Raw genomic sequence first — 119,236 nt, forward strand, 5'->3', positions numbered from 1 at the left:
ACGAATGTGAACTATTTGCATTTTTGATTTTCTTCCCGAGTTATTTTTACCTTCTGAATCCAATTCTCCCTGTGCAACAGGAGAACTGTTCGGTTCTGCAAATATGTATTGTATCTAGGATATACTGCAACATATTTAACATATATAGGACTGCTTGCCATCTTGGGGGGGGGTGGAGGGAGGGAGGGGAAAAAACGAAACATAAGCGAGTGCAAGGGATAATGTTGTAAAAAATTACCCTGGCATGGATTCTGTCAATACAAAGTTATTATTAAATAAAATAAAATTTAAATTAAAAAAAAGACTTTTATCCTATCAAACATTAAGAGGGAATGCTTATGTTGGTGGAATTGTGAACAGATCCAAACATTCTGGAGAGCAATTTGGAACTATGCTCAAAAAGTTATCAAACTGTGCATACCCTTTGATCCAGCAATGTCACTACTGGGCTTATATCCCAAAGAGATCTTAAAGAAAGGAAAGGGACCTGTATGTGCCAAAATGTTTGTGGCAGCCCTGTTTGTAGTGGCTAGAAGCTGGAAAATGAATGGATGCTTATCAATTGGAGAATGGTTGAATAAATTGTGGTATATGAATATTATGGAATATTATTGTTCAGTAAGAAATGACCAACAGGATGATTTCAGAAAGGCCTGGAGAGACTTACACGAACTGATGCTGAGTGAAATGAGAAGGATCAGGAGATCATTATATACTTCAACAACAATACTTTATGACGATCAATTCTGATGGATGTGGCCATCTTCAACAATGAGATGAACCAAATCAATTCCAATAGAGCAGTAATGAACTGAACCAGCTACACTCAGCGAAAGAACTCTGAGAGATGACTATGAACCACTACATAGAATTCCCAATCCCTCATTTTTGTCCACCTGCATTTTGGATTTCCTTCACAGGCTAATTTTACATTATTTCAAAGTCTGATTCTTTTTGTACAGCAAAATAACTGTTTGGACATGTATACTTATATTGTATTTAATTTATACTTTAACATATTTAACATGTATTGGTCAACCTGCCATCTGGGGAAGGGATGGGGGGAAGGAGGAGAAAAATTGGAACAAAAGGTTTAGCAATTGTCAATGCTGTAAAATTACCCATGCATATAACTTGTAAATAAATAGCTATATTAAAAAAAAAAGAAAGAAAAATTGCCTAGCAGCAGTGAGGGCTCATTTGAGATTTTGTAACAAAATTAAATAGACCTGATCAAAAAAAAAAAAAAAGAAGGGAATGGTTATAACCTGAGCCAGAGTAACTGAATAGGACAATTACGGAAACTGAGGCAGGACATTAAAAGAGAATTGTGGCACAACATACTAAATATGAAACTGCTAAAAGAGGCAGGGGAAAACTGAGAATGAAAAAAATAACAATGTACTTAGAGGGTGGGCTACAAGGGTTGAGATAAATTGGATTTCTGATTGGATGATCTCCACAAAAGGTGAGACCAACCACAGAGCTAATCAAAGCCTTTTCCCTGCCTGCACCAGGGATCAATTTTTATCAATTCTTTAGTTTCTCTCTGCCCACCAAACCCACCATTCAGAACCTCCATGGTAAAATAAGGAAGCTTTTCTATCTACAAAAAATTACTAGCTGCCTGGTGAAAGAGTCAGTGATGTGAGCATGGATACCAATAGTAAATTCATGGAAATTTCTAGCCCCCCACCTACGTTGATCCCATCTCTACTTCAACTACAGAGTAATTACCCAAATATTCCTTTTTGACTTTGTATGTTTTTGAAAGGGATGGAGATCTGACTTGTTCTGGGGAATTAAAGCTGTGATTACTTTCTTTGCTTTACTTTTCAGTTGTTAGTAGTAAATGTTATGATTTTTCAGTGACATTGGGAGCCTAAACTTGCCAGCAGATGAGTCAACTAAATATCTTGGTAGGAAGCAAACTAAATGAATTTCCCTGCTGCTTTTAAATCTAGGGGAACCAAACTACCATGAGAACTGCCTTGATACACTTGGACCTGACACCCAGGTTATATTTGCTTGGCTGTTTGCAAAAACCCTTTTCTCACAATAACTTTGTAAGATAAGATTGATCAATAGAATTGAATTCAGGTAATGAGAATAGTATCTTCTCCAATTTATACAGAAGATCATAGTATATGAGGATGAAGAAAATTTCATACCACAAGACTAGGAAGTGGTGAAACCAGGACTAGAATTTAGATTTGAATTACTGACCCAGATCTAATGATCCTTATTCACTTCCAATATATCCCCAAAGTCTAATGACCCCTAGAAAGAAGATTATTGTAATTAGAAGATATATATTAGATATATGATATATATGATAGAATCTAGATTAGATTGGTAACAATGGGAAAAGGAGAGTCAGATAGGGAAAAAAAATATTGCAAACAGAAAATTGACAAGAGTTGGTGATTAATTCAGTACAAAAGTCAAGGAGAAACAAGTCAAAAATTGCTCCATGGTTTCTACCATGGTTGCCTAAGAAAATAATGTGCCACCAGTAAAAAATGATAAAACCACAAAATCTCAGAAAGTCAGAGTTTGATGTTAATTTCAGAGACCATCTAATTTGATTTGTTCTTGAATAAAAATAAGAATCCTATCTTTACCATTCCTAATGAGTGATCATCCATTCTTTACTTGAAAAATGTATATTAAATGTACCTTCTGAGGTAGTACATTTACTTGTTCTACTTTAAACAATTATAAAGTTTGTTCTTATATCGAACTTAAATATACATTAGTTCTGTCTTCTGAAGTCAAGCACAAATCTAATCACTTTTTCACTTTACAAGACCTTCAAATATGCAAAGATATCTATTATGTCAAAGCTTTCTCCTTTCCAGATTAAACATTCAAATAGCTCCAAATAATTCTCATTTCCATGGCTTATATTCTTCTTGAATTCTGGACACCCTTATCTGGAATGCAGCATTTTGTCAATGTCCTTTCTAAAACATGACGCTCAAAACATCACATAATACTCCAGATAGGATCTGACAAAGACAGAATAAAATAGATTTGTTACCCAATCTAAAGGGGCAACCAGTTTGGGGGTAAAGAAATGATGGATTTGATTTTAGACAGATTGAGTTCAAAATAATAGCAATGCATCCAAGGGAAAATATCCATCAAGCACTGGAGATGTGGATGTATAGAGGTCAGGTTTGAAGATGGAGATTTATAAGCTACCCAGATGGAGGTAATAAATAAAATTGTGAGAGTAAATGAGCTTTGTTAGAGAGAAAAGCAGAGTGCCAAGGACCAATCTTTGGCCTATATCCACATCTAGAGGATGGGACAAGGAAGAGAACAAGCCAAAATGGCAAAAAAAAAAAAAAAAAAAAAGACAAAATGGAGGAAGTGAACCATAATGATATCTTTTAATATTCTAGTAACTCAATGACAGAAGTACCTTTCTTTAACAAAATTTTTATTAAAATGAATACATTTCACTCAAATATGGATTTCTGATCAATTAGAACAGTTATTACTTACCTTTCTCTACTATATTCATTTCTATGATATCTATTCTTCTACTGCAACATCCTCCAAGGTCATCCCCACTCTTTGTTTTGTTTTTTAGGCAAGACAGTTGGGGTTAAGTGACTTGCCCAGAGTCACACAGTTAGTAAGTATTAAGTGTTTGAGGGCAGATTTGAATTTAGGTTCTCCTGACTCCTGGACTGGCACTCTATCCACTACACCATCTAGTTGCCCCTAAATCCTTCCAGCTTTTCCCCCTTTTCCCTCAATTAGGTTTATGTTATGATTAGTAATCTTTGTTATTTCATTTTCCACAGCATCTTTTCTTTCCCATCTTGCCAAAAACCATATCCTAACATTTTATACTTAATGCCAGCTGTCCTAACCAGATTATAAAGGGCTTAAATTTTTTTTTTTAATGTTTTTGTTTTTTGGTGGCAGTAAGAGTTAGGTGATTTGCCAGGGTCACACAGCTAGTAAGGCTGGATTTGAAGTTGAATCCTCTTGACTTCAGGGCTGGTCCTCTATCCATTGTACCACTAATCTGTCCCCATATAAAGGGCTTTAAATGCCAGGTTGAATTTCTGGGAACAGTTAAGTAAGCACTATAACTAGCGTTAGGAAGACCTGATTTAAAATGTGGCTTCAAATAAACACTAGATGTGTGATGTTGGAAAACTTATTTAATTTGCTTCAGTTTCCTTTTCACTAAATGGGAATAATAATAATAATAGCTACTAGCCAGGATTCTAATGATCAAATGAGATAATACTTGTAAAGCACTCTATAAAACTCCTTGCAGATATTGAAAATGTCATGCATATAATATGGTAGAAAGAGTAATAAATTTGAAGTCAGACATTCTGACCCAGACATTCTGGGTTCAAATTGCACTCAGCCACTGACTCTCTCTGTCAAGAGATGGAATGTCTTGAGTGAGAAACTGCACTAAATCTCAGAATACCTGAGAATGAGTTAGGTGTAAGAAGACTTAAAAAGACTGCAGAGGGCAGAAAATACAAAGAGTGAATGAGTTCTCCCACTGAGAACAATATTTTTTTGATTAAACCAAGAGACAGTCTCTGTCATCTCCCAAAGGAAAATTTCCTGATGTCCCTAGGGAGACAAAATGGAAATCAGGCAACAGTAAGGGACCAGCCTTTCCCTACATGCCTGCCCTCTGAAGTCTATCTCTTTCTGTGTGGCTGGAGTCAGTCCCCAAGTTTATTTGTAGCACTTTCTTAAAGAAAATAAGAACGCTTCTCTTTTCCAAAGTGGGCTTCTCCAAGTCTGCCCTTTGAGGAGACACACAGCACTGAATCATCATTCTCTACTCACTGAGGAGTCATCCCTAAGCACTAGTTCCTAAAACACCTCCAGTTTGAAACCTGAGTTATAAGTGTACAAAGCATAAATTTGCTTTTATTCCACTTCTGCCAATTCTGCCTTCAGGGTCTTTCAAAGGAGGCATGAGAAGCAATTTTGCTTTTGATGAGGCATACAGCACAGAGTAATTCTCTCCACCCCTCACTCTGAAGTCTTTCCAGTTAATTAAATTCTTCCTAAAATGTGGCACTCTGAACTCAGTCAACAAACATTTATTAAGTACCTGCTGTGTGCCAGGCCTTGTGCTAAGCCTTGGGGATATGGAGCATGCAGTCTAATGAGGAAGACAATATGCAAATATCTATAAAGAGGCTACATACAGGATAAATTGAAAATTAATAAATTAATAGAGGGAAGGCCCCAGAATTTAGGGGGAATCAGAGGGGATTTTAGCTAGGACTCACAGGAAGTCAGGAAAGCTTAGAGGTAGAAATAATGAGGGAGAACAGAATTGGGAGAGGAAGTGTTGTATTTCAGAAACAATAAAGAGGCCAATGTTTATGATCAGACAAGGACATAGTACTGAGTGAGATAGACAGATGAAGCTTACTCAAGAAGTATGTAAAACTAGGCCTAAATTCAGGGGTCCTCAAACTTTTTAAATAGGGGGCCAGTTCACTGTCCCTCAGACTGCTGGAGGGCCGGACTATCATAAAAACAAAAACTTTGTTTTGTGGGCCTTTAAATAAAGAGACTTCATAGCCCTGGGTGAGGGGGATAATCATCCTCAGCTGCCGCATCTGGCCCGCCACCGTAGTTTGAGGACCCCTGGAAGTCATGTGATCCCTATTCCCAGAGGTCTGCAGAGCCAGAAGATCAGGTCTTGGGCTCAGGTTGCAGGAAGTCAGCCTAGAAGTCTCTAAAGGCCAAGACCATAAGTCAGTGACAGGAAGTGACTAGCACCCATCCCATATAGTACCAAGGGCCTTTTCACCACCAAAATGTTAAACAACATGTTTTTCTTAATGCAGTTTAAGTTTATGGTAGCTTTTTTTGGCTTCTGTGGCACAGTGGATAGAGCACTGGGCCTAGAGTCAGGAAGACAAATTCAAAATTAGCTTCAGACAAGTCACTTGATATTTCCTCAACCATAAAATGGGGTTACCAACAGCATTTACCTCCCACAATTATTATGAGGATCAAATGATATTTGTGAGTGTTTAGTACATTTCTGGCACATTTTTGTTGTTGTCATTCAGTTGTTTTCAATTGTGTCTGACTCTTTGCGACTCTTATCTGGGGTTTTCTTGGCAAAGATATTAGAGTGGTTTGTCATTTCCTTTTCTAGATTATTTCATAAATTAGGAAACGGAATCAAAAAGAATTAAGTCATTTGCCCAAGGTCACACAATAAGTGTCTGAGGCTGAATTTTTTTTTCTGGTTATATATATACATTATGTACATATACGTACATTAATTTAAATACACATTTCTTTATGAATCATGTTAGGAAAGAAAAATCAGACAAAAGGGAAAAACCATGAGAAAGAACAAAACTGAAGACAAAGGGAAAAATAGTGAAAATAGCATGTGTTGAGTTACATTGATTCTTCTTAATTCTCTCTCTCTAGATGCAGATGATATTTTTTCTACCCAAAGTTTATTAGAATTGCTGAAGCTGAATTTGAACTCACAAAAAGGAATCTTTCCTGATTCCAGATCTAGCCTCTTATTACTGGGCCACTTTGCCAGCTTAGTACATACTGAAAGCTTAATAAATGCTAGTTCTCTTTTTGTGGCAATATGGCAGATTGAATAGTGTGCTGAGCTTATAATCATATGAACCTCACTTGCCACATCATTTTCTTGTTTCTCAGACTATTCCCTATGAATTATTTACTAACTTGTGACATTAAATGAGTTGTGACAGAATTTAGTGCAAGGAGTTGACAGTGTTGATGGAATCACAGATTGTTCAGATTTATTAATCATTCTATTAATTCATGTTGAGCTTAAAGTATATTCCAATCCATATTTGTGGTGTTTTTCTTCTTTAAAATATAAAGGTTCTCTCTGGGAGCAGGTTTCTTGGGGAGGTTTTCTGGAGGCAGCCTTAGTTTCAGTTAAAAGTAATAATCACCCAAATGCAGCCAGGTGCTAAAAGTTCAAATCTTTTATTGTGTCCTTCAATATAGCCTGGTTAGTTTTCTTAGAGGCCTATCTTTCTGCTTAGTTCCAAGAGCTCTTGCAGTTGTCTTTTGTCTCTGCTTACTTCAGCCTCTAACCAGCACAAAGGTGGAAGATGGAATGAATCTCTCTTACCTCCGAGAGAGGGCTTCTGGCTGAACTCACTTGACACTCCCCTCTCAATCTTTTCAGCTGAATTCCTGTCTGAGCCTCTGTCGGCTTCTTATATATGATCTCTCAAAGGCTGACTCCTCCCCTCTGAGGGAGGGATTAAAGAAGGTGTGAATTCACAAGGTTACAAAGTTTACTTTGTGAAGCTCCCATACTTGTGAACTCCAATGGGTACTTAAATACTTCTTGCTTATATGACCTCTCTAAAGGTGTGAACACAAGCATTGTTTCTATTAGTTCCACTTAGTACCTTGCTTCTTCTGGCCCACAATATCTCCTTGTAAGATCAGATCAATCATATTGAACCATGCTAAATTAGATAATTATTGTCTCTATCAACTCTAATGAGTTAGCACTTTGTAAGGATTCCAACACATATTCACTGAGAATACTAGAAAACAAAAATCAAAATCAGGAGAGCTTTAAGTATCCTAAAAAGTGGCAGACTTCTCCCAGGAATAGGCAATAAATTATACATAAAAATCCCAACTCCAGGAATAAATCCACCACATAAAGATGCTAAGTTAGTTTTTTTTTCACAAGTTTGAATTTCAAGTATAGAGGGCTGCAGATAATGGGGGAATTCTGGGAAAGATATACTTGAAGCAAGGATACTTACAACAGGGTATTTACTCAGTGTGATTGATGAGATGATGGTTCTCTAGTTCACATATACTTAGTATAATACAATGATGTAATCATTCTGGTATGACATAATGATATCACTCTAGTTGGCATATACTTAGTGTGATGTAATGATATAATCAGACTGAGGTATTTAAGGGCTGAAAGGACTAGAGTTTTTTTTATTAATTTCATTTTAGTAGCTAATTTTATATGAAAGAGAAATTTAATTACACAATATTTAAATATGTATGCCTTAGGGTGATTGGTTAAGCCAGAATAACATAATTTTCTATAATTCTATTTAAAAAATACTATTTCTCGGGGCAGCTAGGTGCACAGTGGATAGAGCACCAGCTCTGAAGTCAGGAGGACCTGAGTTTAAATCTGGACTCAAACACTTAACACTTCCTAGCTGTGTGAACTTGGGCAAGTCACTTAACACTTAACGCCTCAGCCAAAAAAAAATTATATATATATATATATATATGTGTGTGTGTGTGTGTGTGTGTGTGTATATATATATATATATATATGTTATTTCTCTTTCCTTCCTACACTAATCAGTAATATTGTCTTGCAGTAGAGCAATAGACATACTACTCAGCAGCTCAAGAATTTTTCAGTTCAAGAAAGTTCAAAACACAATTCAGCAAGCCAAACACACTCTAGAAATACATGGGAAAAGAGTATTAGTCACTTGAAGAAAACAGCTTCAAAGAGCAGATTACTTATCAGCAAAGAAAAAAGGTGGCTTTGGTGAGGAGCTGGAAACACAATTGAGTAGAAGTGTTCTACTTAAGGTTAGCTACATCTGGAATCTAACAATGAAAGGAAAGATTTCCAAGGACTACAGCACCAGAAATTAGAAGTCACCTTTTCTATACACAAGTGTGTATATTACCATTATACTCCAAACTGCAGAGTTCTTTCTATGGATGTTGTGTTCTTTTAATTATTATTATTAATTATAGCATTTGAGAAAATACCTTTGTTAAGAATGGATTGAGTCTATTGACCTACTAAATAGGACACTGTTGCATTGGTTGCAGCCCATTAGCCAAATGGCTCCAAGTTAGTAATACAGACTCTATAGGCTATCCTTTACAACACAGTAGGTATTCTGGCGATTTCAAGGGTCCTCAAACTATGGCCCGTGGGCAGATGCAGCAGCTGATGACGTTTATCCCCCTCACCCAGAGCTATGAAGTTTCTTTATTTAAAGGCCCACTAAGCAAAGTTTTTGTTTTTACTATAGTCTGGCCCTCCAACAGTCTGAGGGACAGTGAATTGGCCCCCTATTTAAAAAGTTTGAGGACCCCTGCATAGTATAGATTGGGAAAGTACTCCAAAAAGTAGTATAGTATTTTAATGGACCTAGAAGGTTTCATCAATATAAATGCTGTCTCCAAGAATACAGATTGCAACCTATCCATGCTTTTTCTTCCTGATTCTTAGCTATGTCCTTGAATAAGGCCTTTGCATAAGATATATCTGATATCTGGAAGCAATCTTCTATGGACATAAGTTCCTTGAGGGTAGAAACTATCTATTCTCAGCATTAGATATATATCTCTTCTCATTCATTCTCACTTCATGGCAGGTATAGTTCTTTTGCAAATATATGATGTTTTGTTATACCTTGAATAAAATTATTATGGCCATCCTCCTTCCCCCCCCCCTTACCCCTCTTACCATTAGAACTGGGAGACCTGAGTCAAGAAAATTATTGACATGTTATTGAGTCATAAAATGCAGGTGCTTTATCTAGATCCTTGCTAGGATAATTTTCTCTCCCTTTGAGTATTTTCCCTCACCTCCCTGTCTCCTGCTCTGGACCTTCTTATCTTGATCCTTATCCTGTCAAGATTAAGTTATGATCCTTTCCTGGAATTATGGCTTGTCTACCCACCTAGTATCCTAACTCCCCTTATCTGCCTTTTCCCCCTATAAGATTATGTACTCAGGTTATGTATTTTGTTTGCAAATCTTAGTTAGCTATAAAAGTTCCCTGCCTCAGTTCCTTGGGAGAGAATGATTTTTGAACATGAGTTCCATTTGGTCAGCTAGCCTAAAACTCTCCACATTAAAAGGTTAAAAACCAATCTCTGTCTTACCTCAGTTTCTCTGCATTACAGTTTCCTGAATGGCATTTTTTCCCACTTGATTAAGCTAGAACAATGCACAAAGTATTTAATATACTAACAAATCTGTTCTTCCTTTTTGGAGAGTTACAGTTAAATTGTAAACCTTTGCAAATGCATGTAGCATCCAGCAGGTGATTACCATTTTTGTGGGAAATTTGGACCCTTTATTTCTTTTCTTTCCTATGATATGACCACTGTTCATTTAAACCTGCATTAATAATGATAGCACACATTTAAAAAGTCCCTTAGGATTTACCCAAATGTTTTATATTAATGAGCTTTTCTCATCATCATCCTGAGGTAAGCTAGGACTATATTGCTATCCCTTATTTTTCAATGAGAATACCAAAGATCAGAATTTAGGTGATTTATCTAAGACAAACATCTATTACATGGCAGAGTGAAGCTTCATATACAAATGCTCTGACTTCAAAATCTGTATTCTTGTCTTCAAAACACATAGCCTTAGAAAATGGAAAAAGGAAATATGTTTTTTGGGTACTTAACTCTAAAACCCACAGAATGGCAAGCCATGTACCATTGTTCCAGGATACAGCAATTCCCTCTCTTTTTTTCCCTCCCCCAAAATAAGGGAGATATATGCCACAAGATTCCAGTTTTGTTTCTGCTTCTGTTTACTGGGAATCTGCTTCTCCAAATTCCTATCTCTTCTTTAAAGATGTCCTGTACAAGGATTTTATTTTGAAACTCATGAAGCCCTAAGAAAAATCATAGTTTTGATTGTATTCTTCTATCATTCAGTCACAATCTAAGAATCATTCTAGACTACTCTATAGCCAAGTCTTGTGTAGTCTGCATGCAGAATATCTCTCACATCCTCCCCTTCTCTCTACAAACATGACCACATAGTTCACGCCTTTGTTACGTTTCACCTGGTTTTGTTTTGCTTCCATCTAGATTCTCACCTCTCAAATTATCCTCCAATTATCCTATCAAGCTGCTATTCCTAAATCACAGGCATATCCTTTGTTCATACACTTTGGTAATTTCCTATTATGTTTAGGATAAAATATAAATTCTCTTTGGAACTTAAAGACCTTCACAATATAGCTTCTACTTATCTTTCTAGACTTTTCCCATCATTAGTTCTCATATACTCTATATTCTGGCCAAACTGACATGCTTTCTATTTGTTCCCTATACACAACTTCCTGTCTCCTTGACCCATTCTGTCATTGGATTGAAGAATATATGATGGGGAAGAAAGTGTAAAACTGGAAAGATAGGAGGCAGTTAGTTTATGAAGGGCTTTGAATGCCAAAGAGAGCATTGTATATTTGATCTTGGAAGCAATAGGGCACTACTGGAGTTTAATGAATAAAGGAGTGACATAGTAGGAACTGCACTTAAGGAAAATAACTTTAATTAAGGAGATGCAATCTAGTATGGGAAGGGAAGAAGGGAATTAGCATTTATTTAATACCTACTATGTGCTAGGTATTTAATCAATATTACCTCTTAGGATCCTTGCCTGTGAGGTAAGTGCTATTATTATCCTTACACAATATTCCTCACACAATGATGAGGAAACTGAGACAAACACAGGTAAACTTGATTTGCCCAGGGTCACACAGCTATTAATGTCTGAGGCTGGATTTTAATTCAGGTTTTCCTGACTCCAGGTCCTTTGCTATGGCTACTGTGCCACCAGCTAGTGTGATGAATAAAGGACTGATCTTGTAGTCATGAAGACCTGTGTTCAAGTTCTGTGGCTTACATACATTTTGTGTAAAAATATAAAAATTTTTACACAAAATGACAGATCATTTAATCACATTGTGTCTTAAGCAACTCTTTTGGACTGTATGTTAGCAGAGGAATTGCTTTTCTTCATCAGTCTAGAGATCTTCCACACTTAGAAGTCCCTATCCTGAAGAATTACACTCCAGCATACCAGAAAAATTCTGTTCAGTTCAGAACACATAAAATTACTTCTCTGTGCGGAATAATGTGTTAGGTACTGGAAGAAATAAGAAATTTAAATGAGAAAATCATCCCTGTTCATATAATGGTTACATTCTAGAAAGAAGCAATGGCCTATAAATAAGTACTCAATACATGTTTGGTGCATAAGAGAAGTTCAAAGTGCTATTTTCAGGTAGGAAAAGGAAATCAACCACAGGGACCCAGAAAGGCTTTATGGAATGGATGGTGGGCTTCAAAAGTTAAGTAAAAATTTAATAGACCAAAAAGAGAATGGAAGAACATTCAAAGAATAAGAAGCAATGTTAATAAAGTCACCAAGGCAGGAAGGAACAAAGTAATTAGAGTAAGGAAATAAGGAGAATGGTGTGGAATAAAATTAGAAAGATAGGATAAGGTTGTGTAAAATTTGGGAAGCTTTGAATAACCAGCTAAGAAAGGTAAATGTAAATTTTAGTTGGTGGGCAAGAAGCAGACGGTGGGAGAGTCATTTCCTTTTTGGGGGGCAGGGCTCAGTTTTCTTATGTATAAAATGAGGGAGTTGGACCAGAACACTTCTATGGTTCTTTTCAGCTCTAAATCTATCATATCAAGGAGTTTTAAGAAAAACCATAAAATGACTAGAGCTGTGTATAAGAAAGATTAGACTGGTCAAAATGTGTAAATGTAGAAGTTGAAGCAAGGAGAAACTGAAGATAGAAAACAATATAAGGAAGTTTTTTCAATAATCTGAGGCAGGTAAATTAACTCTATCCTATACTAAATAGAAGTGGAATATGGAGAGGATGGATGCCAGAGTGGTTCCAGGGGCAGAATCATGTTGTAGAGAGGAGGAAGAGAAAACACATTTATATAGTACTATATACTATAGTATATAGTAATAAATATATATCATTTACCAGGTTCTGTGCTAAATGGTTTTTACAAATATGATTTCATTTAACCTTTACAACAACACGTTGAAGTAAATGTTCTTATCATTCCCAGTTTATTGTTGAAAGATAATATATTTCCAATGTGAGATTGCATGGATGTTGATGCTGCTGGAAAAAAAAATTTAAGTCTGAAAAGGAGTAATAAATTTTTGGGGAAAAATATGTTGTGGACATAAGCATGAGGGGTATAAAGAGATATCCTGTAAGCAGTTGGAAATATAAGTCTGGAATATAGAAGATAAATAAGAGGTCAGGGGTGAAGTTATAATTTTGGAAGCAATTTATATATATATAATAGAGAGAGAGAGAGAGAGAGAGAGAGAGAGAGAGAGAGAGAGAGAGAGAGAGAGCAGAGAGAGAGAGAGAGAGAGAGAGAGAGAGAGAGAGAGAGAGAGAGAGAGAGAGAGAGAGAGTAAAGGCAGTAGTAAAGGCAGTGGTAATTCAATGAATTTGTTACGAGGAAAGACTAAGAGAAATTTCGAAACTAGTGAAAGGAAGGACTTGTCTATGTGAAGATTGAGGGAGAGAGAAGTTTCCTCCTCTGGTCTAATCCCGCATGATCTTTACACCATAGTGCCTGGCAATGACAGTACAACTGATCCCAATGCTTATGCAAATCTCTTCCAGACTATTTTCCCCCAACAATAATAGAAATAATCAAGTAAAAGTGATTCCGTGCTTCAGTTTAATTGATAAAAAAGACCTGGACGAGAAGTGTATTCGCATACACTGCGAAGTTCATCTTCAGTTTGATGAACTCATTAATCACATTTAGCTTTGGGTTACTTAGTTTAAGTTGCAGTTATCCCATTGTTTTGAGATAGTTAAGGGAAAAGGTTTTTCAAATCGTGCTGAGAATTAAACTGAAGAAAACAATATAGAATTTTTACTCTCTTAAAATGTTATTGCAAGATTTCCATTCAATGGATTAGAGAGGCAAAATCAAGAAAGTTTTTTGGAATAATAAACCTCTCAAGAAAGTAGAGAATGGATAATTGGACAGATATGGATATGAACGTAGATGTAAATGTAGATTAAGACGTAGACATAGATATCATTACTATCGAGGGAATGTGTAAATCCTACAAATTTAAAAAGTATTTGTGGATGGGCACTTCCGGAAACAATAAGTTTCAGGGGACACGTGAAAATTTTAGAAACTTAGTTGGGGAACGAAGGTAGGGAATAGAGAAGAAACTTCAGGAGGCTGAGGGTGGCAGTTCACCGTACCACGGAGGACACTCTTTATCCCTGATTGGTGGGATTGCCCATACTTTTCTCTATGGCGTCATTAGCTACTTGCTGGTAAAATGCCCCGTCTCCATGACGTCACATACCCCCGGCCAATGAGAAGCCTTGGTTTGCAGGTCTAGACAAGGGCTGTGGGCATTTTTTGTGAATGAAACTCCACCGAATTCCCCCCCAGGGGTTCCCAGGAGCTGCTGGCCCCGGTGCACTCAACCGTCTCCCCCACCGGGGCTGTAGCAGCCTTAATAGCTGCTGTGTTACCATCATCAGGCAGCTTCTACCATCATCACCACCTTGAAGCTGCAGGGAACGTGGGGGCGGGTTAAAGAGAGAAGGAGGAGAAGAAGGAGGAGCTGCCGCTGTTATTGCTGCTGCCGCCGCCGCCGCCGCCGCCGCAGCCACCGTGGGGGCTGCGGGCAAAAGGAGGCGGTGGCGAAGTAGGGGCTTCCTAGTCTGATAGCTGAGGTTGTTCGTAGTGCGAAGAAGAGCGTTAACTTGGGCTCCTCCTCTTCTTCCTCCTCCACCACTTCCTTCAGCTTGTCGCTGCTCCTCCTCCTCCTCCTCCTCCTCCTCTTTTTCCTCCTCCTCCTCCTCCTCCTCCTCCCCCCACTTAGCTGCGGAGGCTCGGGTCCCCCGTCTCCCCCTTCACTCCCCCCCTTCAGCTCCACCACCACCACCACCACTAGAACCCCTTACCATCATCGACGCCACCACCGACGCCACTACCACAAGCACCATCGCTTCCCATTCCCCACCCCCTCGCTCCCGCCCCCTGCTTTTTCTCCTCCTCTGGAGAGCACTGGTGCGGGGCTGGCTACAGCTACGGCCTCACGGGCGGGAGCTAAGGGCAATGGTCGTGGGTCCCTGGACGCAACGCGCTCGGCTCCATGAAGCGGAAGAACGAGAGAAGATCATCAAGCTGGCTCAAGGTCCCCACCACCAGGAGCTCACTGGACTTATTGGGAGCCAAGAAGAGCAGAAACTCCACCTCAGAGGACCTGGTGGATCTGGAGCAGGAGGACGTTTACTTGGACATCACCGGTAAGAAGCGAAGCTGCAGGGGTGAATGTGTACCCCGTCCCGCCCTTCCTAGTGCCACGCAGATTAAGGATGAGTGGTTTGGGGGGATACTGGTGGAGGAGATGGAGGGGCGTGGCGGATGCACCCCTTCACTACTCCCAGTCATCTAGCTGCGGGTGGGGAAGAATCACACAGACCCCTTCCTTGGACCCTGCTCACTAAGCCCCCTGTTGCTTTGCGACTGGTTCAGGTGCTCTGTGGCTTTTGCGGGAGCCAGGAGGAGGCTTAGGGAATACAAACCCTTTGAATCCCCCCTCACCTGCTGACAGTGCATCCCCTTATTTTGGGGTCCCCCTGGTCCCCCTGATTTTTCACGGTCCTGAGATACAGCCCCCAGGCCTCACCTTTTCCCACCCTCTCTTCCAGTTTCTGTTTCTTCTAGCTGCAAGCCAGAAACTATTCCATTTTGCTCTTACCCTACCCTCCTTCTCTGACCCAGTCCCTTCTTTTAGGACAATGAGAAATAAGCAACTTGGCACCTATGGTTGTGCTGGTTGAACAGAATCGAAATGGATTTCAAACTTGGAGCTTTAGTCTATGGGGAACCTAACACTTTTTCCCATCATCTCCGGGGTTTTCGGAGTTCTTCCATGGAATCGGGCTGCCAGCCAGGGTTTGGAGAGCCTAGCGCACATGTTCGTTTCGAACATCTTAAGGAAATAAAATGTTTCTTTGGTTTTAGGAGAAAGAGGTTTTTGCATTAGGTTCAGGAAATAGCCCCTTTGCTTTCTGTCGGGCTGTCCGGTTTTTCAGTAGAAAATCAGCTAAAAGAGGTTGTGCAGTCACCAATGGTACAGCATTTCCTGAGTCATAGCACTAAGGCCCAAACACTCATTTTCTTTGGATGTTTTGGTGTCTACTTTCCCTCTCTTGCCCCCCCCTCAAAAAAAAAAAAAAAAAAAAAAGTAAAAGTCATGGCAGGGCTCGAGTGCTTGAAAAGGATATCTATTATTTTGATGGCATTTTGGACTGGTCAGGTTGCTCTCACCAGTTTGTCACTTCCAAAAAAAGCAGTCTTTGAATACCCATTACTGGACATTAATAAAGCTAAGGTAGCAAATAGAGGTCAAAGTTCCCAGACCAACGAAAAGGTTGAATGCATTTGGTACAGCTTGTATGTCATTTCTATTTTGCTTTTTAATTCCTTTTTTGGCATCATATAAGGCCTTAACCTCAGAAAAACCAGACATATTGCAGCTTTTCCTAATACTAATATAGAAATGGAAGATTTTTAAAAATGAATTTAACATGAAAATAAAACTATCTTAATGAGCACAAATTCCCTGCAAACACACTTTTAACAGCTCTGTGGGTATATTGTGGGATGAAGAAAGTTCCAGGCTTTTGCTGGACACAGAGGTGTGTGACCAAAGTGTCTGAGAAGGGGAGAGGCAGTGAGATTTCTCAAACTGAGGTTTCAAACTTAGAGCTTTTAATCCCACTCACTTGTGGGGTAGGTACCGTGGAAGTCACTGACTGGAAGAAACTATTATTCAGAGACTGGACCATTCTCCTCTTTTTTACCTCCTCCCTTACTAGGGCTAGGGAGGGAAAACCTTTTCTTTCAAGTAGTTCTATTCTTCTGCAAAACAGGGAAGCAATATCAACCTGCCCCCACTCTCACCCTGGTTTTTCTACCTCTAGAAGTAAAACTTCTGACCCCAACACATGTCACTGGAATGTGCCCTTTTCGTTGATAGAGATATTGCTTATATTGTGGATTTTATTGAGGATGTGGCAGGTATGGAAAGATGGTCAGGAAATATTTTCCTTTCTGGTTGCTTAATCAGACATTGAGGGAAAAAGGCTGTTGTCATTTGAAATCCAAATACAGTTTTTCGGATTTAAAAAAATCTGGCCTGATGAGATGGAAGAGATGAAATTAGTTTTAAGTAGAGTAAGCAGTCTCTTTAAAGAAGCTTCTCTGGTGGAAAATCATCAGATTTCTTCAATTTTTCTCTCTCCTCAATCGGATATCATATTCATTCTGCTTTAACATAATTAAAACTGTAAATTTTAAAGCAATTTGTTTGCAAGTTTTAACTTTAGTTAGCAAGACCAACTTAATGAAGACTCACTCCTAGTGCAGGTTTTACTTTGAAATGGCTTGAATTTGAACCATGTTTTCTACATTTTTTGAAACTTTTAAGGTCTTTTCTATTCTACCTTTAGAAAAAATGTGTCAAGAATACTTTTTTGTTAATTTACTCACACCTGGGGATTGTTGGTATTAGAATTTGGTTACCACTGAATATTTTGGGAGAAATTAGAGGGTTTTTTTTTTTTTTTTTTTTTTTTTTTTTTGGTACAGAGTACAATATCTATACTAACTCTGCCTGGATTCTCTTAAATATTTAAAATATATAAAAGTTGAATTTTTTTTAAAAAAAATTGATTCCCATCTATAAATTTACAGTATCAATATAGTGTGCCTACTACATGGGCACATAGTTTTATCTTCTTTTCACAATATATATAGATGTTTGTTTCCAAATCAACACTCCAAAGATAATTGTTCAATCATTATTGATTTGTCCAGAGTTAGAAGGAGAAGACTACAATAAATAGTAGGGAAAAAGCTCTCTTTTAGCATAGTCTCTTTACTAAATAAGCCCTCATAAAAAGAGAACAATAAAAAATTCTTTATCAAATAATTTTTGAAAATTACTATGACCTGTATAACACTGATATTTGGCATGGCATTCAAAAGGGAGGATATAAAAGTTAAGAATCACCTGGAGGACCTTAAACTTGAGTAGATGAGTAGTATATTTACATGATGAAGGAATACCTAGATTGCAACATAAAATCATGCTGTGTAACTTAGCATTGACTATATATGCATTCGAAGTAAGACATGAGTTATGTGAATAAGCAGAGAGAAGTGGTATATTAATTAAAGGAGACTATTAAGGGAGGGTAAGTGGGTGTGGGGAAGGAAAAGTGAGGTCTGTGAATCCTTTTCTAGCTATAAAATGTTGTCATTCTTCTACTGGGGAGAAGAAGCCATTTCAAATAGAGAGGGAAAAAAAAAAGTGTTAAAAATCAGGTAAACTGAAGTAGAGGAGAGGCTGTGTCAGAGAAAGTTGGTTTGTTATGTTATGATAGGCTGACCCAGGTAACTTCCTATTACCTTTAAATGCCACCAGGAAATTTTTAACACATACTTTATCAAGAGTTCATACAGTATATGCCAAGATTGTCATTCTTTTAAAAGCCCTCATTACATGACGTATTCCTTATGCATGAAGTTATTGCTATATACAAGAGGAAAAGAGGCAATTGTTAAGTCTCAAATACTTAAAAGAATTTATAATCTACAACCCATGACGTTGATAGGAACAGATGTATTAAAGATTATATATAGTCTGAGAACAATGAATATACATTAATATGTATGCAGTAGTTCAAGCCTTTTTAAAAATATATATAGAATGAAGAGTATAATAGGGATTGCCTTTTCAAATAAAGTAGAATCAAGGGGCAAGTATTCAGTTCTCCATTAATCTTCAGAGGTTTCATGAAGTAGATTGAATAGAATTTTAGAGTTAGAAGAAACCTCAGAGAAGATCTAGTCCAGTCTTTCCTTGAACAAGAAACTCTTTTATAAAAATTCATATTAAAAAAATACATTCTTATAAAATGATAAAAAAGATTCTTATAAAAGATATACATCCAAGTCATCATCCAGCCTTCAATTAATGGGGAACCCACTATATCCAGATATAGCCCATGCCAATTTTTGATGGAAAGTTTCTGTAAGAAAGTTTTCCATATCAAATGTAATTCTTTTTGTATTTTATATTTAATCTGCCTCATTTGCTCCCTCCTCTTGAGTCCGAGTAGAGCAAGCCCAACACTAATTCTAGTTTATACGGGATATGCTTTGGAATCAAGGATCAGACAGTCCCTAAATGTTCTTCTTCATTGGTAAAATGTCCTAGATTCTCATATCTGATTCTAATATGATGTACTCTCCAGTTCTCTCATTATTTTTTCTGTTCTTTCTCTAGGCCAAAGCTTCTTAAATTGTTTTCCATAACCCCATCGCATATGAATGTGGGGGTCGTGAAATTGATTTGTGTACCTATTTTATAAATAAGGATCAGGCAAAAAGGGAGTTAGGATTGGAAGAAGTTTAAGGAGCCCTGTTCTAGACTCATTGCAGTTTATTGATGTACTTCCAAAAATGTGGACACAAAACAACAATAAGTAACCCCAGTAGCCTGATGAGAGACAGTGTGTAGATGAACCATTTCCCCTTTAGGCCTGGACATGATCTTTTCTTCCTGGAACTTTAATGTCTTTAGTTTCTTTTCTATTTTCACCCACTGATTCATGTTGTGCCTTTATTCCACTTTTAATTTGAAAATCTTTTTCATATTAATTAATTGTTTAGCCAGACCTTTTCCACTTTATATTTTTATACAGTTGATTTTTTTGGAGCCCATGGATAGAATTTAAAAAGAATGCACTAGATAGTTTCTCAGATTCTAGTTCTCTCTTCTCAGTCCCATGACTACATTTATTCCTCTTATTCTTGCACAAGAAAAATCAGATCAAAAAAGGAAAAAAATGAGAAAAAACAAAATGCAAGCAAACAACAAAAAGAGTGAAAATACTAGTTGTAATCACATTCAATTCTCAGTATCTTCTCTCTGGATGCAGATGGCTCTCTTCATCACAAGACCATTGGAACTTAGGCCACACATTAAAAAAAATCTGGCTCTCATCTAAAATGTCAGGTATTATTCTCAACTTTATGCACATTTGATAATCACTTATTATAAAATTCTTTACTGATAAATATTTTTTTCTTTTTTTGAAGGATGGCTACAACATTAGAGATCTCTTCGAAATGGAATTGACTAATCAATGAGTACTCATTGGCTCTGGTCATTCTAGTCTCATTTTATTTACACATTTTAAACTAAATATGTCCAAAACTGAATTTGTCTTTCTCCACTAAAACAAAACAAAACAAAAGCCCTCCCTTTTTAAAACTTTATTTTTGTTTGGGGTACCTCCAATTCTTAGTCTTTCAGATTTCTAACCTCTGCTTTATCTTGCAATCCTCACTTTCCCTCATTTCACATATCCATTTACTTGTTAAATCTTACCATTTCTACCATTTCAACATCTTTTCTAACTCCTTCATTCACATGGACTACTTTGGTTCAGACTCTTATCATCTCTTGCTTAGATTATTTTAATAATATCCTAATTGGTCTCTGTCCCAAATCTGTCGCCAGTGAAGTCTATCATACACAGTGTTCCCAAAGTAATTTTCCTGAAACAGATGTGAGAATGTAGCTCTCCTACTCTCAGTAATCTCCAATGGTTTCCTGTTGCCTCAAGAATCAAATAAAAATTCCTCTTTTTGACTTGTAAAGCCCTTTACAACCTAGCACCAATATATCTTTTTAGCTTCGTTGTACATTATTCTCCTTCCTGCACCTCTAATCCTGCTAAACTAGCCTTCTCTTCACACACTACACTTTACCCCCTGCTTTTATGCCATTGTATTGGCCATCCCACATACTTGCCATGCACACCTCCTCTGCCTCGCAGAATCCATCTCTTCTGGAAGACACAATTCAAACATTCTCTGCTTAAAGAAAACTTCCCTTTAAAAAGCCAATGATGTAGCTTTCTTCCCCACCAACCTATATTTACCTATTTTGTATTAATGTTTATATTTCTGCTACATTATGCTTTACTGTGTAAGCTCCTCATGAGTAGGTATTATTTCATTATTTGTACTTGTATCCTCAGTAGCTAAAAGTGCCTGACATATAAAAAGAATTTAATGAATATGTGTTGATTTATTACCCAGCTATTTTGTTGATTATTCTAGCCCCCATCCTTCCAGCTTGTCCACAAGGAGTGAATGAGAGACTTTGTTAAATGCTTTGTTGAAATCCAACTATATTAGGTTTATAACATTTCTCTGATTCATCAATCACATTTCCTGTCCAAAAAAAAAAAAAAGAGATAAGTCTTCACAAATTCTTCTTGAAGAAATGTCTAAAAAAAAAAATGAGATGTCTTCACAAATTCTTCTTGAAGAAATGTGACTGTCTTAATAATCACTTTGCTTTTTTTTGTTTTTGTGTTTTTTGCTGAGGCAGTTGGGGTTAAGTGACTTGCCCAAGGTCACACAGCTAGGAAGTGTTAGGTGTCTGAGTTCAGATTTGAACTCAGGTGGTCCTGACTTCAGGGCTGGTGCTCTATCCACTGCGTCACCTAGTTGCCCCTATAATCAGTGTTAAATCAATTTAAAAGATTTTATATTTAGATTGCTAAAAGCAGAAAATATCCCTTTGTATATCTTTAGTTATCCTGCATTTTATCATCTACGAGAGTAGCCTGAGTCACTGGGTTACCAGTGTCCTAGAGTGTTCTTCCACACTTAAAAAAAATAATTAATGTTTGATTTGCATACCTCTTTTATATAGTTATAAATGTGAGGGACATGTAAACATTTCTCAGGTGAAAAGTAGTAGTGAGTGGGAAAAAATTTAAGAAGCCCTAGACTAATACATGATTCCTTGTATATCAATCTAAATTATTCTCTTCACATAGCTCCCTTCTTTGTCAAAATTGTTTATACTATCTTCTTGGGTGGACTTTCTCTGTAGAATTTTAGACTAAGAGGTCCTATCTATGTTTTTGCTGAATTTTTTGAAATTTGCTCTCTTAAAATCTAAGGGTCATACAATATGCTGGGCTTGACTTCATCCTGGACTTAGCACTTTCTCCTAAGATTCTCATAATTGCTACTTCAGCAGTAAGCAGTTTTGATAAGTCTAGACCAGCAGTTTCCCACATTGCTTACTTTTGAAAAATAAAATAAACAGTAAAGTCAAGAATTCCTCAGCAGCCCTGCTTTTAGACGAAAGCATGTAGCAGCTATCTAGGTAGTTGAAGATTCTATTACTACTCTCTCTTGCTTCTGAAAGAGATGCATCTTCTTATCCCATCTTGTACTTGAGATTAGTTTGACAATGTATTGATAAAAACTTTATGGACTTTAAAAATGTAATATATTTCTCTTTAGTATTAGAAAAATAAAAGCTTGACAATAAAAATATCCCATTTTTGGTCTCATTATGCTGCCTGTTTGTATAATGCTTAAAGATTGCTTTTTTAAATATCAAATTGCTCATGTAAAATAAAATAAATGCCTTGGGGAGCAAGACCTTAAAATAGCACATATTAATTTTTTTTCCTGATGTGATATTGCTTTTAAATATTGGTTTAAAATTATTACTTATTCCATGCTTCTAAAATAGCCTGGATTTTAATGTGCTTTAGGAATAGGAAATGGATCTGTGATTTCACTGGAATAGGAAATTGCCAACCAATAAAAATCAGCTATTCTTTAACTTACCATTTTAGATATTTGTCTAGAGCATCGAGGTTAAGTGATTTGGCCACACAGGCTATTATGTGTGTTTGAAGTAAGACTTCTTAAAGTCAGACCTTACTGGTTCTAATACTAGTTCTCTAAATACCATACCGTGGTGCCTCTGGCATCAATTTTGCTAGCTAAAAATAACACAATCTTGTACATCAACAACTTGTGCATTACAGTCCACTTGAAAGAAAACTGTTTGTTAATCAAAGGGCTTTTCCAAATTTAGTCATGTAACACACAGAGGTACATAATTACCTGTAGGGAAGTGGCATCAGGCCAGAAGTAATAAAGGGGATTGTACTTGTAACTAGCACTGAAAAATAAGTATATATTTACTCTTACCATCTTTAAAAGTTGCCATTTCTTTCTCCTTTTAAAATCTTCATGGGGTAAGTAGAGGTAGTAGTTAATACTGACAATTTCTAGATGGATGAATCAGCAAAGGGAGGTTAATTGATATGAATCACTGACTTTTATTTTGAATTTTTCTTTATTCTGAATTACCTTTAGCAGTGCTATTTCTATCCAGTATTCGTGGGTTTCAATTTGCCGTCATTTGTTCACCTTCCAAGTTTTAAAATTTGTAAGCATTATAAGCACTTGTGGTTACTCTTTTTGGAAGAGAAAAAAAAATCTTTTAACATTTGATTTCATCCTTTAAATTTAAGCATATTTTAAGACTATGGCATCATCATCACTTCTAAATTCTCTAGTCTATATGAATGTCTGAAGTCCTCTTCTCTCTTTTTTTTTCTATAGCTTTTCATGGATACTGCTCCAACCAGGTATTCAGACATTGACTCTCATTGTAGTTCTTGATGATTTTTAAATTGTAGAATTTAAGTTCATGATGTCAGTTGTGATTCATGGGTCTCCCCTTTCCTGTTTGTTTGTCCAAACTCGGTCTGAGTTTATTCAGTTTTATAGAAACATATTCTCTTCGTGTTTATGATTTAGTCTTGATTTTTTCTTTTGATATGAAAACTTGTGGTTTCATTAGTGCATGGATATTGATGAGGATGGTGCTATAGTATAAGCATATTGAATTCATTCTGGAAGCCAAAATTAGGGTGTGGAGGTCATATTCCTTAATGTTAAAAATTGTTGAATTTTTTTTTCCAATTTCAAACTCATGTTTGAAAGGTCTTGCTGAAAGTAAAGAAAGTAGGGTATTTTCCTACACACATTTATCTGGTTACAGTAGCTGGACTTAATGGCTTTTAGGTTATCTTCTAATTTTCCAAGTAGTTCTTAGTTTAATGACTAGATTTACTGTGTATCACCCAGTAGGAAAATCTATGAAATATAACAGTGCAAGTCTCAAATTAAGGGTAACAGTTTATCCACAGGTACCTTATCCATATATAGTTTTATATCTGTATCATTGTTTGAACCTGTGATTTTGTAAGTGTTGGGGACCTCTGCTGTGGAAACCTTCTAAACCTTTAGTTGCTCTGCAATTTATCTTGAGAGTTGCCTAGGGAACTTCATGTGACTTCCCCTTCGTCACACAAAACCCACATGTGTTAGAATCTGGATTTGAATCCAAGTCATTCGGACTTATATTAGCATTTCTACTACATGAAAAATGATATATGTGGATTTGAACATATACACATAAACATATTTAACGCACATCTATATATTTGCACAAGAGTTATAGACTATTTGTCTTACTTGACAGATTGTGTGATATTTAAATAGAAGTCTGGAAGGTCAGCGTTAAAATCCTAATTACCACAAGCTAGCTAGGTGACCATAGGATAGATAGGTGACTTTATCTATCACTTAAGTTCTCAGTACACAGATAAATACAAATTGGGAGTTGTTCTGCATCAATGGAAGATGTTTAATACCATGAGTTCCCTACACCAAGGAAATCACAGGTTGGTCCAGACTTTATGTGTACATCCATATATAAGAGTATGTATTTATGTGTATGGTATATGAATATTTGTATACACATGTCCACATCTAATTATTTTGATTTCCTTTAATATTTGTTGCATTTGATTTAAAGGCAAATACCAAAAACATATCTGAATTATCAGGTATGTGTTACCCCAAAGTATGTTTCATATTTCTTTCTCTATATTTTGTATTTGTGCTTTATATTTATTTCTTTAATCTTTTCTATGATGCTTTAAATTCTTTGGATCACATGTCTTATTGGACCAATGTTCAGTAATTCTAGCATGCTTTGTTCCATGTCTACTTCAAAATTGTGGTTTCCCTTGTCCTTTTCTTTTTTGTAAGGCTGAGAAAAGCTAGATTATGTAAATTAATTTTGACTACATGGTATTTTACAATTTTGTAGTTAATGAATCTGTTTTGTCTTTAAAACTTTGGTCTCTAATTTTGTACCTCTTGCATAATAATAGTTAAAATTTGTATAACACTTTGTGCCAAGCACTATGCTAAGTACTTTGTAATTATGTTCCTCACCACAACCTTGTGAAGTAGGTGCTATTACATACATCCTCATTTTTTACAGATGAAGAAATGGAGGGAAACAGAGATTAAGTCATTATCCAAGGTCACAGAGTTTGAGTTAATGCCTGAGGCCATATTTGAACTAAAGTCCTTCTGGCTCCAGGCCCAGAGTTCTATCTTGCACTATCTCACTACACTCCAGCAGTATGGAATTCTCTTAAGGGTTTGCAGGATATTGTAAGGTTGGAAATTAGAGAATTATGGCTATTGGATATATCCAATAAATATGGATATTGTAAGGCAGGATATTGAGCCCACTAAAGCCCCTGCTTCCAGGAATTTTCACTTGCAACCTTATATAGTTTATTAACTTGAATTTATGATAATTTTGAAGAGCTCATGTTTTGACCATTTAAAACATGCAGGTATTCACTCAAATATAGTGGAATTAAAAATGTTTTAAGACCTGGGGAAATGAGGATAGAGGATGCAAATCCTCTGTATGCTGGACCTTTTTCCTTCTCCAGCTTGAATATGCATCCAGCTACTACTCATCTATTAAACTAGATCATATTACTAGTAGTAATAGTTTACAATTTATATATTACTTTTGAGTTATACAGAATATTTTATTCATAACAACTTATAAATAGCCTCGGTCTATCAGCTCCCTTTTTCAAATTAAGAAACTGAGGCCCAGGATTTGCCCAAAGGCACATAGTTTTTTTGTTGTTGATGTTCAGTCTTTTCATTCACGTCCAAATCCATGTGATACTCTTCTGGGATTTTCTTGGCTAAGATACTAAAGTGGTTTGTCATTTCCTTGTTCTGATCATTTAAAAGAAAAGGAACTGATAAACAAACTCGATTAAGTGACTTGCTTAGGGTCACACAGCCAATAAGTATCAGATTTCAGCTTTGAATTCAGGAAGATGTTTTCCTTACATCAGGTCCAGCATTCAAAGTGGGAAAGTAGGGAATTAAACCCCTTTTTCCATTATTTCATTCTACTTCTCTGAGGTGTGCCCTCTTTCAACAATGTAAATTTAAGAAAATTTTATGAAGAACATTGCATTCCTAATGCAAATGATGAGTGCCTTTTGATAATTGTTCTACACATGCTTAGATACTCCTCATCTTTTCACAAAGGATTTTTCTAACTTAAAAGGCCTGAAAAGAACATTTCATAGAAGTGTATATATAGTTCTATAGCAGAAAATGTAATGAAAGCTGTTAACAAAGGAGATTGAATCTATAGTTTAATTAATTATATAGTCTCAGTTTGGCTCTCATAGTATCCCAGGAGGTAAAATGTTAAAATAAGGGACCTTATTCATTTTTGTTAAAGTAATTAGTAAAGTAAAAGTAAAGACACATATAAGTCTCATGAACTGAAAGTACTGTAGGACACTGAAATATTCTGTTTTGGAATCTAAATTTCCTCTGAATCAAGCTGAAAACATTCTAATTTTTATATATATTTTTGCAACTGTCACTAGGGAGACAGCTTTGACATAGAATGAAATTCAGGTTGAGATTTTTAATTTCTTTTTTATTTCTCAGCTTGTGTTAAAAATATTACTATAATGCTGTTATTAGATTGGTTCTTTGAAACTGCTAAGAGACGAAGTTGCAGATTAAAACTTCATTCCTCCCTTTTTGAAAATAAAATAGTCGCTTTAATTCAAAAAAGCATTTATTAAGCTCTTTTTGTGGAGCAATCACTGTGTTAGTTGAAGGCATACTAAGACAAAAGTGATACAGTTCTTGTCCTCAAGGGATATTCTGTAAAATGAGGAAGTTCAACTGGATGAGATCTAAAAATCCTTTCAAGTTCTTTCTGTAATTCTGAGTCCAGACTCGGACATTACCTCTATGACCATGAAAAATTTCTCTAAACTTTTATTTTCTTCATTTGTAATATGATGTCTAATATGTGGTTTCTGTAAAATTATATAAATTTTGTTGGTAAATACAAATGTTAGTGGATAAATGTGATCATCACTGGGGAATAACTACAGTAATAGTAATTTTTAGCCAAGATTTTATTATTTATACTTTTATTTTAAAGGTTTCAGCCAGCTAGGTAGTATAGTATAGTGCTGAGCCTGGAGTCAGGAAGACTCATCTTCCTAAGTTCAAATGTGGCCTCAGATAACAGCTGTGTGACCCTGGACAAATTACTTAAGCTAGTTTGCTTTGGTTTCCTCATTTGTAAAATTAGCTGGAGAAGGAAATAGCAAACCACTCCTGTATCTTTGTCAAGGAAACCCCAAATGGGGTCACAAAGATTTGGACGTGATTGAAAAGTGACTGAACGACAAAAATTATAAAAGATAATTATTTCTTTTAAGAAAGAGCCTTTTGCCATTATGACAACTCTTAATTATAATGAAAATTACAAGGCATGGCCCACACTAATACGAAGAAGCCACAGTGGTTAGAGTGATGGAATTTAAGTAAAGAGGACTTGAATCCTAATCCTGTTTCAAATATTTATTAACTGGGTGATAATAATAGTAGCACCTATAGGGTGAGGATCAAATGAGATAATATATGGAAAAAGCTTTGCAAACTTTAAAGTGCTATGTCAAAAAATCACACTTTAGTATTTCTTAGTAAACACAATTAAATCAGGCTTTTACTTCTGTTAAAATATCATTACTTTATTTTAAACTATATGTGTGAAAGGCCTTAATAAACCATAAAATCAGTCTTTTATCACTTTATTTATTGAAGGCTATTTGCCCATCTCTGAGCTACTGAGTGTTCCTATTTAGAAATATCAAAAGATGGCCATCTGATCTCAAAGAATTTATATTCTAGTGGGGTGAAGGTGAGTCTGACACATAAAGCAATTAGGAAATAAAGGATCACTTAAGTACTAAATCATATAGAATATCTTATAAGCACTAAGGAGGCGTTCAGGGGGGGAAAAAGATGTACTCAATTTAGGAAAGCTTCATGAAGACTTTGCTTCCTGAGTCTAAGTAACATCTGGAATAATAAAAACTATGCTTCTTATTACTTGATATTAATCCTTTCCCCAACCTCTTATCAGTTATGGAATCATAGCAATACTAAGATAACTTAAGTGATATTTAATGTGTGTGTGGGGGGTATATATTTGTGTACTGCAACACTCCATGACTTAATTGATATATTCAGGAATGCCACAGACAAAAATCAACATTTGTTAGCCAATAATTATGGTGACAAGCTGCTCTGAACTTGGCAAGGGTTAGTGCTTGATGTATCATGCCAGATCTATAGCTCAACCTTTCCAATTTTGTCTAGGGCCTCCTGGCCAGAGCTAGTATTTTACTGGCCTTGAGAATCTACAGCCGCTTCCACTCCTGACAAAGCTTGGAAAGAGAGGTTCAGTGGGCAAATCTAGAGTGTGCACATTTTATTCCAAAATAGATTTTTCTTTCCAACTGAATACATGACTAGGAATATTAAAGGAGAGAGATACTTCAAAGCAGCATTATACTTGCTTGTTTTGTTTTCAGGCTGTTTGATTTGGGTTTTATTTTGAAAAAGGGTGTGATGGTCAGATTCCGAGACAATACTCTAAAAACATAGCTTGCTAAAAAAAAAAAAAAAAAAAAAAAAAACCAACCCCAAAAATTCTCCCCCCCAAAAAACCCAACAGTATTGTGAATTTTTAGCTTTTTTTGGTGTGGTTTTTTAATTTTGATTTTCACAAAATAGAATTATCAATTTTAGAATAGACTTTACATTAGCTAATTTAACTCAATTCTCTCATCTCATAGATGAAAACTCAGAAGTTTATTAACTTGTCCAGGTTCAACCAAATAGTGATAAGAGCTGACCTGAAACAAAGTCTCCTGAATCCTAGGCTATTGATCTTTCCTCTGTCTCATGTTCCAGACAGCCTAGTCAGGAAGCTTGAGAGAAGTTACTGACTTTAACTTATTTGAAACTATTGCAATGAACAAGTGCTGTTCAGGGACTTCTAATAATGGCTTGGATTCTGGCAGGAATAGCATTAAAATGAATACATCAAACCTTTGACTTTATACTATAAAATATATTTTATTTGATGAATTCAACATTGCAGTTTAATAAAATATTGAAAGAGTTGTGTTATATTTGTTAGGTGCCTTGGATCAGGGAAAACAAAGATTTCTTCCTGGCCTTAAGGAGTTATAATCTTTTATATATAACCCATGTATACAATATAATACACATAACTACATACACATGTATACATGAATGTATGTGAATATTTGTATGCATAATATATACACATACATATGTGTAAAATCAGCTAGTACAAAGCAGTGTGATTAACTGTACCATTGAGGGCAGACTTAAAAGTCCAGAGGAAGATAGCTACAAATGTGAGAATACATCCAAAAGCTCAAGTGTGGTTTTCTGTAAATACTCGGGTTTGGTTGTTTTTTTTTTTCATTTCCAGTTATCTGCAACTTGATGTTTTTATTTTCTATTCTGCATCTCCTCTGTTTTATTCAGGGCATAAAAATGTTTTTGTGGTTAAATGTTTACTTTCCTGGGCCCTTCAGTTCCTAGTGTCTTTCTTTCTAAGACTTCCTTTCATCTTCTTTGTATATATATTCTCATATCCTGATTTATGTCTATAGTCTTCCATGTTCTATTAGAATATAAGTTTGGGCTTTTTATTTGTATCCTTAGTGCTTAGCACAGTGCCTGGTACATACAAAGAAAGTGCTTAATAAGTGCTTATTGATTAATTACTTTCCTTCATTTTCATTGTAGGAAAGAAGTAAGAAATTAGTTAAAATCTGACAGATCTTGTGAGAGGTAGAAATGGCCAATATATTTGTATAATCCTTTGAAGTAAGAACTATAGAAATTAGGTTTTACAGATGAGGAGACCAAGTCTCAGAGAAGTAGAATTGTCCATGTTTACCCAGCTAATAAATGCCTGAGATAGAATTTGAATCCAGGGATTTTCTAAGTCTCAAGGACAGTCCTTTTTCTGCTATATCACATTTGCTTTCATGGATCTTGTTAAATTTTGCCCAAGTTTTCACATGTAAACAAGAAAAATAAAGTTTGGTTTTCCCCCCTTGTATTTTTGTAGAAATATTTAAAGTAGACTTGGGAAATCTGTCTGGGGCTATTAGTGCTTAACTAAATAAATGTTGATTAGATGTTAGCTAGAAGACAGAAAGATTGCTGGACAGAAAAACAATTTGTTAAATGCCTACTATATTCTGGGTACCATACTAAGCATTGGGAATATAAACCCATGCAAAGATAGTCGTCTCTTCCTTGTCATACTCATTAAACAGGAGTTTGTCTTATTATTGATATCTACTTAATTTTGTCATCTGCTTAAATTAAAACAATCCCTTTAAATGCTATAAAGTGTAATTATTTAGTACATTTAATGATGGCCAGATTTCAATGTATGTTAAAATAGAAGATTATTAAAGTGAATAAATCTGAATTTGTTCAAGTGATAAGATAATGAGAATTTTAATATATATATGTATGTATAATACACACACACATATACAAAATGCATGTGGGTGTGGATGTATATATATATATATATTTTTTTTTAAATATGTAGCACAGTCAACAGCTAGCAATTAGGTTAACTTTTGTTCCAGTCCTACTGCTGATACACATTAGCTATATGACCCTGGACTAATCTCTTAACTTTTCTATATACTTAAACAACTTTCTAAGATTCTGAGTTTCTGGATTTCTATGGAAAGTTTTCTCAGGAGGAGCTCTTTATACTGATGAAATTACAGGTCTGAATCAAGAGCAAAATTTCTTACATAGATGATCTTAATAATTCTAGCAAATTATTTGATTAATTTAAATTGAGCTTTAATATAATGTAAATATAATAAAACATACTTATTAGTATGTAAGAATATTTCATATTTCTGACCTTTACAAAATAAAAATTTTCTAGGTTCAGAGAAATACTTTTATAACTTAAAGTAATATAATCAATACTCACCATATAATAAAAGTCTGAAATACCTTTGAATGCCATAAAAATGATATGGAATATAAATTAATAGGAATTATAGTTATCAAATCAATATTTACATAAGGAAAGGTCAATGTTTTTATTTAACATTTTATAATGAATGCTTATGAAACTATGATAAACAGAGTAGAGAGTCTATGTTCAGCTCTTTAAGACCTATAAATACAAGAGCTCTCCCATCTTCCCAGTTCATAACATGGCTTGGATAAAAATCAATAACAAAAAACAAAGAATAAGGGTTTTTCCTTTGAAGAAAGGGAAAACATGTTTTAATCATTAGTACTGAATATTTCATGGAAGATTATTGACAGTTGGCCGCATATACTTCAACTCCCATAGTGAGCTAAATGACCCAAATTGAGAATCTATTCTGATAATAATGACCTGTAAATAAAATCAGTATGCTCCATTTGCTGAATAACCCCATGTAACTAGGTTAATAAAGGGTGTTCAGCAAATATCCCACTTTCTTTCTTTCTTAGGTTTCCCCAAAGTTCTGCTGGCTCCAGCTCCCTTTGTGGTGCCCAGGATGTATTCTTCCATGATGTCACAGCTACCACAAGGAAGCCCTGCTGTAAAGTGAAGTGAGCCCCAAAAAGGCTCAGGTAAAGTGTTTCTTTATATGGTGTGGGTTTCAGTTTGCCTCCTTTATCGTTCTCCTTTTTTTCTCTTTTTCCTTTTCTTTCCTTTTTCTCTTTTGGTTAAAATCTTAAATCTTGAAAGCCATATCATATAAAATAGTGTTTTTTTAAAAAGTCACTCAGCTGAACTTCTTGGGTTATTTTTCCTGTGGGGCTTCCTTGACATAATTTCAGTCAGAGTAATGAATAGGACTAGTGACTGTTAGCATCATAGAATCTTGGGGCATACTCCCAAAGGCTGAGATGCCTTGAGATATTAAGTATGCCAAAACATGGGTTGTTATAATCACTAATACCAGGAAAATTAATTACTAAGAGCTGTTTTATGGAAATCTGAAGTTTAACATGTTGAGGAGAATTCTTATATCATTTATCTTATATCACAGGATTTTTAACTTAAACATGTATTTTCTCTGAGCCAACTTTGAACATTTGTTTTGTAAAATTAAACATTACTCTCATTCAGTATCTTCTGATTAGATGATATATTAAAATAATATATGTATATACATGTATACACATGTACACACAAATATATATATATATATATACATGAATGTATGTGAATATGTGTTATGTGCATAATATATATACATATTCATGTATATAAAATCAGCTAGTACAAAGCAGTGTGATTAGCTGTACCACTGATGGCAAACTTACTAGTTGAGAGGAAGATAGCTATAAATGTGAGAATACATCCAAAAGCTCAAGTGTGGTTTTCTATAAATTGGATTTGGTTGTTGAATTACAGGTTCCTTTCAATAACATCAAATTTGTCTATCTCATTTCATCAAAACTTTTTAATTACATTTGAAAACTTCTGTCCACTGTTTTTGGTTTTAATAAGGTATAGAGAATTAGAAAGTAATCCTATGTGATAAACATACATCAATGCCTTACTATTTTCCATTGTTCAGATATTTTGGTAGGACAATATTATGTTGAGAGCTTTGCTGTTTATAACCTCTGCTAGATTCTCAATAAAATAGCACCAGTAAATGAAGACAATCTTAAGGTAATTTTTAGTTATATTTAGTAGTGTCTAGATAAGCATTTTACAAGCTCTTTGAGCATTTTTAAATTAGCTCCTAGTATTTAGGAAGTTCATTGATGAGTTTTTTCTTTTTTAATCCACTAAGAAGTTTGTAATTCTTTATCTTCTGTGCAAATGAACATTTCCAAGTCAGGCTTTGAATCTCTCCAAAAAATCTTTATAAACAGAAAAATATCTTGTTGGTAAATGTTAAGAAATATTTTCATCATTTGGCAATAAGTACTGAAAGAAATTGCTCTTTAAAAGCATCAAGGAAGGGGCAGCTAGATGGCGCAGTGCATAGAGCACTAGCCCTGAAGTCAGGAGGACCTGAGTTCAAATGTGATCTCAGACACTTAACACTTCCTAGATCTGAGACCCTGGGCAAGTCACTTAACCCCAACTGCCTCAGCAGGGGAGAAAAAAAAAGCATCAAGGAAGCAACTGTACTAGGTTTTGAAAAAATTCATCAGAACATCCTTGAAAAATGACAAAAAGCATCAAGTATTCTATGAATTAAAAAAAAAAAACTTTCTGTGGGTGGCTTATAAAACTTTTAAAAAAAATGTGTATTGAATTAACATTTTAAAAATTGTACTTAAATGAATCAATTAAAATTTCTTTTTTTTTTTTTGGCCTATTTTTTGATGTTTTCACTGAAGTAGAACTTTAAAAAGTTTTCTGTGCTATTAGTTCTAGAGAAGATACCTTTTGTAGCTAAGGTTATAGGAGGGATGATCTAAGTTTACCCATCTTTCTGAGTGATCTTATTTCCTTACTTCCTTAAATCTGAAATCACCACTTCCCTGATTCATGGTCTACCATGTTTTTTAAGTGTTTATCTGCATTATATCATCCTGACTAATGTAATTCACTTCCATCTTACTGCATTACTTGCTTTTTCTCTTTAAGCAAGGCAGTCTTTGTCTATATGCCTTATATATGTTAAAAAGTAGTCTTTACATTCAGAAATTTCTTTTTGAAATTGGGATTTTTGAACAAGGATAGCTATTGAGATATAGAGGTTCTAACCCAGGCTAAATGGGAGGGAAGCCAAGATAAAGGAAGACTGTAGTAATTCACTGTGCAGAAAGGAATGCTGGATAGTTCTTACTACCATTTTTAAGTTTTCTCTTTTCTTAGCCTCGGAAGCACTAGCCCTTTTCTGACTAAGAAAGCCTGTCCTGGCTGCATAATTGTCCTTTCTCCCCCCCCCCCAAAAAAAAAAAAGTAGGGGAAAGAATTTTGTAAGGAAAATAATTTTCTTTTTAGATCATAGGATCCAGAGCTGAGAGGGACTTTGGACCAAAATCTTCTAGTCCAGTGGCACTTTAGGTCCCAATCCATGGGCCAGGGACACAGGCATATTATTACAGATCTTTGAATTACAGAATTTTTGAATATAAATGTGCCTTTTGGAGGTTCAATAAATGTTTTGCATACATATATATATATATTTTTTCAAAATTCCATAGCTTTTGATGTAACTAATAAGTGCAAATTAATTTAAAAGCAATGCTGAATTCATTGTATCCCTTTGCCATGCATTTTCTCAATCAACCAATATTAATAGCATAATTTTTATATAGAAGTCCATGAATTTTTTTAAATATATAAAAAAAGATCCCCTCCTATTGCAGCAGATTCCTAGACTTAAAAAAGTGATGGGGAAATTTGAATAATGGCGATCAAAGTTAGAAGTGTGTCTTTCCTGTCTACTACCTACATTGTTTTTTTTTTTTTTTTCTTTCTAGAGAGTCAGTTTTTTTTTGTTGTTTTTTTTTTTTTTGCTGGGGCAGTTGGGGTCAAGTGACTCGGCCAGGGTCATATAACTAGGAAGAGTTAAGAGTCTGAGGTCAGATTTGAACTCAGGTCCTCCTGACTTTAGGGTTGGTGTTCTATGCATTTTACTACCTAACTGCCCCTAGAGAGTCAGTTCTTAAACATTTATCATTATATCTCCAACTATGTCCCCAATTTCCTAGTTCCCTGAACCAGTGCTGTTTTTATCCATATCAGTTCTGGAGCTGGGGAAAGGGGTAAGGGAAGAAAGAATTATATATGAAATAAAACTATGTAAATATGATGATTCTGAGCTTTTCACTCTCTACAGAGAAGTTGAACAGCAGCTATTTTCCTTCTGTGCTTATTATTTAGGACAAGTAGCATTAACACTGACAAACATATAAAGGAACTACTAATGACTCACAAGCATCACAAAATTAAATTTTTTATCTCTATCTAAAGGAGGTCCTTTCTAGCTCAAAAAGGCTTTCTAGTCCTTTTCAAAATAACCTCCTCTCATTCTGCCTTACTTAGAGGAATTTAGTTTGTTTTGGCAGGTACTTGGATAGTAACCATAGCAATGACATATAAGTAGCATTGATGGTAGTAATAATAATAATCATAGTATTAGTTTATATATGTATATATAAACTAATACTATTTATTATACTATCTATTATATATTATATGTATATATGTGTGTGTGTGTATATGTATATATATACACACACACATATATACATATAATTATAGTACTTTACATAGATTTTTCTGATCCTCCAAAAACAGGGAAGTGAACCATAATATCCTATATTCCTGTTTTATAAATGAGTAAATTGAGGTTCACTTAAGACTAATTGAAGTTACAGCTGACAATTTAATCTAGTACTAACTAGTAGGGTAAGAGTATTAGACTTAGAATCAGAGGACCTGAATTCATTTTTAGTCTGTTTACTTACTTGTATTATCTTAGGGTAATCACTTTAAGCCTCCATTTCTTCAAATATAAAATGAATGAGGTTGCCTTTAAGATCTCTTACAATTTGAAAATAAGATTTCATGATTTTTATCCACAAAGATAAGACTATATCATATATATATATATATGTGTGTGTGTGTGTGTGTATGAGAATATAATGCAAGTGCAATTGGAGGAAAAAATTATTTTCAATATTGTATACTAAAAAAAAAAAAAGACAATGTCTGAATGGTTGGAGTTTATTTTTTTCTTTGTTATCTGGGAAGATTTGTTCAGGAGATGGAACTTCATTCCTTGGAAGACACTAGACCATTTTATTTTACATAGAGATTATGTACCAGGTTATCTGATACAATCTAGCATTTGCCTGTTTTACTGAAGCAAATTTTAAGTCATCTGCTTGTGTGCAGTTTTTTTTTTTTTTTAAGCAGTCAAGATTGTATTTTGAAGGGAATTTTCTGGGAATATAAATGTTTGCTTTTGACTTCACGATCAGTTTTCATGATAGGGTCCCAGTACTTTTAAAGAAAACTTTTTCCTTTTTGAAAAAATTATATAATATGTATAAATACATTTATGTGTGTGGATACACAGGCGCACACACACTCCTGGATGATTTCTGTTTGTTTTGGAAGGTACTTGGACAGTAGTAACCATAGCAACGACACATAAATAACCAGTCATAGTATCTATTATCGATCTATTAATTTATCTATCGATCTCCCTATCAGTCTATCCATTCCTGGCCTACTAAGAATGAGCATTGCAATAGAAGTTCCAGATGTCAGAAGACCCTCCACATATCTCCTCTTTCCCCCAAAATAAAGGAGGAAAAATATTTAGCATTTGTCTCCCTCACTCCATTTTCTAATGACCTCTTAGTAATCTTTTGTATTGGAGCGGGCAGGATAATGAAGTAGGACCTGGTATTTGCACATTAATGGACCCGTCCTAAGTGGGAATTTCCTTGTGTCTCCAGCCACTTTGGTTCTGCCACATCTGCCAGCTCTCAGGAACCTGCCTAAGGAGCTAAAGGTGAAAGGAGAAGCTAGTCGAAGCAGACCCTACAGAGGGCGTGCTGTCTCCATCACAGACTCACCAAACATTTGCTGCGTTATGGGGAGGTGATAGAGAGGAAAGGGGTTGGTAGAGACTGTAGTCAAGGGATCATTTTCCTTTTCTAAAGATAAGAATCTCCTAGTTCTGGCTGGCTCATTAAAGTGAAATCCCTGAATTGCAGTTTATTAACGTGCATTCTCTAGATTCTAGCAATTAACTAACCTCTTGCCAGAAGCTGGCGCCGCTGGAGACAACCAAGGAGGTGGGGCCTCGGTACCCCAGCTGCAGTAAGGCTCCTGCTTGGACTGGTTCCGCATTCCAGCCTGTTGGAAATAACTGGGGGAGGAGCCTTGAATCCGGAGGAAACTGGCCCAGATACAAACTTTCACTTAGGGAGCTAAATCTGTATTTTTGTGTTTCCCTTTGCTTATGTGAATCAATATTCCAACTCGTCATCTCATCAGCTGAAATATTTTCCCATCTCTCAAAGAATTTTTAAAGATAGTTTTTTAAAATGCTCAGGAGAATTCACTGTGCTTATTACTTTGAGCTTTTTTTTTTTTTTTACTTATTGCACAATTTGGGGGAAAAAAAAATTTAAGTTGTTAATTTCTCAATTTGCTAATGTGGAATCCGGAGGTTCTCCGGAAAGTTGGCAGACCCCTATGTTGGGCTTTGTATCTAGGGGAGATTATGATTTCTCCTCCTTTGAACTCAGATATAGCCCTTTAAACTTTTTTTTCCTCTTTTATTTCGGGGGTGTGGCCCCAGCTCTTCTTCCAAGCTGCTGATCTGGGAAGTTAGATCCGCCCTCCTGTCTTAACTTTCCTTCTCTATACTTTTCTTTCCTTCCTAAAGTCCTACCTCCGCCTTTGCCCCTCCACCCTCCCCTACTCCTGTTTTCTTAGATGCTTTTAAAACATGACCGGCAAGGAGAAGTTTGTAGTGGAGGTGATAAAAGGTGAGTCTTTATACAAAAGGAGAAGCAGTTCTGACCTCCACCCAGGGAGCGGCTTGGGAGGGGGCGGAGGGAGAGATTTGAGACCCCAGCCCCAACTCTCTTACTACATTTCCTTGACATACGATCTTGTCTAAGAACCCCTATTCAGTGGAGGTCTCCCGCCCTTTGGGAACCTTATTCTGAGATTTAAAAATTAACATAGTATTAAAAGGGCTGGGGATACTACACTAAAGAATGGGAGAGGTAATGTCATTGAGTTGGATACTTTCCCTAGAATACAAAATGATTAGATCTAGGAGATCTGTTCCAAACCCCTGTGAGGGGCGTGCGTCTCCTCAGATGCATAGACTTGGGGCTGTTTCTGAGTTAATCCTAGAAAATCCACCAACTATATAGGTTCTTTGGGAGAAGCATAAAAATGCTTTTTGTGGGGGATTTTATAATAGTAATTTTGTTCATTAATTTAATGCATTTGGGGTTTGTAATTGTAGATATTTAAATTTTGTGTTTTTTTTTTCAAGTCTTTTGCTAAGTGTGGTTGCAAATACCAGAAGGTTCAGTGTGTAGATCAATAATACTTTTAAAAGTTTTGAGAGTCAATGCTGACTGGAGTCATTTGTTTCTTATGACTAGTTATATTGAAAATAGAACTTGCAAAATGCAAAAATGAGCATATCACATAGCTATTGGGGTTTTCTGGGGGAGGTTTAAAGACAAAGATTTCGAAAGGGAGAGGGGGTGGAGCCTAGTAACACGACTTTGGAGACTTGGTTGCTGTTTAACTATTCTAGGGAACCCTGATGAATTTATTGCACTTCCGAAGGTCTGACTCCAATATGATAGCAGAAGTAGCAACTCTATGGCCGTTCTGGTTTGAATAATACTTTTAGCCTTTAAAAAAAAAAAAAAAAAAAACAACCAAACCAATTTAGTACTTGGGAATATAATCCTTTGTAATTTAAAAAAAAAAAAAAAGTGGCATAAAGATATAGCTTGATTTTGTTTGGTTCTTTTCTGAGCTTCATTTAGAAGGGGAAAAAAATCTTCCTTCAAAATAACCCCACAATAGCTGAAATAGTTGGTGTGTGACTTGAGGCTGCATTAGCAAATTTTTCAGGATATTCTGAATGTGGACAAATAGGATATTATAGAAAAAGTTTTACAATGTATGCTAGTTGTTTTACAAATGCTATAATGAAACCTCAATAAATAAGTGGTAGCATTTTCTTAATTCATTTAAAAATTAGAATATGCAACTCTATGGGAAGTCCTTATTCCTGATTAAATTTCATGGATAGAAAAATCATAGTATCACATACTAAGAATTGAAAGGAATCTTAAAAGGTCTAGTCCAACCCCTTCATTCTTCAGATAAGGAAAAACTGAGGCCCAAAGAAGTTAAATGGCTTGCCAGTATACCTAGTGGAAGAGGTGGAATTTGAAACTAGAATTTCTAACCCTAAATCTTGACCTTTTCTATTACAAAGACAGCAATTCTTTTTTTTTTTTTTTTTTTAATTTAAGATTGATTGAAAGAGCTCGCACTTTTTTATTCTTTACCACCTGAGTTTCCTAGTATATGGAAACGTGCATGAAAAAACAAATATTTGTAATACATATGAGGGAATTTGAATAACTTAAAAGACTTTTTTCCTCTGAAGAAAACAAGCTTGTAATTTTAAGAGTAGTATTAGTTTTGACTCTTTTTGCATTTCAGATCGCCTTTGTTTTGCCATTCTTTACCAGAAACCAAAGAGTGCTGCAAACATACACTATTTCTCCGTAGATGACGAATTTGAATATGAGAAGTAAGTATTATCTTGTGCTCTTCTAAAATTATAGGGAATCTATTATTTTTTCATTAAGCTAGAAGAGCACCTTAGTATAGAACAGCCTTAAAGACATGTTTTTTGGGATTATAGGACTGGATAATTGGATATAGAGATTCCATTCATCAATTTTATCTTTCCTTCATGGTAAAATAGAGCTTGGATGGGGGTAGATGGGGATGCTTTTTACGCTCAGGTTTTAGAAACAATTTGTACAGAATCATAGAATGTTGAGAACTAAGGGAACTTAGAATTCATCTGTTCTATTTCAGGCATACATATTTAGGAATTTATGCAAATTTTGCATTAAACTGAATTTGACATAATAGGATATATGCTTTACATATCTTGTTAGTGGAGGAAAAAAATCTGTTCAGATGTAACAATTTTTTTCCCAAAAGTATTTTCCAGTTATTAGTGTAAGAATAGAAAATATTTATTAATTGTATTCATTGTGGTCATTTATTTTTGGAAATTTTATATTTGCCAATATGTCTTCCCCATAAGAAGACAATATCTTTAAATTGTTTGTCCAGTAATAGTATTTGATGTTGTGTTTTTCTTGTAACTTGATCTGCACAACAAAAACAAGCATTTATTTAGAAAATCCAAGCCATACCTACACAATTTTGTTTGTTTTCACTTTTAAAGCTTCTTCGCAGATTTTGGACCACTCAATCTGGCAATGGTTTACAGATATTGTTGCAAGATAAATAAGAAATTAAAGGTAAACTTATTTTTTTTGGTAGCAGATTGGATTAAAGTGATCGGCATTGGTGTAGTCAGAAAAAGGAAACATTCCTCTTGAAAAGAGTAGTCTCGGGTATTCTGTGAAGTTTGTTTTAGAAATTGATTACACATAAGCATATACATGGTATCGTTTTGGTTGAACAGTTTATACCTCTACTGTTTTGATTTTTATTAGTTGTATTTGTGGCAATATATTAAGAATCATGATAGCCACTGGATAATAAAGACAACACGATAGTATCTATAACACTGGAACTGAGGCATAAGCATAAACTGATCTCATGATTTTATTAAATAATATTATTATTGTTATTATTATGCATTATCTTAGAGCTAATAGGATCCATTTTACAAGCGATGAAACTGAAGCCAGGAGATGAAATTACCTTTGTAAAGCCACATACACATAGAGAAAGTGGAAGAATCAGGTCTTATCCCATGCCCTTTCCACTATCCCTCCCACAGCTCACCTTTGATAAAGAGATGCCAGCAAACAAATGGATTGATTTTTTGTTTGGTTGTTTTTTTTTTTTTTTCCTTTTGTTTCCTTTGCTAAGTCAGACTATTCTGGGCCAGGCTTAACTCAGTCGAACGATTCAACATTGGGGAGAAGGAGGCAATAAAATACTAGTGACCAAGGATAAAAAATGGTGTAACTGCTAATTCATTGTGTTACAATATTAAATTCCCCTAGACAGCCTTTTATACTTCTGGCTGAAAGGAAGTCAAACAACCTCTCCTTCCTTAAAGGATCAAACTACATAAAATAATGACACTTTTATCAAATAGACCACCTTCTTGATACCTCCTCAGTCTTTTTTGTTTGCCAGTGTGTCCTAGGTCAGTTGAAGTAAAAACACTTGGGTAACTTGCTTCTGAAAGACAAAACATGATAGTATATTTTGCTTGATTTAGTGGTACAAAATAAGAAAAGCAAGTGAAAAAGGGAAACTTAAAGCTTTATTTTTTTGATAGCTTAAATGTTAAAAAATTTTAATAAGAAAAGATCCTATTAAGGTTACCTTCATGAATAATTAACATTAGTTCGTTTTCCATTATAAATCAGAGGATAGCGATGTCAGAAGGGATTTTGATGCCCATTTAGTCTAATTTGTAATTGAACAAGAATTCTCTTAAGTCTTAGACAAGAGAAATGAACTGTCAGCCTATATGACAGATTTTTTAAGACTACCATCAAGCCTAAATCCTTCTTTTTTTTCTTTTTAAAAATAATTTATATTCATTTTTATTCTGCTTCTGGAACCAAGCAAAAATATTGAATCCTTTTTTCATATGGCAATTCTTCAAATGCTTAAAAGATAATGATAATGTTCCTCCTAAATCTTCTATTCAACTGAGATGTGACATTTTCTAGAGTCCCCTCATCATTCACATCCTTCTCTGGTCCCTGTCTAGCTTATCAATATCTGAATATAATATGCCAAAATAGATTCTGATCAGGACTTGAGGAGAAACTGTCACCTCCCTAGTTGGAATACTGTTTCTATTAATGTAACTTAAAATCCATTAGCTTTTTAAAGTTGATACATGATGCAGTTGACTCAGTACATAATTGACTAAAACTTTACATTTTTCTCAGGATAACTGCTTGGTAGTCATGCCTTTCCCATTTTATACTTCTGAAATTCATTTTTATACACCAAAATAGAAAACTTTATTATTGTCTTCATTAAGTTCAATGTTACTAGATTTGGTCTAACATTTTAGATTGGCTGGATCTTTTGAGATCCTGATTCAATCGTATAGTATGTTAATCTGTCAGTTGTAGCTTTGTGCCACTCCCAAACCATTGATTAAAGAAATTGAACACCACCTTGTCAGCTAGGATGCATCTGTGTGGGTAAATAGTATAACTAGACTAAGCACTGGACTTGGAGTAAGGAAGATCTGAGTTCATATACAATCTCAATCTCGGGCAAGTCATTTAATTTCTCTCTGCTTCAGTTTCCTCATCTGTAAAATGAGGAAAATAGTACCTACTTCACAGAATTATTGTGAAGAATCCAAGGAGATAACATAGTTATAAAAGTTAGCACAGATCCCTGGGAAATACTGGTATTTACTTATTATATTTCTTACTGGTAAGAAACCTTTTCCAGAGATGACATTAAACTATTAATGACTCTTTGGGTCTGGTTTAGCCAGTTCCAAATTCATTTAAGGTGCTATCACTTGGCAAACATTTCTCCATTTAGTTCACACAAATAGTACAAGAGACTTTATTATACTCAGCTAAAGTCTTAAGTAAATAGTTACATTGTGGTCATTAATGTATGTGGTCTATAATGTATCCTTGTCAAAAAAAGGAAATGACATTAGTCCAATATGGCTTGTTAGTCATCAGAAATAAACTTTAGACATAGATATGTTAGTCTAGTAAGAAAACATAGTTATTAGAATTTGCTAATTCACTGCCTTTTTTTTTTAAGAAAAGATTTTAAAAAATTTTTCTTACTAATTGTATTATACATTATTATATCCAAACAGGGAATAGCTAAGTGTTCCTTAATTTTAATAAATGTTATTATATGTCTATATTCATGACTGTGTAGAAGCACTCATTTTCATTTTACAAAGTTCCCTATCTGCTCTATAATACACCAACTGACAATCAAACTTCAGATACTCTCCCTAACATTTTGAACAGCAAGTTTCCATAACCATTTCTTTATACTTTTTTCTCAATCGTTTGCTAGCCATAGTCAATATAATTATAGTCAGTAATAAAGATTTATTAAGTACCCACTATGTACCAGGCACTATGCTAAGTGTTAGACATATAAATTTGAAAAAAGAATCCCCTGCCCTCAAGGAGTTTTCAGTCTAATGGACAAAGACAGCTTACTAAAGGAAGCTGAAAAGCCAAGGGAAGAGGGATAATATAGAAGTCAGAGAAGTCCCGGAATGATTCAGTCAGGTGAGAAACAAGATGTTTTGAGCTGAGCTCCTTCCTTAAATGGAGGTTTGGAAATTTATGGCTCTATCTTATAGTCAGAGAGGCAGAAGGAAATGATCCTACCTAAACTGATGGGATGTTGCAGGATAATGAGGTTTTACCAATAATGAGCTTCTGAGGGCTTGACATAATAAAGCCATCCCTTTAATAATGTGTTCTCAAGCTCAGTGGCCCATATCTTCAGTCTTCTCTTAAAAAAAATTTTTTTTTAAGCTGATTGTCCTATTTTTTGGTGCCTTCTTTCATTCTCCCAACTTCTTTTGAAGACTACTGACAGTAATTCTATAATGTCTGCCAGTTCTTTCATAATAACCTTGTGTTGTAGTTCGTCTGGATCTATGAATTGAACTCATTCAATAGAGCTAGTTGCACTCTCTTACTCGCTCCCTGTTAGTTTTAAACTATTAAATGTAACCTATTAAAATTTAAACTATTAAATTAATATTTAAGCTATTAAATATTGTTAAAAAACTATCAACTCTTCCACAGTGATTTCTGTAGTATTCTTTCCAGTTCATATGTCTTTCCCCTTGGCACAGAAAACAAGAGCTAAAAACTGAGCAATTCTGTCTGCTCTTCATCAAACGTTATCATCACATCTACTGCAAAGCAGGGTAGATATTCCTTTTTGACTTTCCTCTTCCCCCAGTATAGCTTATTTTCTGAATAGCTTTTTTGTTGTCTTTATATTCCTTATATTTTTGTTTTGTTTACCAGAATCATACTTATTTTTTGTCTTTATCCTTTTACTATTACTTGTCCTTGCTTTCATTCTTTTCATTTTGTATCTACCAAATTTTATTCTTGAGTTTTTGCATCTCCCTTGAAGTTATTTTTCTTATCAATTTTTTTCCCATGGTTACCTGACTCCTTTAAAATCTGTTCTTCCAATTAGGGTACATATCAGACTGTGTCCATATTGCTTAACCTCTATCACAAATTCTAAGATAGAGTGGTAACTTTTCCTCTGAGGACCATTATTTCCATTTCAGCAACCACCTTCTACCTGTAGATGAAAATAAGATTTAGAATAGAATTTTTGTCTACCAAAAAGCACTTATTCCAGACATATCCGCTACTGAGGATATACAGAAGGCCAAACGTGGTTCCTGCTTTCAAAAACACCTGATATGGGAGACAATATGCAGAAAACTCATCTATGAACAAGATGTCTATAGGGTAAATTGGAGATAATCTCGAAGGGGATGACTTCTTGCAAAAGGTGGAATTTTAGCTGAGACTTGGAGGAAGCCAGGAGGCAGAGAGGAGGAGTAGAGAATTCAAGGCATGGAGGAGGAAGAACATCCTTGTTGTTTTCCTCTGTTGAAGAACAAAATCTTCCAGTCAAGAAATTATTAGCTATTCTATTTTTGGCAGAGAAATGGCTTCAGCATATGTCTGGATTATTGACATTGCTTTCATCTTTGTTATATAATATCATTCTTCCAGACGAGATAATGTTTTCCAAACTGCTCTTCTGTTTCCTCTTTCTGTGCAGGTTGACTATGGTATACTCAGATAACAATGTGTTTTCTATTTCTGCTTCAGTTCCTCTTCACCATAGTTCTTCTCTTTTGCAGTCTGCATATCCTCATCCATATATATCTGTCTTAACTTCTCTCTCCTTTCATCTATTCTGTCATTTTGATTCAATCGTACTCTTGTACGCTCCTAATCTGGTCTTGAGTCCTATCCCATGTTTCCATGATAACCTTTGTTAAATTTTCCTTCTTGCTTTGGGTCTCTTAGTCCAGTTTGCTTGTTACCCAAATTTAGTTAATTTCTGTGTGACATTTGAAACTGAGTTTTTATTTCTTGCTTTTTTGGGGGAAGGAGGGGGATTTTTATCTTGTGAATTTTAGGTATTCTTACATTTCTGTTAGTCTTTATGGTATCTAATTTGATGTGTGTGAGAGAGTGAATGTGTGAGAGTGTGTACGTGTAAGTGTGTAAACAAGCGAGCCTGTGTGTGAGTGAGAGAAGACAGTTTTCTTCCTCCTACTTCCTTTTAAATTTAAAAATCTTTGCTTAGCTTTACAAAAACCTCCAGGCAAATATATTCTTACCAACTGTTCTTGATGGCACTTCTTTCTAAGAGTTCATTATTCTATAATTGGAGATTATTTTATAATTGGTCCAGAAATCCCAAGCCCTATTGTCATCTAGCATCTTCTGAAACAGCTCATTGTTCCCCAAATCTATTTTGAAATGCTGTTGTCAGCATTGTCAGTTGTCAGCATTGATGAAAATACCATCTGAGGTATTACCTAATATTTCATAATTCTTTAAAAATTTTTTCTTCTGGCAGTATTATTTATGTCCATACGAATCCTCAGGTAATAGTCATCTTTGACAAGCCTTTAGAATTAGGTTTCCTGTTATTTCCTGGATACATTCCACAAGAAGATAACAGATTTCTATTAGTATCAGTTATACAGAAAGCTGTTTCAGGACCCCTTGGCAGGAAATCACTAGCTACCAATGCTAAATTTCTTTTTTATCTGGCCTTTACAAAATAATCTTAATAGCTAGTAGCACATGTACTTTCATATCTAATTCTTCCTTAGTATCCTTAATACCTTCCAAATAGCAGATATTTAACATCTTTATTATTATTATTATAGCTTTTTATTTTCAATTATATGCATGGATAATTTTTCAACATTGACACTTGCAAAACCTTGTGTTCCAAATTTTCCTTTATTTCTTCCCGTCCCCTCCCCTAGATGGTGAGTAATCAAATATATGTTAAACATTAACATATATTATTTTTGAATTGAACTTAATTGGAAAGCAAATAGCTATTGCCCCCTTAGAATTTCTCTTTCTTTCTCAGTAAGAACCTCATATTTGGGATGGGGGAGGGATTAACTTCAATTAACAGTGACAGGATGATTAGCCACAATTTCCTTTTGCTTTACTTGTCAGGGAACTATAGTGAAAATATATATTTAAAAATAAAAAAAAATTCCTACAATCTATTATCTTTGATTTAATTTTTATCAGAATTCATTTGTGATTTTTGGGTCTTTACCATATTTTATTAGGTTGATTATATGATTTTCTTTGTTTTGTTAAGAACATGCATTTTATTTGCTTTCAGGCCCCCTACTATTGTTTCATAAATTGTGAATTATATAGAATGCATGGAGAATTAGTTAAAAATTAAAAAAAAATCTAGATGCCATAAGTCAAGTATCTGTTATTTAAATGGCCTAAAGGAAAGTGTACATATCTGTGTACAGACACACACACACACACACACACACACACACACACACACACACACACATAAATACACACACACAATCATCTGGTACCTTATCCTGAATAAAATTTATCAAAATTAATTTTTGTTGGAGCATGAACATATTGGTTAAAATTAAGAATACTCAATCATATGTAGATGTGTGTGTATGTATATATGTAATTATACTTTAACAATTTAGTAATCTTGATGTTTTTAGCATTAATAATTAAGTATTGACCTCATGTTTCAGTTGTTGACAATTTTGAATTGGAATAGGTTCAATGTCTTGTTTCTAAGGAGGGTGCTTATAGAAGAGGGTTGTTGTTTTTTTCTGAAATAGTATGAAAGGAAATGTATCAGGCCACAAATATTTAATGAATTTTAACAATAAATGGAATACTGACAGATATTCATTTTTAATGCAGTCCCTTACAATGATAAGGAAGAAAATAATTCATTTTACGGGCCATGATCAGAGAAAACAAGCAAATGCAGCTTTCCTCATGGGGTGTTACATAGTAAGTATTTTACTAACTCACTAATTTATTAAGTGAAAATGTATTTTATGCTCTGCTAGATGTTTTGAATTTGATGCTTTCTTTTTACAAAAAATTAATCTCCTGCTTTTGCTTTATAAACAAATGAAGAAAGGGGTAGGTTGTCATTGTGGTATTCTGTGGAGTTTTGGAATTGGTGACTTGTACAGAACTGGACAATTTTCAGATTAAATATTTAGCTGTTATAGAAACCTTTTTTATAAATAATTATTTTTATGGTTATTACACCATTAGTATTTTTCAAATTTTAAATAACAGATGACAATGCTTTAAAATGTTTAAAAAGGTGCTTTTTTCCCTCAGGAGGTAAAACCCAGTACCAACTTTTTCCTTCTCAAAAACATGAATTGCATGAAGAGATTCAGAAAAGCTACACACTGGAATTATTCTTAATAACATGATGATTAGGCAGTAACAGATATAAATAAATATATATATATATATATATATATATATATGCATATATATGTATGTATGTATATATATATGTATATATAATAGTATGGTTTTCATTTATTTAGAAGATATACTGCATTAATGGCAAGTTTCATTCACTATGAAGTAACAGTATGTTTGGTTCTTTTATTTGTGGGGAAAACTTTATAATTTCATAAAATTTCATTGTTACTTGAATGACAGCATGGTATTTGGCAGTGCATTTGAAGGCCAAGTCATAAAAAGCCTCTGCTTTATGTAGTAGCTATATCATTTTGAACCATATAAACAATCATTCAGTCCTATAGATGACTCTCTAAAACTATTAAGTTAGAAAAAAATTCTTACCTTTATTGTTTGGGTAAACTCTCTATGCTAATTTTCTATTGGATAAAATCATGTATGTCTAGCCCTGTCTCTCATTTTAAAATATTTACTTCCTATGTAGTCCTACTTTCATAGTATCTAAGCATCTCACATTCTCCCTCATACTTGACAACAGAGACCTGGAAAAGGTAGTATGAATGAATAGAATACTAGACTTGGTCTCAGTGAGAATTTAATAAGCTTATATGATCCTATACACGTCACATAATCTCTCTTGTAAAATAAGGGGGTTGGATTTATTGGCCTGTGAAGCTGTGATCTAGAAAAAAATAAATGTTAGCTATAATCTAGAAGATTTCTTACTTAGGATTCATATATTAGGTCTAATAGAAGCTTCTTAATTGATTTCAGGCAGATTTCAGGTATAGACTTGATTTCAGAACATTGCAATAAAATGAATATTGAAATAATTGAAAAAAATTCACTTGAATATTTTGATTTTTCAGTGCATCTAAAATATTAACACACTACTGCAGTTTGAGTACAATAGAAGCTCTTAACAAAGTACATATTTTAATTAAAAATACCTTATTGCTTTAAAAACAAAAAGGTAATCATTATCTGAGCTTTTAGGGAATTGTAATCTTTTCATTGGTGGAGGATTTTGTCTTCATGCTGATGGCTATTGACTTAGCAGAGTGGTAATTGCTGAAGATTGGGGTGGCTGTGACAATTACTTAAAATAAGGAAATTAAGTTTGGCACATCAATTGGCTCTTCCTTTCTTAGAAGATTTCTCTGTAGCATGTGATGCTTTTTGATAGCATTTTATCCTTGATAGTATTTCAAAATTGCAGACAATCTTCTCAAACCCTAATGTTTCTTTATCAACTAAGTTTATGTAGTGTTCTTCAGTGTTATTGTGTCTCAGACAAAAGGAAGGAGGAATAAGCAGTTGGTGGAGGAGTCAGAACCCACACAATATTTATAGTAACCTCAAAGGTCATTGGTCACGGATTACCACTAATAGATATAATGATAATTTAAAAGTTTGAAATATTGTGAGAATTAACCAAAATGATAATGAATGTGCTTATAGACTTGCTCAATACAGGGCCACCACAAAACTTCAATTTGTAAACAAAACAAAAAAACACATTGTTTGTGAAGTGCAGTAAAGAAAAGTGCAACAAAATGAGATATGCCTGTAATAATAATAGCAACAATTCTTATTTATATAGCCACTTGTGTATACCGAAATCATTTAGAGGCAACTAGAATGTCTTAGGAGATAAAGCTCTGAGTCAGACCTGAATGTGGGCTCAGACATATACTCATCCTGCAACCTCTTTTTGCCTTAATCTGCAGGGTAAGGAAATGGCAAATCATTCCAGTACCTTTGCCAAAAAAAAATCCCCATGGAACAGTACTGGTCTGCTATGGTACAAAGGATCATGAAGAGTTGGACTTGAATAGATGACTTGAAATATATATCTAGTCATTATGTTTTTTCCTGTATTGATGTGTGATTTTCTTGAGGGATGGGACCACCTGGTATGTTTGTTGCCTGTCTGCCTGATATAGTTTGTGAAGTTTATCCTCATAATGAAGTTTTTAGGCAGGTAGAATAGGCTTTATCATGCTTTCAAACCTCTGATTTTATCAATGTAGGGAACACTTCCCGAAGAAAATATAATTTTTCTTTAATTTTAGTCTTCTAAAATTATGGAAGCTATAGATAGTAAAACAAACTCAGAGACTTAGCTCGAATGACTTGCCCAGATTAATTGAAAAATGATAACAGTGACTGGATTCAAACTCAGAGCTTTAAATCCTATGTCCATCCTACTGTACTATTTAATTAACAATTTTTTAAAGCATTGTTTAGAGTTGCATATTTAAATGTCTAGAATTGCAATCTCAAATGAACAGTGATCAATGATGAAATATAGGAAAATGAAGGTAGACATCTAGGAAAGCCTCATTTTTCTGTTCTTGATTTTTCTATCTTGTTTCACAAGTCAGGTTACCTACCGTTATGATTCTTTTCTGGGTCTGCTGACAAAGAGGAAAAACTAATAGGCACTTGCATTTCCTTAGAGATTTTTTTTTTTTAAACACCAATAGGATGTCATGGAAATGACTTTAAATATTAGCCTATGTATAAAAGGGAAGAAATGCTTAAATAGTTTGAGACAAAAAAATAGTTGAGTTTTCTTTAGGAAAACAGCATTCCTTTTGCTTTTTTGGGGTATCTGGAAATTTAGAATTTATCAAAAATTTAGAAAAGATTATTTCCTAATAATTATTTATGTATTGTTATCAAGAGCTTTGCCATTTATTGATATAATTTTCTCTTTTGAGAGGAACAGTTCTAAGAGGCTTAAAAATATATGCCCCTATAAAATAAATATTTTGCTTTCTCATTTCCATTGTTGTTTAACAGAAAATCATTATTACTGTTGCATGAAAATATTCTGTCTAGGCCCTCCCAAGTTAGATATAACAGGGTTCTTCCTTCTCACTTTGTGCTTTCTTCATTATTTCTTCCAAGGTCTGTATTCTTTGTCTGGTTTAAAATTTTTTTCTCAATAGTATTTTATCCTCACTACATATATGTAAAGATAGTTTTTTTAATTGGAAGGTTTTTTTTTTTATTTTCAAAATATATGCAAATTTTTTCAATATTGACCTTTAAAAAATCTTGTGTTCCAATTTTCCCCCTTTTCCCTACCTCTCCCCTGGATGGCATGTAATCCAGTATATGTTAAATGTGGTAAAAATATGTTAATTCCAATATAGGCATGCAAAGTTATACAATTATCTTGCTGCACAAGAAAAATTGACCAAAAGGTTAAAAAAAATGAAAAAGAAAATAAAATTTAAGCAAACCACAACAAAAAGAGTGAAAATGCTATGTTGTAATCCACACTCAGTTCCCACAGTCCTCTCTATGGGTGTAGACGGCTCTCATCATCACAAGATCATTGGAATAGACCTGAATCAAAAGATAGTTTTTAACATTCACTTTTGTAAGACTTTGTGTTGCAATTCTTTTCTTTTTTTCCCTTACCTCTCCCCTCGGCAAGACAGCAAGCAATCTGATCTAAGTTAAATATGTGCAATCCTTTAAAACATATTTCCATGTGTCATATTGTGCAAGAAAAATGGAATTGCTGCTTTATCCTGATAAACATTTTTGTAATTTTTTAATGGATTGTTGTATTCATTTATTGGTTAGAAATTGTTAATTCAGCCATATGCAGTTAACCTAAGAGTTTGTAATAAGAATATGTAATTTGCCATGCAAGTAACTAATCAACAGAATAACATTTCCACATTACCCACATTAGCAGATAGTGGGACAAAACAGATCATTCACAATCTCATGGTTTCACCTGTGACTAGCAATAACATAAAAAAGATAGAAGGGAAAATTAAGGCGAAGGAAATGAAGCCCACACAAAAGATGGTAGGTCAGTGGTCAGGTAAACAAACAGATCCATAAAATTAAGGGCAAAGCAAAGTCAGAGGTCTGAAGCCTTTGCATATAGTTGGCATGTGGCAGTATGAAGTAGTGAGTTAAACAGCCAGGCAAAGAACAACTGGGAGAACCTGTTACTAATGCAATATCATATCCTATTTTAACTGTGATGCTTTTAATTCCTGTTTTACCATAGTGGAAACTAGTTCTAAATGTGTATGGCCTAGAGATATGAAGGTGATGGTAACAGGACATTAGCCCACTTAAATCAAGTGAGCCTGAAAACAAGGTTCAGAAGATAATTACCTGGTGGAGACATTTCCGAGATAGTTTAGAGTTGATTGCTGTTCTGTTTGTTCTGAGTTTATAATTCCATTCTTTTTTCTGGTACTGTCATGGCTTGTCTCCAGTTCAGGTCTTTGTTGTTTTGATGAGCAGTGTAACCTTAGATGAGGCATTTGACTTCTTTGTATCACAATTTCTGCTTCTGTAAATTGGAAAAATTCCACTAAATCCATGGCTTTAGTTACAAAATAACATAAGGAATAATGCTTTGAAAAAGGCAAAGACTGAACTTAAATGTAATTTCTTCTTATGGTTAAAAATCTGATTTGGGTCTTACCATTTTGAAAGAATTCATTCTCTGCAAATTTAGCAATATTTGCATTAGGACTTTACAGAATAAAATCTCTGCTGCTTATCTTTTATATAGCTAAAGTGGATGGACTTTCTTCTATAAAATGTGTTGTACTAAATCTTTCCATTAGTCATCTTTGCCTCCTGCAGGGTGTGTAAGACATATGCCTGTTTTTTTCCATTTTTATACGTCTTCAAGTACTTTACGTGTTAAACCTCGGCATGTTTAAAATAAAATCTAAATTTAAATAAAATTTTTGACTTGAAAAGAACACTTCTTCTGACTTAGTTACATGTATTGTGAATATGTATATACATTACAATTCGTTTTTTGGAAGACAAATTAGGTTAGGTAGTCTACGTGCTATATCATGTTGCTAGATGTTTGGGAATTAACTATCCTTTGTGATTCTCATGTGTTAGCTAAAATATTATTTTATTCTTTTAAAGAAATAGTAAAAGTCCTTTCACACACACACACACGCACACAATTTTGAAAATTTGTCTATAAATCAGGAAATGAGCAGATAAATGGCTAAAGCAATGTGGTTCTTTTACTCTTGCTTTTCAGAATTTTAAACTGTAAAATATACTCAAGTGATTTCTTTGAATAAGTAACTGTTAACTTGAATTTTGAATGTAACCTTAGTTCTGTCTTAAGATTAAGGTCTTTGTGTGAGAGGTTAAGGTTTTCTCTGGAAAAAAAAAAAAGTTAATCTTATTGGATAAAAGACAAGTCTGTTGTAAAAACTCCATAGGAATAAAATTGAGTAAAGTAATAGTAATTAACCATAATGTCACATTTAATTTTCCTTAGCATATCTTAGACCACTTTCTGTGCAACCTCCTCTTAAAGTAAGCTTTCAGGATTCATTATCATTTTAGTGTTTTTAGTAATGTGTCCTGTATTGTCAGATATTACAAGGCACGATTCCAAGATGTCTTCTTAGTATTTCAATTGCCACTCTTGGTTCCTGAAGTTATTTACTATTCTTTGGTTTTTTAACAATATTATTTGACAAGGGTGCAGTATTACATTAAGTGAATTTCCTGCTTGTATGGATTATCAATCAAATATTTTTAAAAAAATTTTCTAAAGTTTTCCAGTTTTATTTTTTTTAGATTTTTATTTTTTCCATATGCATTTCCATATATGCAAAGATAGATTGTAACCTTTTCATCTTTGCAAAATTTCTAAATTTTTCTCTCTTCTTACCTTCCACTTCCTCCCATAAACAGTAAGCAATAGAATATAGGTTAAACATGTACAAATCTTCTAAACATATTTCTATATTTATCATGCTTCATGAGAAAAATCAGATCAAAAGTTGAAAGGGAAAAAAAAGAGGAAAAAAAAGCAAACAACAGTTTAAAAAAGTGAAAATACTATGCCTTGATCCACATTCAGTCTCCTAGTTCTCTCTCTGGATATAGATGGCTCTTCCCATCACAAGTCTATTAGAATGGGGCAGTTAGATGGTACAATACATAGAATATCAGCCCTGAAGTTCAAGTTTGACAATCAACACTTCTTAGCTGGTGACTTGGATAAGTTATTTAATCGCAGTTCCATCAAAGAAAAAAAAAAAAAGAAAGAAAGAAACTGAGTCTATTGGAATTGCCTTGAATCATTTCACTGTTGAAAAGAGCTGCATTCATCAGAATTGATCATCACCTAATTTTGTTGCTATATACAGTGTTCTCTTGGTTCTACTCACTTCACTCACATCAGATCATGTAAGTTTTTCCAGACTTTATTTTCAGTTTTTCTGAAATCAGCCTGCTTATCATTTCTTATAGAACAGTAATATTCCAATACATTCGTATGCCATTTCCCAACTGATAGGCATCTAACCATTCAATTATTAATTCTTGATGCTACGAAAAGGGCTGCTGCAAACATTTTTGCATATGTGAGTCCTTTTTCCTTTAAAAAAAATTTCTAGGAAAAAACTTTTAGCTAAAAGCTTACTGATAGAAAAGAAGCATCCAGAATTAAGGAAGATATATTTTGTATTTGTCAGAAGAATTTTAAGGTAGAGAAAAAACCCTTCCATTTTTCAATTTACTAATGTAATCCAATTTAAGAAAAGCATTCATAAGAATTTTATAGGGGAAAGGAATCCTAATTTTTATTTAACAATATACTTTTGATAAAGAGCCTAAAAGGGACAAGTGGTTTCCTTGTGGCCATGTAATTAATTAAAATGGCAGAAACAATTAAAATGGAGATCTTCTGATTCCTAATCTATTGCTTTTCCCCAGTATATAGAGCTTAGTTGGGCCAGCATTCTGTCCTTTCGCTGATATGGTTACTTGAATAATTCTGGGTAAATTGTTTAACATCTCTCTGTTTAAGTTTCCTTATACATAAAAATGGGCCAATAGTAGCACTTATATTGCTTTATATATGTGTGTGTATATATATATATATATATATATATTTTCTACAAATACTAGAACTTGCTGTTATGTTGTACTTTTAGCTTATTCTTTATGAGGTTTCTGTTTGTCTAATAAAGCTTTTTAGAAAGCTTTTGTTTTTTTCCTCCTCCCACACAATTTGTAAAGTTCTCAGTGCATGGAATGGCTTTATGTATTCTCTAAAACAAGTTTATAAGTCTGGCTTGTAAAGTTTAATTAAATTATTCTTTGAATATAATGAATGTGGGAAAGTTTTCTGGTGGATTGTAAAGCTTAAAGCATATAAGGTAAATATTAGAAGAGACTCTTTCAATGTAAAGAGTGTTGCAAAGTTTTCAGGAAGAAGTGACAATTTGTTGCTCATCAGAGCCTTCATTCTGAAATGTGTTTAGTGTAATGAATGTGGGAAAACCTTCTAAGCTTAAGAACTATAATAGATCAAAGCATAGAATTTTCACTTTTTTTGTTTGTTTACTTGATTGTTTTTTCTTTTACTATTTTCCCCTTTTGATCTGATTTTTCTTGTGCAGTGGGATGAATATAGAAATATGTTTTAAAGAATTACACATGTATAATTTATGTAAGATTGTTTACTGTCTTGGAGAGGGGGCAGAGGAAGAGAGGGAGAAAAATTTGAAACACAGGGTTTTCAAAGGTGAATGGAGACTTTTTGCATATATTTGTAAAAATAAAATAGTACTAATTTTTTTTTAAGTTTTAAATTTAAAGTTTAAAAAAAATTTAAGAATTTAAAAAAAGAAGAGAATTCATACTGAAAAATTGTAATATGTGGGAGTACTTTTGTGGGAATAAGTTTTGTTGCAAATAAGTAATTTGGTCTTTTTGGAGAAATCCTTTGAATATATTTTATTTGGAAAAGCCATAAGCTACAGTCCACACTTTATAGGAAATTGAATAATTCTTACTAAGCAAAATCACTGCAATATAATTCATAAATTTAATAAGTATGGTATACCCCTCAAAAATTATTAAATTTCCTCCAAATTGGCATGTACAATCCATTGAAATATTGAAGTGAATTTTAAAGTCTGATTTTTATTAACAAATGCCATTTTCTCTGTCTTTCTGTCTCTCTTGTGTGTGTTTTTATGTCTCATTAAACTTGTTGTGTTTCCAATAAAAAACAATGGCTATAAGTCAGGGAATAAGCCAAATTAATCAGTGTCTTGAATCTAACCTTTTGTGAATGAAGTTTAATATGTGGTTTAATTGTATTCCTGCTGCTGATCCCAGCTGGTACAGCTGGCAAGAAATGGGCATTTCAAGTCTGGAGATACATTTTCTTCATTTCTGTTCTATAGCAATAGACTTAAGAAAGCTGTAGCTATATAGAAAGTAGGAATGGTTTACCTGTAAGCATAATTGATATTCAATTTAAGAAATATTTGTTAACTTGTTACTTGATATTCACTATTAAATGCTGGGATATCAAGGAGAAAACATTTAAAATAGTCTCTGCTCCTCATGGAATTTACTGTAAAGTGGAGAATAGAATTTGGAGAAGCAAAATTACCAATGTTCTTTTAATTTCCAGATCTGATAGCTTTTCCTCTGTCCCTCATCCTTTTTAAACTTTGTAGCGTTTAACTCTGCTGATCACCCTTTCTTTCTGGAAACTCCCCTCTCTGGGATACTGCTATTTTAGTTTCCTCCTACATGTCTAAAATATCTAAAATATGAATGTCTTGATTTCTTGTAAATGTAAGCCTTTGTGTCTTAATTCAGCTGACAATCTCATGTTTAAGCTTTTCTTTGACAATATCAAGAATCTCTTATATGTTTAAGCTTTTCTTTGACAATATCAAGAATCTCTTATATTCTGAACACCCAAGTTTTTATAGGAAAACTTATCTTATAATCCGATCTTGTTAACAAACTCTTGTCTTGCTGTCATTTGTTTCTCCATATGGTTTTTTGCACATGAAATACTACTATGAATATTTGAATGTATTTACAGACTATCTTTTGTTATTTATTTCCTTAGGCTTTAAGATTAATTGTGGTATTTCTGGGTATAAAGGGTAGTGTGACATTTTATTCATTTTCTCATCTAATACTAAATAAATGATTTTCACAATGGTTCACAGTTCACAGTTACACCTAATGCATTAGTGTGCTCATGTTGCCACAGTACCTTCAACATTAACTGTACCTGATTTTTGTCACCTTTACCTATTTACGGGGTGGGATATGAGACCTCAAAGTTGTTTTGATTTGCATTTTTATTAATGATTTGGGACAATATCTCATTTTCTAAATATACTTTTTGCAAACTGATCATGTTTTTTGACTACTTTTCATTTAATGAATAGTTCTTAATCATATTTGGGACATTTGTAGATATTATCTACAAATATTCATTATCCATATTATTCAAAATAACTCAGTTTGTTGCTTTTTCCTAATAAACTGCTTCCTTTTTACTAGTTGTAATGATTTTTCTAATGCAAAAGCCTATTAATATCATTTAATCTTTTTTTTAATCTTTTGCAATTGCATGCATCTTCATGTTTAAGAATATCAATTCAATTCAATAATTCAACAAAGCTGTGAAAGTTATGGGGAAAAGGAAAAAGACTGGATGTGGGAAAACTAATTACAATTCAATTCAATAATTCAACAAAGATTTATTATATGCCTACTTTGTACCAAGGACTGTGCCCAACACTGGGTATACAAATAAAAAGGAAGACAGTCCCTGCTCTTAAGCAGTTTACAATCTAATAGGGAAAACCAAAGAAGATACAAACGTAGGGGTGGACACCAGATGTAGTACTTGGCAGGGAGACTGTTATTCTATAGAGTGAAAACAAAGGAATTGTAGTAGAAAATGCAAAAATAATCTGAAATATTCTCAAATTTCTAAGCCTTCATTAAAAGAATGCTGTGGGAGGAGTTTAATGTTCTTTGCAGTCCTCCTATTAAAGAGGAGAGGAAGCTGAAGGAGAGGATTCAAGTTTGAGTTAGCAATATGATGATGAGATATTAGAATGATAATGAGATATTAGATGTGATGAGCTTCTATTGCAAGGATGTTTTTTCTTAAATTTGAAACTAGGAAGAGCAGCAAGCAGATGCAGAGTAGAGTGAGCTGAAAATCAAATTTCTGCCCCCCTAAAAAGATATAAGTAGGGTATTTAAACATTCTAGGAGAGATAATGAAGGCATGAATTAGGATGATAACTATGAATGGAAAGAAGTGAGATGTTTCATGAAAGTAAAATTTTTATTAAATATTTGGACAGAAGTGTGGAGGTTAAGAATGAAGCCATATATGGAGTAATTAAAACAATGTCATTGTCCAAAACAAAAACCAGCAAAGTTGGGAAGTGTTTTGAAGGAAAAGGTAAAGAATTAAATGTTTGGGACATGAGTTTGAAATGCCCATAAAACATCTATTTCAAGATTATTGGTGATGGGAGATAAGTTTAAAGGAGAAACTGAAGCTGACTATAATTACTTTTTTTGTGGGGGTGGGGAGGAGAAGGGGAAGGGAAGGGTGGGGAGGGAAGGGCTGAGGTAATTGGGGTTAAGTGACTTGCCCAGAGTCACACAGCTAAGAAAAGTGTTAAGTATCTGAGGCCATATTTGAACTCGGGCCCTTCTGATTTCAAGACTGGTGCTTATCTACCGCACCAACTAGCTGCCCCCTAAATATAATTCTGGGGATCATTTGCATAGAGATAAACTCACTGTAGAAATAGAAGAGAATGGACTCCTAGCTCTTAGATATACACAAAAAGTGAAAGTGGGATTTTCTATGATATCCAGCAAAGGAAATTGAGAGAGTGGTCAGACAGGAAGAAAGCCTTGAAAGAGCAGCTGTTATGGAAGCTTAGGAAGAAGAGAATGTAAGAATTTGGAAAAGAGTGCTAACAATGTCAAATGTAAAGAAGATCAAGAATGAAAACGGAAAAGGCCAATTGAATTTGGCAGTTGAAATGATTCAGAACTTTGGAGAGAGCTGTTTCATCAGGATATGTGGACCAAAGCATAGTATGGAGTGTTGGAATGATGATATGTCATTCAAAGAACAAGAACCACAAGAGAGATGAAAGCAGAATTTTTGACTACCCCCTCCCTTCCTCATCCCCGTCCCGAAAGGTGGAGTTAGATGATTAGGTTTTATAAGCAGAACCCAGAGAGAAGGTGCAAAGGACATTGCTTTCATCCTTTGTTTTGTATACTTAAATATCTTTAATTTTTTTTTGATTTAATTAAAAGTTTTATTGGTCTTTAAAAATCCATAAATACTTCAAGAGCTCCACTCCACCCCTAAAAAACAAACAAACCCCAGAACTTTCCATTATTTACCAAAAATGTTCTTCCTGGATCATCATCTTCCAGGATGGTCAGAACACATGGAAACAAAGGCGTAAGTCACGCCAAAGACTTGAAATGTCCATACTTTAATGATGATGTTTTTAACTCAGAGAAGAAGGAAAGGGAAAAGGGGGAGAGAAGAGATAGAGAAAGAGAAAAAGAGAGACAGAGAAAGAAGGGGAAAGAGAAGAGTTGGTTTTTAACAAAACCAACCAATACAGTGGTCTAATCCAACTTGTATATACCAGTCTCTTGCCACTTATCATCCAACCTCTTCATTCTGTCTGCTTGGGAATATTTTTCTTTTTGGAACAACTTTTCTACACTTGCAAAGCACATTTTGGTTCTTTTTGAGAAGCTGCAGAGAGGTTTTTTAAGTTCTTTATCCTTCCATAACAGGAAAGTCAGGCTACACTCTGCCATTATAAATTGAACCTAGAAGAATCATAGGTCGTTCATATTTGCTAAAATTGTGTTCTTCACTTTTCCATGACTCATGCTCCTAAATTATATTGACAACTTACCCAAGTGGTTTTGTTATTTTATCATAGTCTTTATCACTGAGCTACAGTCTCTTGTCCTTTGTCCTCAAATTTTTTCTTTTTTCCTAAATTCATATATATATATATTTTATGTGTATTGTTGTTGATGTTATTGAGTCATTTCAGTCATGTTCAACTCTGTGACCCTATTGGGAGTTCTCTTGGCAAAGATATTGGACTAGTTCATTATTTCCTTCTCCAACTCATATTTCAGATGAGGAAACTGAGGCAAACAGTAAGACACAACTGAACAACACTCCGTCCCATTTATCAGACAACCTAATATGATTCAAAAAGCCTAACTAAATTTAAGACTTAAAATACCGAACTTCAAGTCCTAACCAAGTATGTGTAATACAGAGCAAATCATTTAGCCTTTCTGAATAATTTGTAAAATATAGGGATAATACACTTTATTTCATGGAGTTATTGTAAGAAAATTCCATTGGCAATTTTTAAAGCCCATACTTGGGTTCATATTTGATGATTCTTGACATCAACTTATTCAGAGGAATGCACCATTTCAATAACCTGTTCATTGGTCTCCATGACTCAAATTTCACTCCATTTTAACAGTCTGTTCTTCACTCAGGATCAAAGTGATATTTCTAAAATACAGGTCTGACCATATGCATGCCATGTCATTTTTAAGATCAAATATTAAACCCTCTGCTTGACTTTGAAAGCCTTTTATTTAGCTAATTCCTACCATTCTTCTTCCTCTTGTAACCTTTGTTTTGCCATCTCTCATAGCGGACACTTCATCACATGGGTCTCAGTCTTTCCCCTTCCTATCTTTATTAAAGAGTTAGTACTTAAATAGATGGGGTTGACTGACTTGCCTAGGGTCACACAGCTAGGACATATTAAGTGCCTGAGACCAAATTTCAACTCAAATCCTCCTGACTTCAGGGTTGGTGCTCTATCCACTGTGCCCACTCTAGATTTTTATTTTTCAAAATATATCTGAAGATGGTTTTCAAAACCTTGTGTTCCAAATTTTTTCCCCCTGCTTCCCCAACTTCCCTTTCCCTGAGATAGCAAATAATCCAATATAGGTTAGACATTATTTACAAGATATATGCATGGGTATATGCATGGGTAATTTTTCAGCATTGATAATTGCAAACTCTTTTGTTCCAATTTTTCCCCTTTCTCTCCATCCCCTCCCCCAGATGGTAGGTTGACCAATACATGTTAAATATGTTAAAGTGTATACATTATGTGTACAATATGTGTATACATTTCCAAACAGTTATTTTGCTATACAAAAAGAGTCGGACTTTGAAATAGTGTATAATTAGCCTGTGAAGGAAATAAAAAATACACACAGACAAAAATAGAGGGATTAGGAATTCTATGTAGTGGTGGTTCATAGTCATCTCCCAGAGTTCTTTCACTGAGTGTAGCTGGTTCAGTTCATTACCGCTCTTTTGGAATTGTTCATCTCATTGTTGAAGAGAGCCACGTCCATCAGAATTGATCATCATATAGTATTGTTGTTGAAGTATATAATCATGTCCTGGCCCTGCTCATTTCACTCAGCATGAGTTTGTGTAAGTCTCTCTAGGCCTTTTTGAAATCATCCTGCTGGTCATTTCTTACAGAACAATAATATTCCATAATACTCATATATCACAATTTATTCAGCCATTCTCCAGTTGATGGGCATCCACTCAGTTTCCAGTTTCTGGCCACTACAACGAGGGCTGCCACAAACATTCTTGTACATACAGATCCCTTTCCCTTCTTTAAGATCTCTTTGGGATATAAGCCCAGCAGTGATGTGTAATTCTAATAAACATATGTTCACATTTATCATGTGGCACAAGAAAAATCAGATCAAAAGTGGGAATAAGTGAAAAGGAAAAAAAAAAACACCAAGCAAGTCAACAGTAACAACAAAAAGGTGAAAATAACTATATTGTGATCCACATTCAGTCTTTATAGTTCTCTTTGTGGATGCAGGTGACTCTCCCCATGTACATAATTGTTTGCATTTTGTCTCCTCATTTGAATGTCATCTCCTGGAGACCAGGAGTTGTGTTTTTGGCTTTCTATGTATCTCAGCTCTTAGCACAGTGCCTGGTATATAAGTGATTAATAAATATTTATTGATTGGCTAATATGTGTAAGAATATTTTTGTAATCAATTTTTGTGTACCTTATTTATCCTCATATCCCTAATCTCTATGAACACAGTACTTTATATTTACTTCAAAAGATTTATGTTTTCAAGGATGTCTCTCTTCACTATTACAAATTACCATTCCTCAGTGCCTTATGAGATAGGATCTCTTCATGTGTTGCTGAGGCACCTATTCTATTGATGAGTTTCCTTGAAGTTAACTTAGCTACTTATCTAATGATCAATGTGTACATTTATCCCATAGGCCTCTATTTGAAACCTTTCCAGAAAGGCAGAACTCGATGACCCTGGTCTTTGACAGATTAGGGTCACTTCCATAGCACAAGGAAGCATTGAGAAATGGCCAAATCAAATAGAATTGAAAAGGAAAGATTTTGGCCTACTTCCTGCTCTTTTGTGACAATTCAGCCCAAGACCACTTCTCTCTACCTCTTTCCTGCTGTGAAATTTCCATCCCCTTCTCCCATCCATTTCTATTCTATTCTATTCATCTAAAACATTAGTTTCTTTTTTTTTTTTTTAATTTTTATTTAATAATTATTTTATATTGACAGAATCCATGCCAGGGTAATTTTTTTTACAACATTATCCCTTGCACTCGTTTCTGTTCCGATTTTTTTCCTCTCCCTCCCTCCACCCCCTCCCCTAGATGGCAAGCAGTCCTTTATATGTTGGATATGTTGCAGTATATCCTAGATACAATATATGTTTGCAGAACCGAACAGTTCTCTTGTTGCACAGGGAGAATTGGATTCAGAAGGTATAAATAACCCGGGAAGAAAAACAAAAATGCAGATAGTTCACATTCGTTTCCCAGTGTTCTTTCTTTGGGTGTAGCTGCTTCTGTCCGTCATTTATCAATTGAAACTCAGTTAGGTCTCTTTGTCAAAGAAATCCACTTCCATCAAAATATGTCCTCATACAATATCGTTGTCGAAGTGTATAATGATCTCCTGGTTCTGCTCATTTTACTTAGCATCAGTTCATGTAAGTCTCGCCAGTCCTCTCTGTATTCATCCTGCTGGTCATTTCTTACAGAACAATAATATTCCATAACATTCATATACCACAGTTTACCCAGCCATTTTCCAGTGTCTAGCCACTACAAATAGGGCTGCTACAAACATTTTGGCACATACAGGTCCCTTTCCCTTCTTTAGTATTTCTTTGGGATATAAGCCCAATAGAAACACTGCTGGATCAAAGGGTATGCACAATTTGATAACTTTTTGGGCATAATTCCAGATTGCTCTCCAGAATGGTTGGATTCGTTCACAACTCCACAACAATGCATTAGTGTCCCAGTTTTCCCGCATCCCCTCCAACATTCATCATTATTTTTTCCTGTCATCTTAGCCAATCTGACAGGTGTGTAGTGGTATCTCAGAGTTGTCTTAATTTGCATTTCTCTGATCAATAATGATTTGGAACACTCATATGAGTGGTAATAGTTTCAATTTCATAATCTGAAAATTGTCTGTTCATATCCTTTGACCATTTATCAATTGGAGAATGGCTTGATTTCTTATAAATTTGAGTCAGTTCTCTATATATTTTGGAAATGAGGCCTTTATCAGAACCTTTAACTGTGAAGACGTTTTCCCAGTTTGTTGCTTCCCTTCTAATCTTGTTTGCATTAGTTTTGTTTGTACAAAGGCTTTTTAATTTGATGTAATCAAAATTTTCTATTTTGTGATCAGTAATGGTCTCTAGTTCATCTTTGGTCACAAATTTCTTTTTCCTCCACAAGTCTGAGAGATAAACTATCCTATGTTCCTCTAATTTATTTATAATCTCGTTCTTTATGCCTAGGTCATGGACCCATTTTGATCTTATCTTGGTATATGATGTTAAGTGTGGGTCCATGCCTAATTTCTGACATACTAATTTCCAATTATCCCAGCAGTTTTTTATCAAATAATGAATTCTTATCCCAGAAGTTAGGGTCTTGGGTTTGTCAAACACTAGATTGCTATAGTTGATTATTCTGTCTTGTGAACCTAACCTTTTCCACTGATCCACTAATCTATTTCTTAGCCAATACCAAATGGTTTTGGTGACTGCTGCTTTATAATATAATTTTAGATCAGGTACAGCTAGGCCACCTTCATTTGATTTTTTTTTTCATGAATTCCCTTGAGATTCTCGACTTTTTATTGTTCCATATGAATTTTATTGTTATTTTTTCTAGATCATTAAAATATTTTCTTGGAAGTCTGATTGGTATAGCACTAAATAAATAGATTAGTTTAGGGAGTATTGTCATCTTTATTATGTTCGCTCGGCCGATCCAAGAGCACTTAATATTTTTCCAATTATTTAAGTCTGACTTTATTTGTGTGAAGACTTTTTTTATAATTTTGCTCATATAATTCCTGACTTTCCTTTGGTAGATAGATTCCCAAATATTTTATGGTATCAATAGTTATTCTGAATGGATTTTCTCTTTGTATCTCTTGCTGTTGGGTTTTGTTGGTGATGTATAAAAATGCTGAGGATTTATGGGGATTTATTTTGTAGCCAGCTACTTTGCTAAAATTATGAATTATTTCTAATAGCTTTTTAGTAAAATCTCTGGGGTTCTCTAGGTATACCATCATATCATCTGCAAAGAGTGATAGTTTGGTTTCCTCATTGCCTACTCTAATTCCTTTAATATCTTTCTCAACTCTTATTGCCGAGGCTAGTGTTTCTAATACGATATTAAATAATAATGGTGATAGTGGGCAACCTTGCTTCACTCCAGATCTTACTGGGAAAGGTTCCAGTTTTTCCCCATTGCATATGATGCTTACTGATGGTTTTAAATATATGCGCCTGACTATTTTAAGGAAAAGTCCATTTATTCCTATGCTCTCAAGTGTTTTTATTAGGAATGGATGTTGGATTTTATCAAATGCTTTTTCTGCATCTATTGAGATGATCATATGGTTTTTGTTTGTTTGATTATTGATATAGTCAATTATGCTAATAGTTTTCCTAATATTGAACCAGCCCTGCATTCCTGGTATAAATCCTACTTGGTCATAGTATATTATCCTGGTGACGATTTTCTGTAATCTTTTTGCTAATATTTTATTTAAGATTTTAGCATCAATATTCATTAGGGAGATTGGTCTATAATTTTCTTTCTCTGTTTTCAGCCTACCTGGTTTAGGTATCAGTACCATGTCTATGTCATAAAAGGAGTTTGGTAGGACTCCTTCAATCCCTATTTTTTCAAATAGTTTATTTAGCATTGGAGTTAATTGTTCTTTAAATGTTTGGTAGAATTCACATGTAAATCCATCTGGTCCTGGGGATTTTTTTCTTAGGGAGTTGATTGATAGTTTGTTCTATTTCTTTTTCTGAGATGGGACTGTTTAGGATATTTACTTCTTCCTCTGTTAGTTTGGGCAAGCTATATTTTTGGAGGTATTTTTCTATTTCATTTAAGTTGTCGAATTTATTGGCATAGAGTTGGGCAAAATAACTCCTAATTATTGCTCTAATTTCCTCTTCGTTAGTGGTGAGTTCTCCCTTTTCATTTTTAAGACTAACAATTTGATTTTCCTCTTTCCTTTTTTTAATCAGATTTACTAAGGATTTGTCTATTTTGTTGGTTTTTTCATAGAACAAACTCTTAGTTTTATTAATTAATTCAATAGTTTTTTTACTTTCAATTTTATTGATCTCTCCTTTTATTTTTAGAATTTCAAGTTTAGTGTTTGACTGGGGGGTTTTAATTTGTTCCTTTTCTAGCATTTTTAGTTGCAAACCCAATTCATTGACCTTCTCTTTCTCTATTTTATACAAATAGGCCTCTAGAGATATGAAATTTCCCCTTATTACCGCTTTGGCTGCATCCCATACATTTTGGTATGATGTCTCATTATTATCGTTTTCTTGGGTGAAGTAATTAATTATGTCTATGATTTACTGTTTCACCCAATCATTCTTTAGTATGAGATTATTTAGTTTCCAATTATTTTTTGTTGGCTTTTTGTTGAATGTAATTTTCATTGCATCGTGGTCTGAAAAGGATGCATTTACTATTTCTGCCTTACTGCATTTGAGTTTGAGGTTTTTATGTCCTAATATATGGTCAATTTTTGTATAGGTTCCATGAACTGCTGAAAAGAAAGTGTATTCCTTTCTGTCTCCATTACATTTTCTCCAGTAAAACATTAGTTTCATAATTATTCTCTTCCTGGATTTGGATTCTCTGTCAGCCAATTTTCCCCATAGCCACACCCTGCCCTTGGTCATCACAAAGATAGTTATTTCTGTTTCCTAAATCTCAAATTTAGTTTTCACCTCTTTGATCATTACCATTATCCTCCTTATTTCTGCTCCTTTCTTTCTAAACTAGTTTGACTCCTCTCTCTTCACCCAGTTTTCATTATTTCCCTTTTGACGACACTTTGACTCATGTTACCATTTCAGTACTGCTGTCAGTCACATTCTAAATTGAATGCCAATTTTCAAGCCTGAGTCATCTACCAGTTTCTGTGTTTTTGCTCCCAGCTAAACAACTGAAATATCTTTACAGCAAAACAAAGTATTGCACAAAATTACCCAAGCAGGCCAAAGTCCTAGTAACTTCGACTAACCATCCTCTTGTAGCTGTGCAGTTTTCTTTTTCACTTTCTCTCTAAAGTTTAGTACATTGCCCACAAAACATGTGTTCCAAATCTTCTTTTCTAGTCCCCCCTAATTATACTCTCTCAAGTGATTTAACCCCCTCCTACTTTATTGAGAAAGAGAAAATAAGTGCTTGTCCCTCCTCCCCATGTTTAACTAATGGTGGTTAGGTTTTTGCCTATTGCAGCTTGGTGGTTCATCTTCTATCAAGTTTAAATTTGACAACATCCTCTGAGACAATTTGCATTTTAATTTTTAAAATTCTTTTCCTATTCACTTTGCTTTTTAAAATAAAAATTGTATCAATAGGTTTTGCAAGGGTGAATATTGAAAACTTTTAAAAACTTAAAATAATAAGGTGTGAAAAAATAAATCTTTTAAAAAGTATACGTAAAGATAGTTTTCTACATTTACTTTTGTAAATCTTTTGTATTCCAAAATTTTCTCCTTTCCCTTACTCCCCAAGGCAGCTCTTATCTAAGATGTTTTCACAGTGATTCTCTCCTTTTTGCCCTCAGTTTCACAGAATTTTCTTAATTTTCACAGTGATTCTCTCCTTTTTGCCCTCAGTTTCACAGAATTTTCTTAATTCCTTTTACACTTGTAAAATAAGTGGTCTTTCTATTTCTGTACTAATGCTTTGCCACTCTGTTACAATTACTATAATATTGAATCTCTTTTATTCTATTGAATAAAAGTCCTCACTGTGTTAAAGCTCACGATCTTCAGTTTATATTCAACTTCATGGTTTTTATAGCTTATTATCCTAACACTTCTTCTTTTAAAGCTCTTCTCTCTTAGTCTCTGTGATAAAAAACATGTTTGTTCTCTTTTCTCTGTGGCTATTCTCACTATTATTTTCTCTTTCCGTTCTTTATAATAGCTAATAATAGCATTTATATTACCTTTTAAGGTTTGTAAGGAGTTTTACATACATTATTTCATTTTTGTCATCATACCAACCTAGGAATCAAGCACTATTACTGTCCTCTTATTATAAATGAGGTAACCGAGGCAAAAAGTTTAAAAAAAAAAAAAAAAAAAAAAAAAAAAAAAAAGGGTCACAGCTAGTACCTGTTGCAGTTTCAACTCTTGTCTTCCAGACACCCAGTCCAACATTAACAACTACGCCATCTAGCTGTGGTTCTTTGATAATATGTTCTTCAGAATTTGTCTTTTTTTCTTTCTGTAATCCATTCTTACTTGTCCAATCTTCTGTTTCCACTGGCACCTTTTATTAGATATCAGTTCTAATCAGATAGATTTTTTTCTATCAGTTCTAAACTTCTAGTTAATATTTATCTATTGCACCCAGTCTTATTTCTTATGAAATTTTCATCTGAAATGGTGTCTTACAACCTCAAACTCATGTTGCCATATTTCAAGGTTCCAAGATTTTATTCCAGTACCCTCTGCATTGATACAAAATATATGCTCATTCAACTTCAAACCCAATATGTGTTTCTATGTTTTTTTTAAAAACCATATTTGTTGAACAGATGATTCTACAAATATACGTAGTTGAAATGTTAAGTAAAGGGGCTTCTCTGGTAACAAAGACCACCACTGGACCACCCTTCCTCACCTGAAATTTTTTGGAATAATTTCTGCAGATGCTTGACATTCTGCTGAAGCTTATAGACCCCTCTTTAGAACAAAATAATATAATAGGATTACAAAGGAAAGGTATTGTATCGAAATATAATGATCAAATATACTTATGTGCATTTATGTATGCATATGTACATTTTATATATGAGTGCATATATATTCATATATACATCCATAATACATGCCGGTACACATATATGTATATATGGAACTTGTATTATTTATTAGGGTTTTTTAAGTGTAGTCAATGCCTATAATAAAAGCTTTTTAGCCTTTAAGAGCCCAAGTTCGTACTAAAAAACTAAGTGGTGTAGTGGAAAGAGTGGATTCATATTCAAACTTTGGTTCATAATCTCTCTAAGCCTGGAAATTGAGGTCCTTACCTGAAAAATAATTGGATTGGAGTAAATGACCATATCACCCTGCTTTCCACTCCCTTCTCCTTTCCCCGTGCCACAGCTTAAAAATTTGAGTATGAATTTTGACTCTTCCAATTATGAACCATTTAGATAGCTGCCTCTCAGTTTTAATTTTAGCATTGTCTTGCTATCAGGGATTGGGATGAAACCATCTCAAAAGTCCCTTCTATCCATTTTGGGTTTTTGTGCTGTCCTAAATGAAATATGTTCAGATTTCTACAAACTATAACTGTAAGTAAGATTTTTGCAGTTATTCTCAATAAACACTGTTAAACACCCATAGTGCAAAGCACTATGATAACCTCTATACCTTGAAGGGTCCACCTATGTAAGAGTGGAGACTACTTTAAATCACTGGATGTAGTCTTCTCCTGCACTATTAGCTCTACTGGAAAACATTATAGCTGATAGTCGTAGGGAGGAAGGAGAAATCAACTTTTCTTCTTGGAGTGAAGTCATTTCCCCTCAAAGACTGGGTTTTTCCCTGACTGCTGGCTCTTCCTTGGACTACAGAATTAACCAGGTTGGTTTTTTAAAAGACCACTGAGTTTCTTTGACAAAGAGAAGATCTAACTCAGTTTCAATTGATCAATGGTGGACAGAAGCACCTACACCCAAAGAAAGAACACTGGGAAATGAATGTAAACTGTTTGCATTTTCGTTTTTCTTCCCAGGTTATTTTTACCTTCTGAATCCAATTCTCCCCGTGCAACAAGAGAACTGTTCGATTCTGCACACATATATCGTATCTAGGATATATTGTGGCATATTTAACATGTATAGGACTGCTTGCCATCTGGGGGAGGGAGTGGAGGGAGGTAGGGGAAAAATCGGAACAGAAGTGAGTGCAAGGGATAATGTAAAAAATTTACATGGGTCCTGTCAATAAAAAGTTATAATTATTAAAAAAATAAATAAATAAAAAGAAAAAAATTTTTAAAGGCCACTGATCAGTGGCAGTTGTTTCTTCTAGTTTAATCAAGACACATTTTCCCAATTAGGTATCCTGAGGGGGATACAGGAAACTGGCAAGTTTTTATACTTAATAGCTCCATATCTACAATTTACTTTCTCTTACTGTGATGTTAGGAGGTATAAATGACCAACTTGCTATTACTTCTATCAAGTACTATGTATTTGAGAGGGATTAAGTATTATGTATTTGAGAGGGTAAATGTATTTCCATGCATTCTGTGTGCTGAGAACATATTTTATTCTAAAGTGACACCTTGTACATTCTTATCACCTTGATCTGTCAGAGCTGAACCTTTATCTTCTAGTCTTTATGCTTGAGGAGAAGGGATGCTATAAAGTGAATAACATTCTCAACATTTAACATTTGATCCCATTCCTCAAGCAACTTTACCCCATTTATTCTCTTTATTCCTGAAACTCCTCCTTAAAGAGAAATCTAGCCAGGGGACCCATAGTATTTTATGGTAAAAAGCAATTTTACCAATATATCTGAGAAATTTAGTTAGAAGAATCATTTTAAGTAGAATATTTTTATATTTACAAACCATTGTGACATTCCCCCTGTTAAAATCATATAGAACTAGCTTAATTTTTTGCTCCTTCTTTGTCTTGGAGGGGAAGCTTAAGCTTTTGAGTACATTATAATTACTCTTGGGAGAATAGTGTATACTTTGATTTACAATTGGCTAATCCTATTTTCATAATATATGTTTTGCCTTTGCTACTGTTGTCAGAAGACAAAGATAAGGATGATGTGTCACCACTTCATTCAGAAGTAGATGCAGAACTCAGTTCAGATATTATTAAATGCTAGTTCCTAGATGTGTGTGTGTATAAATGGATCAAAATGTATTCTGGAAATTGAGATCTTTAACTCTAAAATGTGTGGGCTAGAGTAATTGCCCGTGTGATTTTTCCCCCCTCCTCAAAATCCTTTTTAGCATCAAGTAAGGAAGAAGACATGGACATAAATGACTGTAATTGACCTTAGAATATGATATATCTAGGGGAAATGTCCAAAAGAGTGGATCCTATTTTCAAAATATGTTTTGTCTTTGCCTACTGTTGTCAGGAGACAAAAGATAATCCTATGAATGATGGTGTATTGATTTAAATTTAGAAGTAGATATAGGATTTAGTCCAGATATTATTAAATGCTAGTTGCTGGGTTTTTTTTTTTTTTTAATGGACTAAGATATATTCTAGAAATTTTAAGGTCTTTATCTATAAAATGAGTGAGTTGGAGTAGATGTCCATGTCATCCCCCTGTTCCAAAACCTGTTCACCAAGAGAAGACATGTACATAAATGACTGTAATTCACCTTAGAATATCATATGTATGGGAGAGATCCAAAAGAGTGATAAGAAAGGTACAGACCTATGAGATGCTTTGTGAAGGTGACATGTGAGCTGGATTTTGAGGATTGCAACAAAAGATTTCAGTGAAAGATCAGAATCTCTCCAAGACATCAGAGACTAGACTGTATGAGCATGACAAAGATAAAGAATGCTAGCAAATATTAACTGGAGTAATAATGGGTTAGCTTAGAAATGCTAATTGAAATTCTATTGTGTAAAGCCAATAGGTAAAGGACCTTGAAACCTGAGGTAACAGATTTCCCACATCTGTTTATTTTGAACCTCAGAATTATATATAGTGTATGCTTTTAAATTATCATTGACTAATTGTTAAAAAAAAAAAACTCTGTAATATTTTGAAAAGAAGACAGCTGTTTATAATATTTTTGCCAATATGGTAAAACATTTTTTTATTACTACATTGAATTCACAATTTATGATCATTTAGGGCTTGATAAAACAATTTATCGATGGAGGGAGGATTCCAGATTTTTTGAAATATTTGAAATATTTGAAAGTAAATTTAATTTCTTGACTATGTGTATTTGAATTTTTTGGTTGTATTCAGTGTCATTTCACAAGAAAAGAGAGGCCATCACAACTTAGTCTGGTCTTTCTGATTAATTACAACTTATAGCTCAAATCAGGACATCTCTCAGACCAGGCTTTTGTTAATCTACTTCATGTTTCTGTATATATAGGTAAGCCTTCTACAATAATGGGCAATAATAAAAGGGAATTATTTCTTTTTTTGGGGGGGGGGAGGATTACTTCTAAGGGAGCAAGTGCCCAATGATGCAATAGGAAGATTCTAAGAGAGATTAGGTGAAATTTGATGCTATATGATTTTTAAAATAACATCATTAAAACAAATTTATATGAATGAATAACATAAAATCATACATTATATCTGCTTCTTGAAAAGCTTAGATTTAAGCACTGGAAATAGGATAGAAAAGAAGGTCCCTGCTTTCAAAGAGCTGACCGTCTAATGGGTAGGCAAGATTGTTTCATGGTCCTTGTTGCAAAGCAGATAGGAATGCCTCTTTAATTTTATCTACTCTTATAAAATTATATCCTTTCCCAATGTTGAAGCATTTGACAGTGCCAAGGACTTTCACTGCAAGAACTTTTTTGTTTTTCTTGAAATTTTCATATGCTTAAAAGTAATAAAAGTCTTAAAATATTTTACTATTCTTCCTTTTTGCTAACCTTTTTGCCTTTTTTAAAAAAATTTATATGATTAGTTTGTGAAATAGAGATGGTTTTATTGGGATTATATGGTTTTCCTGCAAACACTATTTATGTCAATAGTGACAAATATGTATTTTCCTGTTTTTGTTAACAAATTGCAAATGTTTTCAATCTTAATTCACACCTAGGAATTTGGCAGTTTTGGTTTTAGGTTTAGTGCACTGACATCTGTTATATAGTTCTTTTTTTTTTTCTACCAGAATAATTAATTAAAACATTTTTCTGAATTATAGACAATTGTCAGGACTGGAATAATCTTATGATGAAAGGTTTTGTAATATTGACGATGCTTTCTCTGTGTGTGCTTTTTTTAAAATGTGGATTTCCATGTCTGATAACCAAATTTTTAGATTTAAATTGAAGAAAGTTTTGCCCTGAGGTTATTGTGCTTTTTCTTCTTTCTTTGGTCAAATGTGTACTCTTAAATTTTATTTCCATCTAAATTGCTTTGTCTTTTAAAACTTATTAATGCAGATGATTCTTAGCTCATCACATCTAAATTAGGGCTGAAGCATTTATAAAAATAAAATTAATTTTGGCAATATTAATGAGGTTTGTTATTTTTATTAACATCACGATATTCTTAGATCTATCACAGTGTTTAGATGGGGAAATAGCTCTGTTTTATTGACTATTTTGCTAGTCAAAACTTTGGCAGATACCTGTTCTTTAAATCTATTAGAAAATCTTCATAAATGCAGGTGTAATGTGTATATTTCATGGGAAAATAAACTTTGTTAACTGCTAACAGTTCAAAGAATTTGTATCTCTACTTCATACTTAAGCATCCATTTGTAGAAAATAGAACAATAATTTTAGCTAGTTCTTATCAGAAATATCAATTATAAATAGCTAACTAGTTTTTCTTAATCATATAATTTATGAGTAAATTGCATTGTTTCTCACTCTTTTAAACCTAGATAATATATTTGGAGAAATCTCCAGAAGATACGTACAGGATGCTGTTGGTTGGAAATATATCCTATGTTCCTTTCAGGTTAGTATCAGAATTTTTGTAATCTTTAATCACTTTCATTTTTAAATAATGCTCATTTCTACACATATACTTTCTTTTCCATCTTTCTCTCTTGCATATGCTTTTCATTGTAACAAATTTAATAATGTAAGTGAAATCAGCCTTCCATCAAAAAGTATTTACAGTATTTCACATCCATTTCCACCACTTTTCCAAGGAGAAAGATATTTTACTTCATCTTTGCTACAGAGCTAACATTAATCACAAATTTGAAAACTTGAATATTGAATCAGGCCCTTTCATAGATCTTGTTTTTGTCCTCCTTAGCACAAGGAGGAAACACGTGATGTTTGTTTTTAAGGGAAGAGTTGGTAAATATGCACAGAGATATGTTGTTTGATGAAAATGTGCAAAAACAACCAGTAAGTGGAAAGAAGGCTTGTTGAAGCAGCTGAGCTATTGTGTATATAGTACTGTTTGAAGACAAAATAGAGATTTAATTTTTATGTTAATGTTTTATTTTTTCCATATATAAGTGACCTTTGCTGACAAAAACTGCTCTCTGAACATAGACTGGTGATTTCCAATTTATGTGTACAATGTTAAGAAGCAGGGAAAGGAGTTGAGTAGTTTATAGTGCTAACTTATTGATTACTGCTGGAAAAACTATTAAAAACATGTTTTCCATGCATGGTATATGAGTAATATCTTTCTTAGATAGAAATAACAGTTTCAAGTTCGAAGAAGTCATTATAAATTTAAGCAGAAATATTTAATAGTGCCGTATGTTACTATGGTTAACAACTTGTGCAGCTTTTATAGAAAGTTAATTAAAAAAAAAAACCCTTTCTAATATGTTTATTGGCATACTCTAGCGTGTTATTTTGAAAAAAAATGCCTGATTATTATCTTAGCTATTTGTAAAATACTTGTGAAAAACAATCATTTTATATAGATAAAAGTGCTGAAAGAAATTCAAAATCAGGCATTTGCTTCTGAAAACATCATGTGTATATTGATATTCTCATAGTTATCATTCTTCTCTCCCTCTTTGAAGCATCAAGATGATGTTGGATTATTAAAGGGGATACCCATAAAGTATCACTTCTAGAATAGAAGGGTTTTTAAAAAAAATTTCATTAATAATTTTCTAATTCTTTTTTTTTTTGGAGGGGGAGGGCGGCTAATAAGGTTAAATGACTTGCCCAAAGTCACACACAGCTACTAAGTGTCTGAGGCTGGATTTGAATTCATGTCCTCATGACTTCAGGTCTAATGTTCTATATCTACTGAACCATCTCGCTGCCCCTAGAATAGAAGTTCTTAAATTGGAATTCAAAGAGAGATGACCAAGGAGTCCATGTATAGATTTCAGTTTCCAGAACTTGGATAGGAAAAAAATTTTTCATTTTCACCAACTTCTAATTGACATTTAGCATAGATTTCAATTTTGAGTGTAGGCAAGCAACATTTTCTACCTATTTGGAAATTTTTTGAATAGCGACCCTGCAATAGTGTATCTTCTCCCCAACAAACCTTAGAAAGACTTGGAACCATCCTGACCATAATTTAGTGAATTTGGGGCCATTATAAGGAATGGGGTGGACCTTTATAACATTTATAGACATGAACTTCCAAATCTGGAATACCTACTGGCTAGTATTAAATTATCAAGTCAGCAGAAATCATTTAAACTTGGAACAAAAAAGGGAAAATATCATGGATTATAAAGTCAGAGTTGGAAGAGATGATAGGGAGGTTCAGACTTCAGTGATGACTTATTTGTACAAAGATTAACTCTCTTCCTCTTCCTTCCTATATTGCAAAAAAATATACAGGCTGTTGAATAATGCCATTTAGGAGGGAGGCTGTTGCCCAAACAAGAACCAGAAAAGTGTTATATTCATCAGCAAGAATTTGCAATCCAATAAATGAGTACCTGTGCTGCTGTTGTACTTTTTTCTCTTCTTTGCAATGTTATTTATGGTGATAGGTTTCATGAGGAATATCTGTGGATCCTGGAAAATGAACAAATTTATGATTTGCTTAAGGTCTATGAAATACAGTTAAAAATAGGAAAAAAAATTGGGGATTGACAGAATAGCTAATGAAAACCAAGTAAATAAAAGAGGAATTAATTTGGCACAGAGTAACAAAGTCATGTCTTGCCCCTAAGAATGTCCCAGCAGAACTGCCTGTTCAGGTATTTTACTCAAGAAAAGAATTATCTATTAAATTTATTTTTTAAAAAATCAACATCTCAATTTTGCCATAAAATTTGCATCTTTTGTCACAATCACCAAGAAAATAGTTTCTCTGAAGTACAATATAATAAAAGTTTCATTAGTTTGAATTAATTGGAAGGAGGGTCAGTCTGATTGAATGAAAAATCTAAATGGAAAACTATTATTAAAAAAATTACATTATTTCTTTTAAGTACTTGTCCTAAATCTAGCAAACTTTTCAAAATTAGAGATTCTGATAGGTCTTTGAAAAATCGACTTGTTATTTGCAGAGAAGAGCTTCCATTTACATATTCTTTTATATTATTGTTCCTACCTCTACTGCTATTAGAGAATGGAACTTTCCATTTAACTTAATTTGGCCCATATATAAAGAATCAATTTAAAAAGATTAATGTTGGTAGATTGAAAATATTTTCCTGTATTGCTAAATAACAAAGCAAACAGAATATAATTTAACATTTTTCTTAATATTAAACAGTGACCCTGAGATGAATTAGATGATCTTTAAACTCCTTTCCAGTTCTAATAGTATATGAATTTTAAAAAACTGAATTTATGATTTCATTGTTATAGATAGTTCCCATTGTGGAAATTCGCCTCTACCAGGGCACATTTACAATGATTTTTTTATACTGTGCTATAATACGGGGCAATTATGTGTTGTAGTGGATAAGAGTGCAAAGTCTGAAAGATTGCTTTTCCTGAGTTCTGATCTTGCCTTAGACACTGTGTGCCATGGGCAACTCACTTAATCCTGTTTGCCTCAGTTTCCTCATATGTAAAATGACCTAGAGATGGAAGGGGATCACAACTCAGAATTGAGTGAAAAACAACTGAACAAACATACAATGATAATCTCAAGAGACCTATTGTGGTTATGTGCTTTAGGGTGGATAGTTCCTGATGTAAGTTAGTATTTCTAAACTTTTAATGATATCCCATCTTCTAATCATTTCTTCCCAGTTTATTAAATGTATAAGATTAGAGGGGGATTTAGATTATACTATAAAATTAATCTTATAGAATATATAGAACTGAGTAGTAGTAAAGTACATGGACCCTGTGGTTCTATTTTCCCTCATGAGATTCCTTCCAGAATGCATTCCAGATGGTTGTGAAAGTATGAAACACATAAACTGGTGTGAGTCTCATAACAGCTGTCAAGCTAGGAACTACAGATTTTATTAATTCCATTTTATAGATAAGAAAATGCAGGCTCAGAAGGATTAAACAAATGACTTATCCAGGATCACACAAATAAAATATCTCAGAGGTGGAATTTGACTTTCCACTGTACTAATGTTATACAATACAATACTGCTTCAGATAAAATGGGGATTATTACAAATATAGATTGGAATTCTTCCTAAGTTAGGTAGTATCTTCAAAATAACTTGCTTTCTGAGTCTTTTTTTTTAAATCTACTTTTTTTTACCCTATTAAAATTAATAGGCCTAAATTAAATTAGCTGTGATTATATTTAAAGGTTTAGTAATCCTTATTCATAGAGAATATGAAGATAAAATTTGGTCCAGTGCAAGCCAAATTATCACAAATTCTAAATTAGAGGAGCAGCTAGGTGGTGCAATTGATAGAGCACTAGCCCTGAAGTCAGGAGGACCTGAGTTCAAATCTGGCCTCAGACACTATATGTTCTAACTGTGTAGCCCTGGGTAAGTCACTTAACTCCAATTGCCTCAGCAAAAAAAAAAAAAAAAATCTAAATTAGTCAAATTCAACTGAAGATTTTATTGTATTTTCACTTAAGAATGTCTTTGTGGAGGTCATTATGATGTTGTAGTTTAGGATTACATTATGATTTGAAAAATCACTTTTGTGCTTAGTCTACATTTAAAAACTATTAATAATCTCCATTTATATGGACAGTTCAGAACTAAAGATAATATCAATGTACCTTATACTTGACCTTTGGGACTTCTTGAATATAGACTTAAAAAGGATGTTAATTAAGAGAAGAGAGGTAAATGTTACAATGATAATATTAAGATCAAGGGCTCTGAATACTACATGTAACAGAATTACATTGGTTAACCATTCTCACCAGTAGAATGCTTTTTAGTCTAATCCTTGACTGATCCTATCATCCCAAAATCTACTACAGATATTGCTAAAACTGGGATCCATAGATTTCTTTATTTTTCTAAACTATTTTGTAAATATATTTCAATTCTCTCATAATTTCATTTTATGCATTTTAAAACATTTTGATAAGGCTTTCAAAATGTTTAGTGAGTGCCTACAATTAAATGTTAAAAAAAATAAAGCACCACGGATTTAGGGAAATTCAGAAGTCTCTATTTTCTCAATCAATTTTCAATATATTTGTCAATAAATTAGGATCATATCCTCCATCAATTAATCAACATCCTTTTCTAGTAGTACTTATAGATAATTTTCTATATTAAAACTTTTCATTTTCTGTTATCAAATATATTAAAATCATAAAATATACCATTTATTAACAGGGGTATCAATAGTAAAACAAAGGCATAGATAATTTGAAGTATTTTTAAAGCTCTGAAAAAACTCACAGCCAGTGTCATTTCATACCCTCTATTTAATGTTAGCCAACTTCCCTTCTCAATACAGATACCATTTGTTTTATCTCCAAATTCATTTATAAATTAAAATTCTCTTTTTAATGTTTCTTCATCTATACCTGAATAGGGAGAAATACTTCATAGAATGGCAGTTAGACATGAGTTTCTATATCTTTTATAGAAAAGACTTTGAAACAATTATTATACAGTTTATATAGCACTCTACTTCAAATTTAATCTGCCTGAATTTTAAAGAAAAAAAATTATTCTTTTTGTGGGGAAGAGAAGGGAATTATTTTAAAATAATTATGAGTAGCATCCTCATAATTCCTACAGGAAGTATCCTCAAACTTAGAAAAGCCAATATTCAAAACCATCTGGTGAGTTGGGATGACGACTAATAACTGTATCTAATCTCCTTTATTCTTATACTTCATAATTTCTAGCCTTTGCTATGCATTTCCTTTTAAAGGAGAAGCACATAAATGGAAGTCAGTCTAATTAAATAGCAATAACCAAAACAACTAACTAGTATCCTTTTTATTGTTGGTTTTAACAGTATTATATAAAATAGTATCCAAACACCCTAAGACTTAAGTACAAAAAAGTTTGATACAATGTTTAGTTTTCCAAGTAAGGAATACAATTTGAATCCAATGCAAATTTGTGTCTTTTTTTGTTTGCAGGATTGATAACACTATGAACAATCCTATTTTGGCCATGAAAAATGATTTAAATTAATTAAAAAGCATAATTTTAAGCAAATTAGAATTTTTCATAATTTAGTTCCCTTAAGCTGAATTTAAAATAATTTGTAAGCACATTACACACCCAACAAAACATTAACCTTGTTTTCTTGAACAAAGATATATGTTATAAAGTATATTTGGTTTTAAAGTATTATTCTCTTAAATTATAGTATTTTGGCATATATAAAGAAAAACACATTTATCTGTAGTACAAGTCATGTGAACCTATAGTAATTGTCATTTTTTCATTGAACAAAAGGAAATGAAGTTTTTCTTTCTTGAAACAGGTTTTAGGATTTAAACACATAGAGTTTAAGATTATCCCACAGTAACATGAAATTACTTGTATTATCCATTAATGTTTAAAAAAAATTCCTCTTTTCCTCTCATTGTCACATCATAGTTTGCTGTCAACATTTTCATAGACACACATCCTAATAGGTAATGATTTCTTTTGAGATAAGATGTGGTTGATAGAAAAATTAAAAGAGGATTTATTTTTAGAAGTCATGTAGTTGTAATGATATGAGTAATCCATTCAGGAATTTTTCTTTTTGGAGGATGGTAAAATCTTTTTATTAGCTCTTTGATTCAGCCATCTCCAGATGGAATTATAAACAAGTAAGTTTGTAGGGGTTTTTTTGAATTAAAACTAAGATACTGATTCAAATATTTGTGGAATTTCAGGGATGCTTCCTATGGTAATTGCACTTTCTACATAACACTGCTCGACTGTTTTCAGGCAGTACATAAGGTAAGTGAATCAAATAATGCTACTTTGAAGGGCTGTTTTGGAATAGTAAAGATTTAATATAGGAAATCTAATCCATCATTTTCAGGCTCATCAATTAGTGTTTTGTTTTTTTTTTAAGAGATTGCGCTATCTGATTTCACGAGTGTTCAAAGTGTATTCTTTTTAAATATTATTTTATATCATTCTGGTATAATAGAGGACTTTGGATAGTCAATTAATTTTTTTTAACATAACTCCAGTTCTTTTAAAATTGCTACTAATTTTTTTTGCACATATGTTATCAACTTGTGGAACTTGTAATTAAAGGTCCATCGGATGTGTAAGAAATCCTTATTAAAATAAGTTGTCTTTGTACTATACAGCATCTTAATAATTGAAATGATATTTATATTTTCATAGATAATAGCCTGTGATGTTTGTCTCTGTAGCAAAAAGCTGCAACTTTATAAGAATCAATGTGGATTACTCAATATTCAGAGAGAAAAATAATTAGTGGGATTTTTTCATTAAAAGAAGATCATCCTCATAAAGAGATTTTTTAAAAAAGTTAAATAATTGTCAAATCTAGAAACTGGTTATTCCAAACTACCTGAAGATCCAGATGGATGCATCATGCCAGCAGTCATGCTGTATGCACTTAGGGAATATCTTGATCTTGTCTCAATCTGAAGGAAAAGGCTGGGTTTAAAATAGCACTGGATGAAAGCCAGAGAATGTGTCTCCTCCTAATTGCAGCTGCAGACAGCAGAAAAGATTTACAATTCTTGGCACACCCTGACACACCAGAGAGTTGGGCTGCTTCTGTTGGAAACAGCCAAGCCAGCATATGTTCCAGGTTTACCTATCTAAAGCAAATTTTGGTCAATTTTTCAGAGATACATCAATTCTAATACTCATATTTAGTAAATTAATAAGTAGAAATTTGACAAGGATTTGGTCTAAGTATAGGAGTTTAGAAATATGTTTGCAGAATAATAGAATTTGGATGGGGTTAAGAATGCTTAGTTTTTAAAATTCCTTATTAAGAAATATATATTTGAATATTTTGATTTCAAAATTGACTTATATTCACCTATCTTTACCCCTAGGGGTCTGCAAACTTGGATTTGTAAAATATTTTCATAACTGAATTTTTAAAAAATTAGTTTCTTTCTAACACTTAGATTTTTTTTATTTTATGCATTTAAATATCTTAATTCTGAGAAGGGGTTTCGCAGACTTCACCAAAGGAGTCATGACAAAAAAAAAGATTAATAACCCTGTGCTTATAAGTTTTGCCTTTATAAACTCTACGTATGATGATTAAAAATGCTTGTGTGAGTGCTGGTCTATTAATTAGTTCAGCCAGCCTGAAAAAAATATTCAGTGCCTGGTGATCTTTAATTCATCTTTTTAAGAAATACTAGGTTTCTTATTTTATTATCACAAGTGTCTTGCTGGGTTTCAAATAGAGGTTAGAGGACAGAATATTCACCTACATGAAGAATGACATCTTTTTCTATTTTTAATATTGATATTGATTTGTGGGATTTCTTTTCAGCGCACAGAACATTTGGTTTCATAATTTGGGAATTTAAAAAAATGAAGGTATATATGAAATATGTAGAATTACTTTCAATGTTATTTCTTTCATGGTTCATAAATTTCATTCAAAAGAGTATTAAAGAATGTTATACAAGGGTGAACTTTCCAGTCCTTTTTTAAGACACATGCTAACCCACATGCTCTTGGTAGATTACTTGGTATAATTTTTCTGAAATGATAGCTAATTAGATTTACATGAATGGCATAAAATTTTAAAATGAACATGTAGAGCAAATAAAGTTTAAAAAACTGAGGCAGTTAGATATATTGTCATATAATAAATTCTGAGGAAGTTTGAAAGGCAGTTGGTATAGTAGATAAAGAGTTTGCCTTGAAACCAGAAATAACTGAGGTCAATTCATGGCTCTGTCACACTGGCTGTGTGACCCTGATTTGATCTTTCAGTTCTCTAAGCAACTCTAAAAGCCTATATAGTTGCTGATATTTGCATTGGTAGAGATAGTTTTCTCATCTAGGAAATTTCTAAGACCAGTAAATCACAGGTTCACTTTCCATTCCCTTATAAATATACACTGTTATAACAGACTTTTTATATTGAAGACATATCAAGAAGCTACACAGCTCACATTTGTCTGTAATTATCTGCCTTTTTGAAAGTTCTTTTTCTTTAAATTTTAGGCAATCCAGTATGGTTTCCTTAATTTTGAAAAGTTTGACCTTGATGATTATGAACATTATGAAGTAAGTCTATAGAGTTTTTCCAATATATTTCATATTTATGCTATAGTCATACTGACTTAAAGATTATTTGGTTCCATTATACACATACAACACAGTTCATATACAAGTATACTTCACATTCATATATACACATGGACCTATACATATACATACATATATGAGTATATACTTACACACATATATATATAATCCTATACATACATATCTATATATTGACATCGAGAGATGTAGAAATAGCATCTTGTTTCCACATAACAATTATAAATGTCAATATCCATGATCTCAGGGGCATTTTTCTTTGAAAATGAATTCAATATATAGAAATCTAATCATGTTAATTGAAATTTCATTTTATTTCTGTCACAAAAAATGATTTTTTAAAAAAGGAACATGAGTTTGAAACTCATTTTTGATGATGTGTACTGAAATGTTTATTCACATAATCAAAATTAAAGAGAGTCTAACAAAAATCAAAGTAAAACAAGCCCTAAGGGTTACCAGTAAGATACTGGAACCAACCAGAAATTGAGATAAAGTAATATTTAAGATATTTTAGGGTTCTTGTATTGCCATCTGAGGTTTTTAACTGTAAAAGTCAAAACAAGTAATGCAGTTATTATGATAATGTGCAGTTGAGTATTATTGTTAATCTTGTGTTTTTATCTTATCCCCTTTCTAAACTGAGTCTCATTAGTTCAAGAATGTTTTATCTAAATATTCTTCCTATTTCCCCCAAGTAGTATTCTGCACATAATAGACATTTAGTAGAATTGAATTTCACTGGACAGATAATGTGGAGATTCTTTATACTCAAGAATAACTATGAATGATGGAATCAATAAGCATTTGTTAAGTATTTGCTATGTGCCAGGCACTGTGCTAAGAATATGGAGTGAAATACATTTAGCATATTTCAGAACCAAGTCTTGAGTGGAGTGAGTTATTGATTATTGAAATTTGACAGGCATGGTGACGTGAAGATGACTTGGAGTCCCTAGAGCCAAATTAGAGCTTAGCTTCTGAAGTTACTTAACCCAGTATCTTAAATCATAGCTCTCAAATTTGTTACAAAACTAGTAAATTTAATATCTCAGTAATTATTGCAGTACTTAAAAGATGAGAAACATATCAATATGAGCTTTGCTTATCTTTTTTCTTTCTTTCTTCCCCATACTCTGTGCTACTTTTCTTCCAGTCACTAACCATTCCTCCAGACACCCAGGTTTATAGTTTTAAAATCTTTAATTTTTGTTAGCTTACCATATAGTTTTAAAAAATCCAGTTGATTCTCCTTTCCAAATCTCCTCAGCATCTTCCTCCTACCCTTTTGCTAATGTTGCTGACACTACTCCTAAGATTCAGACCCTGATTACTTCCTCCTTTAACCAACTCTGAGATAATTTTCCCAAAGAACAGTTCTGACCACTCCACTGTTATGGCAGTAACTTTGAAATTTATTTGATGTGTTGATGGTGTTTCCTTGATTGATTATTTGCCTCTTATTCAGTATGGTAGAAAAGAGTATGCATTCACTTATTGTATATGCATACCTCTGCAAGAATGTAGCTTGACTAATTTTCTGGAAAATAATTGCAGAATCAAAAGTTTTAAGTGGCAATTTTCCATGTGGTTTTGTCAGTCTTCAAAAAAATAATGATCTTCTTTCACTACTAATATCAATGTCTTTAAATTCATTGGATCTATCAAAGTTTGAGATTTTCTGTATCACTAATACAATATAGACCACCCACAGGTACCTTGCTGGCAACTTATATCTACTTACTTACATTAAATTTATTCATGAATAATATTCTTCATTATTTGTACTATTTAATGAATTTGTACCTAAGCTATTAGAACAAAATTGATAGCAGACAAGAAAGCTTTTCTTGTCATGGTAAGAAAGTGATACTTTGGCAGTCTCTATACCCAAATCACAATTTTCTTTCATTTCTGTCTTGTGTGGTGCAAACACATTGAATTTGGAATATAAGGACGTCTGTTCAAATCCATTTCTGCCATCTGTTTAGCCTTGCATAAATCATGTAGCCAAAGTTTTCTCATCTCTAAAATAAGGAACTTGAATTAAATGCTCTGTTAAGGTGCCCTTCCAGTTCTAAACCCTGTGATCTTAATGATTAATATGAAGATGACTTCCAAACCAAGCAGACTTTGAAAATTCTATTTAGCATTATAGCAAAATTGTGTATTTATACACAGTGGAACAACCTTATGAGATTCCTTATTGTATTGAAGTACATTACTTTGAAATACACCCTTATTAGTAGACTGAATCAGCAAATTATTGTTGTGAAGGTGTAGAAATACTAAATTTAACATTTACTAGAATTAAAATGAAAATTCCTCACTGTGCCAAATGCTATGAAGAAGACAAAGGTGGAAATCCAATTCTTTCTCTTAAAGAACTTATATTCTGGTTTGAAAAATAACTACCTTACTGCTATATAAACATTTCATCTCCAGCTTTCATGGCTTTGCAAAGACTATCCTTTATACTAATTCATTCTCCTTATTGCCATCTCTAGGAATTCCTACCTCTATTTAAATGCTACCTCCTACAAACAACTTTTCTAATCCTTTGAATTGTTAGCATCCTTCTTCTCTCCTCCCTCAAATGTACTTACTTAACTGCTAAGATATTATTTTCTCCTTTTTTTAGTAGAATATAAGTTTTTTAAGAAGAGCTATTCTTGAATGTTGCCCCATTGCCTAGCAAAGTGCTTAGAACACAATAGTTACTTGAGTAAATGTTTTTGAATTGAATTTAAATCATTTACTATAATTGAGTAATATTTGAGAATTTTTAGACAAATATCACATAAAAGGAGGAATAAATGAGTTACTTCTTGATTTTTTTTTTTGAAGGGAAAGTGACTGATATCAAGGAAGACTTCCTATAAGAGATAGCATTTGAACTAATGACAGTTCTGTTGATCATAATGTTGATTTGTAAGCTGGAGAAACTAGGGATCTGAATAACTGAGATGACATTGTTAGAGATAAGTGAATAGAAAGAGCCTTGGAGACAGGAAGATTTGAGTTCAGATGTTATCTTTGATACATAACTGGCTGAGAAAATGACAGCCAGTATTAATAGAAAGAATTTCTTCATTTGTTAGATCTCTTTACTAGTTAAACCACTATCCCTACATACAGTTCCTTTTTAAGTCTTTAAAAGACATTCAAACTACTCAAGTTAACCATTAATTATCTTTGTTCTTAGGAAAGTTCTTTTTTGAATCAGTGGAATTTAAGGAAAGAATAACAAACTCTTTTAGTAGTAATATCTAGGATTTAGTAATAGCTAGGATTTACATAGCATAGTTTGCAGAAATGCTTTATAAATAGTAACTCATTTTATCCTCACTGTGCAATCCTGGCACAGGTAGGTGTTATTTATCTTGTCCATTTTACAGATGAAGAAACTGAGACTGAGAGAAGATAAAGTGATTAATTTATTTAGGGTCACAAAGCTCATTGAGACTAAGGTCTTGGATTTGAATTTATATCTTCCATTTCATTGTTCAATAAAGTAAGTTTCTAAATGATTCATTTTAGCAAATATGATTTCCCTTTTCATTGGCATCAATTTAGTTAGTATTCCAAAGATATTTGAGCTGAAGCAGATAGTGAATAAAGGGCCTACACTGACAGATAGAATAAATGTGAAATTATGTCCCATTTCTGAGATAAATAAGATTCTAGGCAAATCACTGAACATCCCTCTCCTCTCTCTCCCTTTAGTCTTATCTCCTATAAGTCAGATTATAAGTAGTAGGGGAGAAATGAATGTGTTTTGATAGAAAATGAATTTTCTCACGAATAAACTCAATGGTATTTGTCAATGAATATCAAAAACCACCAAAGTGTTCCAAAAACAGAATTTTCTTTGATTTAAAAATATTTCAAATAGATATACTTTGTGAGATGCTGGACAAATGACTTCAGTTTCCTCAACTGCAAAATTGAGAGTTGCATTAAAAGACCTTTAATATAAATCTCCGATCCATTGACCAAATTCCAGGGGTTAGTTCTCATATCCTATTAACTTCTTCAGAAATTGATGCTCTCTCATGCATGAATGAAATCTATTGGTAAATTGGAAATAAATTTGTTAGGCAGAATTTTAGGTTGAAGTTTTGTGACCATCAACTAAACAAAGTCATCTCAAGGACATTTAAGGATGAACAGAAGTGGACAAATAGAAAAAAATGTGAAAGATTCGCAGATTTTTTTTAAATAAATATTTTCTCTTTAAAAAACAGCAGGCTCTCTTTCATATTGAATCAGCACCACATTCCTAGATTTGCTTTTAGAAGAAGTAAAAATGACTCAAAAAGTGATCAAAGTCAGGGAGATCATTTGGATTTGATCACAGAATATATCTGTGCTTAAGAAACACAATTGTGAGGCATTGATGTATTCATTCACATGGTAATGTGAATTCCCTTTCTAAAAGGGAAAAGTTTTCAATGGCATGAAAAATAATTTATACCTAATAAATATTTTAAAAGACCAATGAAAAAAATGTCAGCAACAGCCTGTGTGTGTGTGTATATCTATGTATATACAAACATACACATAAACATTTGTAAGAAAAACTGTACATCCTTTAAAGAAATTTTTAATAAGAGTGTATGTAGGCTTTTTTAAAGGCCTGTTAGATAGTTGACCCACATGGATACAATCACACACCAAACAGAAAATATAAATGAATTATTATAAAAGATCTTTTGCAGAACAAAACATTACTCTGGAAGGTATTTTCCAAGAATCATCCCTATATCGGTGCTTTAAACAATAATTCTTTGAACAACCTTGTTCAATCCTCTACTCATAAAAAGGTTAGAGATTTTGGTTGGCAAAATATATAGAGCCTGAGCCTAGTGTCAAGCAAGTCCTGAATTCAAATCCAGCCTCATTCACTTTCTCGCTATAATACTTTGGACAAATCACTTATCTGCCTCAGTTTCCTCAACTGTACAGTGGAGATAATAGCAGCTACTATTATGGCATCAAATGAGTTAATATTTGTTAAGTGCTTAATACAGTGTCTTGCACATAGTAAGCATTTAATAAATCCTTGTTTCCTTCCTTTTTTCCTACTCACCTAAAGTGCTTTCCACTCTCATGGAGGAAGCCCAGGTTAGTGTCCAAGTTGAAACATGATTCCTACAGAGCAGGGGTTCTTAACCTGGGTCCTGTTAACTTGGATTTATTAATATTTTGATAATCTTAGTTCAATATAATTGATTTCCTTTGTCATCCTTTGTCATTTTATTTTATGCATTTAAAAACAGTGTTTTGAAAAGAGTCAATAAGCTTTATCAGATAGCCAAGAGGAGTCTATGGCATGCAAAAAAAAAAAAAAAAAGTTAAGAAGTGGAGATGATGAAGTCTTCCAGATTCTCCTCTTTGCAGATGGCTTCATGTCATTTATATCAAACTGTGTACTCTATAGAGCATTGGACTTGGAATCAACAAAATCCGAGTTTAAATCCTACCTCAGACATTGAATAACTATACTACTAAGCAAATCATATAACTTCTCTGGGTCTTAGTTTTCTCATATATAAAAATAGAGATAGCAATAGCACCAATCCCACGATTGTCATAAGATCAAATGAGAAAATGTGTAAAGCATCTACAATTCTAAAAGTGCTATATAAATGTGTATTATTGTTATCACCATCATTATTATTAAACATTGATAAAGTTTCTGTAAAAGTTTTATGATCATTAAGAAAACCATTCATGGAAGAAAAACCAAGTGAATTAAGCATGCTTAAGAGTTTTTTCATTTTGTATGTGTATATACATGATACATCATACATGTGTGTATATATGTAAATATTAAATGTGTGTGTATATCAACAAACAGTTCAAATGGACAAATAATTTAATCATTTAAGAAGGAAATTGACTTGATTTTCTTTAGGAAGCTATTTAAATAATTAAAAATGCTACTTGAATACAATACTAAAATTCTACTGATAGTATTATATGTTTTGATTAATGGAACATTCCAATCTGGAAAAATAAATATAGATATCTCAGTATCATGAAGAGAGATACATAATGTGAGCAGGGCGCATTACATCCCAAACAATATAATAAGGATGTAATCTGGGAAATATATGATGAAAAAAAGAAGTTTGTGGGAAAATCCAGTAGTAAGTAGCAATCAGCTCATTGATATTCTTCCAGTATCAGTAGGAAGTGAACCCCATTTGATAAACTTATGGTAGTATCTAGGCAAGAATCCCATGGTGCAGATGAATTGCCATCCAGCTGGAAAGAACATCTATGTTGATGAAATAACAAATTCATTTTCATATTAAAGTTATTTCACAATCACTTAATGGCTCTTATAATTGTTACAACTGAGTTTATAAAAATGTGGAGAGAAGGAAAAGTGTGGCAAGTAAAAGTGTATATTCTTCTTTTCACAGAAAGCAGAAAATGGAGATTTAAACTGGATAATACCAGGCCGATTTATTGCCTTCTGTGGCCCTCACCCAAGAAGCCGACTTGAAAGTGGTATGCCAAAAAAATGGAAATAATTCTTCCTAACTGAGATGTTGAGTGAGCACATTGTGCTTTTTTGAATGCCAATCCGGATGGGTGGTGTTCAAGGGAATCAAAAGCTTGAACTAAACTCCAAGTTTAGTTACATAAGCTATGCTTTTGAAAATCAATCATTTAAGTGTGACTTTCTTGTTTTATTACGTAATTTTTGGTTTTTTATTCACTTATCCAAAAATAGTTTTAAATCTGGTGTAGTGAATGAACTGTTAGGAAGATGTGACATTAGATTCCACATCAAAAGATTTATTAATTGAATGATCCTGGGCCAATCATCTGTAAAAATGAAAAGGTTAGACTTGATGATCCGTGAAATCCCTTCCAGTTCTAGAGTTACAGGCACTATAGAGTGAGGGAGAAGGGCATGAGAAGAAGTGAGAGATCTTTTGATAATCGTTACTTGTTTCTATTGTAAAAAAAAAAAAAAAAAGCATTCGAGGACAGTCACTACTCATAGAGAACTAAAATAACTTTTATTATTTATATTGCTCAAAGAAAAATGATTTCTTTTTTTCATCACAGGTTACCACTATCATACACCTGAAGCCTATATTCCGTATTTTAAAAGGCACAATGTTACCACCATTATCAGACTCAACAAAAAAGCATATGATGCCAGGAGATTTACAGAGGCTGGTTTTGACCATCATGAGCTTTTTTTTGCTGATGGCAGTATACCTAGTGATGCCATAGTGAAAGAATTTCTGAACATCTGCGAAAATGCTGATGGTGTTATTGCAGTTCATTGCAAAGGTATATTTCTTTTGTTGATAAATAGTGCATATCAGTGCTCAGTCTTTCTGTACTTGTATAAATATAGTAAGTAGTACATTGTAACTTCCTTCAGCATTTGGACTGGTTTCTCCCACACACTTTTTGGCCCCCCAAAGAGTTGATGAATACTTTGTATTTTTGGGACAAGTATAAGACCTGTGATTTCATTGGCATAAGGAAGCTCACTCTGCCAGTACAAATTGGATCTCTTTGAAAATTTCAAGTCATCCCACCCTGAAAAGAAAAAGCCAAACCTATCACTACTATTTTTTATCTCATTCCTTTCTGCTTTTTTCTCTTCACTGTTCCAGCTATCATCCTCCCTTTCTTCCTCCATCCTTTCCTCTTCCTCTCTCCTTCTGGTCTGTCTGTACCTATCTTTTCCTCCTTCCTCCCTCCATTTCTGTTTCTCTACCACTCCTTACCTTTTGATCTTCTGTCCGCTGACTCATTCTCTGTTGCCGGCAAATTTTAATTTTAATTTTTTCATGTTCTGACTTTGATAAGTATCAACAAACATATTTCCTTATACAAATTAAAAGAGGAGAACTGTAGATCATATTTGGAAAATATTTTGCAAACCTTAAAGCACTGAGTAAATATTATTTTACATATATCCATTAAGTACAACATGAGATTTTTAAAAACATAAAAATAAATTGAGTACATTACATCTAGGACTAGTACATTAGTCCTAGAGCTTCTTGCTTTTCCACATCTGCCTCGGTTTTTCTTTGCTATGTTTAAAAAATTTGTCACCAAATTTTTTTGTTGTTTTTTACTCTTAATAATTCTAATGAATGACAGATTATCATATCTATATGACATATCCAGGGTCATAGTCTGATTTAAGTAAGCCATCAATATAAAAAACAATAGTTGATTTCTCTTCATTATCTCAGTGATGAGGTTTTTTCTTTTTTAAGTTATACCACAGTTCAGTGTAGTTGCATCAAAGAAAGTTTCTCCTTTGTCTGTTTTTTCTTCCTGAAAGACTAAAAAAAAAGTGTTAACTTTTCTTTGTAGAATTCCACTTATAAACTTTTCTTTGACATCCATTCTCACATTCTTTCTATTTCACAATTTTCAAAGATTGGGTATCACAAGCAAAACAGTACCTTTGTTCTGATTCCATAGGAAACACATTTTACATAGAGCTGTTTTGTCAACTGACTCTATAATAAGATATTTTTCAGTTTATCAGTTTCTAAAGTATTAGGACAAAACTGTTTTCCTCCCATTATTCTTTTTGAGCAGTTAAAGCTATAGCATTGTTTTTTGTATCTTCTATAGGAAATTTGATTGAAACAAGGATTATTAAAACAAATCTGTATAATCTTTCTTGGAAAACTCAACTTGAATTAAAAAGCTCATAATTGTATACTTGCTTTTAAAAATTGCATGAAGTTCACAAAACCATGTGGTATGTTTCTTTTCTTAGCTGGCCTTGGAAGGACAGGCACCCTGATAGCCTGCTATATCATAAAGCATTATAGGATGACAGTTCCTGAAACTATTGCTTGGATCAGAATTTGTAGACCTGGCTCTGTGATTGGACCTCAGCAACATTTTTTGGTGTCGTAAGTAAAGTCCACTAGTTTCTCTGTATGACATGAAGTTGACCCTTGCTTCTCAAACATTCGAATAGTAAAGTTTTTAGTTGTTACAAGTAGAATTTTCTACTGATTTTTCTAGTGATGAATTGTAGGTCTGAGCTTTATGGACCAGCCTTGTTAAATTCACGAGACTCTCATTGTCATAAATGCCATCATGAATGTTTTTGTTATATCAGTGATCAGTGACCATATTGGAAGAGTTGCCCTCAATGGTCAAAAAGGTTGGGAGTACTCCCATTTGTGTCATCACAGAATCTTGAAGAATTAGAGGGTACTGATTAAGATTTATATAGTGCTTACTGTGATCCAGGTGCTATGCTTCTTTACAGTTTTCTCATTTGATCCTCATAACAACTCTTAGAGGGAGGAGTGGAGGAGTCATTATTATTTCCATATTTACAGATGGGAAATCTGTGTGACTTGAACAGTAAGTTACTTGTCTAGTAAGTAGTTGAGGTTAGATTTGAATTCAGTCCTTCCTCTCTCTAGGCCCAGTGATCTATTTGCTGTTCTTCTTAACCTGACCCAGACTTGATTCCCTCAAAACCTTTATTAATCTCTTCTATATTCCTGGCTATAATTATGTAATAGAAATATAAAATAAAAACATCGATCAGGAACTATTGCCAAATAATCTTCCTCTCCAAAAATTGGTGATAGATATAATATTAGTTTATTAAAGGGGGAAAAAGAAAGTAGGATTTCAAAGAATTTGCAGAGAAGAGTTCGTCTGTGTATATGTTGTTCATTTCTAGAAAAAGTCATGACATATTTCACTTCTCTAGGAAGCAGGCAAGTCTTTGGACAGAAGGAGACTATTACCGTAAGAAGTTAAGGGACCAGGAAAATGGAAAACATGCAGCTGCAGTCACAAAAATCCTAACAGGGGTCGATGACATTTCAATAAGTGAAACCCAATCCGAAGAAACTAAAGATTCTGAATCGGTAATCGCCGCGAAATCCTGCTGTTGTCTTTTGGCTAGATGTTTTTCTCATTTCTTTTCCCACAAATCTTTTAGAGTGTGGAGAGTTTGCAGGTGAAAATAAAGCCAAGTTGTGAGGGATTATTGTCCACATATTTTTTCATTTTTTTATATCCCTCTTCAGATGATTTCTCCCTTCCCCCCCCAAAGCCTTGAGAGTTAGTCACAAAAAACATTGGATGACTGTTTTGTTAAAGTTCTTTTCACACCTAGGCAGAGATTGAAGCAGCAATGAGGTATGTGAAATGGCTTTTCAGGTGGTCCTAATTTTTTTTTCCAGTATTTTTTTAACCTTTGTATCTGTTAATAAGCAGCTGGTTTGTTTCAAAATGAGAACTTGAGGTACAAGGGCTTTTGTTTTCTTTGTTTTGCTTGGTGGGATGATCTTTACACATAGTGATAAGATGCTTGGAGAACAAAAATATTTTTTCTTATTCTCTTTATATATATGTGTACATATACACATACACATGTACAGCAAAACATACATACAGGTATGTGTGTGTATCCATATATTTAATCTGGTCTCTTTAATGTTGCCATGTATTTTAATAGCATTATTGGGCTTTCAACAATCACAAGTTGTATATTATTGTAAATAATCTAACAGATTTTTTGAAATTCTACCTATAACTTTATTCTGATGTGAGAAGATATTTTAAAAATTAAGTATAGATTCAGAGTAGGCATTCACTTAATGCAGAAAGTAACTATTGATCTTGGCTGCAGATAAAGATGGAACTTCAAATCATTAGCTCAGTGTTTTTTTACTTATACAGTACAGTGATGATGATGATGATGATGAAATAAATGGAATGACACAAGGTGATAAGCTACTTGCCCTGAAAAGTAGAAGACGGGCAAAATCAGCTACTTCAATTCCTCTCACGTAAGTCATTTTTTACACCATGCAAATTTTACACATGTCTTTCTTTTCAGGATTTTCCCTCAGTCCCATTTTAGAGTTTCAGACAAATCAGTGCTTTTCAAAATGGTTTATAATTTTTTTAAGTGGTAGTAGATATTGCCAACAACTGACTATACAATGTTATACCTCATTTGTTTTAATATTTCCAGGGTTTTTGTTTTTATGCCATGGAGCTCCACTTACTCTCCAGTTGTGAAATTAGATAATTGGTCAATCTGTAGTAACCTTTCCTTTTAACTTTGTACAAATTGGGTTTGATGTGGGGGTATGGGTTTGTGTGAGTGGGAGTGATTTTGTGTGTGTGTATGAGTAGGTAAGAAAATAATGGCAGTTATACTTTATCAAGGACATAAGAACAAAGTACCAAATATTGTGCTTGCCTAGAAAGTAAAGTAAAAGATAATGTGCTTACTTAGAAAGGAAAACATGAAAGTAATTGAGATTGAAATCTGGACATTTTAAACCTTGTAGCTCACTTCTGATCTAAGATTGGGATTCTATTTTTTCTTGGGTTAAGATCTCCAAACTAAGTCATTATTGTTGTAGTAAGCAGAGAATGCAGAGTTGAGGATGCTCCAAAAAAAAAAAAAAATACAAACTGTACATTACATAAACATTTTCCCATGTTTAAGATCTTTATCATAGTCTCTAAAACAATAACAAAATCAAAATTCACATCAAGTAGATATAGATACAAATGAATCAAGTTTTTTCTAAATCTTGATTCCATCTTGGTGTGCACTCTAATTCCTCATGACATAGCTCTGCTTTTGCTATTATCTAAGTAATTATCAGAAAAATTTCACTATCATACCATTTCCTTGTATAGAGTAACCTTACAGTGAGGCTTTTGAGCAGTTATTGATACTTATCAAGCAGTCAATTGGTCTAGTAAGACCCTTATTAATCAAAATACTAATGGAATCATGTATTTGGGTAAACTAAAATTTCTGATTAAATCCTTGTTAGCTCTAAATTTACCTTTCTTCTTTCAACTCTTATTGAAAATATTTTGAAATATAAACATTTATTTGTGGCCTTATTAAATATTACTTTAATACTCCAGGATTAATATTTCATTGGTGTGAGTTATTTGTCCATGATATAGATTGCAGCTTCTTCCTAATGCTAGACAGTTCTTGAAAGTTCATGTGGCCCAAAATATCATCTTGCAACCCAACCTGATGATTTTCCAAACATAGCTAGTCTGGTCCTTAGATAATAAACATCTAGTTCCTCACTAGATGTGTGCTGAAATCCTTTAGAGCATAATAGGCCCCTTCTTGTGATTGGCTAGCATAGGCTTTGAGAAACCAAAACCACCTCTCTACTACAATGAGTCATCTAAGGAGGATTTCAGTGGAGTATGAAATATTGTATTTGAAAGCTAATTGAATCCTAGATGGTTTCATAGTCTCTCAAGTAAAGCATTTTTAGCCTCAGTTTTGATAGTAGAGGTGTGAAGAAGAATATGAAACTAAACAAAACTTGTACTTATTCAAGACATACTCATTTTGTTTGAGAGTTTTTTTTAAATTATTTTTAAAGTCAAGTTTTAGCAAGAGCAATAAGATCTGCTTAATAGAGGGGTCCACTTAGATGCCTGATTAACTGGCATCTAATCCTGACTGAGACCCTGCATTCAGTTGTATTCATATTTCCCTACAAGGGTTTAAGCAGTCAAAAAATACATAAGATTTGAAATATTTACTTCCTTTCATATCAAAGGCTTCAGATGGAAACAGAAGACAGTCTTGTAATGGCAGAATTGTGTGATGAAGTAAAAGAGGAGTCAGTGAATGAAAATAAAAACAAACTGTCTGAACATTATCAAAATCTTTTATTCCTAATAGTCTTCTGTGGGGATTATGTACGGTCTACAGTGGCCACATTCTTTTCAGCTGAATATGTGTATAGTCCCTGGACTCATAATGGAATGGAATATATAATAGATAGCAGCTACCAAACAAAACCAGACGAAAAATATTGAATAAAACTAATAACCTATTTTCCGTTTTGCCAGTATAAGCAGCTACTATCATCTAAACACAACCATTCTCCTGCCCCAACTTTACCTAGGTGCCTTTGGGCTTCAGAGACACGACAGAGTCTCTTTTATTGACTCCCTAGGTATATTTGCAAAGACCCAGTTTTATCAAGAGATTCTTAATTTAATTATACATACCAAGTTAATTTCTTTTTGTTGAGAGAAGCTGAATCCAAATAAAGTATACAGATTAGATTATAAAATTCCTGGAAATTAAGAACTATGGCACTTTTTTTTTTGCTTTGTTGTGGTATTTTTTTGTTAGTTTCGTTTTGTTTTTTGGTTATTTTTTTCAACTGTTACAATAGTTAGTACCCTATTCTATGTGCAATAGAGATTCCACAGATTTGTTGAATGATTAAAATTTTAGACCTGGTTTTCAGAGGGAAATTAAAAAGAATTATAAAATTCTCTTGGTTATAATTCTTGGTTAATTCTTTGTGGGTGTTCCACATATAACTCAAAAGAGATTTGCTTTCTATTTTCTTGAAACATTATAACCATTGCTTAACTCCTTTATTTTTGTTATGACTATCTCTGTTTTCTTATTCTGAGGGCAGCCTCATTGGAATCAAGAAGGGAAAGGTTTGAGATATCCTTTTTACAATAAGTTTTATTTAGAAGAAAAGTCCTTTTCAGACAAATAAAATGGGCGTCATTTTTAGGCCTTAGCCCTGAGTTGAGAAAAGTGTTCTTTATCTCTGCTACAATTAGATGTCTCACTATGGGCAGGTCTCTTTGTTAATTTTATTTAGCCTATGCTATTTTTATTAAAGCAACTTAAGTTAACTGGATTACTAGTCCAGACTAATAGGTTGCATGGCAACACACCCCAAAAGTACATAAAGATTCTCTGATTTGATCGGTTACTCGGGGCTTCAGTTACTTTTTCTTGAAAATGGGGATTTTACTTCTAGAGTTCAAGTCTATGTTGATCCTGTGTGGAAAGTGCCTCTGCTAGGACAAATTGCAAACTTTCTCAACAATCAGTGAAGCAACAGACATTTATTAAGTAACTACTTTGTGTCAGATACTGTGCTAAATGCTGAGGATACAGAGAAAAACAATATTTACTCTCAGGAAACTTCTATTGGGAAAGATAAGTATAAGAAAAATAGAACATAATTTGGGGAAAAGGCACTAGCAACTGGGGGGATCAGGAAAACCATCATGTAGAGTGTGAACTGAATTTTGAAGCGAACTGGAATACATGAGGAGGATTAGTGTATATATTAAGTGCAGAAATGTAGGTAGAAATATTCTAAAGAGTTGTTGAGATCCTTAGAGGTTAAGCTGAAGGTCACATAACACAACTAGTAAATTTGAATTCAGACAGGATTTGAATCCAGCTCTTCCTTAAAACAGGTTTAGCCTTCTGGCTATTATACCATGCTTCTTCTAGGTTAAACATGCTCAGACTGAAAAGAGGTTGTGTTAGAAACTATTCAGTAGAGGAAAAAATTATATTAAAGAACAATTATATTATGTGGTTATAAGGAATCATAAGCTAAGGAAAAAAAGAAAATGTTTCCTTCATGATGACTAAAATATGTATGTAATATTCCATGTTACCTAATACATGCTAGGTGCTGCTCCTATTATACACCCACAAAATATATAAATTAAAAGCAAATGAGCAGTATTGTGTTTGATTTGTGAAGTCAGTCTCAACAACAATTCATATCACCTGATAGTAATTATTGTAGCACAATAATCACATTTTAAGTGATCATCCTTTTTAAACATCAACAAATGACTATTTTGTGATATTCTATAGTTAAGGTATTTTTTTGTTTTGTTTTTTTTGATGTTGGTGGAAGATGATGAAGAAAGGATTTAGATCCTGGAGTTTCAGGTTATAACTATGTTTCAGAACTAAGATCAAAATCATTACAAAATTGAATTAGTTAACACAATTAATTTTTCCCTATTGGAGATTAGTTCTCAATGTCTGAAAAACAAAATAAAAACATGACATAGACATAGTTCAAGCTAAAGAGAAGGCAGTATTGAGTGACATTATTATTGAATTTATCTCATTTCTCTACCATTTGTCTCTCTCTCACATTACGTGTTCTTCCTCAGTTTTTCTTTTCCCTCTTCTCCACCTTACACTCCTTTTTCCTTCCTACCCCCAACCTCTGGGAATTAGTCTTCTACTTTTTTTTTTGGTTGGATCCAAGTAAAGTGATAAAATTACTTTTTCATAAAAAATGTCAACGCATTCAACTTCTTTTATTCTTGGTAGTATTCTCCTTCTCCCCCCAAACTTCTATGGGGTAAAACTCATATTAGGTTACTTTTTTTTTAATTTTTGGTTTTGCTTCCCAATTTGAACGTTTGTTCTTTTCCTCCCCCGCCCCTTTCTAGATGTATCCTAGCTGTGCTGACCTCTGCACTATGTAGTATTGTCATCTGGTGGATTGTTTGTGACTGCATTCTTCCCATCCTGCTATTCTGTCTAGATGGTTTAAGAACCTAGTTACCATCAGGACCTTTTGACAGATAGCCACTGTGTAAGTGTCCCATTCCATTTCTCTACTATTAATCACTTTTGGTGTCCAGTATGTTTTTCATGATGCATGTGTTTATCCATATTCTTCCCTCTCCTAGCTTTATTGTAAAAGATTATTTGCTTTTTTTTAAAAAAGCTGCTTTTGAGTGTGGGTGGAAACTGTTTATGAAAACTGTTTGAAGGGATTGATAACAGGACATTTAAAAGGTCTTTTGATTTTTATCTTAGAAATGGATGAAATAAAAAATAGAAAAATAAGGACATGTCATACCATATTCATCAGATGAAATTAATTTTGATTTTGATTATTTTCTACTGAATTTATGTGTGTAGTTTCTCTTAGAGAATATTTCTTTATGTACCTTTCTGGATCAATGAAAAAGAATTCTCCTGTTGCTGTTTTATCAAGTGGTGATTGGCACCCTTCATCTTGCTTTTTAAAAATCTGTTATCTAATTATATGACAATTTTGTCTTTTGGTGCTTTCCCTTTATTAAGTTTTAATTGTTTTCCTTCCCCAGTCTAGATGTTTTGTTTCTCTCACTTTGTGGAATTGCAATAGGTATAGCTTCTCAAGACTTTATGTAAAATCCAAATGAGAAAAGAAGAGAATAGATAAGGTTATGTACGAATAAAGGTGATTGCCAGTTTCCTATCACTATTATCACCATTCTTCTCTCATACTTCCCCTAAAAGATTATTTTTATAAAAATGTTCTGAAACAACATATTGGTATAAATATTCACTTGCAAAATCAACATCAAAAAGATAGTCATGACAATGAAGAGGCAAGACTTCTTTGTTACAGAAGAATAATTTGGAAAGAATTTCTAAAGAACTTATACTAGAGTCCTCAGGGTAACAATAAAGAGAAGTTCATTCTTATTTTTTCTGATATTCCTTCTAGAATTTCTGACTTGTCTTAACTTTGGGTCTTTTGATCCAAAGATGAAGTAGAAATCTATTTCAATGAACAGGAAAATCTGGAACTCAATGGGCTTTTCTTAGTATGGCTTTAAAGGATTGGAAATTCACTTGTAATTCCAAGTTTGAGAATTTGAGATCTTGAAAATTCCACTTCTGCCCACTGATTCTTAAGGGGAAAAAACCCTCCCTTAATCTTGTTTGATATTCTCCTGGGCAAGGTATTATTTTATCTTAATTAATAGACAATTATAAGGTTATAAACTTGTTACATTTTCCCTTTAAAGTACTTTTTTTTTCTTTTGTGCTTAGCAGATTCCAAGGATTCAGAATATTTACTAACTCATCAAGGGTTGGCTTGTTAGAAAGAGTTGAAAAATAAGATTTTAACATTAATGTCCATGAAGAAAGATGAACAGTTTATGGACACTTTATATTAGCCTTTCTCACCCTTTTCCCATAAAATAGATAGGGAACAAGCTAAATTTTTAAATTAATACTATGGAGACTTGATGAAATAGAGTTCATATTGAAAGATCTTTCTGTAAGTATCTTCTTTCTCTTCATTAACCATTCCTGGCTTTTGTTATTTCTTGTTTCTGGAGCAATTTCAAACTTGATATTTTTATATTCTAATACATATTGATTTTGCAGACAGCTGCAATCTTTATTTACTTTTGCAAGTATATGGCATATAAGCAGTACTTTTCATAGGAGATGCACAGAAAATAAAAGAAAGTCTTGTCATTGTTGTTTATTCATGCCGTCATTGGGCTTAATCTTCTTTTCAATAGTTACTTATTTGTGAGGCAAGAGTGGAAATAGTAATAGGGTCAGTCTAAATTGAGAGACCAGATAAGAGAATAACTGAAATGTGTATAAAAAGGTTGGCAAACCTTTCCTTACATTTGAGCTTTGCAAAAGCCTGCAAAGGAGGCACTTTGAGTATATTAAATTTTATTTATTATTCTAAATTCTAAATCTAAATTTTACAGAGGAGGAAAATGTGAGTCTGAATAATCAGACAGAAATGGGAAATGGGAAAGAAATAGGAAGCATCAGAGAAAGATTTGAATGAGATCATCTTATTCTAAATCCAACACTTTGTTTCTTTCATGGTTGTTTCGAAAACTTAAAAGTTCAATAAGAGTTACTAATTTTAAGACTAGTACTTATTATATCTCTTACTTAATGCAAAAATGCAAACCCTAAAATCCTATAGGCTGTCTTTCTTTCTTAATGAGGTATCTCCTTTCACATTTGTCTCCAACAGTTGCTTGCTTTGAGGATTATAATAACAGGATGAGGGATCAAATGCGCGTATCATTCTATTATCTCTTGACTCTTTAGCTCTGAAATAAACAGTGTTGAATACCCCAGCTGTCTTCTCACCATTTTCATGTCAGATGAGGTTATTTGACTCTATCAGTAATATAGTTATTCTTTTATGATAGGTAATTTTTTTATTTTAAAAAGGTAGCAAGATGTGATCTGACATGGTTAAAAATTAGATTGGAGGACCGGTGCTTTTATTTATAGATGGAACTCTCATTTATAATGCAGACTAGAACATCATCATGCAATCAGGGTTATAAAGCCATTACTATATTTCTCAGAGTTGAGAATTGAACCCAGACCATAGCAGAATTAAGATGGATAGGGAATTAAAATTCCTGTTTCTCTCCATTAGATGTTTTAGATAGGAACATTATATGGCAAGCATGGGAAATTTTATATATATGGCAAGCATGGATTTCCAGTTTTCAAAGATTGGAATAAAATGTCACAGACTATACTGACAATAACTTAATATTTCTTTGATATAAATGATAGGTACTTGGGTTGCATCAATGTCTTCCTGAACATCATTTTTGGTTGTTCAAAAAATTTCTGCTTTGAACTTTGGTTCAATAGAATGGCAGAAACACCAGCTTTTTTTCATCCTATGTTATCCATAGGTAGATGTACTAAAGTTATTAAACAGTAGAAAGAATAACCAGGTGGATGAGGCCTTTGATTTCTCTTACAGAAGGAGCGCTTTCACATTAAATATTCAGTTTTGTGGTTTTAAAGGCACTGAGAACTTTGCCATTTGTAGTGGCATATTCTTTAAAGTTTCAGAGTTGACAGAGACTCAGAAAACATGAGAATCCAGTAGGGGGGGAAAAAAGGGAATATAAGCATGGAAAACAGAACTTTAATGAAGGATTTAACAGTAGTAGAAGGGGAAGTATACCAGAAAGGCACTATATTTAATGAAATGTCAGCTGCTTGATTTAAGGGATGGAAATGAATAAGATGAAAACACTGTAGTTACATTGACCCCCATGATAGATGCTAAAAGGAAATTGAATCATCTGATAAGACAAGACATTAACCCCCCATGGGATCTTATACTCTAGTAAGGGAATATTACCATATTCACAAATGTAGCTCAAATTGAAGCATAAGTGTATCAGGATATACATAATATTATGAAAAAAGATAAAACCAGTGGAGAAGATCAGTTGAGAGCAGATTTCTTGGATGTATCATTTGACTTTGGCTATAAAAGAGGAGTAGGCTTCCAATAAACCAGGGTAGGTGGCAGTTAGAAATGTTTTTTTTTTTTTTTTTTTCCAGGCATAAGGAACAGCATGAGTAAAAGTTTGGAAGAAAAAAAAAAATGCAGGCAGTATGCAGAGATTGCTCAGCTGGACTAGATCACATGAGAGAAATAGTATGAAGCTGGACAAGCAAAATGCTATCAGATTATGAAGGACACTGAAAGGGAGATTTGCAAAATCATCTGGGTTTTGTTGGAATTGCAATAAAAGAATCATGAGACGAGTGTTCAGTAGAGCTGTGATATAATAAGATCTGTGCAATAAGGAAGATTAATCTGGCCATCATGGAAATGGATCAGAAAGAAAAGAGAATGGGACCAGAAAGATGAATTAAGGGGTTTATATAGGAGAGGAATTAGTATGCATAAAGTTATAGAGATACAATCAGAGCAGAATTTAAGGAAAAAAGATGAGTGACATATGAACCTAAGGAGAACCTAAGTTTACCATATCCCACTCTCTCACTTTGTTGATTCACAATAAATTCTAAAGACTGTGTCATAAACTATGGATTTAATAAATGGTTTTTGATGACAAATTCTGAGGATGAAAACTCATAATGTGGTAAATTGCCCATTATTAGCACAGTGCCTGGCACATACTATGTGCTTAATAAATGTTTTGTAGCTTGATTCATTGAATTCACCAAATGAATTCCTTTGTGGTGGGAATTTTCTAACTTTGTAAAGACTCATTTTTTCCTAGAAAAGGCAACAATACTTTAAAACTATTGTTTATGTATACTTTCTACTTGTATTACTAACATTTTCTTACTTTACATAGGCCGGTGAATAAATGAACAAGTAATCTTTCTCAGCTAAGACCAGTGATGCCTTGTTTAATTTTCTTATTAAGGTTATGTCTCCTAGGATTCTTTTTTATCCCCCGGAACATTCAGCATAGGTGACTTGACTTTGACTAATTCCAAATCAATTGAAGTGTAGTTATTGGCTAATTAGTTCACAATTCATCTCCCTCAGGACTGAGAGACATATATTTTAACAAATCTGTGATTATTTGAAGGATTATTTAATGCTCTGCTTTCTCCATTGAAAACAAAACTGTTTTTTCCACCATCAAATATGTCAGTTCTGGCCTGGAAAGCTGTCAAGAAAAAGGCATGATTTTTCTGTTACAGGCTTGGCAGTCATGGAATGGATTAGATAATTAATCCCTGAGAAGCTCTTCCAGATTTGTAATGATTCTGTGATAAGCAAAGCACACATGCTGGCAGCAGTAGCAGTGGGAGTTTAAGAAATGCTAATATTGTTGTAGGAAATCTTCATCTTTACTGGGTGATAAAAGGACCTTTGGTTCAAAGTATTAACCACAACCACCAAAAAAGGGGGGAAGAAGGGGAGGAGATACACAGCAAAAACCAACAGATGCAGGAGCTATTTTTAAATTGGAACTGGGTTCTATTATACCTTAAGATCATTAAATTGTAAGGAATTGTTTTTTTTTTTTCTCAAAATTAATTGATGGAGGAAATGGTAGCATACAAGAATGTGTCTGACCAATAATCATTGCTCAACAAATAAAATAATTTGTAATAATTTTTTAAAGTATCATATTCTTAGAAGTGCAACTTGATATACTCTACAGAGAGCTGGCTCTAAATTCAACTCATATCTTTGATCTGGGGCAAGTCACTGAAATTCCAAGTACCCTAGGCAATTTCCCAAGGACTATAAATTGCAGAGAAGATGAAATTATTGTCAAGATACAGTATCTTAAGAATGTACATGTGAAAAGGGGAAAAAAGAAATCTTTTTTTCCCTTTAGTTAATCCAAGTTTTGTCATCAGTATTTGATCTAAGCAGCTGGTGGACTTGGAGGTTTAGTTTGTTTTTTTTTTTTCTCCATCCTAAAACCCATTTATATGGGTCTCTCAACTTATTGGTAGAGATATCAGTATCATCACAATGTAAAGGAGAAGAGGTCCAAAATCATTTTGCATTCTTTACTTTGCCAACAGTATAGTGAAGCATTGAGTTGATTCCTGTTACTAAATGAGAAATTCATTTGAGGTTCTTATTTTCTAATTTGTGGGCATAACTTTGTAAGTATTAAGACATGTTTGCTTTTTGTTTTTAAAATGTATTTTTTGAGAAGCTATGCTTTTTAAGGTCACCCAAAATATGTAACTCTGGTTTTGCTCCCTTAATACAGTATCTTAATAGAGACAGGAGTGACTTAGAAACAGAGTGAATAGAAAGATGATCTCAGAGCCTGCAAGATCTGGATTCAAGTTCTGTTTCTGGCATACTGGTTGTATACTTAGGCAAGTCACTTAAATCTGTCAATGATCTAGGCAATCCTCTAAGACTATTAAATTGCAGATAAGGTGCCATCTGTTTTGGAAAAAGAATTTTCTTGACCTGGAAATTCTCCATACATCTGACATAAGAGATTCAGCCATTTTCTGTACCTATCCTAATTTTCCTATACTTTGGAATAACCTAAGGATTAAATTTTTATTTTACTAGGAACTTGGAGACTTAACAATTGACATTAATTCAGACTGTTATATTTACTGAATGGATGTTAAAATCATGAAAGTGCAATCTTATTAAGGTTCATCACCAGAGAAAAAGTTGAACTAAGTGTTTTGTGTTGTTTCCTTCTGTTTGCAATTGTATTAGTTATGGACTTCTTGGCCTTGAGGAATTAATTTTTTTATGTTTCATAGCTGAAAAACCCTTAAGTATGGTTTTCTTGGCTCATCTAGATTTCCCAAAATATACTAGATAAGTGGGGAAAAGAGGTCCAATAATTCTGATATTTCTCCTGAGAAGGGGGGATTAGTAGACAACACTTAAGACATTAAGAATGGCTTTGATTACAGATCACATATGCTACAAAACATGGTTCAGCATCTGTGAACAAATTTGTTCCTGGAAACATGTCAATCCATAATGAAAATGTTTTATGCTAAAACAAAAATGGTCTGTCAACAATATGAAAACAGATAACAGTTCATATGATTTTTATTTTCTCTAACTTTTCAGAGTAATTCTTCAGTCCAGTGTTCAGAGCAGTAAAACATCTGAACCTAACATTTCTGACAGTTCAGGCATTTTTCAAAGAACTACCAGATCTGCTGCAAGAAAAAGCAGTTTTAAAAGGTGAGCAAAGAGTCTTACCTTTTTAAAAAGATCCATCCTTTGCTTTTTTAGCACAGTTTTTTGGACCATACCTGTCCACTACTGGAATTGGAATTAACCTGGGAAGAAGTAGATTTACAGGGACCAAAAAATACTCAAAAGCTGCCTTTCTTTTTTAATGTACTATGAACTTCTCAAACTTTTAATGTTCTGTCATGCTTTTGTTTAGTCGTAGATGGGTTGTAGACAGTAGGAACTTTGAGCTCCCATTTTTGACATGTTTTTAAGTAGGAATTGACTACGCTCTCAGGGATTCTTACTAAGTGATCTCAGAGCTCTTTGTTAAGGTTTGAAAGAACTCTTTCCTATGATAGTGAGATTGTCCAGATTATTGAGATAGCTGATGTAGGACAATTAGGATGAAATAAGCTTCTCACTGCATTTTCCTTTGTGACTATTCTCTTTTTCTCACTCAGAAGCTATGTCAAATAGTTTGAATTTAGCAATTTTTCTTAGCCTCCCATAATTAAAAAATAACTATATAACAAAATTAATGTAACATCCATATCATTTATCCCATGTAGGCTTTATTCTTAACATAACCCTAGAAGAGTTATTATTGAAGAGACAATAGTCTGGCAAGACAGAGGGAATAGAGTAGAAATCTAATTCATTCTGAAGAAAATAATCTAACTTCAAATCTTGGTTGTGCTACTTACTAATGTCACCTTGAGTCAGTCACTCTATCTGTAATTCAGTTTTCTTATTTGTAAAATAATATGCAATATTTCTTTATTATAGGGTGATTATAAAGCTCAGATGAGATATATGTTCTTTGCAAAGTACAAAGTTCTATATAGTAACCCTCTTAGGATTTTTTTTTTTAATTGCTCATTACTATTGAGCTTTTTTTTTTTTTTTAAAGGCATGATTTTGCCCAGAATCTGCCCAATGGCAGAGTGGATTGGAACTAAGATCCTCTTTTCCCAAGGCTAATTCTCTACCTACCTGTTCTTTTATTATGTCCCAACTAATTCATACCGTACATCATTCTCTTTCTCAGACTTGAATATGCACTAACTAACATCAGGAGGAGATCAAATATGTCACATACTAAAAAGAACTTTGCTTTTTAGGCAAGATCTAAATTCTGATTCCAGTTGTTTACCAAATCATGGAGGGAACTCAATTTAGACCCATACCTAACAGACACATTTATGAAAAGGCAAACATATGTATTACAGGCCTCAAGAAAGTGCAGCATTGTTTTTAAAAAATTTTAATGATGTTATATGTTTTCCAAATATGTGCAAAGATTGTTTTCAACATTCATCTTTGAAAAACTTTGTTTTCTAATTGGGTTCCAAATTTTTCTCCCTCCCTTCCTCCTCCTCAAAGCAGCAAGCAATCAGATATATTTATTTGTCGTGCTGAGCAAAAAAAAAAAAAAAAAAATCAAAGAGAAAAAACTCAAGGGGGAAAAATGTTAGCAAACAACATCACAAGAAAAGATAAAAATGCTGTGCTTTGATCCTTAATTCCCTCTTTGAATGTGGATAGCACTTGGCCTTCAGGATTAAGATAATCTGGCTTCAACTACTACTTCTAAAATCTACTAGCCATGCTTCATTGGGTGGTGAGCCTTGCTGTACTTCCAGGCCGTTCTGCAAGGTCATAATTTATAAGGGATTTGGTGATACTCTTTAATGAAGAGAGTTTGCTTTCCCAAAGCCCTCATTCAGAGATGAAATTCACATGTTAGAACAAGCCCAGTAGCTATTGTTCTCCTGTTTCAGTTGTATCCTATTCTTCTTGACCCTTATGGGTCTGTCTTGTCAAAGATTCTGGAATGGTTTATCATTTCTTTCTGGTAAACAGAGTTAAATTAAGATTTGCCCAGGATCACACATCGTAAGTGTCTGAGATCAGATTTTAACTCAAAAAAAGGAATTTTCCTGACTCCCAAGCCTGGCTCTCTATTCATTGTACCACCTAGGACAAAGAGTATAAGTGGAAATTCATATGTTTCATCAAATATATTGAAACAGGTGGTATGTTGTAAAGGACGCAGAAGCTACAGGGGGAAAGAATTGAATAATGTTTTGATGGTTGGATTGCTTCACTGGGCATTTGCAATACTAGCATCCCCCTAAAAATTCCCATGTAGACTCTAATTGAAAAGAAAAACAGCAAAATATGATCGCTTTGCTTGCTTTTTGTTGAATGGAATAGCTTATTTTTTCCTTGTTAATTTATATTCTCAAAGACATAGAAATTGGGTGGGTTTTTTTGGTTTGTTTTTTCAAAAAGCCTTATTTCTCAGTGCAGTATTTTTAGTCTAAGAAACTGTAAATCATTTCATGATACTTTAAAAACTCATTTCTTATTCCTACTCTATGCTTTTATCCAATAATACTTTTCTTCCAGAGCTATGTTAGAAATAAACTACTTAAATGAGCACATAGAACCCAAGAGAAGGAATTTTGTGAACATCACCCTGTATCTATTTGAGTGAGAGTAAAAGGAAGAAAAGGTCTATATGGATAGATAAATTCAGCAATTTTAAAGGGGGCATACAGAATTGGCTTAGCCATTTCATTAACATTAAATGCATTTTTTATCATAATAAATGTAGGGAGGAGTTTTGTTCTTCTCCACTCTATTGATGTAAATAATAGAAAGTAAAAAACCAGATTAACAGTCTTTGTCTGAGGGGCATAGTGGATAGAGAGCCATATATAATTATTATTAACAGATAACAAAGTACATATTAAAGTACAATCAAGTATTAATATATTTAGTATATATTAATATATTAAAGTACAAAAACATGTTTATATTCTGCTATCCATTTGCAAAATCTGAAGAAACTTCTCTACAGGAATGGAAAGGTGGGTTAGTGATCAGTGAGCTGAATTTTGGCCACATTTCTGAAATAGTATCAAAAAGAATTTGATCTAAGAGCAGCTAGGTTGCATGGATCAAACACTGGCCCTGGAGTCAGGAAGACTGAGTTAAAAATCCTACTTGCCAAGTATGGGATTCATACTTGTTGTGTGAATTGGAAAAGTAACTTAACCTTGCAGCCCCTGTCCCCACAAATAAAAAGACACAGTCAGAGAATGTTAGTTCAGTTTGCCTGCTCTGGAAGTAGGGAAATCAGGAGCAGTTTTTTATGATCCTTGTGCTTCTAACAGAGGGCAAGCAGGGGCATGGATAGGATTTCTTTCTCCAGTGGCCATTTTGCAGCAGAACTAACTCACTTGATAGGAAACAACACATCCAGCAGAGAGAGAGAGAGCATCAAGAGCAGAACTCAAATTAAGAAATGCGACTTCTGACATCTAAGAAAAGAGATGGTTGCCTTTTAGGAGGTTCAGAGTTGCGTTCCTGAAAAGATTCAAACACATTTGTTTGCATTGCTGTGAGAAGACTTACTAGTTACTCAAATCTTCATTGAAAGGAGGAAATTTGGGGCAGTGGAGAAATAGATTACAAAGCAGGAGTTTTGAAAAACTACTTATCCACATAATTAATCAATTCTTTGCTTCTTATTTGCCTGTATTTGTACAGGCAAATTGTTTTGTTTTTACCCAAAGGATTAATTTCTGGAAATTAAGACAACCATACAGGCATCCTGAAAAAATAATTTATGTGAAATATAGTTACTATCTTTTGTTGAAAGGAAAAAACCTGTGACCTAGTTTTTGGTTAATTTAAATTTTGGAGGGGGAAAATGTGTGTATAATCATACTTATTTTAGTCATCAGCTAAGGTAAGGATTTTAAAATGTTGGCATCTGTTTTAAAGATTTATAACAAAAATCACACCCTGTTCTCCTGGGGTTTTAGGTAGCTTCCTCAGGGGCTGAAGTTTATATTGATAGTTCTGTCTCTGAGGCTTTCTCTTGATATGCAATTCATGTGTTTATATCTATGAGTGCTCTACTTACATGGTAATTCTATCACTTATTTGCTTCTATTTATGAAGTGGTTTTCATGCTCAGATGTTCCATAAATGCTCTTATTGAAATTCACAAAATGACTTACCCTTGGTTTTGTTCAGGTTGCAGAATTTTATAACTTTGGAGAGCTTCTTTGCCAAATTGATAAAGAATTATCTACTATGTTTGAGAGAAAAAATAAAACATCTGTGTTAGCCAAGCTCCCTCTCTACTTATGCATCATCTTAGAGGAAATCCCACTATGTTTAACATTTCAAGCATGAACAATAGAAAGATGTGTATACACACTCATATATCTACAGCTATGTAAATCTTTTGCCACAAGCTTCTGATAAACTGCAGAAATTTAAATGGAAGGAAATGACATTTAAATCATGCCTTGATAAGTGGCAAGTCAGCAGATTGACCAACAGTCAATTAACTTTGAAGTGTTAGGTTGGATATGAGTTACATGCTTTTCTATTCACTACATCTTCAGAATGAAAGTGATAATATATTGATCCCTTGATATGCAAGAATGTTTAAACATTTCTTCTTGGAGTGACTAAATCCATTTATTAGCTAGTTACATAAAATTTATCTATATTCAGTTTTCATTAGGAAATGAATAGAATTTTCACACTGATTTTTAGTGTAGATCACCTCTTGTAGTACTAATAAGTTTTCAGGAATCTTATTTCATCATCTTGTTTTCATTTTGATTCTCAGGTAGATCTTCTGTTTTAAAAAAATCTTTTTCTTTACAAGGTCTTCATAGTCAAGCATCATTGATTTTCCTAGGAAGCCATTCTATGTACAAATTCATTCAGTTTTACTATAAGACTATTTTTGTTACTTCTTTTAACATCTGTCTTTTCAGGTCATCATAGTATTTATTTACCTCTGGTTTTTGCTTCCTAGCTTATTCACTCAAATTATCTGTGACTTCATTAGTGTAGGGAGCTCTTAGTGAGAAGACTTTCTACCATATATCTTGTGTTCAATTTCTTATCTTAGAGAGTGCCTAGAATGTTGAGAAGTTAATTGACTTTCATAGTCAGACTCAACCAGGATGTGTCAAAGACAAAATAAAAACCCAGGTTATCCTGATTAATCAGTGTTGCCACTGAATGAATATAATTTCAGTGTTGCCACTGAATGAATGTAATTTTACATGCTTGCTATAATAAAGAAAATTTCCTAAGTGCTGTTGATTATAAAATTTAAATAGTTATTCTTTTGGAAATGTTTCCATTTTTTGATTTCTTTACTAAAAGACTTCCTAGTTGTGACATTTCCTTCATTGTCACTACCTTGGTTCTTTGTTTTTTTTTGCCTTGTGGTGGTAGGAACTCAGATATAAATCTTGAGTATCATGGCTTCTGAAACTTTAGAATTTCTGGCTATTCTGATTAGATGTCAAAGTGCATCTGATTATAACAATGCCAGTATCATTAGCTTGTTGACTATTGTTTTTTTCCAATGGCAGGAGGTAATGAATATTGGATCTGGTTGCTTGGCAAAGTCAGTAGATCACCTTCTTAAAGTTAACTTCACTACTAAATCTGACAATTTAGACCCAACATGAGCAAGTTAAATAAAAACTATTCTAGTGGAAATTAGAGTGTTAATCAGTGATGGCAGTCATCCAGAATCTGTTTTTTCCATGACAGGATTTGAACTTTAAATTGATCCAGTTAAAGCATTTGCTTTTTATAACCTTTCTTTTGTTTCCTTCTCCCCTCTTCCCCCCTCCCTCCCCACCTTTTAACTCTTTTACTGTGTTGCACTTAAGTGATATGAGAGGAATTAGAACAATCTACAATATTTTGAGATGCAGTTTTTCTTTATAGTGTCCAGATTAGACCTCTCTGCCTTTCCATAATGAGAGTGGATTTCACTAAAGATGGTAGTGTATCCAAATACTACTTCACAAGAAGGGGGAGATGTGTTCTTTGATTTGCTATCAGCCTTTTTCCATTTCCTAATTCTGTCTTATAAATAGTTAATATTTTTTACTTAGTCTTACTGGAGTAGTTAAAAGGTGGCTCAGTGGATATAGAGTGCTGGACATGGTCAAGAAGACCTAAATTCAAATCTTGAACACTTACTTAGCTGTATGACACAGGGCAAGTCACTTAACCCTATCTGCCTCAGTTGTCTCTTCTGTAAAATAAGCTGAAAAAAGAAATTACAAACCAAAAATCATATCTTTGCCAGGATCTCAAATGAGGTCACAAAGAGTCAGATATCACAAAAATATCAGTTTCTCTCTTCTTATAGTCTAGTTCCTAAGAGGGGGAAGTAAACAAAAGAAATGCTTTGTATTAAATGTGTTTATTATATAAATCACGGCATTTTGATTATTATAATGCTTTTTTCTTCCAGAATTGAATCACTTGTTGTTCTTTTATGTTTAATAATTGTACCACATTAAAAATATTACAGTTATAACATTTAACATTGTAAAATTTAAGATTATGTTGATATTTTTTAACATGTATTGGCAAAAATGTTTTTATTAGAATGTTGTGTATCATTTTTGTCTTTGGACCAGTAATATGAATACAGGACATTTTTACACATTTTAAATAGCTTGTTTTGTTTTGTTTTGTTTCCCCAGTAGCCCCTCCATTCCAAGGACTAGAGCAGTCTTGCGTTAAGTTTATAAAATAAAAAATGTGGCCGGAACTGAAGGAATCTTCTAGAAAAAGGAAAACTATAGGACCCAGCACAATTTGTTTGAAAACCAAACAAAAAGCAAAAAAAAAAAAAAAAAAAAAAATTTTAGTTGCTTCCAGCTAAGAGAACTTGGTCAATGAAGAAAATGTACACAAGAGTTCAATTCGTTGAATTTATTCATACTTTGAGTTTTGAAGCCAGTGATTTGATGGAGAACGCAAATCTCTGTGTGAAGAAATATTTGAAGTGGCAAACAAAAGTCATGTATTGTAAATTTAGTCTCAGGTGTAAATATGAAGCCCTCTATTGTCAAGAGGGTCCAAGAGTCTGTTTGGTGCATGTGTATAAATTGTGATGGCAATCATTTTTAGCTCTTGGCCTCCAAAGAAAAGGAGAATCCAAGGCAAGCTTCTGTATATTTTTCTGTTTGTCTTTGCTATCTTCTATTAAGATGTAAAAGGAAACTGCTTTATTGAAAGTGTATTTTTTCTTGATTTGCTATAATTTGATTTATTTCATGGTAATTAACCAAATACCACCAAACTGCTTGGTTTCCACCAAAAAGTGTTTTACCTAGTAACTGTATATAAACACTGTTATGTGTTTTGGTACAAAGTGATTGTTTCAGAGAATATTTGAAAACTAGAGAAAGAATATGATCATTGTTTTAGAAGGTCAAGAAGGAAAACTGGTTTCAAATAGTTCAAATGCTGCATAAGTTCATTTCTCATTTTTAAGACCATTTAGTAAGTATATAGTGCCCTGTGATTGGTCACTGTTTAGTTGCCCAGTAATAGAAACAGAAAACTTTTCTTTAAAAAAAAAAAAATACTGTGGCTTCTTTCCCTTTACAAAACAAAAATTACCAAGTGATTTAAATTGTTCTTATGGTACTGCTTTAGTTGAATTCTGCTTTTGATTTTTTTCCCTTATCATCATGATCTCCTTAGTTTCAAACTAATGTATACTTGCATCTATGGATTTTCAGTTATTAGTAAATATGGAGACTTCACTTACTGCCTTTATTTAGGGTATACAAAAATGTAACTCTTTGTATAGTGCCTTCAAACTAACGAAGCAGAGTACATTTTGTGAATATTAAATGACAAAAATTTACAGAAATTTAATTTAAAACTTGATGTATCTTATAGCAGTGGGGGCCCAATGGCAAAGAATATTTGAATATCCTGAATTCACATATATTTCTTTTCCACATGCACATGAAATGAAGTGTACTTCACTAGACCAGTTTCAGGCAATCCAGTTTGAGAAGTTGGACCATTGAAATCTTGTAGAGAATGGATACTTTTATAATATAATACAAATGCATAGAATAAATGTCAGCCATGTTTATTTTTATATCTAATTTATTTTTAAGAGCTGTTGTTAAAAGAAAAAAAAAAAAAAAAAGGCCCTACTAGGCCTGAAGGATGATTGTAATTATAGCCTGTAAATGCAAAAAATGAACAAAAAAAAAAAAAAACTTTAGAGCAGTGGCTTCATTTGGGGGGCAAGAGGTTAATTCTCTCATACAATTCTCATATAACACACCGATAATATTGATAGCTGACATAGATTCCTGCAGTTTAGCACAAAATAATCCTAAAGATTTGAGGGTAGTACTAGAAACTGTGGCTGCTAGGACTTTGACTATTACTAAAGATAGAATTCCCCTTGTGCCTTTAGAGGCTCCTCCTCTGTAGGCGATATGGGGGAAAAACTTTTCTGCTGTATTATGGTGGGGGGAGGGGAGAGGAGAGAAGCACACAATTATAAAAAACGAATATAAAACTAAGCCTCCAGTTCTCAGGTCTCTTTTTTTATTCTGACTTTCATTTCTTTAAAGACTTTCCTCTATTAATAATCACATATGTAATCAGACTAAAATCTAAAACATAGTTTCCATATTCAACTTATTGGCCTTTTAAAACAAAATGGGAAAATCTCTTACTCTCCATCATTCCAAAATGAGCAACTTGTTTCCAAGACTAGTTAAGACAATTCTTTTTTCCTTTTTTGGCGAATCTTGGCTGAAATGTTTGTTTCTACCATAAATTTCAGCCTCCAAATTGCCATCACATGATGAGTCCCTCAACTCAGCCTTTCTTGAAATTCTAACCATTTTAAATATCGGAAGGATTTTTCTCCCTCATATTTTAGGTTCATCTGCTTTGTTCATACCAGAATTAGTCATAGGAAGTCTGAGTTTGGTTAAAAAGAATTTCTTTGTTGGCCCGCCCTCAGTGACTTGAGCTGGTATATGCCAAACAAAACAGCCAACAGAGCATGTGGGTGGGAGTGGAGGGAGGACGACATATTTTGGGATTAAGAAGCATCTGGGAATGGCTGCTGGAAAGATTCCTGTTGTTAGGAGTCAGTTTGTTTTTGTTTCTTTTTGCTTTTTGATCTCCAAAAATATAACCAAATTGTTCTAAGGTTTCTTACTCTTAAGCCCATTTTATAGAAGCATTAAACATAAAGAGTTGTGAGATAAAATTTCCTAATCAAAGTGATACCCAGTCTTCCCTAAAGATGTGGATAGAAAACTAGCCACAGAAATAATAGGATCTGGATTCAAGTCCAATTTTTATTATGTACTTATTCTGAGTAAGTTTATTAACTTATCGATGTTTTAATATTGGCATTTCAAAAAGAACCTAAGTTGAAGTGGATGTGCCACTTTGTATTGGTCAAGGAAATTCCCCATGTGTTGCTCTTGTACCATGATGAAATTTATTAGAATCTTCTCCCCCACCTCCTCCCCCCCCCAAAAAAAAAAACCAAAAAGTATACTCAACATTACTAGATTCTCTTGGCCACTCTGCATTTTCATGATTAAACAAGTTAAAATATTTTTAGTACATCTTTAAAAATCTCTTTGGGACTGAGATAGTGAAATTTAAAAGAAATTTTCAAAACTAGAAATATATATCTGATTTATTTTGACTCTGAAAGTAACTTTCATTATCTCTTCCTTTATTCAAAAAAACCAAAAAAACAAACAAACAAAAAAAAAAAAAAAACCACCAAATCAATGAAGTGTTAAAAATCTGCCTTTAGGAAGTGAAGAAAAGTTTAAAAAGCAAATCTATAAAACCCTTAGCTGAAAAGGAAGATTACAGATAGATTCATCTTATCTGCCAGATTTAAAATTTTAAAAGTTTTTTTTTTAATCTACCTGTGAATAATGGTTTCACCAAGCATTCTCTTTGGGACTGAAATAGTGAAATTTAAAATAAATTTTCAAAACTAGAAATATATATCTGATTTATTTTGACTATGAAAGTAACTTTCATTATCTCTTCCTTTTCTCAAAAAAACAAAAAAAAACCCCACCAAATCAATGAAGTGTTAAAAATCTGCCTATAGGAAGTGAAGAAAAGTTTAAAAAACAAATCTATAAAACCCTTAGCCGAAAAGGAAGATTACAGATAGATTCATCTTATCTGCCAGGTTTAAAATTTTAAAAGTATTTTTTAAAACTACCTATGAATAATGGTTTCACCAAGCATTGCCTCAGTACAACAAGTAGCCTTTCTTGTCCGCCAGTGTGGTTGCTCTCCTAAACTTCACAATTATGTAATCCTAAAACTTAACACTTACCCTCACTCCCTTCCTATGGGGAATTTCCTGGGAAATTTTTTCCAAAATTTCTACCTCGATTCTTTTCTCCATGTTTTTAGTTAGGAGTCAATTTCCCCATCAGAATGATTGGGGCTACATTTGAGACTGAAGTACGATCCACTGTGATGCTCACTGTGGAGCTGTTGCTTTCTTGGGAGACATTCTCCTATAAGGCAGGCCCAAAGGATAATGCCTTTCGTTTGATTTACATTTTCTTTATGGGCAACAAGCTATTTCCTCAAAAGAAGTTTGTGAAAAAGTTTCAATTTCTAACCCTTTCTCATACAATATCCTCCCTTCCCTTCCTCAATCCTGTTAAATTTTATCAAAATCTTTTTTTAAATAGTTGTTGCTTAGCATGACCTTGATGAGTGTTTTCTTTACTCTTTCATAATGAAAATTATTTCTCACCAAATAATGAGTGGGGTTAGTTCTCCCACCTCTTCTCTCCAAATATTTGTATTCTCCATATTGCTAAATGGAAATGCTGCAGATATGTTTTTAAAGACTGGACACAATAGTTTATTGAAAATTATTTCCAGTTCATAGAAAGGAAAAAATAGTGACAGCAGCTCAGTTCATCTGATTTGAGTACTGCAATTTTATATTAATAATTTGCAGACTTATCTAAATGTGCACTCATATATAGGTTATAAAAAGTTTTCAAGTGTAACTGATTAATCAGTATTTATTTAACCATTGTCTTGATTTTTTTTTAAATTGAAATGTACATTTCTATTCATTTTTTAAATCAGAGGGAACTTGTAGAGTGAATGTTTATTTTACTTAAAATATTTTTCAGGTAAAGCTTCATAATGTCTTGTAAACTAGCTAGTTTAATAAGTATTGTCTCATTTGAAAATCTTGTATTGTAATTGATTTTTATATAAAATGTTCAATAGTGAAAATTGTATGCCTAAGATCATGTACAATTAAAACTATTAACCAGAAACTACTGCGTTATTTTCTTAATTTAAAATTGCGTTACCGATTATCAGAAATTGTAGAACAAATTCATCATTTGTAGCCTTGCTCACAAATCATTTTCCTGAGGTAATAAGAACAGGAAGCATCTTACACTAAGGAAGTTATTGAACTAAAATCCTGTAGTGAACACTTGCCATTCTGGCATCAAGTAATATGTGATCTTTTCCTTTTAGGAAATAATTCAGATTAATAGAAATATTTAAGGTCAGGTCAAATGATCATAAAATCACAAACTGGGTAGAAGGTGTTTTACATATCATTTAAGCTAACTTAGAAGTCATTTAGGCTTACTCTCATTGCACAAAGGAAAAAGCAAATATAAAATGACTTGACCAACACTGCTGAGTGTTAATAGTATTAGATAATGTCCCCTGACTTTCCACTACACTATGCTTTGTCTCCCTTGCCCAAATGTAGCATACTCTTGATATGTGTAGTATAGAGATACAGCTAGAATCAAATCAGCAGTGGAAAAGAATTATTTTATTTGGCATTGCTTTTCTAAACAATCATTGTAGTGAATCTTTGTTTTAGCCCACTTCTAAGTGCACTCTGGATGAACAAGCAACCTCTGGAATCATCCAGATAGTCTGGCTTGATTATGGGAAGACAAAATGTTTAGTACACAGACACTCTAATAGAAGAAACTTATTTGGCTTGTGGCCATCAGGAAACGATGGTGATTCAATGAGAAAATATCTGCGATGCAACGCCAATATTTGATCAATGTGCTTTCAAGTGTGAGAAAGGACCTAAGACTCTCAAAACTCAGGCACTTCTTGAATACACACTGGTTTGGGAGAAAGAGCTGGATGTAATCAGAAAATTTGGGCTTGAATATCAGCTTTGCCAACATAATTTCTGTGTAACCTTGGGCAAAACCACCTATTTAGAGGGTTAGATTATCTCTAAGGTGGCTGCTCAAAATTGATGTTCCTTGTTAATTGGACTGAATAAAGGTTGAAGAAAAAGTCCTTCCCGTTTGTAACTGAAGATGTTTTTATTTTTAATTATTTTATTAAATACGTTAAGGGGGAAATGAAATACATGAAACCAGAAGTTCTTGGGGGAATAGGAATTTATTTTTAATAACATTTTTATAGCTATCTGCCATTTTTACATTTATATTTTTCACTATATCAATGACAAAAAGTTTCAAACACTTAAGATTGATCACCGATCACCCCACTTATTTAGGAATGAAAAAAAATGGTTTGAATGTCAGGTTAATGGAACACTTTTTGGCTGTTTTTCAGATGAAATAAATGACCAGGTCATTTAAGTTTTATTTGCCAACTCATCATTTGAATACTCAGCCAGAAATTTAGGCACTGAAGGTGCAAATCCTAAAGCTAAATTGAGTTTTGTGTGGATTCAGAACTTGACAGCTATTTAATATTGGTGGAAGGACAGATAGAAAGTGGGTGAACACAAAAGTGGTTTACCGCTGATGCATGTAGCTTAAACTCATACTCAAATAGTTAAATTCATTGCTCAGTGCTCTTGGTTTGAGCAAGATTAAAAAGTAGTTTCTCCTAGTCAGCTGTCATAAAAAATCAGTTGTTACATAAATATCTGGAAAACAGCATTCTAAGTTATTAGATGAAAGATGTTAAATCAGTGGTCACTCGGGTATCCTTGACTCTAGTTATGCCCTTCAGCAATATATTTTCCTGTTAATAACACAACACACATAAATCTCTTTTGATTTCATTCAGGATCTAGTTGAAATTATTTCCCCCTGCCAGGTTATGTGTAGTATCAATACCTACAATTTTTTTTTGTGTAGAGATATATAACTATATAGCTACTTAAACAATGTAACATTTGTAAACTTAAATTCTGATGAAAAATAATTTATACTGATGAAAAATAATTTATACTACTTAAGTGGTTATCAGAGATGTTCAACAGTTTGTTTTTTTTTTTTTTTTTTTTTTTTTTTTGATAACATAACCTTTATGTAAAAGGTATTCAGGATATTTTGGTAATAAAATTACATGTGATTGTGATGGTGTAAGATATTTAAAATGATCAAATGCACCATTTGTTGGGGAAGTCAAAATGGAATCAAGTGATTAAGCATATTTTTGAGAGTTAAAGGGTCTGTTATATAGTCTTAACTTGGAACTGTTTCTACTGAAAGAAGTTATTGCCTAGTCCTGGGTAGTATTTCTTTGGTCATAAATTTTTATACATATTTCTGACAGTTCTTTCTGAGGATTTTATTATTTTGGTTAAGGACAATAAAGACAAAACAAACGAAAAAGCATCGTGGGTTTTTCAAGTGAGAGGTTATGTTGGGGTCCTCCTTTCCCTCTCCCTTTCTCCTGCATTTAATCTGAGGTGAGATGTGAGACTGGATGAAATGACTAGGAAGTAGTGTAGTGGCTTTTAAGTCCTGGCTGCTTTTGAAAGATGTGATGCGAATTTAACAATTGTTGGTAGCTATCATGCCAAGTTCTCACCTATTAAGTGAAAATGTATGATCAAAGGTAGCACTGAAACCCGTGACCAAATAATGAATTCAGTATCTTGAAGACTATTTCTACTGCCCCTTCTAAGTAGATGAGACAAAAATTCCCTAGACTAACCCTTGGAGACAAGCTTGAAACCATACTGTGAAAAGGAAATTTGAATAGCAGCTCATCCATTTCTGAATAGGTCCACTGCCATTTATATAAATGTCATGTTTTTGTACTTGGCACCTATGGTCCTAGAGACCATCATACCCAACACTCCCTGATTTTAACAAAAAATTGTCCTGGGATATAAATTAAGAGACCACCAAAAACTGGCCACAATACAAAATCGTGAATCAGGAATGTTGTTAGGGAATTACAAGAAACTAAAGTCTTGTGATGACCTACACCTCATCTTGATCATGTCTGTTTCAACTGGAAAAAGAAAATTGTCATTTTGGAAAAGCTTCTTTCCACAAGAAAGTGTCCTGCAGATTTGTTGCAGACTTGAGAAATTGTTGAAGCATTAGTAATTTTTAAAAAGCAGCTTCATCAAATTTTCTTACCTAATAAGAATGACCACATTATAGGTTATACTAAACACATTTGTGTACTGTGTAAAAATACATCACCCCCAGTTGATTAGATCCTAATGTGTCCCTACTACTCCCACAATGCCCAAATCTAACTTAGGAGTAATAAAGTGAAACAATATATGGCAAAGTTTGCATAGCGTTTTACTTTGATTAATAAATCAAAGGCTTAGAAACCTTCCTAAACACGGCATCTTGTTTTTTCCTCTCTTAAAAGTACCTTTTTTTTTTTTTTAAAGCATTTCAGCAGCTTCTGGCTTCTGATACAAACATGAGCAAATATGGGACTAGAAACACTTGGAAGTGGAATTGTTAAGTAGTTGATCTACAATTCACGAAACATCTGAACTTGAGATCCACCATGTGGTTCTCAGATGTTCCCAGTTCCATAAAATGTAGGCTGCTTGTGACACACTTATCAGTAAGATTCAACCACTTGCCTCCCGTTACCACTGCTGAATAAATGGCAATTGTAGTTAAGTAAAAAAAAAAAAAAATTATATATATATATATATATATATATATATCCCACATACAACCAGTTGGATTTAGGGAGGAGAAATCAGCTTGATATCACTTGAAAACTGACCTCAGAAAATATTCTTCATAATGCTGAGAGGAAACCACCATATAACTGTTTTCATTGTTAATATCAGATTTCTAGTTCCTAAGGTGCCGATCATCAACATGACTTGTATTAAAAGGGGGAAAATTACTTGAATACAGGAAACAGTGGTCAAAACTCGGTAGAGAAATAAAAATGGTGTTTCTGTAGCACTTATCTATATGGGATCATAAGTAATTTGTTACTACTACAGATCATAAGTAATTTGTTACTACTACAGATATATCAATTAAAATCATTGTTTTAACATAGGCAATTGTCAGTTCAGATGGTATACCTGAACAAAAACCAATCTTTGAACAAAAATTGTGATCTGTTACAAGTTACTGCCTTCAAATCATACCATCAGTTTTTGAAAAGTAAAGACATATCTAACCTAATTACTAGTTATTTCTTGGAAATTAACTTGTGAACCATTTTCATATAGGAAAAAGAATTGGCCCACCCTTAGTGACCAGAAATTATATAACTCTCAAATATTCAGTACTCTTAAAAGAAACTAGATTGTGCAAATCACTATTGATCAGAGAAATGCAAATTAAGACAACTCTGAGATACCACTACACACCTGTCAGATTGGCTAAGATGACAGGAAAAAATAATGATGAATGTTGGAGGAGATGGAGGAAAACTGGGACACTGATGCATTGTTGGTGGAGTTGTGAATGAATCCAACCATTCTGGAGAACAATCTGGAATTGTGCCCAAAAAGTTATCAAACTGTGCATACCCTTTGATCCAGCAGTGTTTCTATTGGGCTTATATCCCAAAGAGATACTAAAGAAGGGAAAGGGACCTGTATGTGCCAAAATGTTTGTGGCAGCCCTGTTTGTAGTGGCTAGAAACTGGAAATTGAATGGCTGCCCATCAATTGGAGAATGGCTGGGTAAATTGTGATATATGAATGTTATGGAATATTATTGTTCTATAAGAAATGACCAGCAAGATGAATGCAGAGAGGCTTGGAGAGACTTACATGAACTGATGCTAAATGAAATGAGCAGAACCAAGAGAACATGATACACTTCAACAACGATACTGTATGAGGATGCATTCTGATAGAAGTGGATTTCACTTCTAACTCAGTTTCAATTGATAAATGATGGCCAGAAGCAGCTACACCCAAAGAAAGAAATTACTAATGCTTCACCCAAAGCAGCTACACCACTGGGAAATGAATGTAAACTATTTCATTTTT

At 33.6% G+C, this 119,236-nt stretch overlaps 1 protein-coding gene across 11 annotated transcripts; it reads left to right on the forward strand.

Moving 5' to 3' along the window:
* The first annotated feature begins 14,870 nt into the window (after positions 1-14,870).
* CDC14B (cell division cycle 14B) lies at positions 14,871-114,323 on the forward strand. Of its 11 annotated transcripts, XM_051996772.1 has the most exons (16): positions 15,038-15,125; positions 31,522-31,644; positions 37,398-37,500; positions 39,218-39,308; positions 39,981-40,056; positions 46,732-46,824; positions 72,365-72,441; positions 78,664-78,730; positions 80,954-81,016; positions 87,490-87,577; positions 88,145-88,375; positions 89,838-89,976; positions 90,798-90,957; positions 91,775-91,884; positions 103,027-103,143; positions 109,689-114,323. In XM_051996772.1, exons 3-16 carry the CDS (start codon positions 37,461-37,463, stop codon positions 109,726-109,728), a joined length of 1,392 nt encoding a protein of 463 aa, XP_051852732.1. In that variant the 5' UTR covers positions 15,038-15,125; positions 31,522-31,644; positions 37,398-37,460; the 3' UTR covers positions 109,729-114,323. The 11 variants fall into 11 exon arrangements, with proteins under 11 accessions (XP_051852708.1, XP_051852712.1, XP_051852702.1 ...); XM_051996788.1 differs by lacking the exon at positions 37,398-37,500 and having other exon boundaries at positions 39,247-39,308; XM_051996748.1 differs by lacking the exons at positions 31,522-31,644; positions 37,398-37,500; positions 103,027-103,143 and adding an exon at positions 96,341-96,486 and having other exon boundaries at positions 14,871-15,125.
* Positions 114,324-119,236: the final 4,913 nt, after the last annotated feature.

The sequence above is a fragment of the Antechinus flavipes genome, chromosome 1, assembly GCF_016432865.1.
Source record: "Antechinus flavipes isolate AdamAnt ecotype Samford, QLD, Australia chromosome 1, AdamAnt_v2, whole genome shotgun sequence".
Lineage (NCBI taxonomy): Eukaryota > Metazoa > Chordata > Mammalia > Dasyuromorphia > Dasyuridae > Antechinus > Antechinus flavipes.

Bases quoted from the DNA above. Each gene is read 5' to 3' on its own strand.
- CDC14B (XM_051996742.1), top strand. From the start codon at position 14,972: ATGAAGCGGAAGAACGAGAGAAGATCATCAAGCTGGCTCAAGGTCCCC. The intron at 88,376-89,837 runs GTATATTTCTTT...TTCTTTTCTTAG, and splicing joins TATTGCAGTTCATTGCAAAG to CTGGCCTTGGAAGGACAGGC. The intron at 91,885-103,026 runs GTAAGTCATTTT...CTAACTTTTCAG, and splicing joins GCTACTTCAATTCCTCTCAC to AGTAATTCTTCAGTCCAGTG.